This window comes from Anticarsia gemmatalis, chromosome 8, assembly GCF_050436995.1.
Source record: "Anticarsia gemmatalis isolate Benzon Research Colony breed Stoneville strain chromosome 8, ilAntGemm2 primary, whole genome shotgun sequence".
Taxonomy (NCBI): Eukaryota; Metazoa; Arthropoda; class Insecta; order Lepidoptera; family Erebidae; genus Anticarsia; species Anticarsia gemmatalis.
The window spans coordinates 13177143-13321321 of record NC_134752.1 but is presented as its reverse complement, the minus strand read 5'-3'; the positions used below and the strand labels follow the sequence as shown (position 1 = coordinate 13321321).

The following is a 144179-nucleotide window of genomic DNA, read 5'->3' as shown; positions in this document are numbered from 1 at the left end:
GGCCTTATTGATATTATAAATGTGATTTTGTCTGTCCATCTGTTTATTTTTATGGTGCTACGCTTTGTAAACTAAAGTACTGACAAGATTTGATGAACTAACTAACGGAGAAAAGTTCGTGAGTGTTCCTCATATGGCGGAGAGTCCTTTGAAATAGTTTCAGATATGCATAGGTCCCGTGGCCAGCAAAATCCATACTAATATTATAAATGCGAAAGTAACTCTGTCTGTCTGTCTGTCTGTCTGTGACTCAATCACGCCTAAACTACTGAACCAATTTGCATGAAATTTGGTATGGAGATATGTTCATACCCGAGAAAAGGACATATGCTACTTTTTACCCCGGGAAAATGACGCAATCCCAAGGGAAAATAACGAACGAAGGCACGGGTAAAAGCTAGTCCTTCCGTAAAGAACAGGTCTTTTCGGGATACATGGTCCCCACCCGACATTACGCAACGCGGTCGTCTCAAGAAAATGTATCATCATAATCAACTAATAAATTCTGAATTTATGATAGCATTTCGTCTCCTTCTTTAAATCGGTCATCTTCAATCTCTATCCGAGATTACAAAAATGTACGTGAAAGATCCCAAAAAACACTTTTCGTCTGCTATCTTTACAACCAAACCTAGATAGTCAAAAGCGTACGTCAACAAACTCCTGAGAGGCCTAGTTTATCAATAATGTACAGCACACAACGTAGATATTGTGGAAACTAGAAAGGACCAGTTCAGCAAAAAGTAAGGATCTTCTTTATTTTGTTCAAGAATAGTTTCTACTAGACTTTTTGATGGATGAAAATTAGTATGTCAAAGAGATCATAATTGTGATAAATTAATCAAATTTCTGCTGTAAATCAGTGCTAGCAATATTAAGACAGCTAACTTGTCAACTTATGTGTATGAGGAGACGTCAGGAAATGATTTAGAGGTGGGTGCGTCTAAAAGAATTTGTATTTAAATAAAATGCATATTTCATATTTTTTGTACGAGCTTACTTTAAAACTTAAATACGTAGTCTGATAAATTAAATACTTTTGTGTATGACCAAGTACGCTCTAAATTCGTTTTAGCGGTATCCAGCCTACTCAACACCTGCGTAACACACAATCTTTTGGGGAATATAAACGGCAACATCACGTTTTATTACACGAACTGATTCTATCGCTACTGTCAAGGTCTTGAAGCTCCCGACGCGTAGACAAAGGCACTTTATTAAATATATTCTTTGTATAAAATATTATCAAAGTGGAACCTGGGAAATTTGTTTGACAATCTAATTTGAATTAGAATAGATTAAGGTTAGGACTCGGGGTGTATGGCAAACAATATTGAATAAAATATCAGTGTAAAATATTTGAGTAATTTTTATTTTAAAGATCTTTGCATATTTTACTAACTCAGTGCCTAAGTAATTAGACAATAATATTATATTTTAATCATTCCTAGGTATGTATTATTCGGGTGATGTTTTTACATGAATTAAACAGTATTATTAATTTATCGCAGTTTAACCGTCTAATAAACAAACATTTTAGGCGATGACGAACTAACAACAGCAATTTTTTTTTTGATTCTGTCGCCAAAATCTGTGGTCGATTCAAATTTTATTGATACAGTAATGACCAATAAATAACCAGTTTAAACTTATTATTTACTTTAATCACGAAACACATGCCAGATTTCATACTCATCTACAGCAAGATCAAAACAAAGTATCTGTACTTCAAACAATCTAAAGCATTCATTTATTTGTCCATTTGGTTTTCACTCGTTGTCGGAACCACAAGATTGTTCCCGTACAGCGTTAACGATCTGATAATTGCCCTATTATTTCACCACTCTAAAGTATGCTGTTAACTTTATTGTACTATTAAACTACTAAGAAAAACATGTGATTTTATAGTCGTTATGCTAAGAGATGGCTACTAGCTTGATTTGATGAGAATTTTTTTTTTCTGTGTATTCAGATGTCGCAATTTAGTAAAAACAGTAATATATCTGTGTCTATCTGGGTAATTATTTAGATATCCGATAGATGTTGAATAAAAAACTTTTATTTTTAAAGTAATTATTGTCTTATTTTACTTTACGCATCAATATTATAAAAAAAATCTATGATATAAAATTTTTTACTATTGATATTGATCAGAATGTGTTATTTTTCTACAATCTCAACACAAGTCAATTAACTTCTAATCGAACTTCTTTCAGTCTATCTGTTCTCGTGTATCGACTAAACGTCAACCACATGACACTAACTTGATACGATACTATCGCAACTTTGCCACTTCAGAAACCTTCCATTTAATCCATCCATTCGTCCATTTGCCTTCACGTACAAACGCAACCGCAAGATTGTCCCGCTACCGTAAACGACCTGATAATTGGCCCATTTATTTCACCCCCATTATAGAACGCCGTTAATGTAACTCAGGCTTATAGTACGGAAGTTCTAAGGTAGTATTGTTTCCTTTGTGGGTTTCAATTTTGAAAGCATTTTGGGGAAAGTGGTTGATGAAATTTTTTTGATATATTGACAAAGGCTGTGGTGATATTGTGTGTGTGTGTGTGTATGAGTAAATAATTTTTGTATTGTCGTTCTAGTTTCATGTGTGGCACAACTTTGTTGGCCTTTGTTGTAAAGTTTTTAGAGTTTCTAGCCATTGTCCGCAATTATTAATGCCCTGTGCTAATGAAGAATAATGCATTCTGATTAAGAAGGTAGGTTAATCTAGTATTTTTTGGTGGTATTTTGGTGATAACCGTAATACATTTTCAAATTACTATATCAATTTGGTTATTTGTGCGCTTTTTATAGTTTATTGTATATTTGAAGTATCAAAAATAATGAGTGGTGGAACATACCTAACCAAACTATAGATAAAATAAACTATTCCTCCTTCTCATTTACTTCCAAAAATAACCCAGACAAACCTTCCAGAACGTAACAAAGTCAAGCTGAAAGAGACACAAGCCCTCAAAACAATAAATTGATTAAACACACGCGACGTCGGTCCGTATAAGAGCAGAAATGTCCCAGGTACAAGCCATTTGAAGCCATTAGAAGCCATTAAAGAACGCTGAGAGAAAACAGTCGAAGAACAAATGTAGTTTCCAAGGAACTGTCTTGTTGGAGTTAGAATGTGGTGGGAAAAGATAGTTTTATTGTGAAATCTTAGAGCGTGGATAGATTGATATTGAGATAAATATACTCAACAGTAGATAGATTTTTAGTACAGCCTATCAACTGATGAATAAAGACTCAGTATACACGATGCCTTTATAATGACATTTTCATAAACAACTTGAAGTCCTGTAATGTGTATTAACGTGAATGTGTGTGTAGCATTAAGCTGGTCAACCACTGAATACTAAAACTAAAAATTTAACTCGTTTAATACACCTCTTTTTAAATTTTCGGCAGTTCAGGCTGGGTGATACTTAATTATATAGAACAAATATAAAAATTCCTAAAACAGAGTTTATAAATCAATTCAGTAATTAGATTTTTCCATTTACAAATAAATAAAATGTTTTACGTCTTTGAATAATTAAATTGAATATATTATTTAACTTACTTGTATATTACTACGTAATAAACGTTTGATCGCATGTTATTGCCATTTAAACCGGCTTTTACGTATTTTATGACCACCGCAAGGAAATTCAATTTATTGAGTACGTAAGTAGGCTATAAATATTGCATCTGCTGAAAGCATCATATTATTATACTCACACAGTTTTAGGTACCATTTAAATATTATTTCGAAACATCTTGTTCTTTATTTTTGAAGGGATAATGTTGTTCTAGCCGATATTCAGCTGCTTTGGCCAGTTCTATTGAAATTAGCCAACTGTGCAGGACTTTGTTTATTATGTCCAAGTTTTAGTTTTTGTTTGCGTGCGTAGTACTCGTAACCGACGGTCCTGTAAGAAAAGATATATGGAAAGAAGCAAAGAATGTTTGAAAGAATCGTACTAAGAGGCATTCCCTATTCTCTACCTACCCATATGGGAAGAAGGCATGATTTAATCCCTGTATGTCGTTTTAGGACGTTCGCAAATTACATTCATTAATTCTCATTAAGCATTAAATATTCAAACAAAACATAATGTACACATTTTATTAACACATAAATATAAGAGAGCAGTTTAAATACACCGGACGCATCATCGCTATCGGTACACGAAAGCAGCTAGAACAATAATAAATTCATGAAGGGTGTGTATAATAAACAACGTTGTGACGCGGTAACGGATATTTCGCGGTGTCGCCCCCACGCGGCCGGAATGTAAACTAAATGTTTATTTTGCTAAGGAAATGCTTGAATGCTCCAATATTGTGTTCAGAATACTTAGTTTAAATGTAAAATGGTTGGAGATGTTTACGAATATCTTGTTTGCGTTTTTGTTTGGTAGAAACTTTGAAGAATGATTTGTATTCTATTTAGCAAAAAACTTTGAGTATGTGGTGTTTCGGTAAGTTAATTGTTTTATAGTCTTCTTCTTAAAACAATAAATGTTTTAAACAAATCAAACATTAGCTATATTTATTACTCGTTCGACACTTCAACTAGAATTTACAGTCCTGCTTTAAAAGTAGTTTTCCCAGAATATGCCAGGGGCGCTGATCAGTTATTTCAACAAAAGTTCTTGCTCGACTTCGAAATTAATATAGTTTAGTTATAGTCAGAGGCAACTACTTCTTTTTTTACCCATTACTGTCCCACTGCTGGATAAGAGTCCCTAATTGAGGGAAGGGCTAAAGGTTTGAGTCCTTGGGGCAAGTCCAATATCAAACAAAATTAATCTCATATTTACTGCAATGTACAAAAATATGACCGTTTTCACAATTCTTATATATAAAGCGAGATACCGTTTTGTTGAGAGACTCATAGATCATTTGACAATGGCTGGACGGAGGTAATGTGTCTGTTTTTGTGATTAATCTCTTGAGTCATAATGTTTTGGTACATAGGATTATTGTGTAGTAGAGTTTATGGATGGGGAGAATTTTTATTTTCTTGAAACGGTGATAAGATATTATTACAGTGGCGTATCAAATACAGTGATTGTACGGAAATAGATAGCATAATATAGTCAGAACTTTTTATGAATAGTTTGACAACATTTGAAATTTTTACTGTGTATATTTATTCTGGTAGTTTATGTGTTCGTTTTACAAGAAAAATATTCTTTTAATTTTAATTTTTCTGTACTATTTTTGGAGCTTGTTGGCATCAATAAATTAATCTAATGCGTTTATAAATGAAAAAATACATATTTTTTTGCATCCGTCAATTCTGGTTCCTATTGTCACTTACGATGTTCTGTAACTCTTGAATATAAATGTAGCTTTACCTTTTAAAATAAAAATAAGTTCATTCCTAAAATATATCCAAACCAAAACCGACTGCCTACTTCATTCAAAGAACAGCCAAAACACTACCAAATCATAAATTCTACAACCGTACATATTTCTCCTCCCATGTAAATGAACTACAACACATTCGAGTTTCATCTGTATAATCTGTTTATTACAACTGGTGGGACGTCAAGTTTGTAACACTAGGTTATAGATGGTTAGTACTGTTTTGACAAGATTATCATCTGCTTTAAGGGACAGGGAAATTGTAATGAATTTTGATTATAGTGAGTTAGGGTGACTGTTGTTGGCTGATAATTAGGTTTAAAGGGATAGTAGAGCATAATGTTTAGCCAGAGATATGTATTACAGTTGAAATATAGTGCGATGGAATTTATGTTGCAGGCCTATGATACTGCTTTGTTGCTGTCGATTGTGATTATAACTTCATTTTACGCGGCATTCGACTTCCAGTCAAGTGGAACTAAATGGGTTCTCATGTATCTCAGTTGACAACTGTTTGAAAGCCACTAGTTGTCAACTGAGATACGTTGCGTATCACGTTTATCCATTGTACGGAAGCGCGATTCTCTTCAGTCGGTACTGTCGAGTATCCAGAGTTTGACATATAAAATGTGCTGCCAAAAACGTTCCTACGACGCCCGTTAGAGGCGCTGATTAGATTTTCATACAAAATTTCTCAACAGCTAGCCAGTTGTCGGTAGTCTATAGTAGTAGAGAATTGAGGTACTGTTCTGCTGCTTGTTAACTATAATTTTATGACCAGCGTATCGCTTTTACTATACTTTTTTAGAAACTTCTTATGAGGGAGATGTTATACACAAACTAAGTAAAACGATGATACAACTTACACACCACTTTTATGTAGAAAACTAATACTTTTCTTTCATATTCCTATCTTTTAAACCAATATATCGACTGCTGGAGTATCTCGTCGTTAAAGGCACCCCGGTATAGTTTTGTAAGATAGGTAAAGAATACACCAAATCACACTATTGATCGTTTATTCTCCCAAAATAATTGGTAAGTAAAATACACAATATTACGCAACGATAGTTATGTTACGACTAAACATTATTGATTCCAAGTACACTTTTATACGTATAATTGTTTATAAGTAAAAATTATGTAACAGCATTATTGGCTCGTACATCGTCCATATATTATTATGTATAAGTAGTATGTTGTGGTACAAATTTTTAGGGAGAACAGTCTGTTATGCAATGTTCCACTCACGATTTCCCTGAGGGCTCGGGAGGTTACATGACCCTTGTTTTGTGAGGGAATGTGGAAAGTTAAGTGGCTGTGGTGAGTGTGCGTATTTAATGTGGATGCTGGTTTGATTCCCGGGTAGGTAATGAATATGAAGGTATTTTTTCTTGCTTTTTCTCGCTCTTTTTTTTTCATTATATAATAAGAAACATGACTTTTTCACTGTTTTATTTTTTATAAATCAGGCAGCGTATGCCCTTCTGTTAGTCTTTGAATCATTTCCTTCAAATTACGGTTCAATTAGTGGTAGGAAGCATTTTTTTTAATTGACCCAAAACAACTACTACTACTACTATCGGTATAACACTCTAATATATTGTTAATTGAGGACAGCCAAATACCTACAATCATTACATTTTTTAACCCAGTACTGTCCTACTGCTGGGCAGTGGTTTTCTCCCGAACGAGGGAATCATTAATACATACGATTAAGCATATTTCTTAAACTTTCAAATTCTTATATTGCTACTCCAAAACAACATTTTACATCTAACTCTCAATCATTTTAACCAAATATCAAACGTTTCCTTAACATATAGAGACTTTTGAAAAGCATTTTCGGCTTGAACGACCACAAACCTCTCATATTTGAGGTCCGTAATGTAATTGACAAAGTGCAGGTCCTGCCTTCTGAACTATATTGCGAATAAGTAATTGATTTCTAAGGAAAAGGTCTTACAGAAATTTCAATTTGTATGGCGTTTTGTAGAAATATATCTGACATATTTTCAGTAGCGTATTTTATAACAGTTTGAAAGTAAACCGGAAATATTCGTTTATTTATCACATTTGTTTTGTTTAATTATATTTGATCATTTTTTTTATCCATATGTCCAACAAATCTGAAATTATATAACAACCTCATTGTTTTTCAAAATATTTAAACTGTAATAATATTTTATTCTTAATAATGAAAAAATCAGAATTTAAAATTATACACTGTCAGATTTAAACTAAAACGTTTAAATAGTGCCCTGTGATTTTGTGATTATTTTTATACAAACTTTGTTATTCGACTGCCAGAGTATAAAATGGTATTAGAAATTCTACGGCGCCAACTTGAGCTCGAATCATATTTTATTCAAAATTTATTCGCAACTAGCAAGTTATCGATACTAAAAGCATGCATTGCGTTAAGTCCAAATAATAAAAATACCCAATCTATTTATATTTATCTGTGAATTTGTCTCCCACATTTCAGTACCATCACCTATCAGGTATTCGTTGCTATAAGTCACAAAGGTAAATCAGCGCCAGCCACGAACTTAGAGCCTTTTGTTCACCCTGCATTGTTTTGATATGTGCCAAAAATTTATGTTGCTAACATAATAGGGCTCATTGTGTACCTACCAGTAGTGTGCTACGATTTATTGGTTCTCTGCTAATGACTTTTATAGTGAGTGGTTGAGAACAATGATCTGTGGGACTGGTGAAAAATTACGTACTAGATTTTTAAAGGATTGGGAAACGTCTTTATGGTGGTGAATAAAACTTAAAGTAACGGTAAAATAGTGTTTTGAAGTTCATGTATAATACATTTTATAGCTACATATGACGCGTGGTTCAACTCACGAGAGTGATTGCTGATATCTCCGGTCCCAAAACATCACGCGAACGCTCATTGTGATAAAAGGTAGACTATAGAATTTGGCTAATGTAATCAATATTACATCTTTAATTTGATTATTGAATCATATAATTAACATTTGCTGTTTTTAAAATCTTATTGGTAGGTCCAATAATAATTAGCATAATTTTCAAGAAGGGTTAACTACAGACAGGCTGCCAATTATAAAAACGTCTGCAAAATACCTTAACAGTATGTTTTTGAAAAGAAAATGCTCCACTCGCGCTTCAAAAAAGTTCAGGTTTGGGCTGATTCGACTTCATCCGCCTGAAAGCTAAAAGTTCTTCAAAATTTGGCTCGCGTTCGTGCTAACGTGGCATAAAGACAATACAAAAAGAAGATCCAGAAATAAGCGTATGACGAGTATAACAGTAAACTTTTCAGCTTTTATACATATCATATCATTTCATTTTCAAATAGTTTTAGCTTAACTGCACATTTAAAATAACTTTATAGACCGCAATCACAATTCATCTGCGGTGTACCGCAGTCTCGTGGGAAAAACCCCGTAACATTATACACTCAGTCTAAATGGTAAACTAGATCTATAAAATTTAAAGCAAGCTTTACGTACGCAGGGCCATAAACGTGGCCTTTTCAAGCCCCTATCGGCACACACTGCTAAACAACGATAAAGCTCAGACCTGCTCAGCTTTATATAAAACTGGTATAAAACCTTTTATTTATGTTTCAGTTTATACCTTGTGTTTGTTGAAATTAATTTGATTAAATATGAAATAAAATTTTATATGTACTTTTGCGCAGAGGTGAACAGCTAGTCGACTGACCAAATCGTTTGCAGTGCACGTAATAAATTGAGGGTTCAGTAGCGCGATTCTGTACAATCGGTACTGTCGAGTATCGAAAGTTTGACGTTTAGAATGTACTGCCAAAATATTTTCTACGACACCCGTCAGAGGCGCTGATCAGATTCTCATACAAAATTTCTCGATGACAGGTCGGTTGACGGTAGTCGATAGTAATAGAGTAATATAACTTTTTGATATTGTTGAGTGTGTTACAAAAAAAAATTCACTGCTCTGTCAAGAGTGATAGAAAACATCTTGATGAAACTTTTAAGCTTGAGAGTTTGTAATTCAGTAATGTCTATATTAAACCGTGAAAGCGTAACATACAGACCTACTTTTTGTTAAATAGAAAACAAACACATGTCATAACTTTTTAACTCTCACGTTGCATGTTTAATGTATAATAGAATACGGGAATTAACACGAACACGAACACCAGTCAGCCTGCGACCACGGCGAGTGCAACCTGCGCCGAAACGTTAGGCATTTTAAGGTAAAATGCGTGTTCGCGTTAATTCCCGTATTCTATTATACATTAAACAAACACATGTATCTTCATAATTCGACAGAGAATTTCTTCCGGGAGCCCTACCTCTAAACCCACTTTACGAAACTTCAACGCACTTAATTAGCAAAGTTTTCAAAGCGAATCAGATAATAATATGTTAATACACCACAAGCATCAGTTAAGCCTTGTACAGACTAAGCGTTGTGATATACGCGTAGTCGTTTACGCGTACTCATGTAGGTACCATAGATCGTTCCTGCAGTTACTACAGGAAGACCTCATATAGAGGTACTATCGTCAAATTCTGTATGATTTAACAATGCCCCCAAGCGGGAGCCGTAACAACTATAGTCCGACAACTGAGTACATTTCCAAAATATAGTAGTTGTATCAAATAGGCTACTGTCAGTTGTATAAGCCTAGGAATCGCTGATGCTTTAAATTTAGATTTTTGTATACCTCTATGGCCTTGAATGTAGAAAGTTTCTCTCTACAAAGTTGGTGGATTACATTTTTATAAGTAATTAAATTATATGTCAAGTTCTCTATACTCGATACTGTCTTGATTGATTTAACAGTCGGTACGACTGTTATAACCACGCTACAGTATCTCAATTCTCTGCTACTATCGAGTACCGACAACCGAGCTGTCATCGAGAAATTTTGTATGAAAATCTGATCAGTGCCTCTGACGGGCTCCGTAGGAACTACTTTGGCAGTACATTTTAAATGTCAAACTCTCGATACCCGACAGTATAGACTTAGAATTGCGCTACACATAAGTGTTTCTGTGTAAGTGTAACAGACTACGCGTAAATTAAAACGCTTAGTCCGCCCAAGGCTTAAGATTCCACACGTAACAGTTTAATAGTATTGTTAGTTAATTATGTTCTGTCTTCTGCTAATTATGTTGGAACACGACATCTTGTTTTAGTAATAGGCTTGTTTACATGTCAATTGCACGACGTATTATGGTTGTCGGTCGTGTCGGTATTAGCGTCCTACTGAGTTAGGCGAGTGACGAAAATAGGAAGTGTATCTGTATTATGTAGGTATACATGTGAAAATAGACTCATGAGTAGTTGACTCGTATGTTTTCAGACATTTATAATTAGTTTATGAGAAAATTATGTATTTTGTTACTAACGTAATGATATATAACCTATAGCCTTTCTCGATAAATGGACTATCTAGCACTGAAAGATTTTTTCAAATCGGATCAGTAGTCCCTGAGATTAGCGCGTTCAAACAAACAAACAAACAGACTCTTCAGCTTTATAGTAATAGTATAGATGTACATGTTTATTTATATGGTCTCAGTTTATACGGTAGTTTCCGAGATCACACAATGTCAAGGGTAGTGTGAAGTCAAGATGAACATCCATATAGTAAATATAGCAAGAAAAAAAAGAAAGAAAGATTTCGATATTATTACCCTATCTACAATATAAGTCAGTAGTATCTATCTTCTCTCGTAAAAAGTACACAATTAAGATATACATATATGCCATAAATATTATCGACAACTCCCACACGGTAATTCGATTCGAAACTAAGCAGAGCTTGTATGACGTTAATCAGACAACTAATAAACATACTAATATACTTTTAAATACATACTTAAATAGATAAATATACAAGTCACCAACGTATCTTTGTACACTTTGACATAAAACACAGACTCACCTCAACACAAACAAAATGCTCCGTAATAAAATATTAAAACGTAAGTAACCTGAGTGTAATTTGTATTTAAATGAGTCGATGTAATCCTGTCATGGCGGTGCAGATAACTGACAGACAGTAAATGAAGGGAGCCAACAAGAATATTAATGAATTAGATAAAACAAGCCACTTTTGACTTTACTGTGTACAAGATAACAATTAAAAGGGAAGAATTTTGAATTTAAATAGGTTTTTTTTTTAAAAGACAACTCCCGCACTAAGAATTGCTCTTGTGTCGCGGGGACTTTTAGAAACATACAAACAACGGACACAAAGCACAACCAGACCCGAAACAATTATTTGTGGATCGCACAAATAATTGTCCCGTGTGGGAATCGAACCCACGACCTCCCGTTGCAGTGGTATCGGCGTGGCGACTTAAACCACTGCGCCACGGAGGCAGAGGTTTAGAGGTCGTATGTTTTAAATTGCTATTTGAAGTGGAGATGATAATTCAGTCTGCGGTTAGAGAAAAATATCATGGCACTTTTCAATCTAAATACGCATTAACTGAAAATTAACATTATTTTTCTTTACGTTGGATAAACGTAAATAGCATCAAAGTATAAGGATACCGATATTAGGTACTTATAATGTTGGTCCTATAAAGAGCGAGCCTATGCGAAATACTTGTGACGAGTTAAGTTATCCAAACTCCGAGTTAAGTTAAACATAATATATTAGAAATTAATAGCTTGATAATATTGTACCTAAGACCTCGTGAACTACAATCATGCCACATAGGCAACTAACTGTACCTTAGATACCGGTCGGTAAACGATCTGTGGGTTAAGCAACCCTTGGCGCGGTCATTCCATAGATGGGTAATCGTATAGTGGTATTTGAGCTGGGCGTTTCCGTGCTTCGGAGGGCACGTAAAAAGTCGGTCCCGGTTGTTGTCTGCTAAGATAACAGTCGTTAAGCCATGTCAAAAGCCTTTCGGGCGGCTTGAACAACTTTGACGCTAGGTTGACTACTAACCATACGACAAACAAACAGATATATATTTTTTTTATTTTTTTTATTAGCCCCTTATGTGTCCCACTGCTGGGCAAAGGCCTCCCCTCTTTCCTTACAAATCCGTCTGTCCGCCACGATGGACCCGCAAATGCCGTTAAACCATCATGCCACCTTCGTCGTGGTCGGCCTCGACAAAAACAACAACAACAGATATATATTAAGAATATATTATTAAAACGGTAAATAAGTAGCTTTAAAGGCTTATTTAAAGTATACTAGTAATGAAGGCATCATAACGTGTCTGGTTACAACCAGTGTTAAGACTTGGCGTGAGTCCAACTGTGTGCTTTGATTAATACAACCGTCTTTACAACTGTGTTGTCTTTATTTAAACTTGTTTACTATGTTTTAACGTAGTATTACGTATGTTTAAGGCTTTTTAGTAACTGGTTTGGTAAAGTAAGTTTACAAAGATATCTGTTAATATGAATAGAGAGGAAGGTGATCAAAAACATATTACATGCTTTTTTAAATCTTCTAAAACATCAATTATACAAATCGCGTGGCCCTAACAATTATTTAATCACTTGTCAAAATAGTAAGTTCAAATTCTTTCGAAATACGCTAGGAGCGCTAATCAATTTCTACAGAACACTTTTCGATAGCTACTAGGTATCTCACTGTACTGCTGAATCTAAACATTTGATTCAGGGTAAGGGGACCATTCACAAGATAACATATTCGTCTACAAATCAAATAAAATACTCATACACACACACACACACACAAACACACACACGCACACACACACACACACAAACATGCTACATACAACAATACTCCACATACATATATCTACAGTATACATTTTTGCACAAACGTTGACTGTGCCCGCAGTAGCGGCGTGTGTAATTGTTTTGCTAAAACGCAAAACGTGTTAATTTCCCGGTTGAACACAAAAGAGCGAGATAGCATTCATCTGGCGGTGCGATAACGCGGACAAAGTGGTTCACGAGGGGCCATCGACACTGTTCCAGTGGAATACAGAAGTATAAGTATGTGGTGTCTTTCATAAATTAAGATGTGAGACTTGCTACATAGTATTAATCGGTACAACCAGTGGGATCATGTATGGATGAGTTTTTGGGAATTACAAACTGGTCTGCTGCCTATACTTATGTTATAAAAACAAAATCCTGTCAGCTTTTTACGCGTTCACGACTAAGCTTCAATTTTGACGAAATTTAGCACATACATGGATGAAAATCAGGGTCCAAACACTAGGTGTTTAATTAAATCTTTATGACGCTGAAGCACTAGTCAGTTAGAGTACTAGATTAATAAATATCTATATCTAATATCCACGTGGTGGACCAATACGTTCTAAATAGCACCCGCCTACTTCACGTTATATACAACTTCTGCGAATAAAATGTAATTTAAAAACGTATATTTATATTTTTCTCAAAAAAGAACTCCCGGAAATCTGTAATTTGAACCAAATCTCAGCATTGCGTGCAAATTATACACATACCTCGACCTAAAATAGAAATTCGCGTAACTATGAACAAAAATACACTAAAGCAACCCAATATTTTATGCTTATTTTTTATTATTTATAGCTGAATAATTGAACTTCAACCAATTTTACAAACAGTTTTAAATGTAAAAGAAAATAGCTACAGTATTCTATTGAGCAAGAACTGTAGCAGGATTCTCTACTACTATCGAGAATCGACAACCGGCTAGCTGTCGAAAAATGTTGTATGACAATCGAATCAGCGCCTCTAGCGGGTGTCGTACAAATTATTTTGGCAGTACGTTCTAAATGTCAAACTCTCGATACTCGATGGTTCTAATCTTACAAAATCGTGCTACTGATATGATTCATGTAACGAAAAATTTTAACTCTCTAAAAAGCTTAATAACGGGGCTAAAAAATTAACCAAAGGAAAAATAAACTATTTATCAAATCTACATCCTTAATTATACTACTGTCTCTTCACTGTACTCGTACAAGTTACACAAGGGTAAATAACATTGGACATAGCTTTGTAAGCAGAAGTACTTGAAGCCGTTTACCTAGAACGTCTAATATACCGTGGCGATGTCGGGCCTACACAATGTGCAAATGAGTTTTTTGCACAAACACTTAGATAAAACTTGTGAATGCTGATAAAGTGTTTTCTTTTAAAGTTTACGGTTTAAGTAATGGTTTGTTTCACGACAATTGTTTGTCTGTAAAAGTAAGGCTTCTTGACTGCTCGTTTGTTGCAGTGATTAACATCACCTTGCCACAATTACTGCCGCGCCGCGTGTGGAGGGTTTGTCTGCCCTCGTGGTTCAGTGGTTTAGTCACTACGCTGCGATCCACAAATAATTGTTTCGGGTCTGGTTGCACTTTGCGTCCATTGTTTGTATGTTTGTAAAAGTCCCCGAGACGTAAGAGCAATTATTAGTATGGGAGTTGTCTTTTTTAATAAATTTAAAATTCAAAGTTTTGAAAAAATGTTATCCGAGACAGTGCGATGTGCGATGAGCACGAGGGAGAGTATTTTTTTTATGTATAAATTAAGAAGTGCAAACGTACCTCACGCGTTGCATGTTCAATGAATAATAGAATACGGGAATTAAAGTGAACACGCATTTTACCTTAAAATGTAAACCTGACATTTCGGCACTGGTTGCACTCGCCATGGTTACAAGCTCAGCTTGATTTTGGATCAGATGGCCGTGTGATCACACTCATACGGCTGCAATCCAACAGTCAGTCAGTCAATACAAATTGACTGCGTGTATCTACAAAATAAGGTATTATTTTACAAACATGCGATTATCGACCACAATTGAATAGACGTGAATATTTTTGATGGAAAAGTTTCTAAATCATAGCTCCTCTTATTTCAACTATTTTTATCAATTTAGTTTACATATCAGATATTCGATAATACAGCAGTTAAGAATATTATAATGCAACTGAAACTAAAACTGTAGTGACGTAGTGTGGTAGATGTCTGCAGTCTGCAACCGTCTACGAAATTAACCCTTTAAGCTTCGGTTTTCAAGCATTTAGGGTTGAGTACAAGCGATATTCCCGTTTTTATTCGCTTAAATGACATTTCATTAAACGGCGCTTTAGAAAAATCTACTCGTAGTTATTTTCATCACTAAGAGTAATTTTCAGGAAAAACAAACTCAAATAACAATCAGCGTGAAATGACATAATTTGAGAATAAAAACGGCGGCCGCGGTGACCTTTTTAAATGTCAACGTTTGCGAGTAAAGTGCTGGATGTAGATTAACAAAAAAACAATTGAAATCACGTCAATTTAGGGTATTTGTGACATTTTCGCTTGAAATAATATTTTTAAGAAAGTGTTGCTTGCTTTTAAATTCATTTTTATATTTAGAATTTAACATTTCGGGTAGTAAGCCCTAAGAATTTAATTATTACTCTACTATTATCTTTGCAGGGACTTAAGATATAAATAAATATCCAAACGTAGGTGTGTTACATTCAGCTACTGCCTACGCCTTCGAATAGTATAGGCGTGAGGTAGTAAATAAGCTGGTCACGGCTTTAGTTATTGTCAATTAAGGATTATAACAGTATTTAATGTTTTTTCAATAAATTGGACTTGAAATGCTTCGAAACTAACTACAAGGAAGAAAACGAGAGAAAACATGATATAGGTGAGCCGTTTGGAACTTAATCCCCTGCGTTCGTATCCATCTTATCTTAAACTATCTCTTCTAGAATATATATTAGCTTAGCCTTTGTTCCAAACTATGTTGGAGTCGGCTTCCAGTCTCACCGGATGCAGCTGGATACCAGTATTTTACATGGTGTGACTGCCTATCTGACCTCCACAACCCAGTTACTCTACTAGAATAATACCTACATGAAAATAAACTGATTAATTCAACGAATAATTAACTGTTCTCTGTATTATTCAGAGTACAAGAATGACGGAATTAATTAAGTTGCAGCGCGATTACCTCAGGGAATGCATTCCAAATTAAATGTCTGTCACTCCTTTGATTCGAGACCGTTTATTTTGTAGTTTTAACACGCGTATTTAAGGCTGATTTCAACATTATCTTCTAAAAGGGCAGTCAATTCAGTAGTTGTAATTTGGGTAATATAATTTATAGATACCTACACTAAAACGAAGAATACTAAATGATTTAAAAAATGTTTTCATTGGTTTTGATTATTGATTACCTCTATTATTTGTTAAAACAATCTTTTGTAACGCCGGAATTTCACTACAACTAAAACCGAAACATATTATTCTAAATCCCACAAATATTTCGCTTGTGAAAATCGAACCCAAGACTCTAGCACATACAGATTCAAAGTGTTATTCAAGAAATCTTTGCCAAACAATAAATTATTGTCCAAATCGGACATTGAACCTCACATAGCGAGACTATATGAACGTAAACACGCTGAAGGCACGTGTAAAGTCACGGAATGACAGATGGCTACGTGACGTCATCTTCCATCATCAATAACACGACGCACGGATGACTTTGTTGCAACTAATAGTCGTTTTTTTTTACTAAGCTTTGTGGTTTAAACGAGATTTTAAAGTACGCCTCCCTCTCTATTCTTATGCATCTCGTACAAACATTCTAACTACGGGATCCATAACACTTCTAAATCCCACAAATAATAGGCACACGTGGAAATTGAACCAACATCCCTTGCATTCCAATGCGCTACAGTATTCGGAAATAACATTTCTAGATCCCAAAAATACTTAGCTAATAGAAATCACAAAAAATCTTGTCCAAATCGGACATTGAACCTCACATAGCTAGACTATATGAACGTAAACACGCTGAAGGCACGTGTAAAGTCACGGAATGACAGATGGCTACGTGACGTCATCTTCCATCATCAATAACACGACGCACGGATGACTTTGTTGCAAGTAGTCTTTGTTTTACTAAGCTTTTATATTTTATACGGTGAAAAATGTGAGGAACGATTTAGTTTGTATAAAGGTTTGTTATTATTTTTGTTGTAGTTCGTGATATTTTGTCTCGCAAGTGAATTTGGGGAAGACTTTTGGTAAGTAATTAACCGGGCAATAAATGTGGATTTTGTGCTGTAGATTACTCATATGCACCTAAACCATATAAAGCCTATACAAAGAGTCTAGCTGTCGAAAAGTAATATTTTTCGTCTTTATGAATACACATATCCCAGCTAAAATTAGTTCATCAGATTTTACCTGAATACACGACGAGCAAACAATATTTCGCGTTTAATATAAGGCGATAGACTTGCCTCTATCTATACTAATACTAATTACTAATTACTAATATACTAATATACTAATATACTAATGAAATGAAATGAAATGAAATAATTTATTTGCTAATACTAATATACTAATATACTAATATACTAATACTAATATACTAATATACTAATCTATATAATATAATATTATAAAGCTGAAGAGCTTGTTTGTTTGTTTGTTTGTTTGAACGCGCTAATCTCAGAAACTACTGATCCGATTTGAAAAATTCTTTAAGTGTTAGATAGCCTATTTATTGAGGAAGGCTATAGGCTATATATCATCCTCGCCACGACCAAAAGGAGCGGAGTAGCAACGAGAATTGTTACAAGACCGGGGAAAATTATGACGCATTCTCTCTTATGTGACGTAAGCGAAGTTGCGCGGGGCAGCTAGTATTAAATAAGGCCATCAGAGTAGGTATTATTATATTCATCTACTTACACCTTTTGGGTATCACAGGCATGAATCTACAACTTTATTCAGCTAAACGTCAAACAATGTGAAAAACACAATTCACGATTATCTTTCAATTTTGATGTCGCCATTATACTCGAAGACTCCGCTGATTGCGCTAAACCTTTGTTCGATTTTGATAATAGTGCCATCTATCGGCACAATAGTATTACTTACGTTGCGTGTCAAAATTCAAAGCTGACGTGCTGAGTTGGAAAAATGAAAAAAGATTGGTAACGTGTCAATAGAAAAACGAATAATGCATTTTGAACTTTACACCACACGATATAAGGTTGAGATTGTTTTGTATGTTTTCATGTTGGGTTAACCGGTCGGGATTGCCGTACCTTCATTAGCTCCCATTAAGGGTAAAGGGAAAAAATTCAAGGAAATCCATTAGCATTATCCAAGAAGCAAATTTCTGTGTGTAACCTTATTGTTGGCACAGTTGAAAGTATGCTCTGTTTTCCACTTAGTTTCTCTTTCATATTTTTCTAGTAATTAATAATGTAAAAGCTTTTTTACATTTGCTTTTTACTATCTAGATAAGTTTTGAGTTGTAAGTTCTTAATTTCAGTTAGTCCACTATGGATATACTAATGGAACTACTTACTTTCAGTGGCCAGTGGAAATTATCTCCAGTTTTATCGCATTTTCTGTTCATAGATAAGGTCTCTATACAAGACCAAGACTAACAACGTACTAAAGCTACGAGTTACTTAACAAAGATAATACTATCCACGTTACACACTTTGTTATAAATATAAAAGTCTGTAGGTTAGTCTGTCAGTAAAGCGCAACTGCAAAATTGCTGTACCAATTATAATGAAAGCCATGCATTTTTTATGATAGCACGCTTTCACAACTTACCATTGACTTCAATAAGATCTGGCTTGGAACCCATTGTACCAATAAGCCATGTAGTAACCCATACACAACACTAAGCAATCTAACAATCAGCCCAAGATCCTGAAAAATAGCGAAGAAACCTTGAATTCAGCTCAGCCAGCCTTTTATAAGTAAATAAAATACTACAATATCAATCACCTATTTACAACAAAAGGTTATACAAACAATAATCCACGTGTACGACCGTCACTAGTGCGGTTGATTCCTTCCTAATATTATTCATTGTCTCGGGAAGTGATTTCACTCTTCAATTGTTATAGGAAATTGCTAGCGATCGAAAACGTTCACGGATTAATTGTGGAGAAAACCGGTATTTGTAGTAGATAAGATAGTTATTGAAGTTAATATATATTATGGGTATTGTTTTAGGTAAATCTAGTAGATAGTAATAATTTTAATTCTCGCATATATCATTCTGCTACTTTGGTATTTGTCTAATCTTTCTTCTAAAAATTAAATGATTAATAATCGCCCGCCTGATAATTAGCAATAAGTTTGTCTCATTTTAACCAACAATGTATTTTACAAACTTCTGTTGCTACTCCGAAGCCAACCTAAGTAAAGAAGTAGCTCGATTCTCTACTACTATCGATTACCGACAACCGACCTGTCATCGAGAAATTTTATATGAAAATCTGATCAGCGCCTCTGCCGGGTGTCGTAGAAAACATTTTGGCAGTACATTCTAAATGTCAAATGTCGATAGCTTGCCGGTTGTCAGTAGTCGATAGTGGTAGAGAATCGCGGTACAGATGTACTGTTATAAAAAACTGCTAAATGAAAATGAATCATCATTTTACCAAACACTTCAACTAAAAACAAAACAAATCATTCGTTGTACAAATTAAATTCGTTCCACGCTTCTCACTTTCGAAATCAGCATACAATCAAAAATAAACAAAAGCTCGCGAACAAGAGCTCGCTGTATAAAGGGCATCTTTGAAGAGCCTGCTCCCAAGGGTGACAGATATTATCATATTCCCTACAAATATAAACAAAACTGTCCTTAGGGTCTTATACGAACCAAATAGGGTCCATTGTTAAGATGACACTACACTGAATAATTCTAGTATCTTTTGCGCTACAGTTTTTATCTTATATTTAAAATTCTCGCGTCACAGTTTTCGTTGCCATACTCCTCCGAAACGGCGTGACCGATTCTCATGAATTTTTGTGAGCATATTGTCTAGGTCTGAGAATCGGCCAACATCTATTTTTCATACACCTAAGTGACACAATTTTTTTTTATATGGCATAGCAACGTTTCCCGAGTCAGCTTGTCATTTATAAAACGTAAAATATTTTAAAGTCCGCAACTTGGCCAGCGTTATGGACTGCGGTCGTAACCTAACAGTCCTATCCTCGTTCGGAAAGAGATAGGGGCCAAGCTGTGGAACAGCCATGAGTAAAAAGAAAAGTATATTGGAAGAATTATTCATCCTGTATTAAATCATTTCTTGATGTATTGGATTATTTTCTTAAAGGGATGACAGATATCGAGGGTATCATAACGTCACGTCACGAGTCACGATCACTTTGACTACAATGCACTGTATATTAAAATCATCAATCACTTCTTTCATACGATTATTGCCCTATTTTAACCTATCATTAACCATAAATAAATTGTCCTGAGTCTTCGTATTGTACAAATTGTTTATCGTTTACGGCATAACTTGATTTTTGTGTCAATGATTAAAAACATTTCTAAAGAACAGGGGGTACAATCTAAATTGTTCAAAACTAAACTTCTAAAGTCTTAAATAAGGGTCGAAACTTTGAACGCTGAGCTATTTTACAATAAACCATTTTATGCAATTGCTCACCCGTTAAAATCAGATAGAGGTTCATAAAATACACTACATTTTTTTTACAGTATAGGTGACCCCAAAAAATTCAAACACAATTTGCAGAGAACTCGGTTGACTGTTAAATCGGCCGGTCGAACCGCACTTGGCCGCGCCGTGGTACTTTACAATTATTTCTAAGCTAGTCTAGACATCATTCTTATAAGTTGTGGCAAAATTGTTTAAGTTATTTTACAACACCTATAAAAAGTTTATACCATTAAAAACTTTTTTTACCAATCGATTACAATTGTCCTCCGACCACGACAAACCTATTAAAGTAAGTGCCACGCGAACCGTTGTCCTTTTTAAAACAGACAACGTCTCACAGTGCACGTCATTCACTCATTCACTCATTCACTCACTCACGCGACGTGGCGTGACTTTACAGGGCCCAGTGACACCGGCTTAAAGGGGGATTCGCTTTACATAGAAAGGGATTTGGAATTCGTTTAAGGTACATTTAAATTATTTTATAGGGTTTGCTTAGCGATTTATTAAAAGAATAGTTGTGAATGATTTTGTTAAAAAACTTTTAAAATATGATTGTGATTTTATTCTTAAGCCATTATATCAAAAAATTATGTGAATGATTTTGACAAAAACTTAAACTATATTGTTGTGATTATATGTGCATCTTCTATGACAACTTTCAAAAACATTTTTTTTTTCAGTAGAACCTTTGGTTTTCAGGACTGATTATACTTTGAATTCATTGTTTGTTGAAAACTTCCTGCAACACAAGAGCAATTTTTCATACAGCAAGAGTGGCCTTTAAAATCTTTTTTATATAATTAAATATGGTTTAAGTAAACCCACCCTTATAATCCACTCTCCCATAGCATGATCCCAAGTTAAAATAGAAAATAACTTAGCCGTGACTCGTTGTAACATGACGTGACAAATCTCTGCGTGAAACAGAAGGAATGCGACCGAGTTTTTAACATTCGTGTAAAATATAATTAATTTATTGTTTTAGAACACGAAATAGAAATTTAATGATAAAATAGTGACTGTTTAAAAATATACAGTGGTTGTGGTTTATTATAAACTAGCTGACCCGCGCAACTTCGCTTGCGTCACATAAGAGAGAATGGGTCAGAATTTTCCATGTTTTTGTAACACTTTTTACTGTTACCTACTCTGCTCTTATTGGTCGTAGCGTGATGATATAAAATAAGCTTTTTTTTCACCAAAAATATTCTATTATTTATATCTCTTAGTATAACGAAGTCGCGCTAAGACATATCCGCCATTAAAACAGTTGCCATGGCAACGGAATTTTGTTAATTCAATGTCATTATAATACTGATATTTCGCGACTTCGTTGAATTTTCTGAATTTTCCCGGGAAATGCGTCATTTTCCCGGGGTAAAAAGTAGCCTATGTCCTTTCTCGGGTATCAAAATATCTCCATACCAAATTTCATGCAAATTGGTTCAGTAGTTTAGACGTGATTGAGTAGCAGACAGACAGACAGACAGACAGACAGACAGACAGAGTTACTTTCGCATTTATAATATTAGTATGGATTTATTGTTTTAGAACACGAAATATAAATTTAATGATAAAATAGTGACTGTTTAAAAATATACAGTGGTAGTGGTTTATTATAAATTAGGAAGCGGTATCTTGAAGAAAACGCTTGGAGGGGACGCTCTAGAAAGGACTACGCAGATCATATAGGCGATGTCTTGTAAAAAGGTCAGTAGATCAATTCTCTTTTACCATCGCCTACCGACAACCGACCTGTCATCGAGAAATTTTGTATGAAAATCTGGGGGGCTATCACGTATCTTAGTTGTCAAATATTTGAAAGTCACTACCCTGTACATTGTTTTCTCTCTTAGAATACTGTGGTTAGCACGTTACGTCAAAGCAGCAATGTACTGAATAATGACCATCAATTTGACGTACTCTAGCTGTCAACTGAGATACGTGATAAGCCCACTGATCAGCGTCTCTGACGGGCGTCGTAAAAACTTTTTTGGCAGTACATTCTAAATGTCAAAATGTTGATAGCTAGCCGGTTGTCGGTAGTCGATAGTGGTAGAGAAGCGAGGTACCTACTGGTGCGTAGTACTTGTTAACGGTAGATTAACAAAATGTATGAATGTAAATAAGGCAAAGGAAGTTTGTAAGAATCGTACAAAGAGGCGTTCTTTAGTCTCTGCCTACCCCTTTGGGAAAAAGGAGTGATATTATAAATATATAAATGAAGCAGTACCAAAGTCAGAGTTCGTGTTCGTACTGTCTTTTTCCACGATGGCGGCTAGGGAACAAAGGTGGCGTCCCCACAAACCTGAACTTAAGCGTCTACTGACCGCCCCGCGACTAACTTACACTTTAAAAACTCATGCTAAAAAATCGCAACCCTAATTGTAACTTTATCTCTGGTGAAGTGGTTTAAGTCGCCACATCGCAACCATTGCGTCGGGAGGCCGTGTGTCTGATACCCACACGGAGAAATTATTTGTGCGATCCACAAATAATCGTTTCGGGTCTGGTTGTACTTTATGTCCGTTGTAAAGTTCTTACGACACAAGAGCAATTGTTAGTGCGGGAGTAGTCTTTTAAAAAACAGAAAAACTTTTCAATGACCACACCCTAATCGTGAATTATTCTAGAAGAAAGAACTTGGTGCCAATAAGTTGGTAGTCAAAGTTTTTAGTTAAGGTTAGCTTCATTTACATTGTAGAAATGTTCCGATTCCTTAAGTAGAGTTTATGTACGTGAGCGGCTTTGTTAAGTGACATTAAAATTAGATTAGCTGTGGTAATTCTTTGGTACGCTTTAAGTAGAATCGTAATTGTTCGTGATAGTGATGTTGAAATGTTTCGGAGTGCTAGTTTATTTTCTAATAATGAATGTTCTAGTAGTGTGTTAACCTAATTTAGATTGGACCTAGATTTTTTGTTTAATTGTATGTACATACTGTATAAAATAAAATATCTATAACGTATGGCAATAAAAATACTTGTATCTAAAAAATACATGTACTAATAGGTATCAGTGGGATAAAAACAAGTTAATCCTATGGGACGTGTTTTTGTAAAAATAAATTAAGTAATCTTAGGTTAAAAAAGAAGGTAATGTTAATACTATAATGTACAAATTAATTATTTTGTACTATTCGTGTTTGTTATATTATAGTAATGAGTACATGATTGAATTCCGCGTGATAAACGTAACGTAGACTTTAAGTGTAATACAACACCAAAAAATTGTCTTAAAACCTTATCAATGTCAATCACAATTTTTGAATACAAGTACCGTATGTAAATACCATACCTACTCATAAATACCCATACAACACAAGTTCCCCAAAATATTAACCAAGAAGAACTACATATATTTCGATTCCCCATTCCTTCACTGTAAACAAAACATAAATATTCGTACCAATTGTTCAGTAAGACGTTGTTCACATATTTGTCGTGGTTCCACACGTCGCGGCAGTGTGGCCGCGGCCTTATCAAGATAGATGGACCCCAGAGAGCCGAGGTAATCTTGCAACTGTCAGCCATAGCTAATGTCTCCCGGCTTTATTTAGCTCATGCTGGAAATCTTTCAACTACAAATCTGAATAATGTTCGCGAGAATTTTCTGAGATCATCTTCTTGTTTCGTTGTATGATAAAATGCATTTAAGAACTACTAAAGTTTAATTTTCTTGTAGCTTGACTTGTTATATTTGGAGTAATTTTACTTTTACGCTTATAAGATTAAAATGTAAATAATTAACAGTCTCGTTACATTCAAATTATATTTTATATTAAGCATGATTTTTGTTAGTAAGTTGTTTATATGTGAAAAAGTACGTTCACATATAAACAACTTACTACTTCACGTAAGAGAGAATGGGTCAGAATTTTCCACGTTATTGTAACACTTTTTTACTGTTACTCTGCTCCTATTGGTCGTAGCGTGATGATATAAAATATGCTTTTTTTTTCACGAAAAATATTCTTAAAATTATTTATATCTCTTAATATAACGAAGTCGCGCTAAGGCATATCCGCCATTAAAACAGTTGCTATGATATTATAACAGTTAAAAGTGTTACAAAAACATGGCGTAATATGTGACGCAAGCGAAGTTGCGCGGGTCAGCTAGTGTCATTATAATATTGATTATTCGCGACTTCGATCGCCACCTGAATTTTCCCGAGGAGTAAAAAGTAGCCTATGTCCTTTCTCGTGTATCAAAATATCTCAGCGTCGGGTTAAAATATTCTCGAAATTATTTATATCTCATATAACTCGCGCTAAAGCATATCCGCCATTAAAACTGTTGCCATGACAACGGAATTTTGTTAATTCAATGTCATTATAATATTGATAATTCGCGACTTCGGTGGCGAAACCTGAATTTTCCCGGGAAATGCGTCATTTTCCCGGGGTAAAAAGTAGCCTATGTCCTTTCTCGGGTATCAAACTATCTCCATACCAAATTTTATGCATATTGGTTCAGTAGTTTAGGCGTGATTGAGTAGCAGACAGACAGACAGACAGACAGACAGACAGAGTTACTTTCGCATTTATAATATTAGTATGGATTAAGCATGATTTTTGTTAGTAAGTTGTTTATATGTGAAAAAGTACGTTCGTACAGTTTTAATGAACTCTGTTGCAAATTTAATTCGGAAAAGCGTAAAAGTCAGACTAACAAACATACATTGCTATAAGAATTGATTCATACATTCATTTCGTTGTGAGAGCAATAGTTAAGTATGTCTATCAAACGAATGTTAATTATGTGCAGCGTAATTATCTTCAACATTCCGATTAATACCAGCATCCGCAGATCAAATTATAATTACCTATTAGATTTCAACATTAATTCCGGTACTAAATACAAATGAAACGCAATACATTGTAGACAAAACGAAACAAGCGCATTCAAACAATCTGTCGGTTGTTCAACGACGTGGAATATGAAGTAATGTGTGCAAAATTGCATTCACCGTTCATTGAGTGAACCATTTGACAGTTTTAGACTGAACACACATTGGCTGCCATTAGTTGTTTTATTGTTTAGTTTATTATATGAGAAAAATCAGAAACTAAATTATCGAATAGCAGTCGAGTAGCTATCGAGTAGTTGTTAAGCTGTTGTCGAGTACCCATCGAGTAACTAGCGAGTTGCTATCGAGCTGCCATCGAGTTGCTGTCGAGTTTCTATGGAATAGCAATCGAGTAGCAGCCAAATAGCTCTTGCAAATCTACCGTTACCCTATCGAGAAGCTATCAGCTAATGTTAAATGAAAAATCATCACAATGAAAGATATTTAAAAATAAACTTGATTTAATGCAACGACTAAATACAAATGAAACAAGCGCATTCAAACAATCTGTCGGTTGTTCAACGACGTGGAATATGAAGTAATGTGCGCAAAATTGCATTCACCGTTCATTGAGTGAACCATTTGACAGCTTTAGTACTGAACACACATTGGATAATGAAACGCATTCCATTTTGAAACTGTTTTTTAAAATATGAAATCGAAACATAGTTCTTGTGGACTAAACAGTTGTGTATGCGATAACTGCTCCACGTAGACACAGTTTCTATTCCGGGAATGAAATCGAAAAGTTTTGTAAAAATTCTAGAAGTAAAACGATAGCGTGCCCGATATTTGGAAATAATTTGCCTCCTATGAAAATGTAAAACTTGCTTGTACTTGATGCACTTTTGCTAACCTAATATACAGAGGTGAGCTTTAAGACAGTATTACATTAAAGTATTCTTCGTTAATTCGTTCTTAAATTCGTTAAAATCGTAATTAGAAAATTATACTTGCATTTCAAATAAAGCCGAATCGATATCGCGTTTGCGTTAACTGAATTTGACGTGCGACAATAGTTCACGCGCGAGTTGCCAATGTGCAGTCACCCTTACACGCAACACTGCGTGCTAATACGAGTATTTACTGAATGGATACGACTATTTAGTCGACAGTGCGACTATTTGGTTATACGACTAGCCGCGTCGAACATTAAGCCTGCGAGTAATTGCGCTTTTATGCCCTAAGCCTAGATTTGTATGGATTATATATGTGTAATTAATTTTAGTTAACTATAAGCTTATTTGATTCAGTATTTAGTTCATTTTGCTTGTTATTTGTTTTGCTTTGATGTTTGAACGTTTCTAAATTAGATTAGAGGTTGATTATGTTATGAAAATGGCTACTGACGTCTGTTTATCCTGTTTGATGTGTTTATTTTGCACCAAAAGTAACTTCGGTAGTTAGTAGGTTTTTGTGAATTGATTATAGCTGATTTATTTCGTTCAGCGACCTTTAAGTAGGAGGTAATTTAGTTACTTATCTCGGAGGGAGCTATTTTGAAGAAAGTGTTTATTTCTAACAGATTAATGTGAATTTTCGTAAACCTCTATTCTACTTTGGATGGCCTGACGTTTCTTCGCAGGCTATACATAATTCCAATAAAAGTGCAACACTAAATTTAAATAAAGATTAGTAGGAGCTCGTGGCTTAGTTTACAACAGCCGAACGGATCGATCTCTGAGGTTAAGCTACGCTTGCCGAGGTTGTTCCGTGGATGGGTGACCATCTTATACATATCGAGTTCCTCCGTGTTTCAGAAGGCACGTTAAATTGTGGGTCCCGGCTGTCATTTTCGAAGATCTTTGACAGTCGTTAACAGTAGTCAGAAAGCTTGAAAGTCTGACAACCAGTCTTACCGAAGGGTATCGTGTTAATACCCAAGTAACTGGGTTGTGGAGGTCAGATAGGCAGTCGCTCCATGTAAAACACTGGTATCCAGCTGCATCCGGTAAGACTGGAAGCCGACTCCAACATAGTTTGGAACAAAGGCTAAGCGAATATATTATTTCAAATATACAAACTCTCACGTAGAAACCGTTGTCAGACATTAATCAAAAAAAAGATTCCTTCAACAAAAAAAATCATCGTCGTATTATATTTTAGTTCTTTCAAACAGCAGCAAAAAATATCTTCAAGACATTAACAATTCTCTTTACATTGGTACATCAGTAGTGCAGCGACAGTGAAGCAGGAGAGTCTCCGGGGCGAGTCACGTATCGCCTCCAATATCCGCCGCGGCTAATGGAACTGAACGGAAGCGCCGGCCGTCTGCATGACCCGCTCTCTTTAATAAAATGCTAGAACAAAGTTCCTATTGGATTTCTTTGAACTTCATTGATTATGACTTTATGGAAAGTTTTTGAAGGAAGAATCTTACGATGCTGTGATAGATTGAAAATTGTAGACATTCAGTTTTATTTTCATAATGGATTAAAGGCGGTCCAAACACCTTGGCATAATGATATGCCAATATTGTAGGAATAAAAGTAAATTTCTCTATTTGGTTTATTTTTTGTCAGTCTGATACACTTTGCAGTAAAAGTTGTATACTGAAGAAATTTAAAAAATCTTAAGATCGAAAGTTTATCCAGTGAGGGTGATGACGATTATAAGTATTTATTTACCGTCGTCATTTGGATATTCGGCAAAAGTTGGCACGATTAAAAACGCGTATTTGTTACGCCGCGCCGTAAAAGTTCCGATTAACTACTGTTAATGAACAGAATAAACCTATGGATATACATTTTAACTCGTTAATGCCCCACTGCTGCGCAAAAGCCTTGAGTTAGGTTATGAGTCCGTTAGCTAGTATGATCCTATTATACAGAAAATGACACATACTACAAGTAAAAACAACACCATCGGAGCCATAATATTTTTCGATCAAAGTTTTTCCCATATCCATATGTTTAATTGCTGTAAGTACTATCAATTGATGGCCACTCTCGCCAGTCACTGACATAATGCCGGACAAATATCCCGCTATTACAATTTATTGCTATATTTACCACTCGTTCGCTGTAATTAGACTATTTATCTTAATAGACTTATTATGACTGGGCACAGACGATGAGCGAAGGTTATTTCTTTATGTGAAAATTGTATATAAAATAGTATAGTGTCTTTAGTACACATCCTTTTATCAGCACAAAACAGATATACTACAAGCAATTAAATGAATACTGATAAGGCAGGTTTAAACTAACCAAACACAATTACGCATTTATGAACCGTAAAAATCGACCTAAAAGTGGCAAACGCAAAAGCTTTGACAATTCAAAAACTGGAACGTAAATACAGCGCAAACACATTGGACAAACACTATTTGCTGGGAACTAAGTGAATTGTATGACCAAACATTGCTGCTACGGTGGTGCTACGCCGCTACGAGCTACGGCGCTACGAGGCTACGGTGCTACGGGACAAAGGCTTCAGATACAATCAGGCTGAGTGCTCCCGCGGCCGTCTTTTGTACGGCGACAAGGTTAGGGACATCAAAAGGCATATTCTCTACGGTGTTGGTCCGTTTTGGGGCTAGAAACGTCCCGAACAGATTGGGACGTGTCGTGACAAAGGGTTGCTACGAAATAAATATGTAAATTGTTATTGTATTCTTGGTTGTTTGTACAGTTTTATTTTATGAAAGTGGTTATTAAAATGCTACAGATTTTTTGTTTTAAAATAGTTATCTTGTAACTTTAGTTAAAAGCAAATACCTGTCTAGATCTTTAATTAATATCACCATAATACCACCACTAAAAATAATTGATTCCACATTATCTGCCTATGTGATTTAAGTGTTGGCATCTGCTTACATTTTTGTATATATTACCGGTAAATTTAATAAATTTACCTATAAAATAACTGTCAAAAATTCTAATCGTCATAAACAATAATATTTTATTCTACTCGTGCATAACTAACAAACTGCCAACCATTTACAATACACAATACCGTCAGTTATCAGTGTAGCATATTCACAGATATATTACCCAACTATACGAGTTAGCAAACAAATAAAGTTGTGTATTATTCGTCAGTTTTACGAGCGGTGCCGCGGTATCGCTATAAAACAGATTCTGGACATTAAACCGAAACATTTCACTAACTCTACTTGAAAGGGAAAGAGATTATTTTGAAATTTCAAATGTATTATCACGGTATGTATGAAACTGTAAATAAAGTTTTAGTACTGTATTATGTACTACATTTTTTGATAGTTATTTTGTATGATTCTAGTCTTACGAATGGATTTTGGCCTCATCTATTCTAGTTCTTACTCAAGCCAGTATTATAGGTAGGTAAACTAACCAAAATAGTTTTTTTTTTTTTGTGAACAGGAATCCCAAGTTCATATGATTACAGAAACAATCATATAACCGGCTATCAACGTAAGCCGGTTGATAGGCGCATTGATAAAACTTTTAACAAAAACTTATTCATTCAGCGCTCCATACAAAGCTGATTAGATACTTTATTTCCACTACTATTGATCACATACACTACTATTGATCTCAAAAATCGATTTCTTGCCCATAAAATATACCAAAAAAATTCTAGCACTTTTCGTTTTATATTGCCATTTTTACATTTGCTATTATGAAATATATATTCACATAGCGGTGTCGTATGCTATTGCCGCATTGCCTGTAAATTCGCTTGTAAAATACAGAATCTGAAAACTAGACTGAAATTCAGCAAGTGTGCATTTTTGCTTTTTGATATTTAGATGGTAGACTTTTGGTTCTGTATTCTAAAACCTTAATTTTTCTTCTCTTTTTATGGAAGTTAAGGTGAAGTGAACTTATCTCAAAATAATTAAATTTCATGAGTAGCTGTCCTGAAGTGTGTTATAATGGTATGAAAATCCATCTGAATGTCTTTTTTCAGGAGAAGTGTGTTGTTATCGTTTGTGCAACGCTTGGAATCTATCCTAACCTTACAATTAAAATCAAACAAATTTGGCCTGCAATACCTCTAGAAAGAGAACGGTAAAGGGAGGGAAAAGGAACCTTGCAATGAGACCAAACACACAACTACTCCGCACAAAAGCCTTATTGACGGTCATTTTTTCACATAAATTCCTTTGTGAAAATATAACAAGGTACTTTTCCATACAAAAAAAACTCTTTTAAAAACACTTCTTAAATATAATTCAATTGTGAGTAAACATATGAAAAATAACAATAAATTTCTTACCCCATAGGAATTAACTTCACCCCATAAAAGTGTACGAAAACTCGTGCCGTTCAGTATAATCCAAGTTTCAATGTAAAACTGCCTTTTTGGGACGAATAAATGGAATAAATGTTTTTATTTGATTTACAAGGGAAGTGATAAAATTCAATGTAAAGACACGTCAAGTATTTAAGCTATGATTACTTTAGGGCTGTAGCACATATTGTGTACTGATCAAAAGTATTTTACAGAACTAAAAAAGGAACTGTTTCAAACAAAAAACATTTTAGAATCATTTCGATTAATCTGTTCTTCTTGGTTTACAATCTTTGTCACGCTGCCATACTGGCACTTTACATTTGGATTATGGGTTCAATCCCACTCGTAACCAATATTTTATATTTAAGTTAATTTGTTGTCGGTATATTTCAGTAACTCAGTAAGTAGTAAATCAGGTTAACAATAGTTCTAAATTCCTTTTACCTCAAATTCTGAAGAATCTATACTATAATTATAAATTTATTCTAAAACGGTTTCCATGTATTCGTAAAAAAGGCTTCAAGCGTGGCGCTTACCGATTTGGCAGCTCGAAGCGAGTGTGACTTCCGCCTTAGCTCTGAGGCTCACGCCACGAAACGTCACGTCCGGCGATCGTTCGGAATTACCAACATTATCCAACTTCCCGGCGAATTTATACAAAAGTTATATTTTCCAAAAGCACCGTTTCGATATCGTTTTATGGTGTATATTTTATTTGGGTGGCGTGAAACCTTTATTTTTAACAAACGTTTTCGTTTTCGTTTTGTTGATTTTGGTACATTATATTATTAAACTATGTATCTTTCCTATAACCTTTATATTTTAATTTATAAGAACTATGCTAATGTTCTTGATAATTTGAAGATAGATTAATTTAGTAAGTAATTACTTGTAAAAAATTCAGACTGTATATACAAATAAACTTGATATGATTTCCTTGGCAATATAATTTTTGAATTTGGATACAGTCAACCAATAAAAAGAAAAATAAATTGACCGGTGGTCATGTGGGCCCGCGAGTCAAGCTGTGAATAGGTTCTGTTCACAAAAGAGTCCCATGCAATAAAAACACAGTTCCCATAACCGCACCTCACTCACAAACCCCAAACCGAGTATCAATCTACCACCCTCTGCAGTAAAAAATCCACACAATCTTCATACCTCATCTCAAAATAATGGAAAACAATACATCAGAGAGTACGATCGGTCAAAAGCAAACGTAACGCGAACTCCATCCGTCTTGTTACATCTCAATATCGTAAAAGGTTGCGGGAAAATCGCTTGAAAACCTCCGCGTCACACGTCGTGTTATGTGACTGTTAAATTATATCTGTGGGTACGAATTTTGTTTAAATCTCAACGAAAATGATGTAAAACTGAATACTACAACCAATGTGCAGTGAGTATCAGCAAATTGGTGAGATGCATGATGTTTATGCTATCATAATGTAATTAAAGTATAAGCTTTATGTTACACACACTTGCCACCTGATAAGACAACATTAAAATTGCATAGTTAACTTAATTGACACATGAGTATCTATTTCTCAGGTACTTAAGATATGTAAGAAAAAAAAATATTCTTAGTTTTTCAACCCATTTACTGATATTGGTACTGATATAGATTCTGACTTATTTTTATGAGCTAGGGTCTATAATTGAGGAAAAGGTTAGGCCCTAAGTTCACCACAATGGACAAGTGTGATGTTTTGAATGCTAAAAGTCTGCCTGTCTATTCGTTACGCATTTATGGCTGAACAGTTAAATCGATTTTTTAATTAAACTTAAAAAAAACAAATAAAAATAGCAAGCAAAGCCGCGGGTGTAAGCTATTTCTACACAAACAATGCTCAGACACTTGAGCCAAACAAAAAAGGGGCGAGCAAACTCAGGCGTTAAACCAACAGTAAGTTTACAAAGCACTCGAGCACAATATCGCGATCGAGAGATAAAAGCGAGAGGAAACCTTTGTCAATCATTACATCCGTTATTAGCCTTCGTTCACGTTAAGGTTTATTGACTTGACGGTACAACTTCCTAATTGCACTTTCTGTTTTTTGGACCCGAGTAGATCTATCTTTTATTGTCCAACAATATAGTAGAGAGCCTTGTATGCAGGTATTCAGAGTTACTCATAATAATTTTAATAAATCTTGTAAGCTAAGGCTCGTTGTCGAACTATAAGGTAGAAGGAAAGGAAAAGACAGTTTGAACATGGGATATAAGAAGGAAAGTGGATATAGATTTATGCCGTAGTACAAGTTCTACCTCCCAGTTTGGAATCAGAGGACCGTTCGTTAATTTTCCATAGGATGTAGAAAACGCAATAATATACATTTTCATACAAAAAAAGTTTCAAAAAATTGGAAAATTGTGTTACACTCTACGAATGCGACGTTCAATATTTTGTGTCAAAAATTTTGCGATAAATATATTTTTTCATTAATTATTGTTTTTGTATCAAAATTGGAGAGAATCCGAGCGAAAATTTCACCACATTTAGAAAAATTCAATTAAAACAAATCTAATAAAATTTTATGTCACAACATCACGCGTGTATTTCTCAAAAGGATAACGGAGGTAGGGTAAAGGGTATAATATATATAATGCACATTTTAACTTTGTAACAAATGGTATCAAAGTTATTTTATTACTAGCTGACCCGCGCTACTTCGCTTGCGTCACCTAAGAGAATGGATCAAAATTTTCCCCGTTTTTGTAACATTTTTCGTTGCTACTCCGCTCCTAATGGCCATAGCGTAATGTTATATAGCCTATAGCCTTCCTCGATAAATGGGCTATCTAACACTGAAAGATTTTTTCAAAACGTACCAGTAGTTCCTGAGATTAGCGCGTTCAAACAAACAAACAAACAAACAATCAAACAAACAAACTCTTCAGCTTTATAATATTAGTATAGATTATCAACATACATAATGTACTTAAAATCACGCCCACAGAGGTAAGCAGAGACCAAATAACGCCACTTGGCACGATCCTGTACCAAGTGTGTTGACTTCTTGTTTTATTCACATCCATACATTTTGTCATTCAGCACCGCCGGTTTCGAGTGAAAAAGATAAGGTGCTAGTGCACTTTATCTTACCGATATGACCCGTGTGTGTCTTTCTAGGGCGTGCCCTCCCAGCGTTACAATTCGTCTTCACAATACATTTTATTTGTCATTTTACATTAATTCATTTTCTCACAATTATGCATTATTGTCATAAAATATAAGTTGTACCTTTTTTATATATAATTTTGTAAAAAGCCACTGCTGGCTGCTGCCAGGGAATACTGTAGTTCGATTTTCTAGCCATTACTATCGAGTATTGAAAGTTTGACTTAGAATGTATTTCAAAATAAATTTCCACTGCACCCGTTAGGGGCGCTGTTCCGGTTTTTTTACAAAATATTTCTATAGCTAGCCGGTTTAGATTACTGTTTTTGTTAGATAATGCATCTACTACTTCTTAAAGTCATAGACGATTAAAGGTTGACTAAATTTTGAAACCAAAACGGGAGTCTCACCTCTGTCAATTATAGCTTTTATTAAATCAATATTTTAAATAAACAATATAACAATATATAAGTAGCTTTAATGACAAATCAAATAAAAATTTAAGTCGAACATAAGATTTAAATTTATTTAAACTTTATAATTTTACTGGAACCCTAAATGGATTATTCTGAGAAACCTCCACTATTTGCTTAATAATGAAATGTTAATATTGAAATATAATTTGTCAAAGTTCTTTACGTAAATACTGAGATATCTGTGAAAAATATAATGACTTGTGTAAGTTCATTAATAAGTAGTAAGATTTTCTTTGAAAGACGCAAATTGTTTGAGGTGTTCTAAATGGAAAATAAATGTAATATATTCTTAGAATATTTATGTTTAAATTGTAATTATGAATGATGTGCGTATTTTGAATTAAACGCCATCGTTTTTACTCTAGACATCTATTTAAACTAGTTTCTGTTTTCTGCGTGGAATTATTTCCCGGATCAAAAAGTATTCTAGGGTATTGGGGAACTGATATTCGTCAATATCCATGTAACAATAATACAATTCCTTATTGCCACATTTTTTAAATACGATCGTGTGCAGATCAACTTAAAGTATTTTATACAACATGAAGTACCATCCATTCGCTAATTTTATTCCTATTTTTTCGTTTACGGTTTAGTCGGTAAGTTTCTTTATCTCCCTACTTTATACGCTATTATGGAATAACCAGAAATATCCACACCCAATCACCATTTTCCAAAAAAACAGCCTTAAAAGGAACAAACAAACTATAATCCTTTAATCGTATTACCCCCTGTAGTGCAGGGTTAAAAATCAACCGGCCACAAAGGGGTGACCGCAGGATAAATCATGAATGCGTTCTGTACGGTCATGACAATCGATACGTAAATAAATCTCCAAGATTAGGGACGTTCCCGTGCATGACCCGTGCGTTGGGACAGTAGTGTGACTATGATTTGGGCAGGATTTTTAATAAGTAATTTAGGAGTAAGATTCTCATTTTTTAAGTAACGTAATTTTGAGTACTATGCAACATTTCCGTAAAATTGTTAAGTTCTGCGTAGAGTTCACATGTACATGACATGTAAACTTCTTTTTTGAATGAATTTTAAATGAATTAAACGAACATAATTATGTCCAATACCTAAAGCGATTTGTAAACAGTTTTGTGTGACTTTCTTCTTATAGCCCATTAACATACAGAAATATTGCCCTCCTGCGATTCCAGTCGTAATGTACGTTACTTAGATTATAATTACTTTTGGTACTAAGATTTGTATAGCACATAGATTTTTTATCATTAATCGAGGTTTTTTAACACAGCTGCCCAAAGAAAGCTAGCAGTAACGTGTTTATACTTCTAAGTACCTATGACCCAATACTTTCTAGGACAGTCTCACTATTAGATAGTCGTAATGTTAACCCTACAAACGCGTTACGGATCGGTCGTAGGGTAAAGTGTCGATGGCCGTCCGTCCGGCCGTTCCGGCTAATATCGCCCGGCGATAAAACCGTTGCTGTGTTTACGCACCAAACTATTACCCACTCATATTTTTACGCGAAATAGAACCGTTACAATAAAACCGGCTGCCATTTCGTTACTTTTATGATCAGTTTGTTTGATATTTGATTCTTTTTATCACAGAGACGGTTGTGGTGGAAGTCGATCTTTCTTTTAATAGTGGTGTAGAAATCTGACTAGATTTTGCACATGACTGTGTAGCTGGAAATGATGTGATTAAACTATCCTTTTTGTATTAGTAGAGTTTTCTCAAGGAAACTAAAATAAATCTGTGTATATGCATAATTATGCTTGTAACTTTACAAAACATAAATATTTAAGGAGCTATTGAACAACCAGGGATAAATTGCTTTCTAATCAGTCTTTTTCTTTCCAAAAACATCACATCAAAAGTTCGTCGCTTTGTATCTATATGAAAGAAGGATAAGCAAACACACATTTACATTTATAATTATTATATACTAACTAGTTTCTGTCCATGACTTCCTCCGCGTGAACGGGGTAAGAAGTATCCTATGTGTTAATCCAGGGTATAAGCTATCAGTGTACCAAATTTAATTTAAACCCGTCCAGTTTGCTTAACAAACAAACATACATCGATCCATATTCAAAAACCTTTCGCATTTATAACATTACCTACTAGGATTATAAAACAACATTAAACATAAATAAAAGCTTGTAATATGGTTACTAACGCAACTATATCTCCCAAAATCTGGGTGTATTAATTGCAACTGTAATTTCAGTAGCACGTACATTTCCTGGAAACAGATGTGGCTAAACTTTAATTATAAAATGTGTTTATCTAACGAGTAGTTTAAACGTATTTTGATGTGTGATTCTCGCTATTTCATACACTCGGCACGAGTAATATCGAACATTTAAACCTAACAAAACAAGTTCTATCGGAATACGCTAAGCCCTTTTTTAAACAAGGTTTCTCCAAAACTACTCCGTTATCGATACGTTAAAATAAGTAAAATATTGTCCTATAGATGTTAAATTACACGTAATAACGCCAATAATCTTGTGATCAGAAAATAAAACTTTTCTCCTTCGAAAGCTGTACCGTAAGTTAAACAATGATAAAATCTTGCATGCCTACAAGTTTTTTAACATATTTCTTGAGGGCATGCAATAAGGCAATGTAACATACTCGTAACTGCACTTGGCCAGCATGGTTGACTCAAAGCCTAACCTTTTCTGTGATTCGGGAGGAGACCCTTGCCTCGCGGTCGAATAGACGTGAATTAAAAATTTCTAAAAAAGTACTAACAAAGCTAAAGCTTCTCAAATGATTAAAATTGGTTTAGTAATTTTCAATTATATTTGTAACACTGCCTTTACCCTATTTTTGTTCACAATATTCAATTCCATAAAATTATCAAAAGCTAACTCAGCTTATATAACATTACATATCCCGTACATTACGGAACAAACATACATTATTTTTATGTATAAGTGCTGACCATACGATGACAACACATAAACCTTATTCTCGTTTTACGATGCCCCTGGGAGCTGTGGTTTCTGGCAACACTCAGCCCGTGCATATAAATAACACTCTCGTTTCCTTTTAAGAATAAACTAAAATAATGTGTATTATTTATGTAAGTAGTAAAAGAAACTTAAGTTTGTAGTTACATCACGTATCTTTTAGTTTCAGCTGTAAAGTGGTCCCGTACAGTGTTAAAGTAATTAAACATATAAAAAACTTAACACTGGGATTAGATTTTTAGGAGGTTTACTAGAGAAAACTATTGTTAATTCATTGTAATTGATTATTTAAAAGTTTACGTTAAAGATCCTAGCTAGTAGCTCCTGGCATAGGCTAAATAAAAACATATTTTATATTTTTGTTAAATAAATAATCAAACTCTAACCTTTCTCATAAAACACTCCGTCTATCACGGAAAACACTTTAAAGTCCATAAAGTAGTGTTCAAATTCATCATAAACAGACAAAAACGCCAGAGGTGACTTTTAATTATATATTTTGTAAATGATTGATAAATATTACAACTTTATTATGCATACTCAGCTGCATATATCAGACCTCCACTATCATAACGCATTATCCATACTATTGTATTAATACGCTAAACGTGTCATGTCAGCTAATCTCTCAAATCCAACGCTGTTCAGACATAGGTCAATGAACTTACAGTCTCAGCAGTATAAACTTTATTCAAACAGTTATTATGATACGGGAATTTATTACACTGTTCATTGCTGCATGTTTTGATCGTAACTTAAAACTTTCGCGTTGCATGATTATTGTCTCAATATTAGGTCGGGGAAAAAGTCTTTTCGCATTATAGTATGTATGAACTTGTAATAAAATCTCTTTGGCTTCAAGAATCACAAATGAGTACACGGTTCATTAGGTTTCTTTCAGTGAGCTCGTGAGGTACCCAAATATCAAGCTTTTTTGTGTAAAGAAAAGATTTTATTTCAAGTTCATACATACTATAATGCAAAAAGACTTTTTCCCGACCTAATATTATAGAGGACAACCACAAACTTGGATCGCTTAAAGATTACGTTCGTCGATTTCCTTTTGTTGTTTTGCAGTCAGCATTAGACGAAGAAAATTTTCAACATCTTTGATAACCGTAGCGCCGTGTGTGGTGGGTTCGAATCCACCCCCGGGACAAATATTTGTGTGATGGGCACGAGTATCTGTTTTCAGCCTGTCAATTTATCTATATAATTCTGTATTTAAAAGTGTATAAGTATGTTTATCAGTTATTTGGTCGTAGTACAGTAGAAACCAAATAACCGTGTGTGAGTTGTTGAATTCTAGATCGAGTTTGATTACAATTAACGGAAAAACGTAATTTTGAATAACAAACTAGTGCAAAATCTGGTTTTAAACGAAAGAAATCTAAATAGTTTCGAAATCTATACATATTCGAAAAATTTTATACAGTTCCACATTGAACGGCAAAGAAAAAACAACAAACTTCAGAAATTCAATGGTAATAATACAAATTGGTCTAAATAAATATCGTAATATTTTTTCCTGCTAGAAAGTCCCCAATTATTTAGTCAATGAAGTCAAACGTTCAACGAGTATGAGAGGTTTGTCAAAGTCAAAGTATTTCATTGATAGGCTTAGTACAGCCAATTAATGAAGTGCTTCAACTGAAAGCTTCTGAAAAATATATTTAGGTAGGTTTTAGTATAATTATGCCTTCCTCCAGTAATGATGGTAAATATTTTTTCACTACTTTTTTTTGCTTTGTAGAAGCTCGTGTATTATAAGGAAAACACACAATGTTTGAAGTGTTGGTTTTGAAAATAAAATAATATACGTATATTTACTTGATAAATAATTTATTTTTTATTTCATTACAAAACTAAACTATAAATAACTTTTAACATTAAACTAAACTAAACTAGAAATTATTAATAAAAAACAAAATATTTACAATTATAACATATTTATATTTACAATATAAAATATGGATACAAAAGGAGTGCGTCACGCGTCGTAGAATTTCTCCTCACTCATTATTTTTACTTGATTTTCGGATATTCAATATCTTCATCATTATCCAATTGTTTCAGCAATTTAGGCGTGAAAAATACATAAAACTGTAGCAGGATTTTCTACCGTCAGTAATATGCATTGTCGAGAGTATGACATTTAGAATGTAATCAACAATTAGTTCATAGAATACCTGCTAGAGGCGCTGATAAGATTTTCATACGAAAAATAGTCTACAGATAGTCGATAGTAGTATGTAGTTAGCCCCACAAAAGACTACTTGCTTGGATATCTTTAATCTATCAGATACATTATAATAAGGCGCCCGTAGCCAGTTGCACTCACCGATCGAAAAATGTTCTGTGGGTTAAGAAAACTCTGGCGCGGTCGGTCCGTAGATGGGGGAATGCATAGTGGTATTTGAATAGGGCGTCTCCGTGCTTCGGAGGGCACGTAAAAAGTCGATCCCGGTTGTTGTCAATTATGATAACAGTCGTTAAGCCACATCAAAGGCCTTCGGGCTTGAACAACTTTGATACTAGGTTGACCACTAACCATACGATAAGAAGAAGAAGATCAGATACATATAACACCATACATTTCCCATACATTTCCCATACATTCACCATTAACACAAGTATTTTTCAATCACCCCATACCCGTACACCAGTGGACCGTGTCGACACGCGAATTTAAGATCATCCCATCGTGATGCAGGTTCGATGTCGGTCTGATTGATTATCGCTGGCCACGTCCTTCCTCGACCCTTTGAATACGATTTGGTGTCAATCTTTGAAAGGTCAGTGTGGTATCTTAGTAATGTAATAATGTGTATGTTTGTGTGTTTGTGGCTTTGCTGGTTAACGCTGAGCTAATTTGGATAGATTTTAATTTAGTTTATTACCGGATTATCACAAACTAGGTTTTTTTTTATTATTTTGTCCTATTTCAGTAATGAAGCCACTAAAGCGTAACCTTTACACAGAGTAAAAGTACTCATGGATTTTTGTAGTATATCCAAATATTACGCTTAGTGATCAGTCCATTTATATATTTCCTCTCTTACTAATAAATGTCCTTATTAGTTATAAAATGTTTTGTCTACTATAATAGTTTCAAAATATTTAAAGTGACTACACAATGTACAACTGATCAGAGCTCACACGACGTTTTTTATTAAGCCAGTTGAAATAAAAATAAAAAAGAACTTATCTTTAAAAGGGGTTAATCTTGATATAATCTAAGTGGAATCACACAATATTTCACTCAAACACGACACAAGTACGAACTCAGTAATTTCACCCAAAGTTTGTGAACTTCACTCTGAGATACGACTTTATAAGTGTTTACCTACATACCAATATATTGAGCTGTAAGCAAAGTAACATACACATGAGAGTTTACAAAGGTAATGTAACGTTTTGCGAATGTTCGCCGGCATGTTTTATGTAGGAGGTAATATTTGGAAGCGCATAATTAAACTACGTAGCTTAATTGCGCTATAGTGTCTGTACACTGTAGTACCAAAATAGTTCTTACGGAGCTCGGTAGAGGCGCTAAACAAATTTCCGTGTAAAATTTCTCGAAAGCTAGCCGGTTGTCGGTAGTCGATAGTAGCAGTGAATCGAGGTACTGTTGTCAAAAACTTCCTCTTGTAAACCTAAAATACTTTGCTAAGAAATCAAATCTGGGGTATCAAATAGGCTAAATATTTGGCTTTTAAGAAAAAAAAATTAAGCAAAATTTATAATAAATGAGAACATAAATTAATCGTCTTGTGATCTCCAATCAACACCTACCTTTCCAAACATCTTGTCGAAAATTCTTAGAACCTTGAAAACAAAAGGCGTAAGACCCTTCACATCATTGATATAGAGAAAGGCTGTTGAGTTTCCTTTGACAATATGACATTATTATATTTATTTCCAGGAACTCCACTTAGTATACAAGTTCGCACCTGTACCTATCTCGTATGATATAATGGATAGGTAAGATGTATGGACCTATTTTTGATATTAACTTTTCGTGAAAGACTAATATAATATCGACCTCGTTTTTGCTCATAGGGGGCAATGTATTACAACTATCGAATATTAGTAACCAAAATATCTTATGAAAATAACTTTTTTAACAATTTGAATACGATACAATATTAACTTTGCGATTGGATGTTATTTTTTAGTCAAATATTTTTTATTAATACTTCATTCAAAATACGTTAGGGAAGCAGACCAAATATTTGAATAACGCTAGTGGGTCGGGTATATGTTGTATCATCTAATAAAAGCTTCACATTGCCAAGATGGCAGCAGCGACACCTCTTGAATTAAATAATGTTATAAAAACCATCGAAACATACACACGACATTTGATCCAATGTGGTCTAGCGGTTTAGGAGTTGATTCTAGTAGGTGACAAAGACACGTCAAAAAATGGTACGAATTAAGATTATTTTCATAATCATAATATTTATTATTTATTTGCCAGAAATGTGGTAATAACAAAGATATTAATAACAAAAGTGTCTTTAAGTGTCAGAAATGCGCTTCTGGACATTACACGTGCCGACAAACAGATCTTTAAACGCTATCAACAAAAGGTAAACTCCCGTGACGTACTCTTAAATGTTTGTTTATCTAACTCGCAATAACTTTCAATGCGACATTTTCTCGTTAACGTAGGCGGACGGTAATCCACTCCGTTAATTACGTTACGAGATCAAAGACTGTACCGGGTTCTTACAAAGTCAAGTGTTGCAGCCTACTTAGTTGTGTATCAGATGTATGTAACCATAGCTTTATATTATATAAATATGAAGGGCTACATAAGGATAATATATAAGTAGTGAAATTATGTATTACATCATTAGACTGTAAGCCAGGCGACAACAGAGGGGCGGTTTCCTACTACTATCGACAAACTGCTAGCTATCAACAAATTTTGTATAAATACAAAATCTGATGAGCGACTTTGCGGGCACCGAATAAACTATTTACATTATACTGCAATACATTTCTTATGTATGTCTTTGGATACTGTAACCCACTGAGGAGAATCGCGCTACCAATAAGCGAGCGTCTGTCATAACTTAGTATATATTTTTTTTATGTAGTATTAAGTGTAGCTACGCGGTTGTCTATTGTCGATTTCCATAATTGTAAAGTGCCGTTCGTGGATTATTATGTGCATTCGTTAAAAATTTCATATTTTCACAAATAATTATACTCTTAGTCTTTGTTATTCACGTTTTAATGTTCGATCGTAGATCACGAGGGCTTCGATTTCTGAATCGGCCAAAATGCGATTGTGATTTTCCAATTTATGTTTTAATATTACCCATAGTAGTAATTGGTTGGTACATGAGAACATTAATAAAAGCACAAAGCGAGAGCATCGCTATTAATACGAACTAATTAAATAATACTAGCTGACACTTGCGGTTCCGCGTACATACTTTCATCCCCTATCTCAGCCATGTATGTAGGTTGGTATTTGGAGAAAATAAAATTTCAATTAAGATTTTGTTTGTTCTAGTTGCCACCGCTAAAACACTTTTCATATAACTTTATTATGTAGCTATTATTATGTTTAACAAAGAAATATTTTTAATTTATTCTCCAATGCAAAAATCCACTAAAAAATCCCAAAAAAAATCTGTAAAATTTAAAAACACCGTAGTTAAATTCGTCGTCAAGATTGTGCATAGTAGAGCGCTGTATCGTAATTTTACGACTGCCCTAAGGCGGGAATTTCGTCCAATAAAATGTTTTATTCTGAGCTTAATTCTTGAATTTAACTTTGCGACTGAGTTTAAGTGGTTTTGTAACGGATAGATGTTATTAAAGACTGTCCCTACAGCAATGAATTGTGGCTTCCTTATTTTAGGACTCGACTGTATATTTTAAAAGTTTCTGGTTTGACTTTATTATGTATTCGCGAGACGGCCTGTTTTATTAGTATTTTATTACGTTAAGTTTAGCTGTGAATTCGTTTACTACAATTTTGAGACGAGAATAAAATATATTTTTTATTTTTTTATCTATTTTCTCTAAAAATCATGATTACTTTTTTATCAGAATTCATTGACTGACTCATGATATGAATGTTATTTTTTTACTATTTATCAATTGCACACAACACATCAAAGAAATAATAAAGCTATGACACAAATGGTTCAAGAAATATCAAATGCCCGAAAAACATATTACGTATCTCAAGTTGACTTAATTGATGGCCCCTTTTCCTTACATTGCTGCTTAGACGTGACGTGTTAATCACTATAATCTAACCGAGAAAACAATGTGCAGAATAGTGGTTTTCAAGCAGTTGTCAACTGAGATACAAGATAGCTCCCCAGATAAAGAAAAAAACGCACAAAGAAACCGTCATATTATTACGCTAGAAGTAGAATTGTACCCACCAACTGTAAATCTGCAACGAAATTTAAATTCTGCGTTGAAATTGGAATGCAAATATCGAGTTATTACGCTCGGAGTGCTACAGAGAAAGCTAAACCGTTTTGTAAATAGCATCAAAAGATTTCAAACAAAATGGAACTTGGCAGTCCAGTCCTTGAAAAATTGTCGTGGAAGATTCTGGAATGCAGAAACATAAAGAATTTTATATTTAAAGTGACTGTAGACTAGCGGTAATGGAATGAGAATGATTCTATTATATAATAACAAATTAAAATTAAACATGTCTGTTATTAAAATATTGTAGTTTTCTTTTGATTACGTAGACTAATCAAATTAGAAGGTGGGCTACAAAATAGGACGCATCTTTACTTTACCTTCTTAAATTTATGATGAAGAAGTCAAGGATTCGTAAGGAAATCAAGAAAGGACACCCACACTCATTCCATAATTATTAGACCCAAATCCACAATTGGCCAGCGTGGTGGACTCAAGGCGTAATCCTTTCCTCATTCCAAGAGGAAACCCTTGCCCAGTAGTGGGACATTAATGGGGCAAATTTTAATTTTTATCCTTCCCTTCCCTTATCACAGTAGAACCTACCCCTGAATCCTGTTTTGTATCCGATTTCTCCAAAGAACTAAACCTTTTTTGTCTTCCGTCGTAATGCACTGTACATACGTAAATCAAAACAGCAAGATCCTGTCCCATCTGCCATCATCACATGACCTAAAGGTCAATGAACTCCAGTCCAAACGTCGGAAAATCTAAAAGTATAACTTCAAAGGTCACGTTACCGTTAAATCTAACTAGGTCACGCTTCTAAATGCCACTTACGTGTGACGTTCACTTTAATATTCAAGTGATTAATATACGATTGCTACCGGCTTGAGGAGTTTAATAATATGTATAGTTGCTAAGGGATGTTTTAGTATCATTCATTTTGAAGTTGTCATCGTATTTAATTCGAAATCATTATTTTATCGCTATACGAATCCTGCGGTATTTTTTTTATTTATTATGATACGTGCTAGGTACCTTCGAAAAAAATAATAAATTAATATGTAATTATAATAATAATAATATGGTCTTTCTTCCAACTATGTTGGCATCGACTTCCAATGCCATCGGATGGAGCTGAATACCTGTATTTCACATGGAGTGACCTGGGTTGTAACACGATACCCCTCGGTAAAGCAAGTTGTCTCTTTCAAACTTCTGGCTACTGGTAGCGACTGTCAAAGATCGTCGAAAAATTCCACCGGGATCAAGATTTAATTGCCTTTCGATGTTATGTATCATAATTATGGTCACCTATCCAACTGACCAACCTCTGCAAGCGTAACTTTACCTGAGAGACGATCTGTGCGGCCGTTGTTACTTAGCAACGAATTAATATTAATAGTAATATAAGGTGGAAAATGTTCGTTAAAAGGTAACAATTGTAACGTCTACTTCATATCTTATCTTAATACACGTGAGAAAGAAACTATTGTCTTCCAGAAACGAAGTGATTTGGCTCTGAGAGGAAAACAATTTGTAATCTCAGCATGTTTACCGACCTTTATCGACAACCGGTGATATATGTGAGTGGGCTTGTACACACACATACATATATTATGTAACAAAATATATACCTATTGACTTGCGCTGAAAAATAACTATGTTTTGATTAAGTATTAATATAGCATGTAGTGTGCAATTTTTTGTACTTTCATTGCACCGTCGTGAAAAGAGATTCGTCAAGACAGCAGTCGCGTTTGGTAGGAAAAAGTTGAGGCTCTTTTTGACATAAATACCTGTAATTTACTAACATATATTCATAAATGTGCACGCAGATTTGTATGTAAAACAGCCCTGTTTCGAGGATAATATTAAAAGCCCCATGTAAAAAATTGATGAGCTTAGAAAGTTAGTGTAACATCGACGCCAGATAGGCAAATGCAACCACTTAAAGTGTAAATAAACTGTTAAATTTGAATAGTCTCATGAATATTGTGTGACTTTGTCCGACATTGCATTCAAACCCAAATCTCATGAGTATATACTTTTTCTTAGACCACAGGCACTATTAATTCTTTTTCTAAATAAATTGTTGAAAACCAGTATCACACGCCGACTCAAAATCAAAATCAATCTAAGTCTGGGCTATCGTATTCACTATTGCTTAACAATTTAAACAAAGCATACTTAAATTATTAAACTATATTCTCCACCTAAGAACTAATTGTCTATTTCTCATTTCAGAAAAATGCGCTAACAAAACGATAAACACACACCCATAACGTGTTTCAATACGTACCGCCATGTTGTTCGGTCACCGTGTAATATTACCGAGTAATGGAGTTAATGTCCCATGACCTATACCCATGTCCGTCCCATTGAGCCCCGGATCGGTATCGATCGAACATTCCGAGGTAAGGGTTTAAAATGGCTTCGAATTAGAGGTTTTTGTAATTATTGAAATAATATTTATTTATGTCGTTAACGAAGACTTGTATTTGTTGAAATAGCTTGTAGCAACGGTCATTTTAATTTGTGTGAAACTTCAAGTATACCACACAAAAATGTATGTATGATGTAGGCAAAGGTGTATAAAATCACACACACGTTAATATTATTAGTTCCATGTAATAGGGGTCGAGTCTATTGCAGTCATATTGTTACCATTACCATTTATTGGTCACCAAACTCCAGGCTACGATAGATAAAAAATCCAAAATAAATTAGAGAAAACACCTTGCCCCTAGAACTCGTGATCAGCAGCTGCACACACTACCGACCTTTATTTGTATTTATTTAAATGAAAATTTTGCAGTGCATGATTTCATATTCAAGATCAAAAATTGGCAACTCTATAGCAAAAATAAAATCTCGAGCGATTTTAATACTAATCACCAACCAATAATTTAAAGATTTAAAATTAACTTTAGACAAATCTTACTCTATTCAAAGTGTGAAACTCACTGGTTAAGTTCTGGATTAAAATAACTCAAATAATACCTAACGATGAAACAATTCAATAACAATACAACTATATTAAAAGTTTTAATAAACAATGGGCATTCATCTAAAATTATATCAATACGTTGTGACTTCTGACCTTTCAGCTTTCACGTTCAACCTTTCAGTTTCAGGGCTTGTACACAATAATATTAACGTGGAAATTATTTCTTGACATTAGCGAATACTATTGGTGTATTTAACTGCACGTTTGGCGCGGTGGTTAAAGTGGTCACCTCACCGCAATAAACGTAGCGCCGCGTGTGGTGGGTTCGAATCCCACCCGGGACAAATCTTTGTGTGATGAGCATGAGTATTTCTTTTCTGAGTATGGTTGTTAATTTATCTTTATAAGTATGTGTTATGTATTAAGAAGTATATAAGTAATGCTAACCATAAGCTCTGCTTAGTTCGGGATCAAATGACCGTGTATGAGTTGTCTAAAGATATTTATGTATTGACTTAACACGAAATATCTCCTTATTTCTTGTACTTGTCTTTCTGTCACATTTACGAGCTAAGTCACAATGAGAGGTCTAAAAGGGTAGTGGGTAAAGAAGACGAAACCATGACATCGTCCCGTAGATCCATCACTTGAAGCGTCATTTTTAAAAGTTTTTTAGATATCATCTACAAGCAAGTATTTAAAATTCAGAAATATATGAAGGAAGAAGCGGATTTGAACCACGCTTGCGAGGAGAGTGATCCGTGATCATACTAAATTTGTCAATTGCTAGCCAGACGTCCAAATAAGGGCTAAGGAATATTTTTTAACGGTTGTAAAGTCTTTCATGTATTTGGGCGTCTTGAATAACATTAATTCATTAACTATACGATAAATAAATAAACGATACATAACAAGCTAAATTCATTGTATACTAAAAACCAATACTCAAATGTGAACTCAACTTACTATTGTTCATTGTAAGCATTAACGCGATAAAATAACAGTTTTCAATACGCTATTGTTATTATTGAATAGCATTATAACGTTTAAGCGCTTTATGTTTATGATTTTAATTATCACATATTTCGTGTTATACTAAAGACAAATTCATTGAACAATCTACTAAATGGTTTTTTGGCAATAAATAACTACACACATTATTATATTAGTATTTGGGATCAAATCGTTAGCAGTGGTTATTTAAATAAATATTTTACTAATCATATAAATCAGTCAGCTCCTATAATTTTAATTTTTGATCAATATTAAAAGTTACTGCAGTAACCGCGTTTCTAATTTTTTTTTTTTTTTTTTTTTAATTTTTTTTTTTTTTTAAAGACAGCTCCCGCACTAAGAATTGCTCTTGTGTCGCGGGGACTTTTACAAACATACAAACAACGGACACAAAGCACAACCAGACCCGAAACAATTATTTGTGGATCGCACAAATAATTGTCCCGTGTGGGAATCGAACCCACGACCTCCCGTTGCAGTGGTATCGGCGTGGCGACCTAAACCACTGCGCCACGGAGGCAGTCTTGCAAAGAAATATATGCTATAATTTTTTCAAATTTGTTGTGCTATGATTTTTCTCAATAATAGCGTGGGTGATTAAAATTCCTATGTATTTTGGCAAAAACTCACCCTTTACATATTATTTTAAACACTACTTAAAAAGTTACGTGATTGTAGCTATATACATTATACTATACTATACATTAATATCTGTCGACACCAAGCAACAAGAGGCGACTAGCTAAAAATTAGCCCCAAAATGAGCCCCTTCGACTAAAATTCGCGTTTGGCGCGGCCATAGCCGCTGCACGGTGACATTATGAGTTCGAAAAAACTCTTATTGAACGAATTATTGGCGTTCCTTGTCCATGCAATTGATTACATGGATGAGGTGAGCATATTGCAAATATGCCGATCCAACTTCAAGGAGGAAGATGTCAGCAGCGCAAAGCTGCTACTGTTCCAGTCTCTTGGAAAACTGGACCAGATGCCGTCTCGTCGCAGAGAGGGCTCCGAGAAGAGTCTTCAAGATATAATTGATATGTTGAAGAAGACCGACCCAGACGACGTGCCTGACTTCGTGGCGAAAGAGCTAAGTAAACTGCCTCCCGTCACGTTCGATCACGTCGATGTAACTAGACTGCTGAAGGACATCACGTCGTTAAAAGCTGAGATGACTAAGATGCAGTCCAGACTAGAGGCCTCAGACACTATCATTGCTGAGCTGCGTGCAGAAATTACATCATTGCACAACGTTGGTTCAGTAATTAGGTCACCAGAGGCCTCAAAGGTGAACACTCGCCGCGGACCGCAGACTGCCTCCATAAGCAGTTTTGCATCGGCGAACTCAAATGCGTCACCAGCTGCCGATATCGCTGACGAAGCTTTGCTCGCTGCCGTCGTCGCATGCGCCTCTACACCGGCCACTGTGACATCACGCGTAGGTACAACGACCCCTGCACGTGCCTACGCCGATATAGTCGCTAAGAAAACACCTGCAGCGCAGACAAAGCGACAAATTATAAAAGGGGTTAAACAGAAGAGTTGCCTATCCACCCAGAAGGACAACACAGAGCAACCGAAGGAACAGGCCGACAAGGATGGCTTCATCATGGTACAGAAGAAGAAAAAGAAGCCGAACCAAAACAAGTGCGGCACTGGACCGACCGGACCGAATTTCTTGCTGCGTCCCGCTGTACCAGTGACGCCGCTGTACGTGTCCAGACTGCATTACTCTACAAAGGTTGAAGAGATTGTAGAGTACATACAGACGAAAACGAAGTGGACTTTGAGAGTTCAGAGGTTGGAATCACGTCACAATGTGGGTTTTAATGCCTTCGTGGTGAGAGTGCCAAATGAGCATCTCACAAAGTTCATGGAGCCAGAATTTTGGCCGAAAGGTGTTGTTTTCCGGCGATTCCGTGGCCGGATACCCGATACTGCGCGATACACGACGCCGACGCTGCACAATAGTAGTAATCGTGTATAATTATAAGTTATATTAATTATGTATGTATTAGTATATTTATATTTTTAATTTGTAATTTGTTTATTGTATTTTCTATGGGCCTCAGTTGCCTGAAATAAATGAATAAATAAATAAAATAAATAAAAAAATAAAATAAAACTTCAGCAAGCCTAGTTAAAATTCTCTCCGACAAATCTTTCTAACTAAACAAAGATCAACTTCCCAATCCAAGTATACTAAATTCCCAAAACAGGACACACCAATCACAGTGTACAACACAAACTAGTTGGAACCGGCTAAAACAAGTTCATATTTGAGTTTGGCCTGTTACCTAAAATATAAATAAGTGCCCCAACCCGGGACCCATAAATTGTAGCAAATTATAATTTACGCGGCCAACTTAGTGTTAGCACTGAGTTTGTAGCTTCAAAAGATTGGTTACGAAGGTCGAGGAGAATTTAGTTCCTTGTAAAACATTATTTTTATTATGTACTTTTTACTTTACGGCTTCTTTTCATGTGGTATGCAAAGTCCAGAGAACTCCATTTGGTCGATCCTTACAAACTTCCTATGCTTCGTTCACAACCATACATCTTGTGATACAGGACCGCCGGTTACGAGTACTACCCATGATTTTATGTATATATACTAGAGGCCGCCCGCGTCTTCGTCCGCCGTGAAACCCTTCCTGCGTAAATCCCGATCCCTTGGGAACTCTGGGATAAAAAGTAGCCTATGTGTTATTTTGGGTCTTCAATTACCTATATACCAAATTTTTCGTAATCGGTTTTGTAGTATTTGCGTGAAAGAGTAACAAACATTCATACATACATTTTCACAAACTTTTGCATTTTTAATATTGGTAGTATATTAAATATACTACCAATATTACTACTATACATACTATACTATAAATTTTATAGTATAGTATATAAGTATATTTAATATATATAGTAGTATTTTTTACTTTACGACTTTTTCCATGGGGGTATGCAAAGACCAGAGAACTGCAATTGGTACTATCCTTACAAACTTCCTTTGCTTCACTCATAACCTTATCATACAGGACCGCTGGTTACGACTACAGAGCACCGATTATATATTTATGTATGTGTGTATGTATGTATTTAATCTTCGCTTTTCCCACATTCCCAGGGGTTGAACTTAAGCCAACACACCAATGACCTTGTTTAAAGAAATGACCTATTGTTCTAACGGACATAAAAAGATCAGACAAAGATGCTTTGCCCATCTGTTTGTATTTTTAATTATAAAAGATTTTATACGAATATAATATGGAAAATTATGCATTTAAGTTCCATGTAATATTACACACACGTGAAATGTTGAAATCCTGTAACTGAAAGAACGTTACTCGTTCCAAGAATCGTCCTCGGAATTATGTTCTCAATAATCAGATTCTCGGTAATGTTTTTGTATGTGAAAACGTATTTAACTTTTTACATGAATAATTTCAGATTCAGAGAAAATATGATAAATTTTAAATACATGTTTTTAAAGTCTTGTTAAGAATGAAAGGGTTAAAGAACCTCAATAGCTCGAAAATTGGATTAAACACTACATTTCGTCGTAGGTAATGTTTTGGCAGTACATTCTATATGTCAAACTTTCGATACTCGACAGTACCGACTGTATAGAATCGCGCTACTGATGTTACAGTTCAAAATCTCAAACCCTGTCTCATTAAAACATGTTTTTCATCCAAAATGAAGCACTTAACACGGAGACTTTACCGCAAGAAGTAAACAAAGTTATTAAAATGTCGTCAGTTTTTACGTGTCCCTCGACCACCGAACATAAAAATTAGTGTTCTTGCAATCTGCTTGCGATGTCTCAGCCGTAAAGTAAGGGCTTTACTGCACATATTTCAGTACCCTCTTACTGACAGGGTCAGGTCTGATTGCTAGCGGAGCGGCAAGCGATTTTTTAATATGGTTTGGTGGTTATGGCTCGAAAAATACTGTTAACGTTATCGAATTGTTTGCCCGTAGTGAATAATTCAGTTTTTTAATTATGAATAAATAGTGCTACAGATGTTACATGACATGTGATGATGATTTTGTGGATAAGATTATTAACTTTGGTTTGTGGAGTAAGTCACAAGTATAGCTTTAAACTAAACATTTTTGTTAGTTTGTTAATTAGCATAAAATTTACTCAAATTAAGTTCGAGCGCGTTAATTACCTGTACCTAAGTTAAGTGTGATTTTTGGGGAGCACGTTAAAAGTCACGAGAAAAACAGAAGTTAAACCATATAAACGACCGCCGGGTAGCTTAAACAACTTTGATACTAGGTTGACAACAAGCTGTACAAATGTACGCTACCCGCTACGCTACCCGCTGCGCTACCCTCGCCGCTATCACTAACACCCAAACTTTTCAGTAAAGGGACCGCGTAAAATTCTTGTAAGATACTTCGGTAAGTCGAAGTTGAGTAGGCTTGTGCATCAAGTCTCTTTTGAGACTTCACAAAACTTGAACAACTATTTGACGGTGTGTTGGCGTCATGTACATTGTTCTTTGTACACTTGTTCATGCCTGTGACTTTGCTTGTGTGAAAGTTTAAAAGCTGTATGCAGAAGTAGAATATCCAAAGTGTATTAAATATCAAGGGCCTTTAAATTGCATTTAGTAAGTAGTTTTAGCTGGGCTATGACATTCAGTAGGGCTTGCAGCATAATGCACATGTTACTAAAACTGGAAGTTAGCTATATAGCAATATTGTACAAGTCGTAGTCTTATATCTTTTAAGAAGAAAAATACATGTATTTAGATAATCACCCCTATTATACCAAAAGGAGTTGGCAAAGGTGTATAGAATACGTCCAAAACTTGTTGGTGTTGGTGCCAAAATTCAAAGTTGCTGTTAAGGAACATCTCGTTAGGAAAGCTTATTACAGAATTGATGAGTATCTAAACGACAATAGCTCTTGGGATTAGTCGCTCGCTTGATTAGGATTCTTTGAAATTAGGGAACTTTGCTATAAATTGTATAAACTCAGTAGCAGTAGGTCTAAATATTGTAAAATATGGGCAATTAATGATGCAAATAGGTGATGTTACGTACAATTTGATGTTATTCATAAAACTGTCACTTTTTTCTTTTATAATGTTCACAACCAGAGTGCTCACTTGCTGCCCATATTCTTATTATCACATGCTAGTAGGTGCTCCCAACATACGGTATGATCAGAGACTAATAAATAACCTAGCTATGTTCATTTAACTTAATTGACGTTTAGTCTATATCGCTGATTGTTGGCAGCTCCTCGCATGATCAATTATTGTATCAACCACATTGTAAAACTTTTTGGCGATTGAAAAGAGTGGCCGTGAGTTTCTCGCTAGCTCTTCTCATAAGGCTCTACCCCCTTTCCGAGCTAGTGGTAGATTCAGTAATTGTAACGACTATCATAAGTGTCAATATTTGACCTAAATTAATAAATGATTTGATTTTGATTTTGATTTTGGTGTGCAAGCTTATTGTAATTTATCGGGCACATAACCAAACTCCGTGCTAGTACTAAGAAACTATGTTTTTACAGAAAGGAAGCGGTAAATGATTTAAGTAATTGAAAACCATTGTCTCCTATATAAAGTGACAATACCAAAATATAAATATTGTCCAGTAAAACACGAACACATTGTTCTATAAAAGCTGTATCATGGACCAATTATCTTTTCACTCTCATATCCATAATGGATGCCGATAATCTCGGTTAACGCACAATCATGTAACTAACATATAATAACTGTGAATACAAAATGTATACCGCGGTTAGTAATTACTTAATACTATTCTATCATATTTAAACTTTTACTACTAAATCGCTCATACGATTTTTATAAAATATACCATTGTATAAAGTTAGGGCTTTCAAAATAAACTCCTAAGAGGGTAAAAGGGGGGCAAAACTTGATACGCAAAAGGGACCACATAAGTTAGTTAGTATTTAATGCTTCTGTCATATTTTACTTGTAGGCACAGCAATGTTACGTATGCCATTTACTATGTTAGTCCTGTGCAATGGAGAACTAGCTTATTATTGTGACATACCGAGCACGTAATTAATTTGTGGCTGCTATGGGAAATATCTTAAAAGCTAGGGGAACTTTACTTTCTTAACCCGAAAATTGAACCTTCTGTCCTTCTTTATTAGATCTTGTGTTACCGTTTATCTTCATAGATGCTCACAGATATAATTTAATTGTATAGAATACTAATAAGTGCACTACAAAAGGCACATAAAATCAATTTCCGTTACGAATCAGTTCATCGTGATAACAGACACACAACAATATTATAGTAAGTACTTACTGTAATTATTATCTCTAATTTTTTATGTTAGTTAAATTATAATAATTTATTGTTCATAAAACATCACTTACCAATAAGTTGTGACAAAAACTGTTAGGTCCACGACAGTACCTGAAAAAAAAGAGATTGTAATAAAGTAATCTATACTAATACTAATACTAATTACTAATTACTAATTACTAATTACTAATTAATATTATAAAGCTGAAGAGTTTGTTTGTTTGTTTGTTTGTTTGAACGCGCTAATCTCAGGAACTACTGGTCCGATTTGAAAAATTCTTTCACTGTTAGATAGCCCATTTATCGAGGAAGGCTATAGGCTATATATCATCACGCTACGACAGTAAGGAGCGGAGTAGTAACGAAAAATGTTACAAAAACGGGGAAAATTATGACCGTCTCTTACGTGACGCAAGCGAAGTTGCGCGGGTCAGCTAGTGTTACATATTGAGCTGTAGGGTCTGTGACTATATCATGTTTTGTTTTTTTTATATTAACAATAAACATACTCATATTAAATATGTCCGTCACAAACTTTCTCTTTTATAATATTAGTAGGTCAGAATTTTTCGTACTCCTCTGCTTATAAAATGTCCCTTATTTATAACCAACGCTCGCGTTAATTTCAGTATTCAATTATATAATAAATGTCGTAACAAAAAATATCATATTTCTTCTATAAACTAATAACCTAATTAAGTATAATTTCCAAGCGGATGCTGCAAGCGTTCCCCGGAGAAATCTTTAAGTGTACATCTAAGTGGTTTATAGTCAGTGTACATACCAGGTATTATAGTACCTAGTTCCGGCTTCCACGGCTTACAGCTCTCGCTAGTAATGTCTAGGAACTACTGTCGGAAACAAACCTGTTTTACTTCTTGTCTTTAAAATAGGTGAAGATTTAAGAAGATATTAAATAGTACCAGTGTTACGGCAATTGAAACGTATTTAAATTTTGTTTTAAGAAATTAAGTCAAACTACTTAAGTATTACAATTTTTTATGGCAATAGACTTTGCAATAATATTGTTTTTTTTATAATTGCGCACGGTGCCACATTGCTAGCAAAACGCAGACTAATTTCTACAAGCCATTTCTAAAGTTGTCATAAAAACATTTAATATATTTCCCTAAAAACTATATTTATGGCAATCATAAAATAATAACATGAGAAACACTTAAACTTATATCAAGATATGAAAAACTAAGGCAAGTGTCATTAAAATCTGCGATATTATTTTATAACACAACACTCGCTTTTAGTTCACCTGCGAATTGCCTTAAGAACATCGTAAAAACTTTTTCAGAGCGCAATAAAAGCCGTTACTCGCCTCATTTCACACGAAAATATTAAAGAAGCGTTTTTATTTACACGATTTGCGTTCCGGCGAGCGCCACTAGACCAAACTAAGTTAAATCATAAAAAAAAATTTTCCTGTTGACTCGTTTGTACTGGTCAATATTTGGGACAACTACCCTACTAATAACTTTTTTAATTTCGAATACATTGCTGCACGCATTCAAAGCTCAAACATATTTCATCATACCTAACCAGTAATGTATATGAAAGATGGCGATGTAGTCGTCGTATTATAGGGTGGAAGGCCCACTTAGAAGCAGCAAAAGACGTCTGTTAAATTATTCATAGACACATGTATCTCGCTTAACGCATCATTTTTCCTTCACGTCGTTACTGAAGGTGGTTCGTGTTATACTCAGAGCACGTAGCTTTAAGCTCGAATGTGTGATAATGTATGACTGTCAGCCCACATGCTCCTAACCTGAGCTCTGTGATGTTTTATTTAAATACCTTTACTTAAGGAATTATGGCAGGAACGAGGAGGGAATGCTGATATTATTATTTCAATTAGAAACTTTTGGTTGTCGTACTTTGTAATGGTTGAGTATGAGGACATGCAACATCTATCTAGGTTTGGTTTTGTTTGGATAAGAACTCCACGCTCAAGAAATGTTTCTATGACAACGATTAGAGCTATGTGATTACTATGTTGTAGTATTATATGTATAATATTACTGATAGTTGTTATAGACAATGCTTAGAGGCAAGGGTTCTAATAAAACAGAATTACGAGTATACGTCTAACACGTGTATCATTTTGCATTGCCCTTTAAAGTCTATTTATATCGTTAATACCGTTATCGAGTTAAACTTAAGTCTGAGTTAAGCGCTGAAATCTGACCTTTTAAAACTATTATGATCTAGCATTCAAAGTTAAGTTATAGTTAAGTTCACGCGTGGGAGATGAGATAAGTTTTACCGTTTGTCAATGAACAAGTAACAAGTTAAGAACTAAGTTGTTTGGAACATGTTTTTTACATACAGTACAGATACTGAAGGTGTGAGTGGATGTGTATGAAATACACCCACGTTTTAATATGAACAATTTTAGTTCCGTCTAATAGACGGTGAACCTATTGTCATAAACGGGGCACCTGACCAAAGTCCTACCTGCTACCAAAGGACTACCTATTAAAATATTCTTAGAAGTATTTACTTAGAAAAGTCTACCAACTTGCCTGTCCCGGAAATCGAACCTAAACCTCGTTACTGACGACTATGCTTACGCCCGGATCATGATAACATGGAGATATCAGATACATATAGGTTTACAGTTTAGCCTTAATAGTCCCTTCTGAATAAGTCTTGGCTAGTGTATCAGGTAGAATAGACTTATAATTAGCAATTGATCTATTGTTATTAGACTATATTATTATTATTGGTCTGTAAATCTTCTGTAAAAATAGATAAAAAGTTTTTTCATTTGCTGTCATTACTAACTATTGGTTAGTTTATCAATTTGAATTCTGACAGTAGTTCTCATACATTTGCTTTAACTTTATCTAGCAGATACGCTATCTTACACTTACTCATAGACTGAAACTGGCCGTAATATAATAATAATTTATCTGCCACGTCATCTCTGCTTTGTGTCCCCACAATGCCTATACTATCACAGTAATCTACTGTAGTTATGGCTTATAGTGTAACAAGAGATCATGATCATTCATAGTAATATTATATTGTGGAAGTAATTATACTGTCTATAGTGATTGGTGGGTACGTCGTAATTTGGTTTTGAGTTATTGCATATTGTCTTTGTTTATCGTAAATCAAATGCCTCTTTGGTAGTGTATGTAACTGCTGATCATGTGATCTCACATTTCAGGGCCGACAATCTATCTATCGGCTATGATTTTTTTGTCACTAAGAATTGCACTTGTGTAGCTGGGACTTTTACAAAGATATAAAACAACGGACGCAACAAGTAAATCCAGACCCGAAATTATTATTTGTGGATCAAATAATTGTTCTCACTCAATTGAAATCGAACTCACGACCTAAAACGCAAAGGTAGCAGCGTGGCGATTTTAACCACTGTGCCACGAAGGCAGAGTAAATATCGATAAAAAAATATTAAAGCAAGGAATATTTTGTGAACCTGTATCCAGCATCTTCGGGTACAGTACAGTCATATGCGAGTTATTAATAAACACAGATTACGCTTAACAAAAAAGTACACTACTAGTTTCAAGAATTTATTTTATTTTCAAATTGCTAAGACATTTATATAATTTAGTGTTAGTATGAATGAAATCCAAAGGTAAAATATACCTAAATAATATTTATAAACGGAAATTTACAAAAAATCAAACAAGTTTTTACTTACTCCTACCAGGGCAACAGAAGTTACAAGAAAGTATTCCAAAATCTCAAATCTGTACGTTCCCCATCAAACGGTGGACTTAGCCCCATTCAATATTCGCTCATCAATCACCGGCCACTGCATAGTCAAGTGCTGATCGATCTATTCACTCAGTGTGTAGCTAATAACTTGCCCATTGAACCACAGTACTGAGGGCTGACAAATTCTGAGGGCCTCAATAGATACTGTTGTGGGGTTCAGTAATGGTTTTAATTAGTTTTGTTTAATTGGTTGCTGAAGGACTGGTACTGCCTAGATGGGTTAAATACCGAGCCGCTGCTGGCAACAGGTCTCGGGTTGGAATCCTGAGTTGGGCCAAAAAATTTTTTTTGAGTTCTTAGTCAAAAAATAAGCCTAGCCCAAAGTTAGAAAGGTCGTGCCTCGGCGACAATGTAAAGCCGCCCTTCACTTAGTCACTATAAACAAAGTCCTTCACTTCTATGGAGATCTTTCACCAGTATTATAGGAAGAGAAAGCAAACCAATAACACCTTCTACTTTTGTAAACGAAAGTACATATTAATCATGTTACTTGCAAGTCTACTCATAACTAAGTATTTAGTTATGTAAAAAATATATTTTCTTGAGAAGGTAAATCACCTAAAACAAAAAGCCCTAACAATATGTCAAGCTCAATACTTCAATTCGTAATCAAATCATCATTTTACAATTCACCACATAAATACAATGACGAATACTCTAAGCCTATAATGAAAACTGACACACACACCCACAGCACAGGATAATGAACAAACGAGATTAGAAACGGCACGTAATGAAGTTCACTCATTCACTCATTCAGTCATTCAGTCAGTCACTCATTCACTCATTCGCATCGATGCCGGAATGTTTCGACAATGCAATTTCATTACAGTCACTGTGATTTTGAGTAAAGGGCTATTTGATATACGATTATAATCTTTATTAACTGCCTCTGTGGCGCATTTGAAATGTATTTGACTGCCGCGTAGTGGTCTCGAGTTCGAATCTTCGGTCGGGCAAAAAACTAATTTGAGCCTTTTAGCAAATAATGCCTGTATAAAGAGATTTAAATTGAAAAATTGTTAATGTTAAACTTTTTTTTGTTTTTATAAAATCCTAAAGTTTATATTACAACATGCCAGGGATTTAATGCCTAACCACACGTTCCTCAACTACACGGCAATTTAAATCAAAGACAATAAAAGACTATACAATCAACTTTAACAAAAAATATCATAAAATCTCAGCCAGCCTGTAACCATTGCATTCCAAGGTAAAATGCGTTTTTATATTTTTTTTTATTCCGTTTGAGTGTCCCATTGCTGGGCAACCCCCCTCCCTCCTTACTTCCAGATTACCCTATTGGCAGCAAGCTCCGACCAGTAATTCGCTTATTCAATTCGCTATTATAAATAGGCATTTCCTGAAATGAGCACACAAATCAAAAACAGTTGAATCCCCACAAGTGAGGCCTACATAGTTTAGTGAACGTTAATCAACGCGACCGGCGGCAGATTGAGCTAATTTTAAATGCATACGACTAACCTCTTGGTATGCCATACTAACCGCGTTTACACCGAAGTAAAACAATACTGTTATGGGCTAATATATGACTGATTCCGTTCCCGTTTCATTTGCTTTGGAGTGTAAGATATTAACCATGATTTTTATTTCGAAACTTAAAGGAAGATAACAAAAGCTGGTTACAATTAATTACTTTGTTAAATGACATTTATAATAGATTACGAGGCTTTTCAACAAACAAAAAACCTTCAAATGCAAAGAATAAATCCTAACAGAAGAACAAGCTCATAAATCTGAACCCAACCAGGGAAACGAACCTGGAAATTCTTAACACGCACTTTTAATTGCCTTTTCTATTAATATCATTCTGACTATCGACATAATTCAACAACTCTACAAAATATTACTAATTTTTTTTTCCAACAAATTTATAAATTACATTTCAAAATCTTTTCAAAGCCTAAGTCTGCTCTAAAGCCTCTATAAAACTGGCGCCCTTGAAAACCTACAATTAATATGCAAGCGGCGAAGAGATTTATGACAAAAAGGTTGTAACAGTAATATGAATTAGGTGAGACTGAAACGGGTAAGTGCGACATTGAAATATGCTCGGAGGGTAGATTTTAACTACATTAAAGGGTGAAGGACAAGGGTCTCGGAAGTTATTGTACTAAGTATTAAAATTATATGCCGTATTACAGACAATGTTATTGCAAAAATGTATTTCTATAATATTATGACAGATAAAGTTTCGTATAAAGAGTGATCTTGATGAAAATGCTTGTGATAGATATCCTTATCTTATCTTATACTTATAATAAATCAGTAGAGAGTTCAAGGTCAGGTTTTTTCCTGTCTGTATGTTACGCTATCACGTAAAAACTACCGGATAGAATGCACTGAAATTTGGTATATGCATAGAATAAGTAGTGGAGCAAGTACTGGGATACTTTTTATCGCATAAAATTTCATAGATTTTTAGAAAATTGAAAAAAATACGTAGAATTCGTTTGAACCTGCGTTTCCCTAAAGAGACCATAGATGGCGTTGCAAGCCATTTCACGACATTCACATATAGTTAACGCGGTGCCTGCCGTATCGATACCTGCTGTTCGCACCAACCAATAGATGGCGATATAGTCCGCAACACAGCATGCTTTTCCTAATTAATTTATTTTGATTGCTTTATTGTTAAAAAAATACCTTTGAAACAGGCTATACATTTATAAGATTTTCAAACATAAATGTTGTATGATATATTACTCAAAAATGTTGGTTTACGTGGTTCCGGTGCGATCGGGATATCCTAGATGGCAAATCGAGTAATTTCGTTTGTTGTCGTTGTTCGCCGCAACTAACAGATGGCGTTGTAGTTTGTAACACGTAACCAAATTAATTGGTTGCATCAAGGTGATAAATTGGATAGCTATGAAACAGACTATGTCGTAAGTTTTAAAAAATAAACAACGGATGATATATAAAAAATAATAACGGGTTACGCGGTTTCGGACGTATCATCGCAAGTATACCTACATTATTACGCGTGTGAAGAGCTCCGGCGCAGATAGGTCTGTTTGTACCTATAATAATATTCTGAATCCAGACGGGTAAGCAATGGTCAGTGTATAATAAAGTATTATATTTTACACTGTAAACTGGTACGGATACAGACGAGAGCGGAAAAGAAGGTAACCACAGGAAATCAGGCGCGCCTGAGCCTGTGTCACATTGTGTGCCCTTCGGGTCCCTTTCGTAAATAACCATTAGATGACAAAAGAGTTGTTAGCATTTTTATGTGAAGGTGTGTAGTGCTTCGCAATTCGCGTGCTCAAACGAATAAGCAACAGTACGAAATTCACGCGAGCAGAGCCGCACGGGTCAGCTAGTATTACAATAAAAAGGAAAACGTACAAAACTGCAGTATATTTGTTGTAAATAGTAGTCTATGTTATTTCCCAAAATATTATCTGCAGAATTGTTTCCAAGCCAGTCCAACCAAATTTATTTCAAAGAATGACAAACCTTACCTGATACAATTCGATCGAGTTCATGCATCCCTATATAATAGAACCAGCCAACTGTGCAGGACTTTGTTTATAGTGGCCAAGTGTGTGCACAATACACAGGTACACTCTTTGTTCCTTTACTCTCATAGTCTGGTGGGACGGCACAACCGACACGACAAGAGAGGTCAAGCGCAGGACCGATGGCTTTACGTGCTTTCTGAGGCACGGAGGTCTAAGACCTCAACTTCCCAACTCCGGGCAATCTCTGAGAATTTTTAAACAGAAAATCTCAGAAAAGAATTTACGTTTATTATTTTTTGACCTATTCTGACCAACCTAACCAACATCTTTACCCAACGTCTAGCCTCATTCACACAGTCAACTTCAATAGCCTTAACAAGATTAACGTCAGCAATTTCACTGGCTTTTGTACTAAACGCGTCGGTGTGACGGACGGCCTGACGTACGGGCGAGTTGCTTCGGAGATAGATTAGTTCATTTATTACGTCACGAGTGACGTCACTACCGACTATTAACCTAGTTCTCTAGATTATATTTGGGATATATTGGTCTAATTGTTGATGAATGTTTGAATATCCTTTGGCCCCTAATGCAACACGTAAAGCATGGCTATGATTTTGTCAAGGTTCCTAAAAGCTTCAACTTATAGTTAAGTACGCTTCCTTGTATTACAAGCAACATTCTTTCTTGGGGTAAATACTTACTAGCTAGCCAAATATCATCTAAATCGGTTCAATGATTTATTCTTGGAAGATATTTAGTTTACTTAATTATACTTTTGTCTCTCTCAATCGTAATGCAATCGGCCATCAGTTATCTCAATTCTGAACAGTAATGTGTATACAGTACTCACCTTGATATAAAATCGGGATTTTGTCAAATATTTACGGTTTCGGAGTTTTCTAAACAAGTCAGCTCGAAATGCGGAAGTCTTTTACTTACGCATCAAGTCGTTTCAAATAAAACTAAAAAAAATATAGTTATATACAGATTCAAATATAACTTTAGACATGACTGACAGCCTAACACCTTCCTCAATCATTTCCTAAACAGTAAACAGTTCACACAGAACTTTATTCAATATCTAACTGCAAACTCCAATTAGCACAAAACATTCAAAGCTCAATACTTGGCAAGTCTAAACTACTCTAACCACATCTAAGAAATAACTAGCCGAAGTGACAAATACTTGGAATCACGTTTTATCTACGGACCGTTAGTCGGGAATGTTCGGCATACTTCGGGTAAACTCGGTGAAGTTTGACGGACAATGTGTAAAGGATTATTCACATTAACGTCTTGTGGTGTTATAAAGGCACAAGTAATTCCTCCTTCTGGGTTGAATTAGCGCCTTTTTTATAGATGAAACATGCGTTTTTAAGAGTTAGGTGTAACAAAAAGGGATAAAATTTTCGTATTCGCTTTGCATGCATACTGCCATCTGTCGGGCATGTTAGAAAACTATTTCAGGTTTCAGATTAGATTTCGGAATTGATCAATAATTACAGATATTTCTGTATATTTGACAATGCTATCAATGTGTCCTGTATTTAGCATGCTGCTCATTAGATAGAAGCGACGAAATAAATTGTAAAAATTGCATTCAAACCTTGATTTTTCTTGACGTTTCATCACAAGTTGCACTGGGCGTGGTCGCGAACTAAATAAGCTTGCCACAACGTCAACATAAAATAAATACCAGATTATAAGTGTGTTTGTATGAAACAGACCTTACACGTTGGACCTCACCTAATAACTTGAAGCAAAAGGTTACGAGAAAATTGATTACAATTCAGAATGAACCCAAGATATTTGTATGAGAACAAATTGGTAGCCATTTATAATATTTATATATTTACCAGATGAATATTGTATTTGTATTTTGTACGTGTTACTCGTTCACTGTATTTATGAAATAGAATTGGTTGGAATAAATGGTATCGTTTGGGAAGGTCAAGTTTATGAAATATGGAAGAAAGGGGTTTGTGGAGTTTAGACCTCGAGGGAATAGAATTCGAAGTAAATGTCTACTAATATCCTATTTATTTGACAACGTGACATGAAAAGGTCGTACTGTTAAAATTCATGATGTTATCAAACAATACCCCAAAACTGTTTGTATGAGACTAATTGACTAACCTACGCGATGCTGCTCAAGTACAATATTATCATGTTTAGTGCCTAATAGGAGAGTGTTTAAAAAAAATATTTTTAATTCAAAGCCTAAAACTATCTTAATGTTAAATCAGTTTACCAATTTAGCCGTTAAAGTAAAACATACAGACAAACCTTCGCATCTATAATAACGGTTCAGATCAGCAAATCGCTAATTTAAGAAAGCGTTTGACACGAACAAAACCGCGAGCAAAAACTACTTCAATATAGAAACAAATCATATCATCATACTATCAAATCAGAAAGTATATTAAGAGTTGAAACGTTAAATATCATTGTAAATACAGTGACGTATATCGTATTAGGTAGTGCGCTGTATCACTCGTGCAGTTTGTCAATAACCGCTTATTCGACCCGATGCTGATAAACCTAGGGCAGTAGTGAGAGCTATGAAACAACAAGATGATTTTTTAACGTTATTTATTATCGACAACGAGCTGGCTATCGAAAAATACAGCGTGTATAGAACATACTTTTAAACTAATTTCTACGTATTTCGTACTATAATCGACTATCCACAACCGGTTAGCTATCGACAAATTTTGTATGAAATTCGCATCAATGTCTCTACTGGGGCCGTAGGAACTATTATTCCAACACATTTTAAATTGTTAAATAACTTAATATTTTAAATTGTTTAATAATAATAGTAATTAAGTGCTGCCAGCGGGTATCGTAAGAACTATTTTGGCAGTATATTTTAAATATCAAACTCTGTTTGCTTGATGGCTATACGCTCATTTTGCTGTTATTATAAAACACTTTAGCTAATAAATACTGTAGGTAAAACCTAGTACACAAACTCATAACGGCAATCTGATGGAAAGTCAAATTTCTAATTTGAATGAGACTTAAATTCTAATTTGTTTGAATTATTTCAGTGAACGTGAGTTAATCTTTTGTGAGAATATTAATTTAACTTTGTACGGAAGGAAATTAATTATCATTAATGTCATACTAATCTTCTGCGCGAGTGTTCTTGCGTGACGAACGAAATTTAGCTTTTGTTGTTTCTGAAAGTACTTAGTGTACAATGTAATGTTGTGAAACTGAACTAAGAGTAGATAACAATAAGCAATAAAGAATACACTTTTATTCTTTGAAATTAAGTGCATTTCTCAGATTTTTTCAAGCAAGTATCGTCAAAATAGATACATGAAGGTTGACGTCGACGGGCTAGGCTGAGGAAGTTGCGTGATGTCTTGGACACTTATCTCGTTGACGGGAAATGATTAAGAAAAGAGATCAACGCGGAGCTGTCAATATAGTTTAAGAAAAGAAGCATACTTTAATCTAATACCTTTAACTTTTTACTTGAAAAGATAAGAATTAAAGGCATCACTCAGCACACATTAGTATATATTTTGGAATACGGTACACATAATTACTGATAATTTACGGGCCAATAAATGCAATTGATTTATGCACGCTTCAAACACTACACCCCCTATTATTACAACACCCTTAACGCAATAACTAATTTCCGCACCCTGTAGCTACATTATTGACGCACAAGCTATTAAATTACAAAATCCAATTACATTAGGATAGAATTCCATATTATTATAATAATAGATAACGTAAAATTTACTGCATGCGTATATTGTGCTACGCAGTTGCTACGGCGTAGCCGACAGCTACGACGGCGTAGCAAAATTAACTCGCTTGTGCTGTAGACAGAATCATGCAACAATCAAGTTGAAGTTGAGAGGTTGGCAAACTTAAGATTCTTTATCCTTTTTCATGATTGGATGAGTTATACACTTTGGTTGATCTTGATGTGCAACTTTAACTTAAAGATGATATAAATTGCACCAAGCTAGAATCATTGTACGGCGAGGTCTTGGACTCGATTCCCACATGAACGAAATATTTGCTTTATATTTTTAAATCTTACTACGCACGCTATATACGATTCCTCATAGCTATGAGTACAATACAGTCCTAACTAACAACGGGAGCAGATTGATTGGTGTGCGCCAGAATTTAATCTGGTACAGCGAGCGACGCCACGTTGCAATCATACATTCATTACTGCTACATACTCGTGCAACGATCGTAATACTGTCCACTGTCGATTAACGTACTACTCGATAGTACTGTAGTAATTTACTTTGCAATGGTGTTAAGTTATCGTAAACAGTAGCTCGATTCTCTACTACTATCGACTACCGACAACCGAACTGTCATCGAGAAATTTTGTATGAAAATCTGATCAGCGCCTCTGACGGGTGTCGTAGAAAACATTTTGGCAGTACATTCTAAATGTCAAATGTCGATAGCTAGCCGGTTGTCGGTAGTCGATAGTGGTAGAGGATCGAGGTACAGGTTCATTATTGTAGGTTGAAGTGTCCTCCTAACCGATATTCAGCTGTAGTGGCCAGTTTTATTAAAACCGGCCAACTGTACAAGACTCTGTCCAAGTTTGTGCTATATAGGTACACTCTTTTTTATTTTACTCTCATAGCCTGGTGCAATAGATAACTGACACGGTAAGTGAGAGATCAGGCGCAGAACCGACGGCTTTACATGCTCTTTGAATTGTAGGACTACTTTGTTCCGAGTATGTGATGCTTCATAGAGTCTTATTCAAACGCAATTAATTAATTTTCTTTAACTTTTGTAGTTAATCTACTGTCTAAGTTGTTCCACATGGCGGTCTTTGACGTGTATTGGCGCCTTTTATTTCAATTGTCTACAGGTGATATTGACCTTTAACGCTTTTTCAATATACTGAGACGTTTATGAAATATTACTATGCTTAACTATGAAATGACCGATGACCGCTTCAAAAGTTACTTTACGGAAAATTTACTGACCGGTAAACGCCACTTATAACTTGTTAATGATGACCTCTAAATGTCAAATTTTAGTAAATGTCAAAGTACCTTGAAACAGTTTCTAAAGTTCATGATCACCCACACAGGTTGCACCTGCCGTGGTCACACGATACCTCCCACATATCGGAGGAATAGTGCGATTAATAACGTATTGTTGAACTTTACTTTTAAGATTGACCTTTACAATATTTCGTTCGAATTAACGATTTTAAACTCTTGCGACTGGTGCACATATTACTATTACTCTCGTTAGTGTTCTATGACTTCTATGTCGAAGTATCGACAAATCCGAACAATATAAACTCAGTGAAAACCAAGTGAGGTTAGGGGTAGAAACTCGCGTCACAAATAAACGATGCTTAGCAGCTACATCAGTGCCTTGATTCTCTACTACTATCGACTACCGACAACCGAACTGTCGTCGAGAAATTTTGTATGAAAATCTGATCAGCGCCTCTGACGGGTGTCGTAGGAAATATTTTGGCAGTACATTCTAAATGTCAACATTTCGATAGCTAGCCGGTTGTCGGTAGTCGAAAGTGGTAGAGAATCCAGGTACAGTCAGCCAGACCCAGTGTTAATTTGTGGTCATTCACGCCTAACAAAAAAAAATCATAATAAATTCAATATCCGTCTAAACTACATTCTCTGTAGATTGATACATCTCTTACTCGCACATTTTGACGAAAAGACAGACCAAAACAAAACAGTCCGAAAATAATCAGATGTCCAAAAGAAACAATTAACATAACGAGAAAGCGAGACAAAAAACGCAACATCGTCTCATCAGGATTTCATTGCTAACGTTTACAATTTCAATCCCCCCTCTCCTCCCCCTCGGTCGCCCAAACAGGATTTGTAACCGTAGTAAACTCATTAGAGCCAAGCTTTGTCTACATTCAAGAAATTATATTGGAGTGCGCTTAGGAATTTAACTATTCGGGCTTAATATCGGTAGATTTTTTGTGAAGCAAATAGCACATTAGCATGCTTATGAAGTCCGGGCGTTCGACCAAGTTTTTAATTTGCTTTTTTCTCCGAATTCGTCGTCTTTCGGATTTGTTTGACGGCCGGAATTTGGAGGTTTGAATAGTCTATAGATTGTGAAATAAGATGGTTCAGTTAAGGAGAATTTTGATTCTCATTTAGTACTTAAATCAAAATGGGTTACAAGACTTGCTGTTTCTCGAAGCAATTTCTTTTTCTGAATAATTTTTTAACTTTTTTCAGATTAAAAACGTGAAATGTGAGAACAGATTTAAGTCCCCACACAAAATATTATAATTATTAAAATCCAAAGTAAAAAATCTAATTTACGTTTTATTTCCAAATCAGTGGCGCTCAACGAAAAAAAATCCAGCTTTGAATTTTAAACTAGAAATTATCTGAAAAGTAAGTTTGAATTTTCAAACGGATTTTCAGTCTACATTTTAAAGAGTAAAAAGGATTAGAGCAGTTTTGTTTTAAAAATAACTAGAATGGAATGAGGAGAGAATCGATGCAGAGACTTAGTTAGTAGATAGTTAGGTAAAAGATGAGCTCATAATCAGATTGGTGTTTAAAGGCTATCTAGAGTATCTTGTGCTATAATAATGAGTATTTAGGTTTACAGGCGTGGGTTTGTGCACTTTTAGAATCGTACTAAGCTACCTAGGTAGTTCATTTTATATTGTTTTTTTTACATAGCTTTTCAAAAGTTGTCGTTAGATAAAAAAATATATAAATTTACTCCAAAAAAAAAACAATCTTTGCTGCTAAACGTTTGGGACATCGGCTCTCACAATATGACGGATAGGTCCATCAAGTCAAAATAAATAATAATCAAGGATTTAGTTTAGTATTATTACCTTCTCCAACATAATGAAATGGTAGTAAATATTTAAAGGCAAGAAAATTCTCGCATAAAAATTATATTATTTAAATCTGAATTTAAACGAAGTATATTTACAAAAGAATAAATACAAATAAAAACGGCGACGTTTTATTAGTTTAACCTCAATAACACAAACCAACCATATTACGAGTACAATTATGAAAATATTTATGCAAATACATTAAACTGAAATTAACTTCAACGGGGTAAAATTAATTATATTTCAATCCACGAGTGCTTAAAAGTGCTTGCATCGTAATACTTGTGTCAAATACAACTTGTTATAAAAGGAATTTATTAAAATTAAATATGAAATTACACACACATTATAAAATATGTAGGTAAAGCATTTGTATTGCAAATATTGAAGCAAATTTCAAGGCTTATGGATATGTGTAGTATGACCTATCCGATAGATAAAGTGACAATAGAAAAATTCTGAAAAACCACCTGATATTTTTTTTAGAATTGATGACAACAGGGCTATGATTCATAGCATACTTTTCTTGTATGACAGGGATCATCACCTTATTCGAAGCGCTCATAGCCAGTTGTGCTAACCGTTCGGTAAACGATCTGTGGGTTAAGCAACCGTTGGCGTGATTATTCTATAGATGGGTGACCGCATAGTGGTATTTGATCTGAGCGTCTCCGTACTTCGGAGGGCACGTAAAAGTATTTCTTTCGGTCCCGGTTGTTATCAATTAAGAGAACAGTCGTTAAGCCATGACAAAGGGGGTTGAACTACTTTGACACTAGGTTGACCACTAACCATTCAATAGATAGATGGATAGATCACCTTATCAATTTTTTTCATCGTATTGTAAATCTCACATAATTAGGTAAAAGTAACATTCATTAGTAATCGATGATCGAGGCTGCGATCGATTCCCACAGTAAATGAAAAGTTGACAGCACTCAGATTACGTTATTTTATATTTTTAAAGTAATACACGATGATGTCCTAATATCTACCAATAAAAATAAATTTATTATATTGTTAGAGGAAGATAAAGAAATGCCATATGTATTAGAGGAAGTAAAAGAAATGTGACGTTGGTCACGTGACCGAGTCCATAAAAGGGCTGCGAGCTCATTCTGAGCTCTCTTTTCCATAGGATTCACTAGCTAAGGGGTACCTCTGCCCGTTTGAATGGTCACGCTGTATTTTTCTCATTATTTATTTGTCTGTAATTGATTTTTGAAGTGATTCAGTTTGTATGTGTAAAGAGCTTGTTAATTTGCTAAAGATTGTGATTTATAGTAAAACTGTTCTATGTGTTTAGTATTTTCTTTTATTTGCTTCCACTTCTGGTTATCCTAAAATCAGAAGTGGGATACACCATACGCCTTCTATTCCGCTCTGACCATTGAATACGGCAGTTTGACATTTCTTTTGACATTTTCGGTTATGAGATTTTACAAAAGCGTATTTTATTGTTATAAATACGGATTATGTGAGTTATTGAGCTACATGTAAGTATCGTGTACCTCCGTGAGATCTGGTGAGTGTTCCAAACTTATTCTTGTGCACAACATCGCTATTAAAGCTAAATGTCCTAAACTTTCGCTTGCTTGGTTATAAAGAAAAATGTTGTAAATATGCCCAATAACGGTTGTGAAAGCAGGAGCCGCCCTGGAAGACCCGAGTTGCGTTGTCATTGGTGTGATTTACGCTCTAGAAATGGCGAGTTCTGTTTTAGAAGTTGCGATATGTGTTGCGGCTGTCATAATTCAATGGCAGACCATATGTTTCTTTAATTCACCTACTAATTCAACAAATTTAACATGTTCTAGATCGTTTGTCGATGTCTATGATGGTTGAGGAACAACAGCGTACGCTTTGCGAGCTGACGGCTGCCAATGTGTCACATGCAACTCCATCGCTGCAATCACCGCGGCTGCGGCAGCGCGCGTGCATGACGCAAGCACGGTTGGGTGTGGTGCGGTGCTTCTTCAAGTTCATGAAAACGGACTCAAGCGAGCGGTTGGCTATTTTAGTAAGCGAATTTAGGGAGCGGTGTCTTGATACCATTCGTGTGAGCTCGAGACTCTAGTAGCTGTTAAGATCTTGCAGCACTACAGACATTATTTAGGCTGTATTCTCTTCAAAGTGGTTACTGACTATAAAGCATTTAAGTTCACGCAACAGAAAAATAAATCTATTGCTACGTGTTGCCGGGTAGTGGATGTATTTACATGATTTTAATTTTTATCCTGGAGTACCGTAAGGGTAAAGGACATGAATGTCACGCGCAGACTATTTTAGTCGTAATCCAGTTAATGTTTAGTCTTCTTAGAATCTTCCACGATGAACATGGACTTTAGAGATTGTTAGAAATCATTTTTGATTCCCTTGCTTAAGATCATTTGTGCGGAAATACACAAATTATTGTCTTATTTGTTAAACGCATAGAAAGGTACCGAGTGCTCCACAACAAATAATACACTCTTGGTATAAACCTTATGTCTCTTAGACATACATAGTTCATGCAGATGTATTAGGTCCTCTACCTCAATCAAATGGTTATCGATATGTTCTGATTGTAATAGATGCTTTTTAGGGTTCTATACCCAAAGGGTAAAACGGGACCCTATTGTAAAGCCTGCGCTGTCTGTCTCCAGGCAGTATCTCGTAATTAGATCAGTAGTATTTGTGTGAAAGAGTAACAAACATGCATACATACGTTCATACGTACATGCATACATACACGAATTCTCACAAACTTTCGCGTTTATAATATTAGTAGGATGGTGGTACGGAACCCTTCTTGCGCGATTCTGACTTGTATAATAATATAGCCGGTTCTTAAAAAATATTATTCGCTGTGTCCTGTGCTTGGTTAAGGCACTAGTGAGTTAAAGCGACTCTTTACAAATGCTGTTTCTTTATTCGGTACACCAGAATTAATAGTAACAGACTGTGGTAGAATGTTTCAGAGTTCAGTGATTTCGAAATTTGTATCAGAGTTAGGTAACGATTCATATGTCATTATACCGGAGATGCATCATTTAAACAGGCAGGTACAACTTTGTCGTTGAACGTTACTGAACGTGATCGTAAATATTGTAATTATCGTCGAGATGAGTGGGCAGACATGTTGATCCTTAGCTACTGCGACGAAAGTAAAGAACCCTACAGCAATATCACATGATGCGACGGGCTCCATACCCGGCCTGTCGTGGGACGAGGGGCGGACGAGCCTCCTGTGCGATGGAGATCAACTCGGTTCGTCATGAGGTTTTGTTGACAAAAGACTTGAGCTAGCTGTCCACGGTCCATGATGAACGTTGACTATGGATTGAGTTATTAGTGTTTAAAAAATAGGGCAGTATGTGTCATCATTGGCCTGTGTTCATCTATTGCAGATGATTCAGGTGGCGTCAGATAGAGGAATGAATTAGTAATGAGGGAACATCTTCGTTCGTGACTTAAAAATGTCGTGGTGTCCGTTTATGTGCTAACTTGTTGAGCCAGGTGCTGTCGTGAGTAGTGACGCCGTCAGCTAGTGTCCTTTTCCATGCATTATGTTCCTCAGCTTGGCTCTCCCAGGTCAAGTGATCAATGCCAAATGATGCCATGTCGCGCTTGGCGCTGTCCTAATAACGTAATATGGGTAATATGACGGTCCGACAGGTCTTTTAGCATCAGCTATTTCACCGAGCGATATTTTTCTAGGCAAACGAGAAACGTCCATCCGATGCACGTGTCCTAGCCAACGAAGGTGTCTTTGTTTTAGTAAAGCCATGACACTAGGTAGCTTAGCGATAGCAAGTACCTTGCCGTTTGTAACCTTATCCTCCCATTTAATGCCCAAGATTTTGCGAAGACAGCGCATGTGAAAGTTATTGAGCTTTCGTTCCTGCTTAGCATATGATGTCCACGTCTCAGCTCCGTACAAGAGTATGCCTAAGACGCAAGCTTGGTAAACAAGCATTTTTGTGCGATTTGTCAGATGTTTGTTGCTCGTAGAAGCCTTGCCTATATGGATGTTAATCTCATCATCGAGAGGGACATTGCCTGATACTACGGAACCTAGGTAACAGAATGTATCTACAACCTCTAGAGGCGTGCCGTTTAAATAGATGGTAGGTTTTGTGGTAACGCCTTGTGCCATCACGACAGTCTTTTTTTTGCGTTGATAGACATAGAGAAAATTTGGCATGCATTTGAAAATTTGTCACAATGTTCTGTAGTTCTTCTGGTGTGGAAGAGACAAACGCTGCATCATCAGCAAAAGAGTGTCAACAACTGTATGTGTATAGTAGCAGTTTTAACTGTCTCTGTGGCGCAGTGGCTATGGTCGCCACGCCGCTATCATTGTGACGAGAGATTGTGAGTTCAATCCCCACGCAGAACAATTATTTGTGCTTTGCACGATTAGTGGTTTTGAGTCCAGTTATACTTTGTGACCGTTGTTTGAATGATTGCAAAAATCCCCGTGACACAAGTGTAATTCTTAATGCGGGAGTTGTCTTTTAAAAAAGAACTCAGTAGGATAACTAGTCCATCGCGTTCATATCCATCACGGACGGACGCGGACCAGCTCGCGCACGACATTCCATGGGAAGGGTCTTGTCCGTGGTAGCGCAGATCGTCTGTGGCTGTGCGCCGGTATCCATCGCGAGGCAGTAACTTCAAAGGTGTGGTGCGACGGGATCCGAGTGTGTCTCATATTATGATAAGATTTTCCGAATCCTTCTCCATGATCCCACTGGAAGGATCACAGAACAGAGAATGTTATCTACTGTGATCAAACAAGGTTTCGTTTTACTTTTGTTGGAACGCATAATAATTTAGTAATTGTTAATTGTTATTACAGCCGCAGTTGCTGCGACGATATGTACTTTCATTTTGGAATGAAGATGTACACAGACCAACGCGTACCGTTGAAAGAGCCCTGTCTGTGTGCGTTGCCGTCCGTGGTCGTCGGCTGTGAGTGATCCAGAGAACCACGTACCGTGGCAATCCAGCGTAAGAAAGATGGGTGTCCGTGTGGCGGCTGTCCTTGCGGCACCGTGTGGGCCGTGCGCCCCCTGCGGTCCTTGCAGGCCTTCTGGACCGTGCTGCCTGTATGGCCCAGGCGGTCAGTGCAAACCGAGGTGGAGTGGCTAATTGCGGTTATGCGGCTTTGTCTTTGTTCGGAAGTTGTGTGAGTGTCGTCACTGTACACGATGATAGCCTGATTGAGCGGCTGATCAGATGATAAAAGTCATGTTTTATCTGGTAAAGAGTCAATGCCATTTTCCTGCTTGTGTATTATTTTCTGGTAACGGAGGTAATGTAAGGTATGGTAAGGTATGAGGTATTCTGGTAATGATGGTAAATAATTATGGCTACAGCTTAGTTTGATACCTACTGTGCTACGAGTAGGATTTCATCATCTATAGAATGACTGCGCCAAGGTTTGTTTGATCTACAGATCGTTTGCCGACCAGTGAGCGCAACTGGCTCGCCTCGTGATGACTGGACTGGAGTGACAACGTGTTTGTCTCGCAATGGTGGTTGCGAGTGGATGGCCGATGCGGCGTTCTAGATGACCTGATGAGAAGTGCTTTCCTCGCATTGGTGGTTGCGAGTGGCTGGCCGAAACGGTTTCCCGGATGACACGGCATGTTGGCGTTTGGCTGCTGTCTACGTCTGCTGTTGTTGTGTGAAGCGAACGTGCTTCTGTCTATATCTTCCCTCGGTGTGATGACCTGAGGTGGTAACCAGTAGTTGGTGTTGGTGAGAAATATGAGTGTGGCCTCTATTTCTCACACCGGAGATAGCGAACGCAATGCTTCCTCTCTGTGGTTTGTTTTGACTTAGACTTTATTGTGTGTGACTTTATTGACTTTATTATGTATGACTTTATGACTTTGTATATGACTTTGTGTTTGGCTTTGTGTTTGGCTTTGTGTGGCTTTGTGTTTGGCTCTGTGTTTGACTTTGTGTACGGCTTTGTGTACGGCTTTGTGTACGACTTTGTGTGCGACTTTGTGTACGACTTTGTGTACGACTTTATTGTGTATAACTATGTGTCTAAAACAAAATAGATTTTGTCTTCATTGTTTTACAACTGGTGTTATGTTCTCAGATGATGTCAAGGTGACCTGAAATCAATGTCTGGGCTAGCTGCCACGTACGAGAGATTGACTAGGCCTATGCCTAGCACCTCCGTAGCTGCGAAGCCCCTGCGGAGCCCCTGCGGAGCCCCTGCGGAGCCCCTGCGGAGCCCCTGCGGAGCCCCTGCGGTGCCCCTGCGGTGCCCTTGCGGAATCTAAGAGGAGTCCGAGAACGTCCTCCTGTCAGGAGAGGCCGTGTTAGAGGAAGATAAAGAAATGCCATATGTATTAGAGGAAGTAAAAGAAATGTGACGTTGGTCACGTGACCGAGTCCATAAAAGGGCTGCGAGCTCATTCTGAGCTCTCTTTTCCATAGGATTCACTAGCTAAGGGGTACCTCTGCCCGTTTGAATGGTCACGCTGTATTTTTCTCATTATTTATTTGTCTGTAATTGATTTTTGAAGTGATTCAGTTTGTATGTGTAAAGAGCTTGTTAATTTGCTAAAGATTGTGATTTATAGTAAAACTGTTCTATGTGTTTAGTATTTTCTTTTATTTGCTTCCACTTCTGGTTATCCTAAAAATATATATTTTTTATTTTAAACTTTAGCAACTCTCTTTCTCATAATCACACGGCTAAATGTTAAAAACCGTCAAAGCATGAAACGTACTCATACATAGAGATAATTTCCCGCACCAATTACTTCCACAGGCAATTAACCAATGAACGAACTACTAGCCCAAAGTATGGTACCGGCTTAATTAGGAACTGTGTATGTTGCAGTCAAAACTTTTGTAAGCCAAAACTTTATTTGCCTGGAAAAATAAGTCGAAACTTTTTGGTGACGTCATTATTTTTATTATTGTCGTTTGTATTTTTGACTTTCTGGCCACTACACGGTTGATGTTTAACAGGTTAAGCAAACTTTGGCACGGACTTTTTGTAGATGGGTGGCCATTTAGCGGAATTTGAATTTGTTAAGACAACAGTTATGTGATTGATAATGATGGATTAAACTATTATCGTGTTACAAGAAACTGCAACCGGTGTGACTGGAAGCCGACTCCAACATGGCTAGGAGAAAAGCTAGACGCTGTTCGGATTAAACTACTCTGGCTTAAATGACCTTTAACCACGTGATAAATAAATAATAAGAGTCTTTTAAGTTTTTCTCGTAAATGTTGTCGTAAAAAGCATTTCATCAGTAAGTAGGAAAGTTCAATCAAAATCAGTAATTGCAACTCTTTATACCGGTTTTCAACTGACTGCATGCTCCAAATTGGTTATTTAAATACAAGCATATACTGGCTTTTTAATTAAAATATGACCATTTAATTTTAAAATTCTGAGAATAAAATATCTTGTAATAATATATATTATTTTCAATAAGAGTTACCGCCAAAGGATTTTATTACCAACTTGTTTTAAAGCTGGAATAAAAAAATGAATCTTCCTTAATACCTTCTATAATAATGCAATTCCTAACATAGTATTCTTGACGTAAATAAAACACTTTTTTAATGCAATTTTTTATAACATATTTTTTATAATATCATTTGTTTTATAGTATTATTTGTAGTATGTTCATCAACTTTTGGCACCGTGTCGTCCGAAAGCCTCGTCGCCGTATCGTCGTAGCGAAAATGTTTTAACTTATTAAATGGTCAATAATTACTTTGCCCATCAATCGTGTTTAACCGTAACATATAGAACACCTATGACTAGAATTAATTCAGCCGCATAGCTGTAAGAGCAAACATTGCATAAACACATTTGGCAATGGAAATTTCGATAGCCGCGCTAATTGCTAACGGTATTCGTGATGTCGGATGTACGTTTTGGTTAGGAAGATGACACACTTGGAGAAGCGGCAGGAGAAGGAGGAACTCGGATGTTATAGTGTGCAAGGAAACATGGGAGTATGGTATCAAATCGGCTTTAAGTTAGTCAGTAACCGTAGGGATTGCTAAGTGAACGATGTGATGTGTCTTTATGATAAGTATTTGTGAACGGTTTTTTGTTATTTTACGATAAAATAGATGTACCGATATTGAATATATATTGAAAAGGACGTAGTGAACTAATTTTCACAAAATAATAATGAGAGCCGAATTGATTTTATTTATTTATCTATTTATTTTAAATTTCTTATACAAAGTTGTATATAGGCGAATTTAATGTCAAAGGCATTTTCTGTCAGTCTACTTTGAGGTGATGCAGAGATTTTTAATAAAAAAATAAAAAAATGGTACAATACCTATTTAGCTACAAGTAACTATTGTACAGGTCTCTCAAGATGCAACTATTTGTATAATACTCTGTACTTAGCTGCGGTCGTATCAGATAACACCTATAATGCAGCAGAATGGCTCCACACGGTACATTACTGACGATGTATTGATACCTCACATACGAACGATTAATCAGCTGTTATATTACTTGATTCTGTTGAAGATTTTAAAATGATGTCCACAGATATTGGCCCATTCTAATTGAATTGCGGCTGATTGCCATTTTTGTATCTAATACTAAAAGTTAGTGATCAGTAAATGACAATCGGATACCGAAAATGAATCGATTTTGATTATGAAAATCAAATCAGCTTAAAGCAAGTTCTTTTTCTCCTTTCTTGGGTTAGTCCAGTCTGACTACAGTTCCGCTTTCCTAACATTCTTACACCCGTAGTATATGACGAAGAAACAGCTTTTTAAAGAACATTTGAATTGTTAAACTGTCTATAAGAAAGCGACCTTAAAGACAGTACTAGCATACACTGCGACCACAGCGGCATCCAATAGCCTCCAGCTTAACCCTGATAAACCTTTGTTTGTTTGAAGTCCTAGAATTTAGTAAAACTTTTGACATCAATACTAGACGATACCAAAACTTGATGAACATACTACAAATAATTCTAAGTAATCAAAAATAACTTCAATGTTGTAAAAAACTTAAATTGAATGCGAAAAGAACAAGTTTCAATTATAACGTGACCCGAGGCGTCATCATTAGCATTTTATTTTCATTGTAAAAATACTAAACTTGTTACTAAATAGCCTACATTTACATATTTAAATTGTTTCTCTGCTTGTAAACGATTTCTACAATCGTAAATCAAGTGAATGAAGAGTTTAGGAAAGTAACGATCTAGATTTTAAGAATAATAATTTTGATTGTATTCTTTACAAACTTTATAGCATTTAATGAATGTAATAAAAAGTTATAGCGTATATTTAATCAAAATTAATTGCACTTATTGATAAATATCAATTGCAATCTTAAATTATTTTACGCACCTAAGCTGTACGTGTGAAGCGATTCTTTCGCCTCTGTTGCTTTACCAAAACTTTAAAGATGGGACATCTTTGATTTGCAAGGGTCTCTTGAAAGGGGATGGGCAAATTGACACTTCAGTATGAAAAAAGATTCGTCGTATACAAACACTACAATATACATGTTAGAAATAACACAATCTTAGAATTTTTTTTTTAACATATAAACTTTTTAATGAATAATGAATCAATAATAAGAACAATAATAATTAAAACTAAACCTTAAATTAACACATTAAATAATAATTTTATATGTACAAACGAAAAATTATAATAATAAAGGAAATAAAACATAAATGAAATTAAAATAAGGCATCATAAAATATCTCCGCATCGCCGTCCTCGGGTAACGTGCCCAGAAGGCTGGCAGCTTAGAAAATTGTATTCGATTTAGTAACTATAAAATTGAATGGAGGCAAGAGTCTTCTAATTCTGCCTATTTACCTTACAACAATGCTTAATTACACGTATTTACACATTAGGTACTATCAACATTACACAAGCAGGAACTTTCACCACGAAACAATCAATTACAACTACGGTCTTAAAACTTAACGTTATATTATAAACTGGTAGCTTATCTCGTAATCTCAGATAATCTCGCCGCCGTTATCGTCGTACTTAAAGACTTTAATCAAAACACACAATTTAATTATGAAAGTTATAAACCTAGAAATATTGTGGACGAAAAAACTTGATTAAACGCTGGTGATGAAATGTAGGCGTTACTTAGTTATAACAGGTAGTAGATTTTTTAATACCATGTATCTATTTTTATCCTCATGATTCGAACATTATACTTATTTGCACTGCATGACTTTTCTGCAATAGTCTGACCTCATAGTATCAGTATTTTGGTAGAAGTTAGTAAAATGTTTTGCCTGCTCGTAGGCTATTTGATACAAAAGAAATCTTTTATACTGAATTTAGACAAGAAACTTATTAAACTATGCACATTATACGCATTTTTGGTTGGGTTAAATCTAAAAAGCTTGTTTAGATTGCTTACTGTTCAAGCCACAATACTATCCAATCAATATCACATGAAAAAAATCTATGAAACGATCTAAAGTTCACAAATCCGCCCGATAGATGTCGCTTTATAAAAAATACCTATCAACCTGTGGTTAACATCACTTACGATAATATCTAATACGTCATTCAATAATAAGTGACATCAGATTTAGGCCACGATAATGCATTTCACCGCCAACACGATTAGTCTGAAACCGACCATCGATTCACCCTAATTGGGTTAATTGATTTTACAAGTCCATTAGTTTATGCACGTAAAGGTTAGAGTTCAATATTAGATGAAAGGCTTTAGTGATTTCGTGCCTTTTTATTATAAAGAGCTGCTCAGACATGTGTTATTACATTATGGTTTTGAACCTCCAGTCCATAGAATAGTTTGAGTGACACTCCAGAAAATAAAATTCGATTCTTGAGCCAATTTAGAGCAATATTGAATGAGAACACTCCTGTATTAAAATTAAACTCTTGTCTCAGGGAGTTTTGTAAACACGTGATAAAGAATAAAGTTTTGCGAATTATATTAATGTTTGTTCTATTAGAAAATGGAACCCACAACATCTGCACACAGTGGCAATAGCATGATGACTACTTTAACCACTAACCCACAATCAAATTATGGCAGCAATGTTTTCAAGACTCACAACGACGGCAAATTTTGGTTGTCAATATACTATCTCCATACAAACCCGTAATATCAAAAGGCATATGACTTATAGGCGTAACAAAATCCAACCACACGTCATTCCCGTCACGGGTTGCAGTAAATTTTCAGCCACAAATATGGATGGACGCCGAGAAATGTATCGAGTGGAATGATCGATGGCAGAGCGAATGCAAACACAGACGGACAGACTAATACTGAACAGATAGATGGAAGAAAATTGAAAATCGTGTTGGTTTTTCGACCGGTTTTTTGGACGTTTTCCTTCACACCTGCAGTTTTCCTGAATGATTTTTTGGGATCGTTTGGTATGAAGCGAAGTGTGATGATTAGACATTTCTATCAGTCTATATTCTCTTAAAGGTCAAGTAAGTAGATGATTTTTATGATGTGTTGTAAACCTGGAATAAAGTATGGTTAACTTTTTTATTGTTAAATCTTAGACCTCATTCTGATTGTACTATCACATAAGCACAAAATATTAGGGTCTATCCCACTAGTCCCGTTGAGTTGTCCCGTGACGGGACAACTGGCACTATTTTGTCCCAGTTGTCCCGTGGCGGGACAAGTGACACTGTTTTGGTGCCAGTTGTCCCGTTGCAGAAAAATCACGGGACTAATGGGACGGACGGAAGGGTCAAGACAACTGGTTCCATTGAGTTGTTGTGTGACAATAGGTACTTGGTACTTTGGTAAGATGAGCAGATGATGAATTGTACGCTACTCTATGTTAACTTTAAATTCACAAGAAGTTTTTTTTTACCATTTGGGCTTTTCACTTTATAATTAAATTGACAAGAGTGTCTATATCTACGACCTTCCATATCATAAATGTAAAATGCTTATCCGAAATTCCCTATATTGAAATGGGCCCCTTTAAAACCCTTAAACTGGATTTAGGTGTCGTATTCCTGCCAACTTCTTTTGTTTTAAGCACATACACGTAACAGATAAAATTTGATAATAATAATATTAAACAAAAGTCGTATTTAGGCCTAGAATCCTGAACCTGGTATTTAACAAGATTTTTAACCCAGTAATGCATACCATAGCACTGAATAACAACTAACAAAAACAAACGCTATGCCGTTACTCGTAATAACTCCTGAAGCCCTAGTACCTACAACAGTTCAATTAGACGTTAGATAACATCTAGGGCACCGTGAGACCTAACTCACGTCTCCGTCACGCGCACAATTCAATAATTACTCTATTCACTTACCCTTTTCATTCAGCTGCTAATTACTAATTAGGCTTCTTGTGATACTGAAGCCTATTCAAGTCATAAGGTTTCTACCAAAGGTATGTGTATACAGGCGTAATTTTTCAAGTTTCAAAGGAATTTTGTGATTGAGAATTGAGGAAATACCAACTTTAATTAAATTTCAAATGCATTTTTGAAAACGTTATATCCATCAGAGATCAATGCCGGAAAATAACAGTTTTTAGTGTTGCTATTTCATATGTTACTAGCTGACCCGCGCAACTTCGCTTGCGTCACCTAAGAGAGTAGGTCAAATTTTCCCCGTTTTTGTAACATTTTTCGTTGCTACTCCGCTCCTAATAACCGTAGCGTGTTATATAGCCTATAGACTTCCTCGATAAATGGGCTATCTAACACTGAAAGAAAATCGGACCAGTAGTTCCTGAGATTAGCGCGTTCAAACAAACAAACAAACTCTTCAGCTTTATAATATTAGTATAGAAGTATAGATGTTCATAACTTATTCAAGGAAATGTTGCGACATATATTTAGCACTTCTGAATGATACCTCTAACGTTATATTTGAAGCAATCTTCTGAGATAATTAACCGACATTCGACGACACTACTTAATATTATAAATTCAAAAGTTTGTTAGGGTGGCTGGATGTATGTTTGTTTGTTACTCTTTCAACAAAAAACAGCTGGACGGATTCGGATGAAACTTGGTACACAGGTAGTTTATAACAGGATTTAGTTTATACATAATATAGGACTGACTTTTTATCTCGGCAAACCTTTTCACGTGGACGAAGTCTCGGGCAAAAATTAGTACAGTGATATTTATCAAAATAAGGATATATTCACATACTGTTATCAAAGAACCAAAACACATCACACCACTTCAACAACCCTTTTCAAAACCATCCAAAAATGCACAAAGTCACACACGATCTCTCAAAAGAATACTAGTTAACACGTCGTGACGTCAAACATTACAGGGTGTTCCAACGTTGTGACGTCAAACGTTACAGGGTGCTCCACTCGGTGCACTGAAAGCGGTTTTATTGAATTTAACACTTTACACAGCGACATGGTAATGGAATTTTGGACGATTCTAACTGCAAACCGACGGAAACAGAAAACCTTTGAGTCCAATTTGTAGGCGTGATGAAATGGTTTTAAAGCTATTAAAAGGCTATGCCTGTACCATTTGTGTCATTGCACTAATGATACGTTAATTAAAAGATGCGGACGTATTCAGAGGTTATTTTAAGTTTCTTAAAAACTTAAGAAAAGGAGTAGAAATCATCCTTTTATTTTGATGTTGTAGTAGTTATGGGTATGGTTTTTAGGCTTCTTATTATGCTATTATTATAGAAAATGCATTAAATAACTGTGTAAAAAAGAATCAATGACTTTTGGTAAAATAACGCCTATTTATGAAGTATATAAAAGGAGTTAACATTTTTTGATAATTAAGTTTAAAAAATATCTAATACAAACCGCTGCTACGCATACTTCAAAAAAAACGGTATTTCAAATTATTTTGAATAAAAAAATCATATTCATAACATATCGGATTAAAATAATCAAATGAAACTGGCACGGTGGTTTTCAATTATCTAAAACCGAAAATTTTATAACCGAGATTGAAAAAATAGAAAATAAATATGAACATCTCACTAATTGCATTAACCTTGTCCAATAACAATAACTTTTTGTAGCAGTTAATGTTAATGGGGGATACTTTCGACTGAGGTTTAACTGAACCTTCCAGGACATTAAAGCTAAGGACTTTAATGTTTTTACTAAATTATACACACGAACATCACAAAAAAGGGTGCAGAAATCGCCATCTTACCGCAATACCACGAAACAAAGGACCGACAAAAATACTTTTGAAAATAAAACCTTTCTCATACGATACGACCCGCTGGTCTAAAATTACCGAAGGACAAAAGAACAAAATTACTTTCACTCTTAAAACCTCTTTGCCTAGCTAAAACAATTTTCTTTAGGCTTCCAAAAAGTCTTAAAGTATGTAGAAAAATTATGTACTTACGACCTATTATCTACTTAAAGCTTACTCTTTTGTTATTGCTGTACTTAAAAAGCACTTAAGTGTGGGAGCTAAGAGGCCACTCAGCGGAATGAGCAATCTACCTGGTTAAGCGACACTCTCGAGGTCAGCCGCTGGATGGGTGCCAAGCATAATTACTTTGGAAAGTTGCATTTTTATGGATAGTAAGTTTGTAAACTACTTACGGTACTCACTAAAAATTATCTAAAAATGACGATTATGGTAGCTACGTAAAGTCACTAGTCTACTAGTATACGTTCTGCGGGTTAAGCAACGCTTAACGCGGAAATTCCATAGATTTTATTGCCTGTCAGTCAGTCACAGATTTACAAATATTTTAGCATTATTAGCCGTTTTAATAACAAATTTTATATACATAGCTTATTACCATCACTCACTCACAGACATTACTTGAATCCTATCAACAATATTCCCTTCCTTGATACGATAAACAAAGTTGATGACATATTGTCAAAACGTGCCACTATATTCCCACTTACAAAGTAACTTCATAAACCTTATATTAGTTTATCTATAACGTAATTGTAAGGACAAATCAAATCGACATTTTATTGTGTTTTCCTTTAAGGAAAATTTCCCAGTTATCTGTCGATTGAATACGTGTCGATAGCAATAACTTGCTCGCATTGTTTCATGGGTTGTGGGTTCGATTTCCGCTCTGTGTGCTTTTTTATTTCATAATAATAATATATAAGAAATCTCTTTGGTTTATTCGTGACATATTTTCCTGCTTTTGTATGAAGTTATATGGTGGGAATATGTGTTTTTTTATTCACTTTATTTGATAACAAAGTACAGATTGAATTGAACTTGGATTGATTTATATGATGATGTTAATCACTCTATTTATTAATGTACGAAGTTTTATGTACTTCTATGCAATCATGGAATAAATGCAACCCGGCTATCACAACCCAAAAATATGATGAATAAACAGAAAGATTTCAAAAGAAGTTTGCATATATATTTTATACGCCTATCGCAAGTAAAAGTTGTCATTGTTCTGTAAGGCACTTTCATAAATAGTGAATTGTCCTACAATGTCAATCAGTCATCTTTAGCTTTATATTTCTATTCTTAGGTACTATTTAGTCAAAAAATACTTAGAATAGCTTTGCAAAATAATGTTAATATTTCAACAAGAGGGTACTAAATACCATACAAGAGAATCTATCAAAGATTTGAGGCTGTATTTAATAAAATAACGTGAACTTCAAAGGTCCCGCTGGCCAAAATCGACGACAGATTTTGCTTGAGGTCCTTTCACATGCAGTTATATACAAAACTCATTTACTAACGGTAATAATATACCAATGACTATCAGTGCTTTGGCTTTCTACTAATTTGTTGGCTGCTATTAATGGCCAAGCTAATATAGATAAATTTTTATTAATTGTGTGATGAATTGATCCTATATATTGAATATATCCTAGAAAAGAAAACAAACTTAATGTAAACTATAATCAAGCATTAACCAAATATTTATGAAATCCCTTGATCGTAGTTTATGGTCAAGTTGTATTTTAGACTGCTATTTTTATGTTTTTTACAGTTTCAACAGCACTAAACTTATTTTTTGGGCATTTTTTTGTTACATCACATACACAAATATATCAATCACAGGACACATTATGACGTGATGAGATTGGCCATTGTCTTGGACTACCCCATAAATATTCATACTTACCGGAAGCGAAGTCTATAGGCACCTTTACATAAAATTTCAATATAACCCAGCGTTGACCTACTATAGCCCGAAGGACCAATATTTCCCTAAAATTTGATTTCAAAGATATAATTGAAATAACTGAAGACGGCTGTTGAAAATCAAATATCTTGCTCATAGGCCTTGTTGACCCAAATTGAGAGTATTACGATGTTTACTCTCGGGATGAGATGAAATCTTAACACAACAGTGATACTGTTAGTTAATTCATGTTCTGATGAATGAGTGTTCATTGAGTTGTCTATTTATAGTTTCACGTTGATGATAATATTGAATGAGTTGTTAATTCAGTTTAGACAGTTTTCGACTAGGTTGTATTCAAAATTAATAATGTATTAATATTTATGCACCTATAGCACAGGCAAAAAAGCGTTAAATTTTTATGTATTTATGCATGTAAGATGTTAACTGCTACATGTGTGTCTGAAGTCACAATATAATGTTTCAGACTTTTCAGATGTGAGATAAATCTAAAGTAACACGGTGGTCAAAGACCTCAAGGATAATAGGTTTGACTTCTAAATACATGATCAGCTATTCCCACCAATTTAAAAGTTATATGGAATTAAGCAAAGTTATGTGAAATTTACAGTTCACATAAACTTTATCATTGATGCCGAAACATGCAATCTAGGATGATAATTTAATACAAGACCACATCACCATCACAACCAAATCAATTAAAATCTAAAATTGATTTAACTAACAGTACAATCTCGTTCTCTTAAAGACCTTGACCACCAAACGACATATAACCCACCATACAATTCTCACACGCAACATATGTAATTTATCTCCCTATTCAAACACCTCCATAAAGTCTGCTCAACAAAAAATGTCCTTCATCCGACTCGAGGTGAGGGGGGGGAAGAAAAATTAGCACCATTCTTAAGGCTCTCGAGGACTTAAGCCGAAGACCGAAGACAGCCACAATTTTGTCATACGAAATGATTTACTTAGTAAAAACTGGGAATGTATGATGTAGATATAAAAATGTTTTATTTTAACACTAGCTGAGTTGCGTGGCACCGCTCTTATATGATTTGATTTTTAAATGTTTATCTATTAAGGGCTTTTAAGTCTACGAGCTTCATTCAATCCCACATCTATACTAATATAATAAAGCTGAAGAGTTTGTTTGTTTGTTTCTTTGTTTGAACGCGCTAATCTCAGAAACTACTGGTCCGATTTGGAAAATTCTTTCAGTGTTAGATAGTTCACTTATCAAGGAAGGCCAATAGGAGCAGAGTACCAGTAAGAAATGTTACAAAGGGAAAATTTTAACCCATTCTCTCTTATGTGACGCAAGCGAAGTTGCACGGGTCAGCTAGTAAATAATATAATGATATAGTCAAAAAAAATATATTAAAAAAATGGATTCAAATTAAACGCAGTTCTTCAAGCATCTTGCCTTACACAATGAGAAATCTTTTTTTCTTGAAAATCGGTTCAGCGGTTCGAAAATGTAGCGTACAGGCTTTTGCATGTGTGAGTGTACATGCAAATATCAAGATTTTTTTTAAAACAAGGAATTTGGCAAAAGCTACTTAACTATTTTAATACCAAGCTGCATAAACATCAGTTTAAAGTGTTAGTGTTATAGACAGACAGACTTTCGTATTTATTGTAGTACAGAGTATGGATGACTGTGTTATCTTAAAATATGACTGTCATTCGGCTGTCGTGTTTAGTGTGACTAGACGTTTTATTGATGTGGAGATAATGGGTAAAATATGTAAGATATATTAATAAAAAGAGATGGAAAAATAATAATGTCATTGTCACAGGCTTTTATTTTAAAATATTGACACGAGAAGGCACTGTCAAATTAAATTACTCTATTGATAGAAGATGGATAACACGTCTTGCAATATTTTTTTCGATTAATAAAAAATATGGAGTAATGATCAGTGGGCAATAATCCAAGGCATCTTATTTACTAACTGGAAGAACTTTTAATAGCAACTTTGTTAATATCTGCCCGTGGAAAGGCTTTACGGGATAAAAAGTACGGCTATCTTTTATATCAAAGCCATAAAATATCATTTCCATAGTTCGTGCCGTAGGTTTGGCATGACTGAATAACAAACATCAAAACATACAAGATTTCGCATTTAAAGTAATTCGAATAGATCAGACTCTTCACAATTTTACTTCCCCTCTCCTTATAATTTACCCTCACATCTTAATATCAAAATAAACTAACTAAAGCAATCTATCGATTGGCAGTTCACCGCGTCTCACCGTCTCAGTTAAACATCGTTTAAGGTGAAATTAACAGGACTGCCTTATGCATAGTTAATCACGAAACAGATTCACACACACAACACTTTGGTAACGTGTTATTCTTCGATAATACCCTTTATAGCAGACGATTTTCCTATAAAATTAAGTAGATAAGTAAATGTGTTTAATATTATAGTCTTGCAAAGTATTGACACTTATATACACGTATAGGCATAAATATCCCCCTTAATAATATAATTGGAAAATCAGCTATCAATAATCTTTATAAATTAGCCACAAGCTATTTAGCTATTCTAGAAAAATGCTTGAAAACAAATCCTGATAACAGTTTTACCAATGTAGAATTTCGACTTTTAAGAGACACTACCGAAACATATTTTAACAATCAATCGAAAGTGCGCTGTATGGTATACATTTTTAGTGATTCTCGATCTGATAAACTAAATTAGTAATTGACTGATTAATGCAAATTTATTACTAAGGTAATTACACAGGTAATTGTAAAACGAATTTTCATTATATTTTTATTTAATTATTTAATTCTTATTAACTTTTCTTAAATCGTGTCGCTGCCTTATCGTCGTTTATAAACAATCAGAACAGTAATTGGCGTAGTTTGAGAGACGTGAGTCAGAACGTCAATCAAACATTAGATGTAATCGCGTAGTACGCTGCGTATCAGTCATTTGTTCAATTGCTCTCAGCGGTCCAACTATAATACGCCGCGTTTTACTTTCTTTTCGTTTGATCATAGTAAAATTGGTTCACTAGGTTTTGTATGCAACTTTGTTTGCCTAAAAAATACAATTATGTGTGTAATATTTTATATAGTCGAAATATAACCAATATAGTGGGCTGTTTGCTGCCTATCATAAATGTTTGATAGTTCTGTCTTAGTTAGCGCTGTTAGCTTTAATTATCCGGGCTCTGGGGTAGTACTGAAAAAGAGGCCTCAGGTCGGGCAAAGATCTTTTCTAATTTATAGCAGAAGATTTCTTAATAGAAGTTCTTGGTTTGGTAATGTGCCCGGTATGGTAATAGACTCGTCATGGGATTAATTTTGTAAAGGCGAACCTTTTTATGCACCTCTGTCTACGCCCTTGGGTATAACAGGCGTGGTAATATGTATGCATGTAAATAGTAGAAGACAAACAAACACAAGGATTTTCGTACTATTAGTATATTCTCTCGTTGTACAAGTTTAATCTAGTTTTATCTCTTTTCAACTAATGATATTGGAAAAATGTAGTTTGTTGAGTTACTTCTTTGCACAATATTAACTTAGAGGTCACAAGTTCATTACAGTAAGCAATAAGCATTTGGATTATTTTAACGTTTTCTTTAAAACTGTTTGTGTAGTCCAATAACCTAGTAGATAGTCCTGCTTGCTAGTATTTAGGATGGTAGACGTACACAAGAATTAGCATGCTGAACATCAGAGACCTGCAAGGGGATTCAGAAATCGTTGGCCTGTTTGAAGGAGGTACTTTTATTAGCAAAACCACAGAATTACAAACTACGTGCCAAATAAATCGTAATGCTAAGGCTCTCTACTAAGTTGCTGGCCTATAGCAGCTTTGGCACTTATCGGAGACTATAATGGTAAATTGTTTCACATTTTAAAGGCCTGATTCTAACCGTATTTTTTTTTCTCAAAAATAAACTTTCAACCGAGGGTGAAAATGTATTCTTATTATTATTCTTTATGATTTACGCCGCATGATAGTTGGTCCAGTAGTTTTATAAATTCAACACAAACAGACAGACATGCAACATGTTTAATTATACGTATCATTACTAATATTCGCTTAATATAACAATAATATTAGTTATTAACGATCACAATCGAAGCGCAACGAATAAAGCTAAGCTGTACATTGTAACGTCACTAATCAGAGGTAATCAGACGCAGCCATTAATTATTAACACAATTATATCGCTCATATAAACCGCTTTATGGATTATCAACGATTATTGGAAAACTAATGACAGGTCAAAGTTAAGCAATGTTATTGGGGTTATGTTTTAGAGGGTAAATGTGAAGTTAAACTCCACTAATTTAATATTGAATTGCAAATGAATTGAATGATCGATAAGTAATAATGACGTCCTGTACCTACCTCGATTCTCTACCGCTATCGACTACCGAGAACCGGCTAGCTATCGAAATTTTGACATTTAGAATGTACTGCCAAAATGTTTCCTACGACACCCGTCAGAGGCGCTGATCAGTTTTTCATACAAAATTTCTCGATGACAGTTCGGTTGTCGGTAGTCGATAGTAGTAGAGAATCGAGGCACTGTTAACCGTATTTTAGTCACGGTGGCCAGTTTCATCAAAACTAGCCAACGGTGAGGAATTTTGTTTATAGTGTCCAAATTGTGCACAATACATAAGTACACTCTCTATTCCCTCACTCTCATAGCACGGTGGGACGGATATCCGACACGACCTGTGAGAGGTCAGGTGTAAGACCGACGGCTTTACGTGCTCTCCAAGGCGCGGAAGTCTATAACCTGACTTTTCTTACTCCGGGAATTCTTAATGAATTTTATTACTTGACGCAAAACTTGGTTTTTTGGACTGACCTAAGGATGATTCGACTCTGAGACCTCTACATAATATTATAGTCTCATTCACTGCCGACCGCGCTACAGGAGCAGTAATCAATAATTATGATGAGACGTTTGAATCAAAAATACACATTAAGCTAGAAAATTAATAGCATAATCATCTATACTATACTAATATTATAAATGCGAAAGTAACTCTGTCTGTCTGTTACTCTATCACGCCTAAACGACTGAACCAATTTGCGTGAAATTTGGTATGGAGATATTTTGATACCCGAGAAAGGACACACGAAAATTACGCATTTCTATGGGAAAATTCAGGTGGCGGACGAAATCGCGGGTAAGAAATAAATCCTTTAAAAAACTTTACCAAACTAAGTTATTCGTCACAGCCAGATGTATTACAATCTAATCGTGTACATAGCGTACACAATGTTGGTTAATTATCCGTGATGAATGTTAATTGTATTAATAGAATGATTGTAATTGCGCTGATTGATAGATCAATCCGTCATTGATAACGACGCGGTGACTCGCCACTAATTACTAACGATATTACTATGTTATTTAATCATATCGGAGATATAGTAAGAATATATAACTGAGAATTCCATAATTTCTTCATGTAACGTAAAAATATGATTGAATGAAAATGATACTCGAAAACCATAATAGCCGGGATTTTCTTTCTAATACTGATGATGGCTTTATTTATAAACGATAGTTAATATTCTTACTTGGTCACTCCCAAATAATACAACCAAATATATATAAATTACTGAGGTTACATTGCGCATTAACAAACTATACTAGCTAGCTCTATACGTCGTTGCGATCGCATTAAGTGTCGACTTACAAGAAGAAATAAAAGGCACTATTTTCAAAATATCTCCAAGTTTCTTTGCCTTGTCAAAAAAGCGACAGAAAGCCGGGCATATTGCGAAATTAAAAGCTTAAAGTGTGCTCGTTCAGATATCAAAAATTTCTGAACACAAGGTATTCGCTGCTTTTACTCGTCTAGCCCAGACATACATGTATGGCCTAACTTGAGCTACATACAAGGAAAAGTCAATCATTTTGTATCAAACACTCGACATCTCAATTTTTATTCGTTATTCTGAATATTCTTGCTAACGAAGCGAATATAAAACTGGCACCCAATTTACTTGGTTTAAAAAGTCTTAAAAACTATAAGGAAAGCACGTAATAACGAGTCTTTAAGTGGTTCTCTCCACTTGAAGCAGTTAGCATAACGTTCGCGGTTCGTGTATTAATTTACATGTTTTCTACGAGACCTTGCTGAAACTACTTGGTAGTGCTGGCGAATTTGTTGACCTAGAAAAATTGTAAAGCTTTTAGTTGTAGGAACTTACTTATATTCCTGAATAATTAATTTAGGAAAAAATATTTCTAGGTCTATATTAGTAGTAGTAACCGGTCCCGTATGACAAGATGTATGGACGTGAATAAAGTTGGTAGGAGAAGTTGGTAAGAATCGTATCCAGTCATATTCTTGGGTTTATCTACCCCTATGGAAAAAGGCGTGATATTATGTATGTGTGTAAGTTTTCCTGGTGAAAGCGCGATAGGATCTATATAAAAGTTCTCAATCAAATTAGAAAAGCAGAAAAATCTACAAAAAAGGCAATTCTTTTCTTGATGTATTAATCAACTTCTACGACACTTCAAACAACCTTATGACAAGCACTCACACACTTTGAAACTCAAAATCTGTCATACTTATCTATCTACTCGAGCCTAGCAAAAACATAACGCATACATTAGCTACAAATTATACGATTCTCATAAGTCTAACTTAAGACTTCATGCACCGCATACTCTTTACTTACTACCCACTCAAAAGTTATTTTAAATCTCACTCCTAAGAAATTCTCTAATAACATTACATGAAAACTTGGGAGTATTCGTGAGAAATTGCCAAGTTTTGCGTAAAATCTTATTCATGGGATTGAATATTTTATTATTGGTTTATTGTTGGTGAATCTGTGGGGATAGATTCTTCATAGAGCAAGACGCGGAGTGAATACTAATTTTAACATTGTCATAACTGAAGAATTGCGAGTGTGATTGGGTTATGGGTAGAGGGGATATGAAGGAAGGTTGTAAAAACGGGATTAAGACTGGGTCTTGTCTTTAAACATATTTTGAGTAGTTTATTGTTATGGCATTAGTTACATCAACAACATTAAATATAATTTCAAGCTGAAATTAAAAGACATGATAAAATGGTGGTGTAGAAGTTTGATCAAAGAGACGTTATAATATTAAGAAATTAATATATTTAAAACGATTCACAAGGAATTCAAACGTAACTGTAATATACGAGTCTATGTTTGTTTCCTGTATCTACTCTATACAACCATAATATCCTTGACAATGATATAAATGCGGACATTTTTCTGTATATCCAAATGCTTTTATGGCTGAACCACTAAACCAATCTCGATTACATTAAGCAGTTTATTTAATAGTGAGACTATCCTGCCAATTTCAAAACGTATGTAACCCCAGTAACAAATAATATAACACTCGAACGAACTCGAACATTTTGCCAATCGCACTCATATTTGTATGCATAATAACTATAGTCTCATTGAATTATGCATACTCGCTAGATATTCTAGCTATTCTCATAGAAATACTAAATATTCATGTTATAAGAAGAAATAAACTTTGTTTGTGAGACTCGTAAAATTGTTTTGATTATAAAACTGTATGAAATATCTTTGATAAAGTTGTTACTTGTAATCAAATGTGTAGAATATTTGTATATACATATTTTCTAAATATAATTTAGTAAAACCATCTTTAGAAAATTATATATACAGAGATAAGTTATTTCTATTTTGTATTTTATAAAAGAACATGTATTTATAAAATAGATAATGAAAATAAGAATTTTATAGCCACAGCAAAAACAAGATTTTGTTTTATGTTTGCATGCGATGGCCAGGTCGATCTGTTTGTTTTACACGTAACATATTTTAATATTGGCATGATAATAACTTATGTAATAACTTAAGACGGAAGGTCCTTTAAGTAGAGACTAAAAGATTAATTGACTTGGTATTACATAGATCTCACAACTTTTTACGGCAGAGAGACTGAGCAGTGAGACTTGGAGTTTTTTACAGGAAGTTTTGATCTTAATAACACGAAACCTTTAGTCTTACAGAAAATCATTATAGTCTCCAAGTCAGTACGTTTAATAAATAATCCTACAAGGGCTTTGGTTTACCATAGCTTAGTCATTTTGCGAAGGAAAAATAATGTCGTTATGTTATCATTCAAGACATCTCTTGATTACAATGCTACCCCAAATTCTGAATTACCATAACGAAATTATAAAACAACCGCCACGGTATCTAACAATCAGAGAAACTCAAGGCTCGTAGCACACAAATACGTCCAAAAACCAATCGCAATGTGCTCAAATCCAAAGCGATTCGACTTCTAGAATATTCCACTACTCACTAATGATTAGACAACCATTAATCTCGTTGTAGTTATATGGAGTTTTCCCCAAAAATTATCTCTTACTTAGTAGAGACTCACTTAAAGGCTTTCATATCTTAAACCCACAATTACGTCATATTGAGCAGTTTTTTGGGACAGTATAAGACTTGTAAATAATTATATTGATCAATGAAAGCATACTTCAGGAAAATAAAAATTAATGTGCCATATAAAAAGTACTTTTATTACAAAAATATTGAAAAGTTAGTTCGAGGTAGAATATTGACGATTCGTGTACAGTCAACTTGGGTAACTTTGAATCATTTGGGTAACATTGAACGTGGGAATCTGAACAAGTTTCGATTATTTTTTCATATGAAACCAACGCAATTGATAAAGATTCATTTTAGTTTTGCAAACTTTTATCAATTGTATTGGTTTCATATGAAAAAATAATCGAAACTAGTTCAAATTCCCACGTTCAATGTTACCCAAATGATTCAAAGTTACCCAAGTTGACTATACGGCTTTACGCGTTAATACGTGTGCTACGAGCTTACGCGAGAGGTGTTTCAATGTGGGGCCGCTTTACAATTGTATGTTACACTAAAAAGGTGATAAATCGCGTCGGCGGGATTAGAACCGAGACAGGGGTGTCGTAAGCCGAACAAATAGGGGACCAGGTTATTTGTTAAATCAAGGATTTTACCCCTCACTGTACGAGAGCGCTATTTTTGAATAAAATTGTGATAAATGTATACCTTTTTGGTTTAGTTCCTTGTACGAAAAATTGTATTATGAAGTATTTTATAAGCTTTGTTTAATAAATGAAGTTGTATGAAGCTAGCTTATACTTGCTACTCCACCCGTTTTTTGTTGTTGATGCAAATCAACTGTCTATATCCTGTCATGTCTCAAATTAAAAATGCTATGAAACTTTTGTTAGTATTATTTATCAAAACTATTACTTAGCAGTGGTAGCCAAGTGGTTTAAGTAATCTCCCACGCAAGTGGTCGCAGGTTCGAACCCGAGGCAACACACCAATGATTTTCCGTAGTTATGTGTGTATTAGAAATACTTATCACTTGCTCTATCGGTGAAAGAAAACAACGTGATGAAACCTTGCTTGCCCAAAACTTGTTTAATAAATACATTTATTGAGGGCATGGAAAGTCCCTAACCCAGCGGCATTGGCCAGAGCGTGGTGGTCTCAAGGCCTAATCCATGCCCAGCAGTAGGACAGAAATGGTTAAAAGAAGATTTATTTTTGCTGTTTTATTGGCAGTAAAGTTCAAGTAAAGACTCAAGTCCTGCCTCATTACGGTAAACCTGCCCAGCACTGAAACAGTAATGGGTTAAATTTATTTTTTATATATTTAATCGGCATAAAGCTATTATAATTAAATTTCAATGAATTAAAATGCACTTTGCCTTTTATAAAATTTCCATTTAACTCTTAGCATTTCCTATTAAGTATAATAAAATATTAATAGCATTAACCAAGCCGTTATAATTTCACTCAAGTCCAGTGCATTATAAAAAACATATTTCAGTCATAATTTTTATATTCTTAACACTTTTATGGAGTAATAACACATTTTATTTCAGTTGACTTTCATTAAAATAGCTTTATAAAAAGCCTTTTTGTTTACTTAAATGCACTTAAACTAGAAATGCATTAGTAGTAGCGGTAGTGTAAAACATGCGACTGCTGATTTACCACATTCGACTCCTGGGTCCGCCTACGTTCAATTACAATTTTATTTTAGATTACGTTGAATGTGAACTGTAAAGGTAAATTAAAATTTTCGCAGAAATTGTTCTGTCTGTATCCAGATACTACGGTACTAACGGTTTTTTCTCATTTCTATTCAAATATTTGTAATACTAGCCCGGAGTTTAGTAACGTGCCCGATAAATGACAATAGGCTCGCTGCCTATTACATGGGACTAGTATTGTGATTAGATGATATTATGTATGGCCCCGTACGTGGTAATTTTCGTGTATTTACAAAACTTGTCAATCCCTTCGTTAAAAATACTAATAGCTACAGTCAGAATGAACATTTAAACAAGGACATATAATATAATCGGCTGGCGTGAGATTCATCGTACGTAATCGGGATTATCACTGTTTCCAATTATATGTCTCCATGTTTGTGAATCAAGTACTTTACAACAGCCTCAATGTACTATTATTACTAGTAAGGGTAAAATTATTATTAGTTCATTAGTTCATAATTATATAAAATCAAATAAAGTCACACTGGATGCAGATACATGTATTTTACATGGCGCAACTGATTATCGGAGCCACCCATAACAACGATTATTACCTAGGTTATAATAGGATACCCCTTGATTAGACTGGTCCTCAGACTCAGTTTCAGTATCTGACGACTGATAACGACTGTCAAAGATATTCAAAAATGGCAGCCGGGACCCACAACTTAATATGCTTTCGAAAATACGGAGAAACTCGTAATGTATATGGTCACCAATTCACAAAACAACATCGACAAGCGTAGTTTAACCACGGAGATCGATCCTTAGACTTAGGCTGTTGTTACTGAGCCAAAAGCTGCTTTTAGTTACAAGAGCTCCTCTCTCCAAATAAAGTACTAACTACAAGCCAACTAAATACACCTACGCCTATATCTTTCTACAAAACAATTCATCATACCGTTTGATCTGACAGTAGAACATAATAAACATAGTGACATTTTCTACCTTCATACCACAAAGGATTTAATTCTTTGTACAACAGTTCAAAGAACTATTTAGTTAAAGCAACTTCGCCGTGAGACTGAATTGATTAAGATTTAAATAAGCTGGAGGAAATTCTAGGAATTAACTGAGGATTTTAGTTATAATGTAATAAACTGAGACGGTGGCTGGATTTATCGGTTGGTAAATGATCTGTAAGATAAGTTAGCTATGGTACGGCTAGTATTAAAAGGCAAGTGGCTACTCAAAATATTTGTAACTATTTGGTGTTTTAAATTTATTTAAAAAGCGATGATTTTTTAGGGTTTTTTCCAACCCAATTTAGACTGAGAAAGGGTCTCCTCCCGAAATGAGAAAGGGTTAGGCCTTGAGTCCACCACATTTTCAGATGTTACGTTTCATATGCAAATATGAAATGGGCACGTTACAAACACTGGACTACTATTGAGTATAATCTATCACTAATTAGAAAAGACCATTGGCTTTGTGGGCATCGAACTCGGGACTTCGTGGTTAGTTTCGTTCTTGTTTCAGTCTAAAAAAGAAACTTTATTATTAAATTTATATTCAACTCACTAAGCATCTAGCGCCAGACGATCTTTTAAAAGAATATTGCGTTTAAATGCATTAAAAACGTATTTGTTTCTGTCGTTGTTAAACCGCGTGTTAATTATAATTAAAATGTCGTATAATCCACAAAATTCATCACCTTACTTCATTATGCATTAAATGAAAATAATGACGTTGCTGTTTTATTAATTAGAAGGTACATGGTTCGGTACATACCTTATACAATTTTATTTAATAAAATCGAGACTGCTTACTGCTTCAGTATTGTCGAGTATCGAAATTTTACGTAGTAGTCAATAGTAGTAGAGAATCGAGGCACTGTAGCTCGATTTTCCACTACTATCAACTACCGACAACCGACCTGTCATCGAGAAATTTTGTATGAAAATCTGATCAGCGCCTCTGACGGGTGTCGTAGGAAACATTTTGGCAGTACATTCTAAATGTCAAAATTCGATAGCTAGCCGGTTGTCGGTAGTCGATAGTGGTAGAGAATTGAGGTACAGGTCAGGTCAAAATTCAATTCGTAAACTTCATTCAAGTCAATGGCTCCAACTTCGATTTAGAGGTACAGGGAAAGTGATAGTCTCTGACTCACATACGACCTTTTTTATCTTATACAGCCTGTCTAATTTTTGTATGATAATAATAATATGCGAAGTAACAAATAGATCAGATCGGAAAAAACCAACACACACATTTTTACACTGTAGCCTTTCGGCTGTATCTGCCAATTCCTTACTCTATATATTTTACGGGACCCAAAAACCAAATAAAATGTCTCCCCGCTCCACGTTCCCATATTAATCATTTTTAATTAAACCAGGCTCTTTAATAAAAACGCTGATAGTACGATATTCTTCACGGGAGCACTCATTTAACGCGAATCAATTAAAACTCATAATTAAAAAGTCGGAGCGTGTAACAATGGCATAAATGTGAGATTGTTCGTCCGTTAAATTGTTTTATTCTAGTTTTCTATAGCAATGTTAGGGGGAAATGTGGAACAAAACCTACTTCAACGTAGGGCAATGCAATAAAGAGTAGAGCAATGAAGACATATACGGGGTAGAACTTAACGTGTTTTGAAAAATGTTTACGTGTACAAGATCCTGCGTATGAGGCGATGGAGGTACTGTTATAACCTTGAAATGAGCAGTAAGTAAGGCTTAAAATGCAAAAAAAGGGAAATAAATAACAAGAAATCAAGCTAACTCCTCTTTCTATTGAGAATTCTTGAAAGCTAATTTCGTGCATCAGTACCCATTACGAGTGTCGCAAGCACTTTATTGGCCAGTTTCGTGGCATATGGATAACTGTTGGACTACCTATCCGTCAGATAAAATAAAGTAAATGCATAAAAATCTGAAAAAAATTATGAGGCAACCTTGTACGGGAATGGTGAAGCCATAAAAACAGCTTTAAATCAAACAAGCATCTTACCGAACAGTGACAGATATGCATGTTAATATTGCAAGCTAAGGTTCATACAATATTCATACTCGCAGTAATTATAAGCGTCGGAGCAATCTGTCGCGCAATCAATTGCACACACAAGTCAAGTCAACAGTGTAGCAGCTAGCTGTATTGTCTGTCTCTGACGTGGGCGCACGGTAGTGGGGACAGCCAAGTTAGTATTATTACAATCACTTAATTGGAAATATTGTAAAAGAAATCTCTAGGCAAAGTAGAGAATATCAGTTTGTAGTCTCTACTTACGCCTTTGGAAAAAAACGTTAATGTAGTTTTGTATGTGGGTAATATAATTTTAAATTAATGTATCCGTATTTTACGATGTCTATTACGTCTAGTAAAACATTCATACTGGTAGTAATTATAAGCGTCGGAGCAATCTGTCGCGCAATCAATTGCACACACAAGTCAAGTCAACAGTGTAGCAGCTAGCTGTATTGTCTGTCTCTGACGTGTACAAAACGACTTTATGCGCGTTATGAAAAATCAATTTTATTCTCAACCAATCGGGAAAAAAATATCAAATACATCTATACTAGCTGAAGAGTTTGTTTGTTTGTTTGTTTGAACGCGCTAATCTCGGGAACTACTGGTCCGATATGAAAAAATCTTTCAGTGTTAGATAGCCGATTTATTGAGGAAGGCTAAAAGCTATATATCATCACGCTGCGACCAATAGGAGCAGAGTACCAGTGAAAAGTGTTACAAAAACAGGGAAAAATATGATTCTTTCATTCGCGGGTCAGCTAGTACATTATAAAAATCCGAAATATTAATATGACAAATCAAGAAATTAAACACTCAAAAAAATACAACAACGCAACATTACAATGAACTTATTCCGTTTTGTTTCTTATCTTAGTTATTTTAAATTTAGTCATAAAATAGCTTAATTTTAGATCCCCTAAGACATGTTAATAGAATGAATGCTTAAATAATAAATCAGAAAAAAATACATCCAAACAATCGTGGTGATTGCATGAAACTTGGCTCCAACTTCAATCCCCTACAAATATAATATCATTCACAATGTCTAACAGACGCAGACTATCTGATCACGCTTGACGGACCAATAGTGACGTCATTGTTCCTCCACTCAGGCCTGATCACTGATAGGCCACTGGTCGTCTCAGTGGGTTCAATCAATGGGTTCAATGTGATCCAGTTCGTATTTCGAAGGATTGTGGTCCAATCAGACAGAATGGTTTTATAGGAAGTGAATTAGGGTAAAATCGGAAATTTGATGATTAAGTTATAGATTAATTGGACATTGAATGACTCAAGAAGGCAGTGATGATAAGTATTATGACTGTGTCTCAAGTTCAATTCTCTAGGGGCAGGATATTTCTTAATATTATTCAAAGGCACAAATATGTACAACATAAAGACCAAAATCTCATGCTAGCTAACTGAATACAACTCAGAAATTTTTACTCATTACAGTCATCAAGGGGGGGAGGGGTTAAGCCTTGAGTTCACCAAGCTGGCCACGTGTGCTTACTAATATAACTCTGGCTAAGCTATGTTATCATATTTGTTACGCTTTTACAACTAAATGGATAAGCCAATTTAGATAAAATTTGATGGCATCGCTTACGATTTTCTTAAAATTAAAGTTACATGACAAGAGCCGCGGGCAATAGTAAGTCAAAATTAATATAGGAGTCCAACTTTATTCATTCAACTATTATCTTCATGACCAGTATTTAAAAGTTACATAAAACTGACTGTAAAAACTAACTTATTAAGTTTTATTATTCGTTTTACTGTCTGCCCTCGTCTTTGATTAATGTAGCAACTGTTGATTAAAAAGATTCGATGCTCTGGCCGAGGAATCTTGTTAACGAAGTACATAATGTATATAAATATGTTTGATGTGTTTGTGCAAAAAAAATAATACATTAAGAAGATGAGAACCAACACACAATTTTGCGCGCATTTTCTGTTAACAGATACGAAGGTGCTATTGCAACTGTATTTTATTACAAACAAATATTTTTAACAGATGAAATAATTGCACATGATTACTCTTTTAAGGGTTGCTCAGAATCATGCCAGTATTAAAAATACCAATTCGATCATCATTAAAACTTCAAGCGACGCCGAACGTGAGCACTAGCTAGCAATATAACAGATATTGCGGTCGGTTAATCCGGTTCATTCCAGTTATTACCAGTGCGATATTACTGGCGCGAGCCGGCTTGAACTGGTTATTAAATTAACACGCGGACACCGGCCTGTAATCGCGAGGGATTTGTTTCTTTTCGTTGATCCGAGAGGATTTATTAAAGTTTGCAATTTGTGTTCGTAGATATGAAACGAGTCTTAAATATCACAAATTATGGACTAAGGAGTTGATTAAAATTAAATAGGAATTACTTTTTGTCTCATAAATATCACCGGTACCTCACGGGGCTGCGAATAGGATGTGAAACATAGTGGTTCTTGGTGCCATATTAGTTTGATATACGCAGTAATACGCACATGGATTGTAATTTTAGACACGGTCATTGTAACCTGGATGAGTCGTTGGTCGTTTATTTTTTCATCAAGTTAAACACCTGAAGCAAAGCACCTGAAATAACAAATTGAAAATCTCAAATATTTAAAATAAAGACATGTCTAACACGCTGCTTTCTATATAATAATTAGTAATCAAATAATAAAAACAATGAAAGGCCCCAAAAAACTAAATTTTACGCATAAAGAAAGCAGAACACGAGCTCGATATACTCAACAGAAGTGCACACACACGTCATAAAAAAAATATTATGTTTTACTAAATATTGTAAACGATATTGCAAACCTCGATTTTGTCACTCTGTCATGTTGACAAACAGAACAAAAGATGGAAAGAGGAAGTGTCAATAAAGAAACAATGGGAATAAGAAAATATTGTGTGTTGTTATTTTATTGTAGTCTGTGTTTTGGGTGCAATGAACCTTGATGTTTTTGATGAGCCATTATAATTATTTTTTGTCTTTTGTTATAATGTTCTATTGTTTCTATTACTTGTTTATTTTGAATACAAATACAATACAAACGCGAAAGTCTATCTATTATAGTATCACGGATAGGCCACTGAACTAATTTTAATAATGTTTAGCATAGAGATATTCGAAGCCTCATTAATACTCATTATACAATATAGACTGCTGCTTTTTATTGAAATACAGACCCTAAAAGGCTAAAACTAAAACACTTTTATGTTTGATTTCAAATATACGCCAATAAATCAGAATCCCGAAAACAATAATTGTAAGAGATCGCATCTATGAATTTACAGCTTGTCAAAAAGAAAGAGCCAATCGATATTTGATATCTATACTAATATTATAAATATTATAAAGCTAAAGAGTTTGTTTGATTGATTGTTTGTTTGTTTAAACGCGCTAATCTCAGAAACTACAGGTCCGATTTGAAAAATTCTTTCAGTGTTAGTAAGCCCATTTATCGAGGAAGGCTATAGGCTATATATTATCACGCTACGACCAATAGGAGCAGAGTACCAGTAAAAAAGTTACAAAAACGGGGAAATTTTTTACCCATTCTCTCTTATGTGACGCAAGCGAAGTTGCGCGGGTCAGCTATCTTCTATAATCATTAAAAAAAGTTCTGTAGTTCTTTCGTAATTTCATCGAAGCACTAAAGAAAGCATCTGCTTGAACTACAGTAGTAAATCGCCCGTCTCTTTTATTTACACTTATGTACAGTACCTACAGTATATAATATAGGATCATTCTACCTACAGGTTACTTGGCACATAGTGACTCCCATAAACTATAACACAACAGTCCACGTGTCATTGACCCCACAATACAAGTTCATTACCAAGGCCGTGGGTGGTACTATTACGTATTACTTAAGATATATTACATAAGTTATATTACACACGACAAATTACAGGAAATGTTATGGCTTTATGTTCCTTATGGTAAGGCTTGTTGTTTTATTATTTTGTTAAAATCTCATCACAGTAAGTCATACCCAAAACAGATACTTTCAGTAGTTTTTGTGTGGATTTTCAATTAAGACAGGGTTCGGAGTATTATTTAAACTGGAAGTAAGTGTAGAACGATTTTCTACAGTTGGTACTATCGAGAATCAGGCATGTAAAATGTACTGAACAATTAGTTCCTACGGCACCTGTTAGGGGCGCTGATCAAGTTTACGTATAATAATTGTCGATAGCTTACCGGTTGGTGAAAGTAAATAGTAGTTGGCGCTTCTGTTCTGATAAAGCACTGTTTTGCATCCAAACTATGCTTAAAGTTTACATTTATGCTGTAACACAGAAACGATATCAAACGAAATTACTCGAATTGAAGCACTAATTGCATTAAAAAGAAAAGAGGAATCATATGAGAGATATTATGTTAAAATGCAGGCATGGTTCATAATAAAATAAATGTGCCAATTCAAAAATATTTTCGAATTTCCGAAAATATATCCATTGGTACATTTTCCCCAAACCAAAAAGCAACAAATACAATAAAATGTAAAGCAGTCTGTCGCAAGTGAGGGGCATTGTGGGCCGGGGGTCGTGGGTTCGAGCCCGTGACGTAATCAATTGAATGAGCCGACACATTCCTCGGCAATCATACGACAGATCGACTGTTATTGGAAGCTTGTGCGTTCTCGTTATACCATCCATTTATGTGTTGCAGAATAATATTATTTTTTTATCTATATAGTACCGAAGCTGCAAGCAGAACTGAATGATAAATATGGCTTTTCGCTTTTTACAGTGTAATTCTCATGTAACAGGAGGTGAGCCTATTGCTCAATACCAGGCACGTTATCAAACTCCTGCCTACTATTTAATTGTGAATAGTCAAATAGAATAGCATCTTGTTTGACTCAGAATCGAATCCAATATATCGTGAAGTGTTTCATACACTGCCACTCGGACCACAGCGGCTAAACATTTTTTTGTTGAGTAATTTAAAATATCAAACGCTCGGGACAAAAGCAGCAGAATAGTATCAAATGTTGAAAGTATACCTCAACAACGAATTCCCAGAAATAAGCGAAACGATATCATCTCCGGAATTCGCAGAACTTACCCTTTTGTGCAAACCGAGAGCAAAAGTAATGACGTTTAATTTAAAACCACTTATACGTACTTTCAATTATAATGTTTTGTAAAATGATAATACCATTGTACAGATGTAATTATGATCGAAAATTTACCTACAAACATTGCAGAATTGCTACGTAATGTAACAATATTAATACGTTGGCTAAAATATTGGCCAGACTTTTCGTTCACAAAAACTGATAATCAGACGCGGCGATTTTTTTCGAAAGAAACCAGTCTCAACAACAAATATCTTAAATAAGTAAGTAATGACTGCCTCTGTGGCGCAGTGGTTTAGGTCACCACGCCAACACCACTGCGTCAGGAGGTCGTGGGTTCGATTCCCACACGGAGCAATTATTTGTGCGATCCACAAATAATTGTTTCAGGTCTGGTTGTGCTTTGTGTCCGTTGTTTGTATGTTTGTAAAAGTCCCCGCGACACAAGAGCAATTCTTAGTGCGGGAGTTGTCTTCTCTAAAAAAAAAAAAAAAGTTTTGTTTCCTCCATTCGTAAGCGAAATGAAAGAGGGCAAACATATTTTAGCAATATTTGAACTTCAACCTGTCTATAGTTACGATAGTTGTCCCAACACATCCAGTAGTTAACGATTTTAACACTCAAACCAGGGTCGATATAATTCGATCGAAACGTCGGATAAACAAATAAGGTATCCTAACCCCCCATTTTCAATCTCGTTTAAGACCCATTGCATAATAATATTGTGTACACCCAATAGTTTGTTGAAACGATAAAATCTCGGAACGGTAAAATCTCGCATGACGTTTGACAGTGTAAACACACGGAATCGAACAACAATGATAGCTGATGAGTTCCGTGCGCCCTGTATCTTCAGTTCGCAGAACTCCCTGAATAACTACTACTATTAACACCAAGCTTTACTCGCTGTGCCACCATTGAATTGTCGCACGTGAAATAAATATATCCATATATAATCCTTGCTTCATATTATAAATGCGTAAGACTAGATGTCTGTTTGTCTGTATATGCTTTTACACTTAAACCTACCAATTGATTTTTATGAAATTTTGAGATACTTTAAAGGTCAAAGCAAACATAGACTACGTTACAAAATCAACTGCTGGAATGAGGCGTGGAACTTTGTAAACAAACAGAGCCGCGTGTATAGCGAGTTATAAAGTAATGTAGCCCTTAATTAGACCACTGCTGGGCAATGCGAATCCTTCCTTAATGACCTAAGAATTACGCTTCGAGTTGACAATGTTGGTCAAATGAAGTCCTAGGACATTGCATTCTACAACGCAGATACACACAGAGAAACAAAAACACAAACAGACATACAAACGCAAAAACACACACACTCATAAACACTTTAAAAAAATACCCTGTTAAACCCAGTGGCATTTTGTCGAAAGGCTTATAAATTCAATAATTAATATTACAAACAGTTTTGTGTTTCAATTTCACTAATACTAGCTAACATGTTTTGATAATTACATGTATTTGTAATTAATATTAAATCATGAAACTAATATGCCTGAATAAGTTATGTTTATACATATGTAACTAGTTTTGTTTAGGCAAAATGTCGGCTTGCTTGTGACTATTCATGTTAATGGAAATGTATTTTGTAAAAAGCATTAGAGCATCCGTGCGGGGTACTAATCGCTTGTTTTTTGGGTATCAAAAATAGGGGATTAGGGGTTAAATTGAGAAAGTTAGGGATTTATAACTATAACAAAATGGTATTTATAAAAATTGGATCAATAGTTTGTTTCTTGTGCAATAGTAACAGACAAATCTTCGCATTTAAATATATTATGTAAGAACGGATTTCCAGACATTAAACTGTTATTTAAGACATCATCAGATCCAAAGCAAACAACATTACCCGACCCGGAACTCGAAACCATAATAATTCATAAGAAAAAAAAGACCTTGAAACTATCACCGAAACAGTTATTACGACAATAAAACATAAATCTTATAAAAAATACATTAGCTCTACAAAATCTACATACAGACTCTACACTGGTTATTAATAGCGTCCTCTACAGACACAATGTGGAACGCTTTAGTCCCACTACGAATTTCCGATTTTCAATGCACTCTACAATTCATTTTTGCTCTATCCGCAATATCGGTAGAGTCTTTGAGTAAAAATGTATTTCTGTGAAATATTCCATACATAGCACATTTCGACTCCGTGTAACATTATTCTCTATAACTCAATAGCATAGATAGAAGTATATTTAATTCCCCTACATTTGGTCTTTCATAACATTTTTTCCATAAAATAGGGGAGTACATGTTACCATATACCGAGCACGTAACGAAAGCTCCGGGCTACTGCCGGCTACCGGCTACTGTATTGACCACTTTCCGACCAAAATTGTAAAAAACATCAACAAATTTGATAAACATACTTATATAAACACATACTTATATAGATGCATACATTAACATCCAGGCTCAGAACAAATACTCGTGCTGATCACACGAAGTTTTGAACCAAAGTTTTAAGAGTACCGTATTTAACTTTCTTTCTTCGCTGATAATACTAAACTGTTTTGGATAAAATTGTATTCTGTGTTTGAGCTAGAAAGGCATGAAGCAATATGATAGTGGTATTTTTAATTGGGTTATTCGCTCAGCGAGAGTGAATATAGGACCAAATTCGATTTCCGATTAGATTATCCGGTTAGGCTTGGTTTAAAGGCTTTGCGTTTAGAAAACGTTTAGTAGAGGTACAGGTATAATATTTATCTTAGTAACAATTTAAATCTGTTCTCATGACTAAATAATAAGTAAATTTAACCCATTAATGTCCCACTGCCCCACTGCTGGGCACGGATCTCCCGTAATGAGGGAGAGGTTTGGCCATGTGTCCAGTCTAGTCTCAGGTATGGATGGGGACGATAATATATTAATACTAAAATTTGTGATACCATAAATGCCTTTTATTTATATTCCCCATTGCGCGACTTAAAGAAAGTATGGTATACCTTTAACAATAGCTTTGCATCCTAACGACTAGGACTAACATTATCAATAGCGAAACGTGGGTGCATTTCATACACCTCTGCCCACACCTATAGATACAACAAGCATGATGTTCTAAACAAATTCTACGTAAACCATTTAATTATAATCTATTAATATTTTCATTATAAAACGGTTTAATAATTTATAATAATAAACAGTTTGAATACGATAGATATTGCGGTGACACATTCACTGAATGTCGAACTAATACGAATTCATTAATGTGTTATTGGAATTGATCGTAATATGAATGTATTGATGTAAACCACTTCACATGCGCTTTTGTGGATACTATTCATTTAGATTGAAATGTGTTTAATTTGAAAGATACGATTAAAAGGGAAGCTGAATATTATATTGATAAAATAGCAAGCAATATCGGATTTTTGAGTGCAGTGCACAGTCAATACGTTTTTTTCTATCGTGTGTTATGAAAAATTTGACCAAAACAATACTTCAATGTTAAACACTACAGTCATATTCAAAACTTATATTATTTTAGTAAAACATGTCTTATCATGTTTGGCTACAAAATAATATTCTCCTCCTTAATTTAAGCACGGAACTTTTGATCCGGCCAATATCTACAACTTTACCTACGCACTTGGAATGTCCTGAAATACACCTCCATATTACCTACTATCTGATAAACAAAACTATAATAACCCTAAAAACCATAATCAAAACCTCATCATCTTCTACAACTCACCTAAACAACATGCCTTAACTAATCAACTCTCGAATGACTAAACTCAAATCTGAACTGAAGACTTCACTAAAGATTCCTCAACTCACTCAATTGCTCCCCAGCTCACCTCAAATTCACACAACTCTATACGTTCTGGGAAGTTCCGTTGGAATTCAGTGACAAACGTAAACTAGTGCCTAATAACATTAGAGAACACAATCAGTTAAACCGTGGGGTTCTTACTGCAACTGCGAGATTTTGTAGGGAAATGTTGCTGGCAACTGTGGCGCAACTGTTGCGCAACTTTGTTGGGCAACATGTTTGTTTTTTCTTAGCCTTTGTTGAATGTATGATGATCCCAAAATGAGTAAATTATGTTTATAACATAATTGTCCTAAAATTGTATAGCTGTAAGTCACTTTTGTGAAAATAAATAGATTAACTAAATAGTAACGTTTCCGTAATCTAGAAAGCAGGAAGGATTAAGAATGCAGGAAGTCTACATAAAAGATCTAAAAGAACTGAATAAGAATTCAGTATAAATCACACACATGCTACATCGCACCTGCTCCATTATCTTTAAGCCGTTGATTATCATTTTAAATACTAATAAACTTTTAAATCAAGTACTTAAAAAACTTAAAATTACAAAAACATGGATGGTATTAAATATTCTTCAAATCTGTTCCGCAACAAAAAGTTGTACAATGTGAACGTCTTTCGTCTACGAGGTGCTACACAAATGCTACACACTGCTACGACGCTACGCCGCTACGAATTTAACTAAATGAACTTTGTGTTTGCCAAAGCGAGTTGGTATAGTCATCCGTTCTTCTGTACATGGATGTAAGTGAGAATAAGATTAGAAAAGATAAGGTAATTCGTACTAATTAATGTAAGTGTATTAATAAAGTCGTTTTTATGTTTTTTGTCCTTAAAATAAGTTTAGTTGCGAAAGTGTTTCTGATAGCCGTCTATTGTTGTAAATTACTTTATCTATCATGCTCATAGCTAGTCTTGCCGACATATTAAGTAATAATATAATAAGATAATTAGATAAAAGTATAAAGTAATTTAATAAGTCTTTACTCTGGACTTCAGAAGTGAGGACTAAAAATAATAACAGTATGTTTAGTCATTAGTAACTGTTACATAGACTACCTTTCCATCCTATAGTTCTCTTTTTTTTATTGTTGGAGAATGTAAATGAAACTTATCGTGTATTTATCAAATCTTATCTATTATCTGCCACATCCATGACATTATATATAAATGTAAGATAGTGTTCTGCGAGTGTGTCAGTCTGGCAGGAATAATTAGCAGCTCGGAGCTGCGGCCAGCGGATAAATATGTGGAATAAGATTCACTACAATGTAACAACTCAATGTAGGTAATGTGAGGATTTAGATATCGAGAGCTGATCAGAAAGATATTAATACTTAAACATAACTGACCATAATCTACACTTAAATAAGTATATAATTAAAAGTACGTATCTCTTTTTGTTCATTTCTTATCGTTTGAGTTTCATATGGCAGGGCAAAATACATGTTGTAGAAAAAAATATGCATTTTTTATAATTGTTTCTTTTTACTTCGTAAAACCATTTGACAATACTAGTTTATAAAGATAAAGTCAATTAATACTTATCAATAGATAATATAGATATATGTACGCAGACGGGCAAGTATTATTTTCATTGTTAAATTACTAAACTAATTGTTTAACAAAATCTTGGACCTTAGAACCAAATTCTATCAAAATACGTCAGACTAATGAAGCCTTAGGCTCTAGAAGTAGGTATTATTTCAACAAACTAAAGAAACCTTTGCTGAAATAACTTTATAAAAAACCGTGTAATTTACTCTGTGGCCTCAACCAACAGTGAAAGACAATAAAGCCTTTCTTTGAGGTCCTTCGTTACAAAAAACAAGATGATGTTCATTATCACTCGGGTCTCGGAAGGGTTTGCATATTTTGGCAGATTCCTTCTGCTGAGATGCTGATAAAAATGACTGAGCGACGGTAATTATGTTTGTGTTAGACTGTTAAATATTGCGAATTTTTGAAGTTTTAAATTAAAGATAATTGTAACACAATTCAATACAGAATTTCACAAATTATTAAAAGAAAGAATAAGTCGTTTTACTAAAAAATATAATAAACCAAACTCTATCCTAATATAAACAATAGTGGGCTGATAACTAAAATATTAAATCCAATTATACAGCCTCAAGCACTTATCTCGCAGTATTTAAAATGTTATGTCTATGGAAATCGAATTGAGTTGATTTTTTATTTCTTTTAAAATAAAGCTTAAAATAAACGTATCACAATTCTCTACCACCATCGACCAACGACAACCGGCTAGCTATAGAAAAAAATTTACGACAACAAGTAATCCAATAGGTATTTAAAATCGCCAAATTTGGATCTACCAACGTTTTGCAAAAGCTGTTGTTCATGTGAAGAAAAGGCAAGAAACTCACACCTTCCCCCTTTTAATTGCCAAAACAAATTCAATATAACAATAATTTGAACCGTTTCTCTTACACGCAATACAAGCTAACTGTTAATCAGAGGATTTAATAAAATGGTACAAAGTAACCGAGTGCAGTGCCATATACTAGAGAGTACACCACAAGTGCAACACAATATGCAAGTTACAACATGTTGCACATTTGTTAACGTGAACTAGTTAACATGCATGCATGTGTTGCTGGGTTGTCAGTAAGATAATTTACAAAATAATAATAGTTGGCTAATGACCACAATGAAGATATGGTTGAATTTGGCAGAGTGATAGATTATATACCTTTGTCAGCCACGAGATACCTATTACTTTCAAATTGGTTTAGCCGTTTTCATGAATAGATGGTCAAAGAAACCCTATTTCATTTAGTGACGGATTATAAATCCATAAAAAAGTCTTTTAAGCCTACTTTTTAACCACCGAATAGTAGGTAGTTCATGCAACTGCTCATCACATGGTCTTGAGTTCAATTCTCCGGAGGGTTAAATGCTTTTTATTTCATAATTTTCTCAATCGAAGCTCGGAGCTTGATAACAAGCCTCTTAATACGGCAATAGGTTCGCTCCCTGTCACATGAAACTGACATAGAAAATGGCAAATCGTGGGTGTATATTAGGTCGTGGAAAAAGTCTTTTCGCATTATAGTATGTATGAACTTGTATGAATGTATGAATTCGATCGAAACATCGGGTGCACAAGTAAGGTATCCTAACCTTTAATTTTCAATCGCTTTTAAGACCCGTTGCATTATAATATTATGTGTATTAGTCGCGAGAGTTTAAAAACCTTCAGGTATAACAGTGTGTTAAGACATTTCTATTTACTGTTGTAATCAAAGCTACTAATAAACTACAAAGTTATATCAGCAATACTCGTGACCATGTTTCTAAGTTAGGAACGCAATTTACAGGTAGTACACTGCACGTATGTTACCACACATGTGCTTGTACAGAATCAGTTGAAAGAATACCAGACTCCAGTGAACGGGATGTTTGAGACAGAGAACTTTGCTGTATTGCAATATGCAATATGTTGCTTCAGTTTTTTGAATAACTATGTTTTATACCAGTGTTGGGCAAATTTTAATTGCAAGAACAATTAAAGATTAACAATTAATCAATTGTAATTGTGAAAAATTACAATTAACAATTATTTAATTGTTAACTGTATTAGTAACAATTAACAATTAATTAATTGTTAACTGTATTAGTAACAATTAATAATTAATTAATTTTCAATTGTTTTGTTAATTTTAATTAAAAATAACAATTATAAAAATACTGCTGTATAATATAAAGCCGGTATATATAAATATAAAATATACCCGTGTAGTTCCGGGTAGAAGAATAGTGCTCCCCCATCTTTTCATGTAGTTAAAAATATGTTGGCAACAAATAAAAGACCGATCCAAATAATAATCAATCTTTAATTCAACCTTTAATTGACAGACAATAACAATTTAAAATTTCTTGTAATAATTTAAATTACACTTTAGTACCACTCTCTTCTCGAACATGCTGTCTGACAGTTTGTGACTCTTTGGCAGATTTGTCATTGTCGCAAAAGAAAAAAGGCGTTCCACTGCAGCTGACGATGGCAAAGGTGTGTTGTATTTAATAAAAACACTTTTTATCTCAGGATATCTATTAAGAAGTTGCAAATCTTGGCTATCCTCGGCAAAAAAATGCAGCATCAAAAGTTCTGCTTTAGTCATGGGGGCATTGGAGGAGCATTCGTTTTTATCTGAGATTGAAATATCCGAGTCTGAGTCAGAGTCAAACTTAAAAAAAATGTTTTCTTGGGTACTTTTTGTTGTTGCTGCTGTTGCTACTGTATTTTCACTAATTTGTTTAGAAATGCAGGTCTTGAAAATTTTCAGAAATTTAGTACGATCGTTGGGCTCAAAACAAGTCAACCATTTATTTTTGAATCTTGGGTAAGATAATGCCGCAATAGCCGCATTTTCCGCTTCAGGAGTGGTGACGTCAAACATTTTTTCAAATCTCTTCTCAACACTCTCTCTGTATGCTTTGATCAACGGGTTGCAAAAGGAAAAGTTGTTTTTCTTTTCAATTTTTTGCAATTTTTTTCTCAGCGCAAGTAGGCACGGCAGAGTTATCCCATAATAAGTGTTAGTCTCACTTTGCAGTATATCGAGTGCTTCTGCAACTGGCGAAGTACACATCAAATATTCTTGCAAGTAATCAAATTCATTATCTTTGATAGTATTTTTTATGTTCAATGATCTATGTAAAAGTAAGCTTTTTTCTTTAATTTTGAAAATTTGCTGGAGGGCATCAAACAAGCTATTCCACCTGGTCTCACCAGGTCGGCTTAACGTGTGCCCTAACACGTTCTGTATTATTTCGGCACTTTTTGGTCGCCCTGCAGCCTTCCACAAAACATTACATTTTTTCATTATTGCAGCATGCATTTGCGACAGAGGCGTGTCTTGCTGGGTTAAAACTTTGTTCGCATGCGTAGTTGAGCAAAGGCTTAAAGTGTGCGCACAGCATCGTAAATGAGCAGGAAGGAAACAAATATGCTCAGAACCATCAAAATTCCATGATTCACCTTCTTCAACATCTGATTCGGAAGAAGCTTCTGTTGGCTGAGAGTTGGGCATAATTTCATTTTCAATGTTTATATTGGTCAAGTTAACACCGAACATTTTGAAAGCTTTTACGAAATTGCTGCCATTATCCGTCACCGATGCAACAATTTTATTTGTATTGAGGTCAAATTCACCGTTAATTTCTTGAATTACATCGGATAGTCTATCATAGCTGTGGACGCCTCTGAATCGTTGACATGCTAACGCTACTGACACTCTGCGTAGATCATTTGTGATCCAGTGCGCTGTAACTCCGATGAAGCTTCTCTTTTTACTGGACCAGATATCTATGGTTGTGCACACATAGGGAACTTCTTTTAGTTCTGACTTGACCTTAGCTACTTGCGTTTCATAGTGTTTTTCTATACGACGTCCTAGTGTGCGTCGACTCATTAAAATTAGCCCCATTTCAGATATATTTAAGTCCGTGAATATTTTGGAAAAATATGGATCTTCCACTGCACGCAATGGGATCATGGAATGTATAAAATATTTCAAAATATTTTCATCGAATTGTTCTTGTGTCATTTTCTTTTCATTCGACTTCTTTGTTTTACTAGTTGTGGTTTTGACAAAAGTATCACCTTTTTTATGAACTTCACTTTTCTTTTTTTTTACATAGGTTTTGTACTCTTCAATGCAAACTTGCCCATGTTTTCGCTTCAGGTGACCAAGAAAGTTCGACGTACAATTATGATATCCTTTAACTTTAGTTAATACATCTCTTGGACATTTCATACAAAGCGCTGTGATTTTATTACCCGTACACTCTTCAGGCAAGTATTTGAAAAATGTTCCATCCAGTAAGAGAAGCCGCGATTGCGACGATGATGAACTCTCGGCGGTGTCGGGTGGTGGCACAGGTGAAACCGTTTCTAATGAATCATTTATGTCCGAAAGAGTCATTGAAATGTTACTGTCTTCGTCCAATTCGTGTATCGACGCCATTTATGTATGCAAAAAGCTTAAACGACACGAGTAAAGAGTTTTAGTTAGTTTAGATTAGTTCACGTGCGTGCGAGCAATGAGCACTGAACGAACGACGCCCCACGCACGCTCGGCGCGAGGGAGACAAAGATTGTATAACTGACGTGTGAGAGCGAGAGGCGAGAGCAATGCACACGTTCGGGCCGGCAAAATGAACACGTTACGACTTAAAATGTTTTTGTTGTATACCTACGCTGTAGAAATATTTGACGGCGCTTGTCAATGCCAAGAGTGATTTGACTTGTCAAGTGTCACTCTAGCGGAGCGTCGTGTCGATGGTAGCGGGGCGGCCAGCGCACCGCGTTTGCGACGAATCGCTGAATATGTTATTAATCCGTGTAGTTTTATTATAATTAGTATTGATTACGTAATTTAAAGTGAATTTTCAAGCCTTTAAGCTATAATTTGATTGTTAGCTAGTTTATTTAGTGATAATTATAATTGTTGAAAGAAATTTGATTGTTATTTCGACTCCTCGCCCACTTGTTAAAGATGAATTCTGATAACGGCCCTAAAACGGTTATATATTTATCAATGCAACATTGTTATACATAAAAATAAACACATATTGCAAGGAAATATAATGAAAATTTCCTTTATCTACTACCAGTTTTTTTTTCATGTAGAAAGAAAGATTTAGAAAAAATAAGCTATACTTACAGCATTAAACCACATTTTTATTTGTAGTCTAATGCATATGGCTTAATTTTCTTATAACTTTACTAACTTCATTTTGATACGTAAAGTTAATTGTTAATTTTAATTGTTTCATAAAACAATTAAAAAAGTTAATTGCAATTATTTTAATTGTGAGTTGCAATTGACACACGTTAATCAAATTAATTTAATTGCAAGGTGCAATTAAAAGTTCAGTTGCGATTAACTTAATTGTGATTAATTTAATTGCAATTACTTTTTTAATCAATTAACAAGACAATTGACAAATTAATTGATTAATGCCCAACACTGTTTTATACTAGTTGATGTGTGTGGGTTTACTTGCGAAAACTTTGAGTACTATTTTATTTAGAAATTACTTTTTGGGATACATAAGTACTAATATATTAAATACTTAAATTAAATGGCGAAACGTGGATGTACTTTGTACACATCTGCCTACATCTTCAGGAGTAATAGACGTGATATTATGTAATATGTACGAATGTATTTAAACTAAACTTACAAAAAATACAAATAGCCCCTCCCTTATTTAATAGAAAAACATTATTCTATCTTCTATATCATATTTTATGTAATTATCGCTAAATATGTATTTGGGAGCTGCTTGGCGTGACAAAATTAGTCTTTGCTGCATTATAGGTCCTGATTTACATCCATTATAAAATTTACGAAAATTGGTAAGTGGTTTAGCCATGAAATCATAACAGACAAACAGACTTTCAAATTTCTAAATGTTAGTATGGATTTATGGATACAGATTGACTTCTGCAGTGCTGCAATTTATGATATATTGGATTCACTTTTTGCATAACAATATTTTACATTCTGTTCGTGCTTTGAAAAGCACATTTAACTGTCAAATTCTGTTGTTATGCACATCAGTTTTTTCAACGAAATTTATTGTTTTTGTTTGTTTGTCGTATGGTTAGTGGTCAACCTAGTGTCAAAGTTGTTCAAGCCGCCCAAAAGGCCTTAAACATGGCTTAACTACTGTTATCATAGCAGACAACCGGGACTGACTTTTTACGTGCCCTCCGAAGCACGGAGGCGCCCAGCTCAAATACCACTATGCGGTCACCCATCTGTGGAAAGACCGCGCCAAGGGTTGCTTAACCCACCAACCAGATCGTTTACCGACCGGTGAGCGCATCTGGCTATGGGAGCCTCAAAAATTTATTAATAACAATTAACCTTTGAGGCACAGTGGCTTAGGTCGCCACGCTGCTACCATTGCCTCGGGAGATCGTGGATACGATTCCCATACGGAACAATTATTTGTTCGATCCACAAATAATTGTTTCGGGTCTGGTTGTACTTTCTATTTGTTGTTTGTATGTATGTACAACTCCCCGCGACGCAAGAGCAATTCTTAGTGCGGAAGTTTTCAGAAGAAGTATATTTCTCATACAAAAATTTCATAACAAGGTTTTTGTAATAAAAAAATGCTTAATAAAAACTACCTTTTTTAAAGAATTGTGCAATAGAAATATTACTAAAAGTCCAAGTATAAGAAACCTCAAAACACACTACACAAACAAAACCGACTCACAACAACAGTCTTAAACACAAAAATAACAAAAGAATTGCCTTCTAAACTTGTACAAGTGAAAGAAAAACACAAGTTCGACAGATGTTTATTCTCTCAGCGAAAGTTAAACAAGGATATACCCTTAAGAGGACTTGTAAACAGTGGGTCTGTGACCTTGCACTGACAGCCACTCCTAACTTTTACACCTACTGTATGTATGTATTTAGTATAGCGCGTGTATGGGAACCGTATGTTGAAATGTAAACGTGAATGCGTTACTACAGGAATATGTGTATGAGGTTTACTGTAGTGGAAATCGATTGTCTGACTTGATTTTTATATGGACAATAACATAATATTATTATTTATCTGTTTCGGAAATATTGTGTCTAATCTGCGATAGTTGTATCTATTTCGCAAGATCTTGTATAAAATTGCAAATAACGGACACAATATGTGACCATAACCGTGATTTTCTATACTCCATACAGACCTATTGTCGAATAGCGAGCGTAAAATAGTTTAAAATTAAAAAGTTATCGCGGTTTACGTTAGAGGCGCTGATCGGTTTTTTATATAAAATTTATCTATAGGCAATCGATTGTCAACTAAAGTCAAACAGTGCCCTTCGATTTGCAAGTTTTAGTACCAATGGGATGTCGTTACAATGCTGATTGGTGTAATTCACACAGACCACCAAACCGTTCTATACAAAGACGATCCATTTACAATTCTATGAAGTTTATTCGACATTCAATATAGTCGTGTGTAAACAACATAAGAAATATACGAATATATTCCATTCTAAAAATAGAACTAGAGCAATATCTATGTATTGTTCAAGGAAAACGTATGTAAAAGCGTTTCGTCCTTGAAACAAGTATTGTGTTACAATGTACTTGTAACTTGTGTAAAAGTATTGGCGACTTAATATTGCTTGCCTTTGAGATAGTATGAACTAGGATGAAAGGGTACAGGCTGTCACTTTAGGTTATTTTATTTGTATCTAGGTTTTGCCCTTGGATCTCTTCATCATAATATTTAAAAGAAAGAAACATAATTAAGACACAACAAATGTATACAAACCCTTACGTCCTCTTCGACAATCCATTTTTATGATATTATGTAGAGGTATATATGCAAAAAGAAATTATGTATGTCTCTTACAACGTAACTGCTAAACTATATAGCCGAATTTGATGTTTAGTATGAATACAGTTGAAGCTACCAGATCAAACTTAGGCTACTTTTTCGTAAGCCGTACTCAAAACGCCTTAAACACAGATTAAACAGACAGTTTATAGCAAATAATCTATTACTCCACGGCATATTATCCAAATTTCGTTAGTTATTTTTCCATAAATGCATAACAGACTAAACTTTCACTTTTAAAATATAAACTAAGCTTATATACTAACAATAAGCCTATGACTACAAAGTAACACATCCCATGATCAATGCCTCGCATATTTTTATTCAATAAAATAAAAGAGGAGTCTTCAATATCACATAATGTTCGGCTGAAATTTGATTCAGCCGAGCGGTTTCGACACCATTACTAAGCACTTTCTTACTTTTCATAATATATGTATTAAATAAGCTCTTGCTGAATTGAAGGTATTCGAAAATACGTGTTTTATGAAAGTATAAGTGAATCGAATGAGTTTAAATTGTAATAAAAATAAGATGGATAACTGTCTTTTTATTTGAAGTGCGCTACTTGATTACGAATCACAGATTCAGGAAATATACAACAATGCATTTTGAAAGCTTGTTAGAATCGTAGCTAGTGGCTTTCTTTGGTTTTGCTTTCATCTATTGGGAAAAGCGCGTGATTTAATCTTTTCATTGTATATTTTGTTACTATTCACCAACATTATTCCGTGTCAAGATTATTTTTTCTGATATACACTTTCATATTCTGATCCTACGGCACTAAATATGAGGGCAAAGACTAGATAAAACCAAACCAAGTTTATTTTTGTCGACAAAACAAGGGAGAAAAGTTCTTTCGAATCGAAAAATAGTTTTCGTGGTATATTTTTCAAGTAATCCACGGATATTTTTAGTGATGGGAGGTATTTTTAAGCAACCAACCAAGAAATATGACATTAAAAAGACAGGTCACATATTCTCACAATGTATTTGGCAACATATTCCCACATACAAACACGTAATACAAACCCTCATCGTTGATCAAGACGGTTCATTAATAGTTGAGTTCCACAGACGCCTGTTAATCACAACCGAGGATTAAACATCAAGTGAATTGTTCATGAGATCCCAATCTAACTTATTAATTAGTCACGATTTTGATTCTGTATTCCTAACTGTTACTGGCACTGTGGCGGTTTGTGTTTAGAAAATTGAGTGAAGACCAATATTATCTAAAATACGTACATAGATAATCACGCCTGTTTTTCACATGGATAGGCAGACACCAAAAGAATGTCATGTGCAACGATCCCTACCAAACTATTTTGTTTCAGACACATCCATAAATCTTTCCACACATGCCGGCTTCGGGTAGTATGAAACGAACCTTTTTGAAAGACATCACACACCACTCTCAAGAATATGTATGAGATTATTAGCTTCGATTCGAGGTACTAAAGAATCTGTCAAAGTTAAAGCTATCTGATGGAGGAATGTCAATGAAATGATCAGAATCCTATGCGATGGAATGTTGAAAGGTATTTGAATGATGAGACAATATTTCGTTTCACAATACAATATTAATTTTATAACAGTGAAAGTCTGTTTGTTACGCTCATACCGCAGAACCATTAAACCGACTTTCTAAATCGACTCAAAATCGAACATCCCTTTAATCTAGTATTTTTTTTTTCCTTTTTTTCAAGCTTTACGTGCGTCTATCAGTCTGTCCCCGCTTCTCCCAATCTTCCCGTTCTCTTATGGCCTCTATTCATCTAATCCGTGAGGTTCGGGTCGCCTCCCTCGTAAATAAGCTAATCCGACCGATTCCATAGGCAACTGAGAATTACCATATCTACCAGTACCGTTATTAATTAACATCTTGTGAGTTTATGAATATATTTGAATGTGTTTTGCCCATCCCACCTGTGTAGGAATTACCTAGGCATTTACCAGAAGCAAAATGAGCCTACCAGTACCAAAAATTGTCTACGTGCACATAACTTTTGCTAGACTTGTCCACCAGAATTAGTTCAGTTACGGTAATAATAAATTTTCCCACATATAGTTTTGAAGTTGATAACAAAAACTCGCTATGAATGCGTTTGTATGCACGTAGTTCCAATTTTTTACTCGAAAAAATCTTAATTTCGCTTTGAGCCACTGACAACAAAATATTATTGTAGTGGTCAGTAAAATTGTATTTCATAGTGAAAAATGAATTGTTCCGTGAGTCTAGTTGCAAACGAACGGAACAACAAACAATATTCAACACGAACCGTACAAACACAAACACGTACAAGTATTACGTAATTATTTCGTGCCGTCGCCATTTTTAATCATCGCGTTGCGGGGTCAACGAAAATTTAAATTCTAAAGCAACTCAACTTATTTTTATTTTGGGAACGAATTCTTTTGGAGTGTGGCTCGCTGGCAGTGACAGCACGAAATTAAATCCTATTCGAGGGGTAGCACTTATTAAAATCTGCCCGAAAAACTGCTCTTTTAGGACACAATGGGTAATCTAGCGGGAACGGGAGCGGGCGTACTAAGCGCCTGAACTATGCAGGTGCATGCACTGGTTATGAGCGTCCAGCGATTTGGGATAGCCATCCGTCTGTCTGTTGTGGTGTTCATGCATTATAGAGTAGTGCAAGGTGATTAATAGTCTCGGGTGCATGTACGTTCAGATTGGAGGTTAATATTTAAGGAGGCTGTTAAGATTATAGGTGGTGTGGGTATCGTTTGGTTTGCGATAGTACACTTGTTTTCTATGAAAACATTAGAAATGTTTCTCGGAGAATATTAACGACCTAGGTGATAAATATTAAAAGAACGTAACAGCTTATGTTTTTATAATTCAAAAGTTAAATTCATTCCAATTAACCGATGATAAATAAATTCATAATTTTAATGCAAATAACACACCAAACTCTCTCTTACACATTAATTCAAAATCCCATAACACAATTTCGTACACTTCAAACAAAACGAAACCTCAACACAGAAATCCGAAATACAATTTCCTCTAACCGCGAAGCGATACATAATCATAAACTATATAACGTTTACTTAGTCCCGCCTCCGCTCGTGCCCCCGCCCCGCCTCCGCTCATGGCCCCGCCGTCGCCCGTCACTTACGCACCACAGACGTTAATATTAAACCTCGTATTATTAATTTAATTCCCGGATGTCGTCATCGGGACGTGAAATACAGAGGAGATAATAATGTCCGTTGTTTTACAAGCGCCATATTTGTTTCACTATTAAGTGGGGCGCTCGCGAGAAATGTTTTGTTGTATAATATTGTATTTGTATACAAATTATACGTTATATGAAATTTTATAACAGGAAGATAATTTGATATGAACTGCAATTAATTTTCAGTATCAACTACCGATTTTATTGAAGAGTTACTGTTAAAGTTTTTTTTGTAGGAAATTGATCTGCTTTAGTATCACGATTATTGTGTAAGTAATTTTAAATGCTGAATCGAATGATGTATGTCAAAAACGACACGACAATATTGAATATTAAAACCATATCTTTCAAATAATGAAGAAAAGTATATTCATTATTAGAATTAAATAACTAAAATTAAGTACATTACTATTCTTAAAGTCCATTTCTATCGTACTGATGTATACTACTAAATTGTGTTGTATAAAGTAACTTATCTTTCCAGGTCTAAGTACAAATATTGCACAACTGTGTGCTGTGTGTGTGTCCTCGCGTACAGCCGCTGATTACAGCCAACATCTGCTACATACATACGTTACAAGTGCGATATTTGCTCGGCGGTGACTTCGCGCTGATGAAATAACTAATACAATACTATGTACTGAAGTTATGTATTTACGGCTAGTTCTGTCATGTTGAGTGTTATACTATGTGTTGAAGAGTTTTGTAAATCAATTCTTTGTTTGTAAGGATGAAGTAGTAGTTATATGTCTGCATCAACGTTGTTTTGCATTTAGAAACTTGCGTTTCAGCAACAGAAAAAGTTACAATACGTAAAACACAGATTTTAGCGGGTTCAAATGCAAATATCTTGAAACGGGCCTATTTATACACAAATAACGAATGCAGAAAAATGATGATTTTTTTGAGAATGATAATTACTAAATCTACTCATATCACTAAACATCTTAAGTATTACATTAGTATCTGCCGTTAACCGCTACAGCCAATGTCGCGACGAGTAAATATCTCCAAAATCTTACAATAAATATCTACGACGAATTATTTTGAAATTATTATTTATACACTTAGAACGAGTAACCACTCCACTAAAAACTAAACAATATTAAGAATTCTATAAACCTTCTGATGAAACATAAATAAAGCCTACAAAATATAACACAGGCTCTATACGATCCAACCTTTAAAATCCTCCCACTAGTATTAAAAGCTCGTACAAAAAGTCCTTGAAATTGTAAAAGTTGTAGGTTTGTACTGCGGATTATCCCGACATTGTCTCCGAGGTACCAGGATAGCATAAACACATACATGTTTTATAGAGCCGTGTTCGCATGTAAAATGTTCCAGAGTAAGTATTTATTGGCGAATTTGTTACGTTTGACGTAAGTATATAAGTAAGAATTGCCGCCTTTGCAATCATTATAATTATAAGTTAAAGATTATATTTTAAAAAATAACAGAAATGTAATTACTGTCAATCGATACTGTAACGACTATTTAACGCACACACACAACCTTTTAATTGCGATAAAGGCTTCGGAAAAAAACGTTTTCTTTTTTGGTTTCCTCGGGTGTACAACTCATACATTTTTGTCACTGACAAAACAACTTAAAATTGTGAAAAGCTCTTTTATAGTCTCATGGATCTGTCTTCATAGTGATATGTAATCTCTGTTAGGGTAAATGCTTGATAAAAGTGGCAACATAATAAGGAAAGTTGGTTGTAACACTTCGAACATAGTGTAGAATTGCGCTTTCGCTAATGTGTATTGGCCTCAAACGTCCAAACAAGTTGTGCGTTTCCAATTTACCATATCGACGTTGTAAAAATGTTAATACCGTTTTATGTGAAAGCCATTTGAGAATTAGACGGAATACGTGACTTCATACATAATCATACATATGTTATTTTGTATGAAATGTACATGTTTTTACAACGTTTTATGTAGATTGTGTATGATTAATTGAAATTATCGTAAAAGTTTTATTAGCTTTGATTAATTGGTATGTTTCGCTGTCTTTATAGCACAATACTCTGTTTGGCTTTTCTTTTGTACTCATAACGGTGGTTCTGTATGACTAGATTGTATAAATGTGAAAGAGGCAAGGGATGTTTGTAAGAATCTAACCGAGTAGCGCTCTTTGGTCTCTGCCTAAAACTATGGGAAAAAACGTGATTTCATGTATGTTTCTATGTAAGTATGTACTCTGTTTCTATATATTTGTGAGTTAGTAATATATACAGTAGCGACGAAAATACGTGACGCGGGACATTTGTCCCATACTATTAATTAGCGCTATCGTTTGTTATTTTATTTTACAATCCTGCGTACTACGTCATATTGAATTTTAAGCAGACCTCTCCCTCGAACATTAATATCTTTTCGACAATGACGTAGTTTCGCATGTTTATAATATCCCGAGTATAGTCATATCAGTTTTTATTCCAACAAAAGTACAGGCAAGGTAAATCAAAGAGAAATAACCTTACCGTAAAAAAAATATTATCACCTTACATCGGGCACATAACTTGCGTAAGCCGAAGATAGGGTTAAGCCGTCTACCGCATACTAATGTGTAAGTCAAGCCGTGGTACGAGTCTATCTGTCATCTCTTTATCTTCAGCTAAGAGATTTATGAAGGGTAAGATTCTGTGAACTTTGACCTTTTTATGGCTAACGTGGACGGCATTTAAGATGGTTGTGTTTGATATAGTCTTAGTTAAGTCAGTTTTAAAGTCATATGAAAGGCTTGAGGCAATTTCATACAATCATCGAGTACCTACAACGGGCTAGCTATCGATAAATTTTCTATAAAAAAAAGAAAACTCTAGCGGGTGCCCTGAAAACAATTTTTGCGATACATGTTAAGTGTTAGATTCTCGTTATGCGACAGTATTGTGGATAATCGCGCTGCTGTTGTCTTTAACTTGTTTTTTTTACCCATTACCTACTGTCTCACTCCTGGACAAGGGTCTCCTCCCGAACGAGGAAGAGGTTTTGAGTCTATTACGCTGGCCAAATGCGGGTTGGGGACTTTAAATGCCCTCAAAAAACGTATTTAATAAATTTGCATAGTTTTATCACGGTGTTTTCCTTCGAAAAGTCTATTAAAAGCTGTAGTTGAAATTTTTTTTTGCCTGGACCACAAGTTCCATTTCCCAGTCGAACAAAGTACTTTTGGAATTTAATAGTAGTCCAGAGTTTTATTTCGTGACCGGTATTTGGCAATCGACTCATACCCTTTTTCCTAGAACTGGTGAAAACAGCAAAGTGATTGTATTTTAATACACAGGTATAACAAGCATTATGTTAGAGAAACTGAAAGAGTTGTCTTAATTTAACGTAAGCTCAGACGTTGTGATAATAATAGTAAGATTACTATAGTTTAAAAAACGTTACCCTCGTTGGGTAAAAATAACATAATTGTACACCCCAAAAAGACTAAAGAACGTCACTTGTTACGACTTATACAAACTTATTTTGCTTCATTCAAACCCATACAACTTTTAAATAGATAACACGGCATGACTTGTATATTTTAACAATTAATGTTAACAACACACCTTTCACCTTTGAAACTACTACCAAAAATTTAATAACAATGCATTTTTTGGCAGGCTTTATTTAACACGTTGCAACAATTTTAATAAAATATAGCCACAAAACTATTTTTATAAAAACAATGCAGTATTTAATCTACGTCGATGTTCAATTGAAGAAGTAATTAAGTGGCTCATATTTCGTTATTGTCGGGAACAGCTGGTTTTCACAGCTTTATAGCTTTTCAGCTAATAAACTATTAGTTTAGATATTACGGTAGTAAATTATTATATGAAGTGCCTAACCCGCACTTGGCCAGCGTAGTGGACTTAATGCCTAGCCCCTCCCCCGTTTAGGACGAGAACCTCGCAAGGCACAGTCATCGGTCACATCACATTATAACACTACTGGTAAGGGTACTACACATCAAATCATTGAGGTCAGATATTGACTGTAACCCGGGTTCTGATAAACTTTGCTTCGTCTTTCCTTTAAAAAAGACAACTCCCGCACTAAAAATTGCTCATGTGTCGCGGGGACTTTTACCAACATACAAACAACGGACATAAAGTACTACCAGACCCGAAACAATTATTTGTGGATCGCATAAATAATTATCCCGTGTGGGAATCGAACAACAAAGCACGGAGGCAGTCAGAACATTCCAATTAAAACCCATAATAATGAAAAGCTAGTAAGTACCTTTTGATGAAAAAATCTGAATCGACTACTAAAATACATATTTAATTACATTTTTTTAATAACAAATGTTAAGAATCCGAGATCAATATTTAGGGTTAAAGGTCAAGAATGCCTTTTAATTTTTTGCTCGTATACGCTAAAGGCTCATCACAAAAAAAAAATATTACACAATATTTAAAAATAACTGACCTTTTGACCCAGCGAAGCTACTATGGCATACACAAAATATTATTTTTTTGCCTTACAATCGAACCCAAGTCCGCCAAGTAGTAATCACCTTAACAACTAAGCTACCTTTATCGATTCATATCTTATTCATATACGATTCACCTTGACTCTTCAAGGACGCCTCATACTTAAAGAAACTTAAAAGAAAGATACTTTTTAAGTCGATCAACTTCGTAAAAGAAACGATTTGGGAAAAAACTCGAGTGTCTTTGTTAATGCTATTACAGTCTTTATGCGTACGCGTTAATGACTATAATGGCTTAACTTCTGTCGTAAGATACGGAAGCTGTCAAAACTGTACGTGCTACGATCAGTCTTCTAAAAGACCCTGTTACACGTTTTGTATTGGTACACAATTTGTAGAGAAGGGTGGCCAACTTGATGAGTGAATACAGGAGCGTGTGCTACGGTTAATGGAAAAACCAGCGAACTATATATTGTCTTTACGGCTGCGATATTTTAAATATTTGTAGCATGTGGCGCAATTATGGCCAAACCACGTTTGCGGGATGTTGTGAATATTTCTACCCAGAATTAATATTCTTGTGATGCAGTAGTTAGTCTTTGTTCTCAGTTTTAAAGCAAGGTCAGGCAATGTGTAAAAGATCTGTTACTTGAAAAACTATCTAGCAAAAGATCAGAGATCAGTCTTATGCAATTATTTATAAAGATTGCTATATATCTTTATATATATAATTCTTCTGTAAGTGTGTATGTCACTGAACTTCTTTTAAACGACTAGACCGATTTCAAGTGTTCAAGGGGATCTGAGAATGGTTTAGGTTCACAATTTTGTCCGCTGGACAATGTTTTTTTAATTAATTTTTAATTTATTAGACAGAACAACGTCTGTCGGGTCCGCTAGTACATATTATAAATCTTATAACAATCAATTCTTTGTGTTATGTACCCCATACTTTTGCTTGCTTGTCATCCAATTACCCTGACAGATTGACTGCAAAACTGACACGTGTATACAGGCTTTTATATCGAGGGTTTGCTTCAAAAGAATATCTCAAAGGATCGGAAATGTGAGGCGTGTTGTGCGATAAGACAAGACGTTTGAGTCGATGACGTCACTGTTATGACGTAAACCTTTATTGAGCGTACTTAAAGATACGTTTACATACTTGAATTGGGATTTTATTAGGCTTAAACGAGTTACCTTGAAAATTTTGTACGCTTTGGTTGTTGATAGTATCAAAGCTCAGGTAATATGACATAAAAACCCTTCATTAAAAATGTAACAAAAGATGAAACTTACTACATAAAGTTTAGATTTTTCGTTATGATAACAATTTTAAAATCTGTTTCTTATCTGCATTTTTTTCCAAACTGGAACTCAGTTGAAACGAAACTTTGGTTAATAAATATCTATATTTCATACATTACAATGACATACACAAAATAACGCTTTCTTCCCATAGGGGTAGGAAGACACCAAATAAATCTGTATTTCATATGATAATAATAATATATGTATATATAATATTTATTTACCTTTAAACTACACAAACATGTCCGCATCAAACTTACATAACCTATAGTAAAAGAATCACAACAAACCCTTTCAAGAACATCCCATTAATTTAAACGTTCAGTTCACAATATTTCAGCGCCACTTGAATCTAAATTACTTATTTCTTTTATTATTTTATTTGAAACTCGTTCCGTCTCCTAGGTGTGTTTGTCTTTCTGTCTCATTAATTTTGTAGCTTTCTTTGCTCCTGTAGGGTTCCACGGGTTTACGGGTTCAAATGTAATTACGAACATTGTTCGTTTCAATGTAGGGTTTATTAATTAAGCCTCTATTTTTAGGCTGTTGAAATTAGAGGCCTAGGTCTGAGTTAAAGTTGAGTTAGAAATGTTTTGTTTGTTAAACAAATGAATTGATGAAAGTAATGCCCTAAATTTAGTTTTAAAATAGGAATAAAGCATTTTGATTTCTACTTATTTAACGTAAATAGATTTAAAGTAAAAAAAAGCATTTCTGCAAAATAAATCGAATATTTGTTCCAAATATCGGGTCGCCGTAAAGTGAAACGTGTCTGTTTAGTACATAATTTTGCGCTATTGCACAATCTTATCAGATGCGCAGTTTATATTTACATGCATAAAACCACGCCTTTATCCTTTAGGAGTAGGCAGAGAAGAAAGCAGCCAAGAACGCCACTTGGTACGATCCTTACAAACTTCACTCACTCACACCCATACATCTTGTAATGCATGACAGAATACCAAATAATTAATTACTCTTGTATAATAACAATATGTTTCTTAACGCAACATTTCATTACCAAAACAAGGAATTACTTAAAAAAATTATGTCTTCAAACAAGAGACTCTATAAAATCAACTTTTTTTGTTCAACATTCAAATTATTTCGTTACGTAACCAAAGTCTTTTATTCGCAGTCAGCCCTAACAATAGTAGAGAGTTCAATTTACTCCTTCTCATAACCTTTATCGACTATTAAAGTAACAGATTGTCCTTTTTGCAAATATTCTCTCATTCTACCAACGTATTCGGATTTCTTTTTTAAACGATTGTAGGAACGAACTCATTGGAATGTTTGTAAAAATAACAGTTATGGAGTTGAAATGTTTTTATGTTCCACTAGATTCTTAGTTTGCGTGAAATTTTAGCAGAGGAAAGTATCATATGAGTGTGTGTAATCTAGGTTTTGGACTATCTTTGTAATAAATTTTCATAACGGCCCATTAAGTTGTTTTTTGTAAATGTGTTTCGAATAGACAGCCAAGTCATAATTATGTAATATGCATTCTTAATTCGGAATAGTCATTGATAATACGTTGCCCAGGTTTTGAACCCTCGAAAACTTGCGTGGAAGTTGAATGTTTATGTCACTCGACTATAATTACATAAAATAAAGTTTAGTAAATGTTTTATTTATAAGTGTCTTTCGGAATACAAAAAGAGAACCTCCTCCTTTTTTGGAGTCGGTTAAAAATATAAAGAAACAAAAAAGGATATTCTCATTTAGTTTCCAGATAAATTGTAACACTTCAAACTTTATATTGTTTGTATATTTTTGAAAAAGCAGTAAAGTAAACGAGTTGAGTTATAAATTGGCATAAATCTCTCAAACTGTTAACTTTGGAAACACATAAATCTCGGGGGTTGTTTTGAACAGATCATTTGATAGTGTCAAGGGTGTATTGATTTTATACACATATCCCAACTAGCACACAAGCGCTATAACAAGCTGCACAATGGCCGGTTAAAGGATTTTTATAACGCCTTAGGCTCCTTAGTAAGAAGTATAGTGGTTCTATAAGCGGCTACAGATCTCTTGTAGCGTCAAATAGGCCCATACTGTCCAGCTTATAGCTCGACAATGGATCTACAGTGGCCGTAAATAGTAATTATAATAGTACGTAGTATAGTAGTAATACAGGAGCGCTAAAATAAGATGAAGGTGGTATAATCGCGCTACAAGAGCTTTTTCGCAGCTTCGTGGCGCTTACCAGCTGTTGTACAGAGGTGGTTAGCGCCACGAGCGTTCGAAAAAGCTCTTGCAGCGCGATTATACCACCTTTACCTTATTTTAGCGCTACTGTGTAACGGTTATAAATGCTAACGCTCTAAATTAGTAATATGGTCGGTTTATTATGGTGTAAACTAAATATATTGTATTAAAATGAATCATCAGTGACAAATGAGGAGACATTTTATTTTTACGGATTGGATTATGAAAATAACAAGTAGTCTATCGCTTTTATTTCTTTGTGTACGTGATATGAAAGTGCGAGTTCCAGTTTGCTGTCAATATATATGTATATTATCGTCAATATTTTCATGCGCCCTCAAAATATTCAGTTTTAAATGCAAAAATTATATAGATATGTGGATTTGGAAATTGTATTTTGAACATAAATAAGACTTTGAGTGTTACAGATAGTTTAATTAGGGTTATAGGTAATAAAAAAATATTTTAATTATGTTAACGTTACCAGGCTATAGATTTATGTGATCTTCAAAAGATCGTAATAACCTCAAAAAATATGTTTACCAAATGCAGTAATGGCGTCTCGATCAAGCACCTCTCTAGCGGCTTAAGCTGTACAAAGGCTCTAGTGTTTGCTGTTGTAGACCTCAAGGTTCTGCAGTTGTGGCATAAGAGTGCTTCAATATAATTGTTTTGGTCGCACACCAGCATTTTACTCGTACTTTTAGGGGTCAGTCGTTGAATATTAAAATAGTTTGAAAATCTTTTTCTTTTTAATTATGTTAACGTTACCAGGCTATAGATATTTTATTTTATTTTATTTTATTTTATTTTATTTTATTTTATTTTATTTTATTTTATTTTATTTTATTTTATTTTATTTTATTTTATTTTATTTTATTTTATTTTATTTTATTTTATTTTATTTTATTTTATTTTATTTTATTTTATTTTATTTTATTTTATTTTATTTTATTTTATTTTATTTTATTTTATTTTATTTTATTTTATTTTATTTTATTTTATTTTATTTTATTTTATTTTATTTTATTTTATTTTATTTTATTTTATTTTATTTTATTTTATTTTATTTTATTTTATTTTATTTTATTTTATTTTATTTTATTTTATTTTATTTTATTTTATTTTATTTTATTTTATTTTATTTTATTTTATTTTATTTTATTTTATTTTATTTTACAGACAGACTGAACCACCACTGCACTTATGTAAATATATTATGATAATAATTTTAAGCTTTAGTATAAAGGTATATTACTCGGTTATAGCGCTTTAGGTGCTTAACATAATTCTGTAATCCCCATGGCTGTAAAAATGTTTCGAATGATACCTTATACATCTATTTGCCGTACAGAAGCCATATAAATATCTGATATAACGCTCAAGGCGCTATTAAAGACCTACGCAACTCTTTTATAGATGAGTAATACACTAGCCCTAAAAAAATCTGTTATAGAACCTAAGGCATTACAAAAAGCTTATTTACGCTCTTGAGCGCTATAAGCGCAACGCATAACTCCGTTTAAACTCCTTTATCTCCTAAAGTCCCCTTATACAGTTAACGGTGTTATAGAAGATTCCATTAACTCAGTTATACTTCCTTAGGCTGTCTAGCGATGCAATTACATGCTCATATATCACTATAAGTCATTAGTTTCCTACTAAACGGCTACTGTCCCGCCTAGCTGTTAAAGGGTTTTTTAAATAGCTAGTATACAACTTATAGAGAATTGTACAGCATTTGAACGACTCTTATGCAACTATTAGGCTGTATAACGACTGTATAAGCAGCTTGTGTGCTAGTTGGGATGTATATTGTATATTGCTGACCTACTACCCCGCTCGCGAGGGAAAGCTCCATCCCTTATTTTAACTGCTTAAGGGTTGACTTTAAAAAATACGAGCGATGTTTGATTCATCTATCACTATGCAAAATTTTGACATCCCGTGCTAATGTAAGTTCGGTTCCACCGTTTAGACATTTATTTTATTCAGAAATGCACAGCCTTTCGGATAATTCTATTTCTTTGTTAACATGTTAGATAATAGTGTAACAGACAGAAATACTTATGCATTGCAAAGATCTCACGATAAAAAATAAGCTACTTTCATTATTTCCAAAATTTTATCGTGGCCGCTGGTTAGCTTGTGTTACATACTTTCGAATGAAATTATTACACATACGTACACTGCCTGTATGAAAATTAAACAAAACATTTTGCCAAACAAAAATCTATTTTAATAAGTTGTCAAACTGTCATTCTAGTCTCACATATTCATAAAAATCAATTTACAAATAGTTACGTACAAATACGGTTACACTGTACCTCTATATTTAAATAATTTAAAACGCGGAACGGCAATTTAGTTCCAGTTACCGCCGCTTGGAGCGCGTGTCGGTGCAATGAGAGTTTTTATACCGAACACGTGAGGTGAATAATTTTGTTCACGTATTTGTTACTTTGTACATATTTTTAGCTGTAGACTATATGTTATTAAATAGAGAAATATGATGAGGTTACAAACTTGTGAAGTTTTCCAGTATTTTAATACAACCCAAATCAGCTACCTTTTATGAAACGTCAAAAATACTGCAACGTCAGTGTTGGTAACTTGGTAGGTATTCAATGAGAGATAAACGATTGGATAGCTTACCAGATGGAACTTTTACAGTTTAGCAGACAGATTAAGTATTTGTCGGTTAATTTTTAACTGTGAAACTGGCTCTTGAGTTTACTTACAAAAAAAATAAACAATTCTTTTTAATGATGTAAATAATTTTCATAATCCTTGTCAATTAAACGAATTATGTGCTTATCTGTGTTGGTGCAAGTGATTTCCGTATCTGAAATAACAAATCCCAAAAAAGTGAGTGCTTATTCTATATTTTATAATATCTCTATCTATTTATGTCAACATAGGTATAAATCAGTCTTTCAAGCGTTAGATTTCAAATCTCGAGCTCCCGTTTCTAAATTTCGAGTCGAGCAGTTATTGGGTATTGAAAATAGAAATTCTCAGAAGCATCGTACAGCTAGCGTGAATCTAGATGGCAGTAGGCTTGCGTATTTTATCAACTGCTTACATCTACAGAGTCGAGTTATGGATATGAAATACTCTTATTGGTATTATATTTTTTTTAAAGACATCCCCCGCACTAAGAATTGCTCTTGTGTCGCGGGGACTTATACAAACATACAAACAACGGTCACAAAGCACAACTAGACGAGGAAAAAAATTTTGTGGACCGCACTAATGATTGTTCTGTGTGGGATCAAACCCACGACCACCCGACACAATGGTAGTGGCGTGGTGACCTTAACAACTGCGCCAAGGCGTCAGTCAAAAAATTAAAAAAAAACTATTAATGATACTGATACATATATATCACGCCTTTTTCCCGTAATGGTAGGTTAGAGACTAGAGAACGCCACTTGCCACGACCCTCACAAACTTCCTTTGCCTCATTCACATCCATACATCTTGTCTTACAGAATCTATACTTCTGCAACTCATTCATATGATGTTCAAAATTGTAACTATAACTTATGCCCGCGGCTTTCGTCCGCATTATAGATAAGCCTATATTCTTATCTCAAGCCTATATTCTCATTCATAAATTACAAACTTTAAATTTAACCATTGCAAAGATTATAATTCTTCTAAACAAAAATATTTCACAGAACAGCATAAAAGCGCCTAATTCGTTTATCTCTCATTCTGCAGGTCTAAAAAAAGTACAAAACATTTCTTTTCATACAACAGGCAACATTTTACAGAAAATATTAAATAAAAACATTATTAAAACCTTGATCCGCTTAAACTTTAATATAAGTCAGTGGAGGCCATCAAAGAGAAAATGTTGCGATCATATTTTTATATTCAGCCTAATGAAAAATTACGAGTTAGTCTATGGCCATAAGCTATTACAGTATTATATGGACTTTATGAATATTGGCGGGGCATTAACTGTTTTACGACATTTTTCTTAAAGGTAATCGTACGCGAACGAGAATTGGGAATATGGAACCATTTTATGTACCCACCATATTTTATTTTAGTCAAATTACACGTTTTACAAAAGACTTGTTGCCGTTTGCATGATGCTGATCAGAATAGCTTTTGGGACGACATATGATTTAGAGACTTTAACTTCAAAAAAAATTATTGTTCAGTTTCAAAACTTTGAGTTGCAGAGTTGATGAAATAATAGAGCTTATTTTAAACATGAATACATACGTACATAATATCACGCTTTTTATACCCTTAGTTGTAGACAGATCGTATGAGAAATACCAAGCTTCACTAATAACAATGTTAGTCCTATGTAATATAATAGCGGATGAGCCAATCGCCATAAAAAAACAAATCACACACAGCAATCAGCAAAATAATTATAGTTTTATATATGAAATCAATTTTATTTTTTTTCATTAAAAAGCACGCGCAGTTACATAACCGTCCACTGCGCGTTGTTCACAAAAGTCCCTCGTATCGAGTCTGAATGTCCCCTGATATGGGTCCTCGTGCGAATTTAATTTTAATTCCACTGGAAGAAGGAATGGCGTCTTTGATACAGGTTGTGTGTCAACGTTCCTGAGCCCGACCGGGGACGTGTGGCCGAATGTTTTTCACCGTTTCGCATTTCCTTGACCGCCCGAAGCAGTTAGACAATGTATAATGGTATATGTACATATATACGTTTATGTGTATTTTGTTCTAGAAAATACCTTATGTTGTTATTTATTACAGTTTGTACTTATTTAAAAACTTAACGCCAGTAAAGAAATGTCTTAACTTTACGGCAAGTATTTACTTTATTCTAATACAGTTAAAGGACGATATACGTGTGGTACACACGTATATATATACTGTCTTTATAAATATATGTGTACGTAACTACTATTAAGAAGAATCTGATAAAAGCTTGTCACATCAATATATCTATAGATTCGCGACACACGGGTCACATTTATGCTCGTGCATATGGTACCCGAATTATGATACAAATTGATGAACTTACACTTTGACCTAATCGGACCAGTTTCTGTATCAATCCGCAGATCGAATCTATTTTATTGGTTTAAAAGTGTAAATGCTTTGCTCTCTTTACCTTCTCCCAATACCAACTAATTGCTATATCTCACAACCCAAAAATAGCTTATTAAACCACTATAAACTTCAACTCAAATAACATAATAAAAGCTAACAAAAACACTTTTGTAACTCGTAGTTGAAGCCAAACCGCCATTCATATTTAACCAGCCAAAGAGTAATTATCTTGCAACTGCGGGCCAAGCCGCAGGGCGAGCGTGTGGACTCGAAACTTTCTCGTATTAATACTGAACAAAGCTGGATTAGCCGTATAAGCTACGAGTAAGAGTGTTTTCCAACTAGAATTGTGTGGAACACGGTGACATTCAAGATTACTTGAGGTTTACTAACTTGTGAATCGTTTTGAGATTGATTTACTGGTGGTGGTATTAGTATTTTGATGGTTTAATTTTATTTGATTAATTCGTTAGAATAAGTTGAATGAGTTGTTAAGATTTTTATGGTAGATGTTTAATATAGAGTTGTTAAAGTACCTGAAAAAATAGCGATACTTTTTTAGACTTACATTTGTTTTATTTTTTGTTTGTTTCATAGCGTATGAATAAGTATCGGATAGCCTGTCTGCTAGATAAAGTGATAGTGTATGTAAGCAACTGTCGATTCCAACTAATTAGCTTACTCAGTAGTGTAAACCGGGCATAAAAACATATTTAATCCAAATAGAAACTCATACGCCAATAGGTAAATACTCATGTTGTGATAGCAGTATAATAAAAATTTAAATGAGGTATTTTCTATGAAATTGCTAGAGGCCTTTCTTTAGGTTTTAAAACTTAAGCACTAAAGATGTCCCTAAAGAGATATCCATAAAACCGCGGAGCTTTAAAATACATTGTCTTTGAAAAAGGTTACATTCGACTCCGAAATTTCTTTTAGTTTTTAATGAGAGCAACAATTGCAATTATTCCTTAAGTAGGCACTTAATACAACTTGTAGAATTCTAACAAAACTTTATTTAATTTTTACAACGAACTTTCTAAACGATTAAAAGAGAATGAATTATTAAACTAAGTAAAATATTAAGAATAATGAGGTTTTGTCTTTTGAACCTGTCTGAGTGAACTTAGAAAAAAGATGTATGAATACTTAAGCATGTAATTTCTATTACAAAAACAAAGCAATGATTAAAGCTATTTTTTACTAATATTATAAATGCAATAGTCTGTCTGCCTGTAACACTTTTTTGGTTAAATTACTGAACCGATTTTAATGAAATACTCAATTTAAAACACAAAATTATGTCTAAATGCCAGTATTTAACCCAATTGCATATAATATTATTTACTTACGAGACTGCTTCGCTTTTGACATTCCATACCTTATTTAGCACAAATTACTGTAGTGCGATTCTCTACAGTCGATACTGTCGAGTATCGAAAGTTTGACACTTATAATAAACTAAGTACCAAAAAAGTTCCTGCGACGCCCACTAGAGGCGCTGAATTTAGATTTTCAAACGAAATTTCTCGATAGCTAGCCGGTTGTCACTAGTCGATAATGGTAGAGCATCGAGCTACTGTAAACATTTTTTAAATTAAATGACGGCACATTGTAAATGAAACTTTTAAATAACTATTTGCGGAGTGTATTTCATTATAGAAAGTACCTACTAGTTAAATAGGCCTTGAACCTCAAAAAATGTGTTATTACTTACAAAACGACTCCATTTATTTAAAAAACTTGGATCTTACGATTTATTGAAATGAATAAATAATGATGATGAATGAATGGTATGTATAAATCGTAAATTTTTAAAAAGCAATGTTCGAAACGTGTATCCATTCATCTTAATTTTGTTCACTATATTTTATTAGTTTTTTGTAAAACTAATATGTTTATTTCTTACTTTGTTGTTAAGATATTAAAAATAGATTGCTTATATACTTACAACGGTTTTTTATACATTAATTAGAAATAAGTTTAAGTTATAAATTTTGAAATCTGCCCGTCTGTTACGCTTTAACTGCTAAACTGATTTTGATAAAACTTTAGCAACTTTTGAGGGTTCTGAATGATCACAAGTTCAATTTCTAAACAATATTCTCTATCTTTATGGCTTCAAGTCCAACGGCTTAACGTATACAATTTTTTTGTTATAAAAACATTAAGTTACTTAATAATAATTTTCCTTATAAATTGTGAGGGCTTGTGTAGGTAAATGAACACAATTATGAAGTGTCATGTTATATCATAACATAAACAAGTTTATATAATATGCAGATCACTGTTATATTATAATATTCAAGAACGATACGACATACCTAAAACATGTCAATGAACTTTACTTAGTTCAATGTCAATGAGCGTTGCATAGAAATGCTTTTCTATAAACTAATAAAATTATAAACAACAAGATGTTTTCTTACAAGCTTGACTTCACATCTAGTCGAGGTATGAGCAATTCACCCTTTCGTGATTGGTGCAATATTTACCAATGTACCCTTATAAAAGCGGGCGAGCTTATAACTGTTGCCAAACTTCGAAATACTACTGAAATAATAGGAAAAATACAAATAGCTCTCAGTCCGACCTAAAAATCGAACCAGATGCTTTAAGATGAGCAATCGTATGCCCGGTTACAAATCCGGTCGTTATTTTCGTAACTACTTTTATCTTTGGCAAAGCAGTAAAATAGTCTCGTGTAGGCTTAAGTCATAAATTAGCACCTGTCATTATTTATTTATGTTAAGACAAAGTCCGGCCTGAAACATTAAGCCCACCCTTTTAGCCTCGAGGGGAACTAATGAACACACGGAAATATACCTGATAGAATTAATACGAAGGCTTAACCTACATAAGTATTGATATTATTAAAGGTTAAGCGATCTGTTGGTTGCAACGCTTGGCGCGGTCGTTCTATGGACGAGTGACCGCTTATTAGTATTTTAGAATAACGTCTCCGTGCTTCCAATGGCATAAGAAGTCGTTTGAGGTGGTTTTCAAATAAGATAACAGTTGTTTAGTTATGTCATACTCTTTAGGATGACTTGAAAAAACTTGTTTATAGGTTGACCACTAACTACAAATTAATGAATGATTAAAGGTTTAGGTAACGTTTTTATAAAGCCCCACCAATCACCATTTTGTAAACACTTTTAATGAAATAGGGGTCAAACACAAACAACAAAAAAATATTAAACTTATGAAGCATTCATTTCCATGATTCCCGGTAGAAAATTAGTATTTAAAACTTTGACTGACAATAAGAATAGAATATTCAGACGGATTAGGATTCTAAGTAGTTACCAATTCATAGAATTAGGACACAACAGAACGTTTATGAATGAATTACTTAACTTTTTTTTGAGAATAATACTGTTTGATTAAAATTGCCAACTAGGAACTGGCAATAAGTCCCTCTCCTAGATATCAGAATATTTCCCCTATATCGGAGAATTCATTCATGTAAAAATTAAATAAGTAGTAATCTCGATAAATATAAATCCTTTGACAAAATAACTTATTGGAACATTGTTTAAAAACACATTCAAGCTACATACATTTAATTTAACAAAATGGATCAAATTCTTTGAAGCGAAATCAAACTACGTATTTAAAAATCCTGTTTAAAATCTCGCATCGCGATTTAAGTTTTAAATTAAATGTTGAATGATGAAAAAAGATTTTCCTTTCAGAGATGGATGTGAGTGCAACGAAAAATACTTTCTGTATCGAACACGATTTAAATAAACGAGTATATACAAATATTGGAATTTTAAGCCGTCTTTTGAAAGCTGCAGAATTTCTAGGAATTATAATATCGGTCGAATATTGAGAGTAAACGATATGCGGTGTTTGTTTAGTGAATGGATAGGTTTTCTTTTTATTAAAAAACTATTCTCGCTTTTGAAATTGATCTTCTGTTTGTTGGACTTTTACAAACATGCAAATATTGGATTCAAGGCACTGAAATCACTATTTTTAGATCACGCTGACATTTGGTTTATTTATAATAGAAATGAAGTCACTACTAGTGCAAATATGAGATTAGCGGTGATTGATTTAAGCATATAAAAGGTAGAAATAAAGCTTTCAAACGGTTTGAACAACCTTAACCGTAGACGAGAAACTAACTATACCTGTTAAAGATGCCTAGACATAATGGGTTTTATTCTCCTCCTGAGTTTATACAACATAGCCAGTTGCGCTCACCGGTCGGTAAACCATCTGTGGGTTAAGCAACCTCTGGCGCGGTCATTACATAGATGGGTGACCACACAGTGGTATTCAAGCTAATCGTCTCCGTGCTTAAAAAGGCACGTAAAAAGTCGGTCCCAGCTGTTGTCTACTAAGATAACAGTAGTGAAACCACGTCAAAGGCCTTCGGGCTTTAACAACTTTGACACTAGGTTGACCACTAACCATACGACAAACAAACAACAATAACAATATTCTGATGAATTCATAACCAGTTTATCTATTTTCTTGCCAAGACTTCCTACAGCGAAATAATTTGATGGAAACCTAGGCTATCGTGTACATTCTCTAAGATGTGTTGCGAAGAGTAATCTTGTCCGGATTTGTTCAATATGACGGTACCGCGGTGGCCGACAATTGGATTTCCTCGACCTATTGAATCTTTCACGAGAATAACAAAGTGTCGCTTGGACGTGTGGTTATTTACAGCATACAGAATATTTCTCTGTTTCTGATATATAAATCTTTGTATTGATTTCATCACTAGCCGATCCTTTCGTCTAACTATGTTGGAGTCGGCTTCCGGTCACATCGAATGCACTTAAATGTGGTATTTGAATTATTTTACTAGTATCGACTGTCAAAGATCTTTGAAAATGACAGACGGAACTCACAATTTAGTGTGTCTTCCGAAACACGGAGCAACTCGGAATGTTTTATATGGTCATCCATATACAGAACAACCTCGGCAAGCGTAGCTTAACCTCAGAGATCGATCCAAGGCTCTTGTCACTAAGCCACGATCGAGCTAAATCATTGTAAGTATTGATTTCAGAGCATACAATTCAATCTACCCCATAAAAAGGTATTTAACGAACATTATTCTAATGCGTTAACAAAACAAATAACTGAATTTGAAAATAGAATTCCATATTCCAAACTAACATTAATTGGAAATTTGAATTTGTAGAATTAGAATTCTGGCTATCTAATGGTGTAATTCAATATTATTTAGCAAACAATTCTATTGCATTTTAAATAGTCAATACTGATATTGTAGTATCAAGTATAGCGAAATTATAGATTGGTACTAATACTAGGAAATACACAATCATGATTACTATTTACGGGTTTGCTAAACAAAAACTTATTTTTATATTGGACATTACAACAGTCGATTAACAGATATTTATTGAATGTATTGCAATTTCTTGGTAAAGTGACCATTGACGCATTCTTATTATTATATTCATCTACCTACTACGAAATATATTCCACAATAACTTACCAATATAGTTTCAATTTCGTGATTCAGCTACACTTGACACTAGCACAAAACTACAAAAAAACACACAAATTCGCAAAACGAGAAACACAAACCAAAAAAAAACATGGCCGATTGAAATTCCCGCGCAAAAGTACCGTCGACGAACCGACACATTTTGTGATGTGTCCATACTGTCCACACTCCTATCAGCGTTAGTGTATAGAAATCCTTTTTTCCCCTATATTTGTTATTCTCCAACAAATAAAACGAATTGAACACATGTAGTTTAATATTCACTGGATCAATTAAAACATTTTCGCGGGTTTTTAGTTAATAAAAATCTGTGTTTGCATCCGTTAATGGAAGCTGTTGTTGGTTTATGCAGATGCAATCGAATGTTAGTGAAAATAAAAACACGACTTGTATATTGATTGGTTTTATTCAAAGATAAATAATTTACTTGCTTTACTGTATACAATTTTAAAAATCATATTTTAAGATATGCTAGCTTTCTCCTCTCTTACCCCCGATAGTGTTTGAACTCATATAAAAAACGCTATCGAATAGATAAGTTTATCTAGCGGTAGTTACCGCTAAATGTACTCAGAAACCGGGGGTAGTGAGTGATCCTCTTCGCTTCCTAAAGAATCTTTTTACCTCAACTTTGAACGCTCAGTAGTTTCGGCTGTGCGTTGTCCATCAGTCAGTCAGTTACTCAGTAAAAGAAGAGTTTTTTATGTATAGAAGATTATGTTTAAGGCTATAAAGGAATCTTTACACTAAACTGTTTTTTGCAAAGAAACAAGACAGTATGGACGGTTGGATAGAATTTACTTACTTCGATTAAAAACGCTTACAGCACACATAACATAATATTATAACACAACGAGCTTTAAACGCGATTGAAAATTAAAGGTTACGATACCTTATTTGTTTACCCGACGTTTCGATCGAATTATATCGACCGTGGTCACGCGCTGACTAATGTAGCAGCTAAGCGTCGTCTCCTTGTGTCCAAGTTTTTACGTCTACCCTCACTTGGTCTTCACTTATTTTATGTTGTTCGAAATTGTCGGTACTTCGACACACAACACTTAAGACGTATTCCGTTAGGCCGTTAGTACACGAGGCTACGAAAATCTTCGATACTCAATGGTTCTATTCCGTTAAATTTCGGGCATTCGTCCTGCGACTAGATTTGTACAGTGGTAGTCAATTTAAGTCTAAAATCGTTGATTATTATCGAAGATTTTGCATAGGCTTGTACCTTACTTAACTACGTTATTTGGTAAACATGTCGGTTAAATAAATAAAATGCTTATTGCATCCTTTCATTTCGCTTCAGACCCTTTGCATTATAATATCACTTATTTTGATTTAGTGATACCATAATAGGTACTCATTTTTTCCCATCTCATCGTTCATACTCTAGTTATTGTTTTTACATTATTTATTTACGTTAAGATAGTCTCCTCCATATCAAAACATATAAAGAGCAAGACCTTGATTATTTAGCGACTGATAACAGTTACATAAGCTTTGTTTTTATAATACTGTTGTTGAACTTTTTAAAGAAAAATAGTCAGTTATTATTCGAATTTGTAAGTTAACGTACGCTTCTCACTGAAATGTAAGTTCTAGTAAATTAAATATGCAAAAGACGTAGATAAACAATAAAGCAGGGATTAAAAAAATCCCGTTTTTTTTTCTTAATTTGTAAAATTAATTTGTTTTAAGCGAGATTTCGTACTTTTAATGCAGTATTTTTAAATCTATTATTCTGTTTTTTAATTGTAACCGATGCAACGATCTATTGAATTATTTTTGTAACTTTGTTTATTATAGTTGTTCTAGATCGTAACGGCTTTCGACACACTACTTATAAGTTAAAGTTAAGGGAAAGTCTGTCAAACATGGCATATGTACATTTTATTGTTGTATTTCACTGAATTCAAGTGTGATCCACGTATCAGTAGATTCAATATACATGGGTTGTCCATTGCTAATTTCTGACGCGATTGAATCTCAGTAGTAAAACAAAAACGTAATTAACTCTGTGCTTTAATAGAAATTCTATTAGTTTAAAGATAGTAGCTTAATAATCATGTCCACTATTGAACACCACTAAACTACGCTACAACTAGTACTACAAATAACGTCTGGTTCAAACTTTATTGCTTTTATCGAGTTTAATCCAAACACTATGTTTCTGTGTGTCGCATATATTCTCCTTTATTTCCTTTAAATACCAACATTATGTCTATACTCGTATTCAGTTTAAGCTAGTTTTATTTTAAATAAGTAGACGTAAAATCCCTGAATTATTAAGAAAGAATTTTCACTGCAAAAGATATAAGTATATATAATAGTTTTTGTTAATTTCATAACATCTTTAAAATTAAAATTCTATTCTCAATTTCTTTTATGATTACCTTATTTAAATAAAATATAGTTTTGTTGTTTATATATTAAAATAAAGTAAATATTTAATTTAGTACCGAAACAGCATAATACTTTTATATTAACTTCTTTTATCAACCGTTATTATGTCCATACCTTTACTATAAACGTACTGATATTTTATGATTTTGTTTACAGTTGGAGCTTAGTGAACATGGTAACAGCACGCAGATACTTCGTAACCCAGCACTTTGAAGGTGATCCGAAGAGAGGAGACTTCAAATTAGTCGAATATGAACTTCCTCCACTAAGAGACGGAGATATCCTCGTCAAAGCAGAATGGGTCAGCGTGGACCCTTATATGAGAGCTTATAACAAAAGATACATAGTCCCGTATAAAGAATTCGGCTACCAGATCGGAATTATCCAAGAGTCGAGGAATCCTGACTACCCTGTTGGTACTCGCATCGTCTCTCATCAGGGTTGGTGTGACTATTTCATCATGAATCCAGACATTAAAGTCGGCCAGTTTGATTTCGGACAAGTGGATTTCTGCCACTACAAACTACCTGACTTGCAAGGGCTACCAATCTCGTACGGAATCGGCGCGGTCGGCATGCCTGGTGCGACGGCTTACTTCGGTCTTTTAGAAGTCTGTAAACCAAAACCTGGTGAGACTGTAGTCGTGACAACTGCTGCTGGAGCCGTAGGGTCTATCGTAGGACAAATAGCAAAGATCATGGGCTGCAGAGTCATAGGTTTTACTCGCAGTGATGAAAAAGTTCAATGGTTGGAAAAGGAGCTTGGTTTTGATAAAGCGTATAACTACCAAACTGTAGATGTGACTGCTGTATTGAAAGATTCAGCTCCGAATGGTGTTGATTGTTACTTTGATAATGTTGGAGGAGACTTGAGCTATTTAATCATGAATCAAATGAATTCTTATGGAAGAGTGGCTATCTGCGGTAGTGCCAGTTCGTATAACGATGACCCAAGCATGATGACGAAAACGACAATTCTTCAGCCAGTGATTTTAGCGAAACAGTTAATGGTTCAAGGTTTTATTGTGCACCGTTGGATTGAGCAGTGGCCTGAAGCATTCGATCAGCTGATCAAATGGATCAAGAATGGACAGTTGAAGGTCAGAGAACAAGTAACTGAAGGCTTAGACCATGTTTTTGATGCTTTCCAAGCTATGTTGTCGGGCAAGAACTTTGGCAAAGCCGTTGTCAAGGTATAGGTTTTTTGGTGCCAAATGTTCCCAGTGAAATAAACAGTTTATTAGTATTAAGTAGGTAATTATAGTTAATGTTGTTTTATAAAATTGTTGATATAAAAATGGAGATAATAAGTATTTTGTGTTTTCTTCTGATAACCTTTTACCCGTTATCTTTATAGTCAAGTGTAGGTATATATTTATGCTCAAACATCAGCGAACTGTATACTAGTAGGTATCAAGTTCATTTTAGTTCAGCCCTCGTGTTTTATAGAATACTAAACATATCTTTAGTAGACGGTGCAAACTACCTGAAACTATTAGGTACGTATGCTTTATCGAGCGTTTATAATACCTGTTTACGTCCACATAAAACTACGCAGGCATTTTTGTGATACTAGTATATTAGGTACGTATCTAGTACGTAAGTAAAGAAAAAAGGAAGACTGTTTTTTATTCTATTGTATTTAAATCTGCACATAAGATGCGCTCTACCTACTCATATCATCATTAGCTGATACACGCACAATTCTATTTGTTTAATAAAATCTGAATTATATGTCTAAGTGCTTGCTTTTCCGAATTACATACATGAGATTCTTGATAGCAGAAATATATCTTAAAAGAAGGCCTACATTATAATGCAGTTACCATTTCATAACAGCATTAACTTTATTTTTAAATTTAGTGACATTCTTGCCTTTATATAGGTAGCATCTCTAGAGAAAAGAAAAACCTCAAGGAAATAACGTCTTCTACGTTATAATATTTTAGTTATATTTAAAACCGCATAGTCATAATTCAGCATGTTTGTATGCGGATTTAGCCTGTCAGTTATGTATGATATAATCTCATCATTTCCCGCGGGTGTCGTACAAACAACCGGCTATTATTTACTCTGTGTAAGTGTATGGAGTCTTGCGAGATTGTAAATAACGAGAATAGCCGCATTACGTTATTTTAGAATAGCGCAGTAAGTTCTTAAGCTGATTTTTATTTTACGAGAACTGTTAGTCTTTCCCTATCTTTTTTTAGATGGCTAGCAGGTGAATCTGTGCTATTAATTGCTAACAACAGAAAGCGTATGCGATCTTTAAGTTACTTTGAGATTAGAGGTCTAATTTAGAGAATTCGTCGCAGTTGGCTTATTTGACACCGTATAGTTGCACTACTGCACGTATCTTAACATTCAGTGATTTCCCAATAGAATACTATCCAAGTTAATCCAATACTTAAAGTTTTATAACAGAAACCAAAAGAAGTTAACTAAAGTAAGTTCAATTGTATAGCATCTGCCCTGTTATTGCAACGTTTCGTCCTATCAGCGGCATTCAATGTCATTTGATCTGTTGATAAGGTTGGGTCCGACCTTTTGGACCCTACGGGCTACGATTGCTAACCCGCAATTTGTATAACCGATTTAATAAACTACAAAATACTGATATCATTGGACAAGTAGGCATTGCGTTGTTTGTATATGATGTAGCTTTAACGCGAAAGTGTTTTGTTTTGAATTCGATACTAATTTGCATGGGAATTTAATTGAATAAGCACCCTAATTTTGGAATTCGATATATTTAACAGAAATAGATCCTGTTTCATATATTTTATAGTTCATTTTATTTCATTGTGTTGACTTTAAAGTTGATCAAGACAGTCGATAACCCAAAGACTAAATAGGTAAAATATAGGTATCCCATGAATCATCATTAATGTAAATAAAACGCCAGTTCAAGCTAAAATGGTTTTTATTAATAGATACAATATAATACATAATTATGAATCTCTTAAAGTAAGGGTTTAATCGCCCGTTTAAGAAGGCTTCCACCTATATGAATGCTACATTGAGGTATTTAGTCGTTAACATCTCTACATATTAATATTAATTTTCGAATTTGACTTACTAAAATCTAATACTTAACGAATGATTGCTTTTTTAATATAAACTGTTATAATCACACTTTTATTTTGTTAATTTTAATGAAAAATTGTATGTTTTGAATAAAGCTTTTGGTTTCAGAACGACCAAATAAACGTCATCCTAATGTCATGTTGACGTTTTGAAAGATCCTATTCTCTGCATAGTAACACATCTTGTCTCAGACGATAATATGGAAATCTTACATTACTTTCCGAGAAATTTTATTTAGATCTTTTTCTTTTCCTTTAATATTTTCTTACGAGATGATTCTTACTAAATTAGTTTGCTGGTCATGAATTTAATTTCGTGGAACATGCTCCTATTTTATTTCTATCATTATGGATCTTGCTATCTTCATAAAATGTTTGGCCAAGCTCAAGGAAAATTAGGTATAAATTATTCCTTGTTGTCTGGGGAGCGTTATTTGATATTAATGAAACTATAATTAATACATATCTTTAGTTTAATATTATTAAATGGCTATAACTACATTTGTCTTTCAATTAAAATTTAGTTTTTTTTTATAAGTCTTAATTTTCTTACAACCGTTCCGATCCTTATTAGTTTGTGCTGAATTTTCCTAGAAAGTGCAAAATTTCTACCGAAGAAGAGCTTTTGTAAAACAACAAATTGTATATATTTTTAATTAAAAATCTGTAAATATTTGTAATGTATATTGTAATTGGACTTTCTTCAATTAAAAAGATACCGTTTATAATATTTTAAGTGCTGTGCGGAGATTAGCTTTCAAATAATTGTAATGGACCTGCAACTTTAATCTTTTAAAGAATATCTAGCTATGTATATTATCATATAGGTAATTTAATATGGGCAGTATGAATTCCCTAAATGCTAAAACTAAAATAGGAATAATCGACTTTCGATAACTCGACTAATGTTGTCTCTTTTCGTTCAACGCGGGTCTGAATAGTTTATAAAAATCTAAATTACATCTATCAGCTAAAATAAATGAGTAAATATTTGTTTATCATACTTGAGTATTTATATCACAATGTTTATAAAGTGACAAGGCATCTTTATTTAATTTATCAATGTTCTTTTAGTTTAAATGTATCGATTTATTGCTAGGATTCGCTTTTAGGACCTATTAGAATTAGATTAAGAAATGGCAGACTATAAATAACGTTACAGTGGTTTAACACATATACCAGTGTCGAAATTTCGCTCTTGAGTGACAGTTATGACATTATTTTGACAGCTGTCAGGAT

General features: G+C 34.6%; 1 long non-coding RNA gene and 2 pseudogenes across 1 annotated transcript; 2 read left to right on the top strand and 1 right to left on the bottom strand.

Annotated features, from left to right (window-relative positions):
- Positions 1–46202: 46202 nt before the first annotated feature.
- LOC142974918 (uncharacterized) lies at positions 46203–49894 on the top strand (annotated as a pseudogene).
- Positions 49895–54207: 4313 nt separating this feature from the next.
- On the bottom strand, positions 54208–138390 carry LOC142974582 (uncharacterized). Its single transcript, XR_012959574.1, has 3 exons — positions 138252–138390; positions 137435–137484; positions 54208–54230 (listed from the first exon to the last, which is right to left on the bottom strand). It is a non-coding gene; the product is annotated as an uncharacterized LOC142974582 (long non-coding RNA).
- Positions 138391–138919: 529 nt separating this feature from the next.
- Positions 138920–141158, top strand: LOC142974610 (prostaglandin reductase 1 pseudogene; annotated as a pseudogene).
- Positions 141159–144179: the final 3021 nt, after the last annotated feature.